The sequence below is a fragment of the Triturus cristatus genome, chromosome 8 (assembly GCF_964204655.1).
Source record: "Triturus cristatus chromosome 8, aTriCri1.1, whole genome shotgun sequence".
Taxonomy (NCBI): domain Eukaryota; kingdom Metazoa; phylum Chordata; class Amphibia; order Caudata; family Salamandridae; genus Triturus; species Triturus cristatus.
The window spans coordinates 1,147,544,559-1,147,688,737 of record NC_140591.1 but is presented as its reverse complement, the minus strand read 5'-3'; positions in this window follow the sequence as shown (position 1 = coordinate 1,147,688,737).

Sequence of the window (144,179 nt, the reverse complement as noted above, 5' to 3'; positions counted from 1 at the left end):
TATTGGGAGACCCGGGGGAACGCTGGGTGGTAGGAAATTTGTGTCAGCCCGGTGATGCCACAACTTTCTCACACAAACATTTGTGAAAAAGGTGATTTTTTCAGCTAAATTTGAGGTTTGCAGGGCATTCTGGGTAAGGAAACGTTGGGGGATCCACGCAAGCCATACCTCCCTGGAATCTCCCGGGTGTCTAGTTTTAAGAAATGTGTGGGTTTGGTAGGTTCCCCTAGGTGGCTGCCGAGCATCGGGCCAAAAACCCAGGTGACCCCACTTACAAAACCAGGTCGTTTTGAGGTAGGCAATTTCCATGTCGCCTCAATACGTTTTGGGCCCTTGCCTGTCGAGGATACTTGGGCCTCCCACACGAGTGAGGCACCGTTTTTATCGGGAGACCCGGGGGAACGCTGGGTGGTAGGAAATTTGTGTCAGCCCGGTGATGCCACAACTTTCTCACACAAAAATTTGAGAAAAAGGTGATTTTTTCAGCTAAATTTTAGGTTTGCAGGGCATTCTGGGTAAGGAAACGTTGGGTGATCCATGCAAGCCATACCTCCCTTGAATCCCCCTGGTGTCTAGTTTTTAGAAATGTGTGGGTTTAGTAGGTTCCTGTAGGTGGCCGCCGAGCACCGGGCCAAAAACCCAGGTGACCCCCCTTGCAAAACCAGGTCGTTTTGAGGTAGGCAATTTTCATGTCGCCTCAATACGTTTTGGGCCCTTGCCTGTCGCGGGTACTTGGGCCTCCCACACGAGTGAGGCACCATTTTTATCGGGAGACCCGGGGGAACACTAGGTGGTAGGAAATTTGTGTCAGCCCGGTGAAGCCACAACTTTCCCACACAAAAATGTGTGAAAAAGGTGAATTTTTCAGCTAAATTTGAGGTTTGCAGGGCATTCTGGGTAAGGAAACATTAGGGGATCCACGCAAGCCATACCTCCCTGGAATCCCCCGGGTGTCTAGTTTTCATAAATGTGTGGGTTTGGTAGGTTCCACTAGGTGGCCGCCGAGCACTGGGCCAAAAACCCAGGTGACCCCACTTGCTAAACCAGGTCGTTTTGAGGTAGGCAATTTTTATGTCTCCTCAATACGTTTTGGGCCCTTGCCTGTCGCGGGTACTTGGGCTTCCCACACGAGTGAGGCACCGTTTTTATCGGGAGACCCGGGGGAACGCTGGGTGGTAGGAAATTTGTGTCAGCCCGCTGATGCCTCAACTTTCTCACACAAAAATTTGTGAAAATGGTGCTTTATTCAGCTAAATTTGAGGTTTGCAGGGCATTCTGGGTAAGGAAACGTTGGGGGATCCACGCAAGCCATACCTCCCTGGAATCCCCCGGGTGTCTAGTTTTCAGAAATGTGTGGGTTTGGTAGGTTCCCCTAGGTGGCCGCCGAGCACCGGGCAAAAAACCCAGGTGACCCCACCTGCAAAACCAGGTCGTTTTGAAGCAGGCAATTTTCATGTCGCCTCAATACGTTTTTGGCCCTTATCGGTCGCGGTTACTTGGGCCTCCCACACGAGTGAGGCACTGTTTTTATCGGGAGACCCGGAGGAACACTGGGTGGTAGGAAATTTGTGTCAGGCCGGTGATGCCACAACTTTCTCACACAAAAATTTGTGAAAAGGGTGATTTTTCAGCTAAATTTGAGGTTTGCAGGGCATTCTGGGTAAGGAAACGTTGGGGAATCCAAGCAAACCATACCTCCCTGAAATCCCCCGGGTGTCTAGTTTTCAGAAATGTGTGGGTTTGGTAGGTTCCCCTAGGTGGCCGCCGAGCACCGGGCCAAAAACCCAGGTGACCCCCCTTGCAAAACCAGGTCGTTTTGAGGTAGGCAATTTTCATGTTGCCTCAATACATTTTGGGCCCTTGCCTGTCGCGGGTACTTGGGCTTCCCACACGAGTGAGGCACCGTTTTTATCGGGAGACCCGGGGGAACGCTGGGTGGTAGGAAATTTGTGTCAGCCCGGTGATGCCACAACTTTCCCACACAAAAATGTTTGAAAAAGGTGATTTTTTCAGCTAAATTTTAGGTTTGCAGGGCATTCTGGGTAAGGAAACGTTGGGTGATCCATGCAAGCCATACCTCCCTGGAATCCCCCGGGTGTCTAGTTTTCAGAATTGTGTGGGTTTGGTAGGTTCCCCTAGGTGTCCGCCGAGCACCGGTCTAAAAACCCAAGTGACCCCCCTTGCAAAACCAGGTCGTTTTGAGGTAGGCAATTTTCATGTTGCCTCAATTCCGGTTTGGGCCCTTGCCTGTCGCGGGTACTTGGGCTTCCCACACGAGTGATGCACCGTTTTTATCGGGAGACCCGGGGGAACGCTGGGTGGTAGGAAATTTGTGTCAGCCCGGTGATGCCACAACTTTCTCACACAAAAATTTGTGAAAAAGGTGATTTTTTCAGCTAAATTTGAGGTTTGCAGGGCATTCTGGGTAAGGAAACGTTGGGGGATCCACGCAAGCCATACCTCCCTGGAATCTCCCGGGTGTCTAGTTTTAAGAAATGTGTGGGTTTGGTAGGGTCCCCTAGGTGGCTGCCGAGCATCGGGCCAAAAACCCAGGTGACCCCACTTGCAAAACCAGGTAGTTTTGAGGTAGGCAATTTCCATGTCGCCTCAATACGTTTTGGGCCCTTGCCTGTCGAGGATACTTGGGCCTCTCACACGAGTGAGGCACCGTTTTTATCGGGAGACCCGGGAGAACGCTGGGTGGTAGGAAATTTGTGTCAGCCCGGTGATGCCACAACTTCTCACACAAAAATTTGAGAAAAAGGTGATTTTTTCAGTTAAATTTTAGGTTTGCAGGGCATTCTGGGTAAGGAAACGTTGGGTGATCCATGCAAGCCATACCTCCCTGGAATCCCCCTGGTGTCTAGTTTTTAGAAATGTGTGGGTTTAGTAGGTTCCTGTAGGTGGCCGCCGAGCACCGGGCCAAAAACCCAGGTGACCCCCCTTGCAAAACCAGGTCGTTTTGAGGTAGGAAATTTTCATGTCGCCTCATTACGTTTTGGGCCCTTGCCTGTCGCGGGTACTTGGACCTCCCACACGATTGAGGCACCGTTTTTATTGCGAGACCCGGGGGAACGCTGGGTGGTAGGAAATTTGTGTCAGCCCGGTGATGCCACAACTTTCTCACACAAAAATTTGTGAAAAAGGTGATTTTTTCAGCTAAATTTGAGGTTTGCAGGGCATTCTGGGTAAGGAAACGTTGGGGGATCCACGCAAGCCATACCTCCCTGGAATCTCCCGGGTGTCTAGTTTTAAGAAATGTGTGGGTTTGGTAGGGTCCCTGTTAGATCTGGGGGTCTCTAGTTGGCAGAGGTATCCACCTTAGACCAAATAGGGACCCTTGCTTCTAGTCAGGGTACAGGGACACACACGGTAGATAACCCCTGCTCACCCTCTAGGTAGCTTGGCTCGAGCAGACAGGCTTATCCCCAAGGCAATGTGTAAGGTATTTGCACATAGACACCACAATGATCCCCCCTCCGCACACCACAAACTTAGACCACACAGGTGAGTTATATCAAAAATAATATATCTTTATCTAGTTTCCGCAGTTGAAGTCAAGCATCACAGGTTTACACAACAGTTGCTTTCTTAGTTGGTCGGGATCGTCAGACGATAGTCTCTAGTCTCTTGGGTGATTCGATACTCACTGAGAATGAATCAGTTTGTAGGCTCTCGGGGCCCGATTCACAGAACTAACTTAAGACAAAATCCTAAACTTACTCCTTTTGGTATTCACAGAAGTTAGGATTTTGTCTTAAGTTTGTCTTAAGTCTGTCTTAAGTCTGTCTTAAGTTTGTCTTAAGTCTGTCTTAAGTCTGTCTTAAGTCTGTCTTAAGACTGTCTTAAGTTTGTCTTAAGTCTGTCTTAAGTCTGTCTTAAGTTTGTCTTAAGACAAACTTAAGACAAAATCCTAACTTCTGTGAATACCAAAAGTAGTAAGTTTAGGATTTTGTCTTAAGTTAGTTCTGTGAATCGGCCCCTATGTTTTAGGCAGCTACGTTGCTCCGGCGGTGTCTTTGCGCTCGCTACACGAGCGCTCCTCGGGCTGTTCGGTGCAAGGATTCCACAACTCCCTCGACGAGCCCCCAGTGACGATATCGGCGTCACCGGAGTCAGCCACTCACAGCGCGGCTTCGTAGAGCAGGGAAATACGACTCTCGATCTGCTTCAGGCCTCCGGGTCACGGCAAGGCACGTGCCGATGAGCACGTCGATCTTCTTGATGCGGCAACCGGTGTCGGGCCCGGCTCGGTGCGGTACTCTCCAGCAAGACAGAGAGCAGCCAGCCCACCTCACAGGCAGATGTTGAGAAGCTTGGTAGAACAGTCCACGGTCCCTGCGGCACACAGCAGTGCAGGTGGGACACAGCAGAGTCTTGGGTTCTTGGCAACCTTTCTATCCCTGGGTTGCAAAACAGGAGGCCAGCTCTTCTCAGGCCCTTGGAGATTCAGTTGAAGACACAGCACACAGCAAAGTCTTGTTTGGTCAAGTGGATAGGGTCAGCACACAGCAGGACCCCTTCTCCTTAGCTTCAGTGGTACGCCAGAACAGGTCAGCCTTTAGAGCACACAGCACGGCAATCTTCCTTTAGTTCTTCAGCGGTCCGTCTTTCAGCAGAAGTTCCTCTCGATGGTCGAATCTAAAAATCTGGTGTCAGGGGTCTTGTACTTATACCCCTAGAAGTCTTTGAAGTCTTTGTGCAAGTGGGTCCTGAGCCCGGTCTGATCCAGTTCTGGGTGTTGCTGGAGCACTTTGTTTTCCTGGCTCCTACATTCTTTTCAGAGCGAGGGGCAAGGTCGTCAGCCGCCCAGCAGGTGGTGGAGCCAGCAGAGTGGCAGGCAGGCACAGCCCTATTCAATCCCAGGTGCTATCTCCTCCCTCCACTCTCCTTGCGATCGTCGCTATTCAGCAGAGGGCTGACTCAGCCAACCTCCCGGGGGATCCCCAACCCCTGTCACTCTCAAACCAGACAGTCAATCCACAAGCGCGCCCAGGCACACAGAAGGGTCAGACAAGAGAACAGCGACTCTCTAAAAAGTACTGTTCTCCAACTCAGGATTTAAAAACAATCTCTCCTAAAAGATGTGTTATTAAATGCTGAGCTCAGGGATATCAAACACTCATGTCTTATCTTGTTCGTATGAGAAGATAGGCGGATAGCCATTGGCACCCGCCTCCCTCATGTTAGCCTATGGAACAAGATAACCTTGCAGCAGTGAACACACAAAATGGCCGGTGTTCACTACCAGAACATGTTACCTGCACTAGTACATGCTCTACCTTCTACATACACTGCACCCTGCCCAGGGGGGTACCTTGGGCCTTCCATAGGGATGACTGACGTGTATGAAAAGGGAAGGGTTAGGCCCGGCCAGTGTGGACACTGGCCAGGGGGACATGGCAGTCCGGGGACTGCAGGCAGGCCTGCGGCGGCAGGCCTGAGACACTGTTTTAGGGCTACACAGGTGGGTGGCGCAATCAGCGCTGCAGACCCACTAGTAGCATCTGTCATCACCAGCCCTGGCACACACAGTGCACTTTACTAGGGACTTCATGGTGATACAGATATGCCAATCAGGTATATCCAATCAATACGATATTTTACACAGGGAGCACTTACACTCTGGCACTGATTAGCAGTGGCAGAGTGTCCAAAGCATCTAAACCAGTAAAACGGAATCCAGCACAGCATCGAAAATCCATGTAGCAGAGGCAAAGGATAGGGGAAAAACCCACGCCAAGGATGTCAGGTCTAACACGTGTCCTCTCCAGCTGAAAGCGGGGAGAACTACCCACCCTCTTGGGAGTTCTCATCGCTAAGGCGGAAAAACCTGGACAGACCATCAGCATTGGCGTGCTCTGTACCGGGACGGTGTTCCACCGTAAAGTCCATTCCCTGTAGGGAGATGGACCACCTCAACAGTTTTGGATTCTCACCCCTCATCTGCATTAACCATCTGAGGGGCCTGTGGTCGGTCTGAACACGGAAGTGAGTCCCAAACAGGTAGGGCCTCAGCTTCTTCAGGGCCCAGACCACAGCAAATGCTTCTCTCTCAATAGCGCTCCACCTCTGTTCCCTGGGAAGTAGCCTTCTACTAATGAAAGCTACGGGTTGGTCCCCGCCCTCGTCGTCCATCTGTGAGAGTACTGCTCCCACGCCTTGCTCTGAAGCGTCTGTCTGCACTACGAACTCACTCGAAAAGTCAGGCGCCTTAAGCACCGGTGCTGTGCACATTGCAGTTTTCAGGGCATCAAAAGCAGTTTGACAGGCCTCGGTCCAATTCACTTTCCTGGGCTGATTTCTAGAGGTTAGTTCCGTTAAGGGGGCAACAATGGTGCCGTATCCCTTGATGAACCGTCTGTAATACCCGGTGAGTCCTAGAAAGGCTCTCACCTCTGTCTGCGTCTTGGGGGGTTCCCAAGCCAGAATGGTATCGATCTTCGCCTGTAGGGGCGCCACCTGGCCGCTCCCCACCTGGTGTCCCAAATACACCACTGATCCCTGCCCTATCTGGCACTTACTAGCCTTGATAGTGAGGCCTGCCTTCTGCAGCGCCCTCAACACTTCACAGAGGTGTTGCAAGTGTTCTTCCCAAGTGGAGCTGAACACAGCAATGTCGTCCAAGTACGCGGCGCTGAATTGCTCCAGCCCGGTCAGTACCCGGTTGACCAGTCTCTGGAAGGTGGCAGGGGCATTTTTCAATCCAAAGGGCATGACTCGAAATTGGAAGTGCCCCTCTGGCGTTGAAAATGCCGACCTCTCCTTTGCCCCGTCAGTTAAGGCAATCTGCCAGTACCCCGAAGTCAAATCGAAGGTGCTGAGGTACCGGGCAGCTCCTAACCGATCCACGAGCTCATCAGCTCTGGGGATGGGGTGCGCGTCAGTCTTGGTGACCGCATTGAGCCCGCGGTAGTCCACGCAAAACCGAAGTTCTGACGGGCCACCGGGTGTAGCAGATTTCTTGGGAACGAGGACCACTGGGCTAGCCCAGGGACTGCTAGAGGGCTCAATTACCCCTAACGCCAACATCTTGGAAACTTCTTCCTTTATGCTGGCCCTGACCTTGTCAGCTACTCTGTAAAACTTCTGTTTCACAGGCAGGCTATCTCCAGTGTCCACATCATGGACGCACCAATTGGTGACACCTGGTGTCAGGGAGAACAGGGAGGCAAACTGACCCAACACCTGGCGACAGTCTCTCTGCTGCTCTGGGGTCAGTGTGGGCGAGAGGACCACACCATCTACTGACCCGTCTTGCTCCTTGGTTGCCAGGAGGTCAGGGAGAGGATCACTATCCTCCTCCCCACCATCATCTGTAGCCATGAGCATCGTCACTTCAGACCTCTCGAAGTGGGGTTTGAGGCGGTTTACATGCAAGACTCTAAGGGGCTGCCTAGGAGTCTTCATGTTGATCAGGTAGGTCACCTCACTCTTGCGCTCTACCACCTCGTATGGCCCGGTCCACTTGTCACGGAGCGCACAAGGCTCCACCGGCGCCATCACCCACACTTTTTGCCCGGGATGAAATTCTACCAGAGTGGCATTCTGGTCGTACCATCTTTTCATCTCCTCCTGGCTGGCTTCTAGATTCTCCTGAGCGAGCTTCCGGAAGCGCTGTGTTTGGTTGCGGATGGCCAGCACATAGCTGAACACATCCTGGGGGGTTTTCCCACGGGATTTCTCCCACCCCTCCTTCACCAGTGTGAGAGGTCCTCTAACAGGGTGGCCATACAGCAGTTCAAAGGGGCTGAACCCTAAGGACTTCTGAGGCACCTCCCTGTAGGCAAACAACAGGCATGGTAACAAGACGTCCCACTTCCGTCTCATGGGCTCCGCTAGACCCATAATCATACCTTTCAGGGTGCGGTTGAATCTTTCAACCAACCCATTTCCTTGAGGGTGGTAAGGAGTGGTGAACTTATAAGTTACTCCACACTCCTCCCACAGAGACTTCATATACCTAGAGATGAAGTTGGTACCCCGGTCGGAGACCACCTCTCGAGGGAACCCCACACGGGAAAAGATCCCCATCAATGCACGGCCCACCACGGGTGCTGTGATTGTCCTGAGAGGGACTGCTTCCGGGTACCGAGTGGCGTGATCCACCAAGACCAGGATAAACCTGTTGTCTAAGGCGGTCTTGGGATCCAGGGGCCCTACGATATCAATGCCCACCCGCTCGAAAGGGGTGCTCACTACAGGAAACGGCTGGAGGGGCGCCACGCACTTCCCTCCGCTCTTACCACTGGCTTGACAGGTTTGGCATGACTTACAAAAGGTGCCGACGTGCTTCTTCATCCGGGGCCAGTAGAAGTGGGTGACAAGCCTGTGATAGGTCTTGTCTTGCCCCAGATGTCCTGCGAGAGGCACGTCGTGAGCCAGACCCAGTAAGAAGTTCCTGAAGCGCTCGGGTACCACCAGCACACGGGCTGCACCGGGCTCAGCGAACTTAGGCTCACTATACAGTAAGTCATCTTCCCAGTAAATCAAATGTTCCTTGGACCCTAGGCCCGCTGCCTGGTCTGCAGCCTGCTGCCGCACACCAATGAGAGAAGGGCACTCCTTCTGAGCCTGGCAGAATTCCTCCCTGGAGGGGCCACCCTCTTGCTGCCAATGGGTCAGCTCAGGCAACTCCCCCAGTTCGGCCACCTGCTCCCCTGTAGGTTCCAGGGCATCCCCCTCAGGTTCTGCTTCCTCCTGGACCGTGGGAACAGTGGGGGCTGGTTTCCCGCGCCCTCTGCCCCTTCCTCTCCTGGCAGGTTCCTGGGCCATTGTTCCAGGCTCCAGTTCTACTAATCCACCCTTACTGGCTGTCATGGCACGTGTGGATACACAGATCCACGCTGGCAGTCCTAACATTTCCAAGTGAGTTCTGCGCTCTACGTCCTTCCATGGAGAACTCTCCAGGTCGTTACCCAACAGACAATCTACCGGCAAGGCATCACTGACACAGACTTCCAAGGTACCAGAGACTCCCCCCCATGTAAAGGGAACACGCGCCATCTTGCAGAGGCGAACTGAAGTGTCAGCTGCCACTACTGGGCGGAGCACATTGGGAATTACTTGCTCTTCAGACACCCACTGACACCTGACAGATGTCACACTAGCCCCGGTGTCTCTCAGAGCCTCTACCTCCCTCCCATTGATGGTCACCTTTTGAAATGAAATGAAATGAAATGAAAACAATATTTAATAAAGCGCACTGCTGCCAAGCGGCTTCCTGGCGCTGGGGGACCTGGGTCAGAACTCACAGAGGGAGACACAGGGGACCTAAGAGGGGAAAGCCAAAGAGAAAAGAAAAGTTTTTAAGGCTTAACGGAAGTGGCTGAAAATAGGAATGGAGCGAAGATGAAGTGGGAGACTATTACAGAACTGGGGAGCCAAGACGGAAAGACGAGTGCCCCCGGATCTGGATTTGCGGAAGCGGGGAATGTGAAGAAGGGAGAGAGAGGAAGAGCGGAGAGTGCGACTGGGAACATAGGAAGAAATGAGGGAAGTGATGTAGGCAGGGGCAGAACGGGAGTGGGCGCGAAAGGCAAAGCAAGCAAGTTTGAAAAGGGATCTGAAGCGGATGGGGAGCCAGTGAAGGGATTTCAAAACCGGGGTAATGTGAGAGGATTTGGGAAGGGAGAGAATGAGACGGGCAGCCTGGTTTTGAATGGCCTGTAAACGACGGGATTCGTGGGAGGGGATACCCACGTACAGGCCAATGCCATAGTCGAGGCGTGAGATGACTAAAGCCAAGACTATGGATTTAAGCGCGTCGGTGGTGAAAAAGCGTGATATTTTCCGAATAAGACGGAGGGAGAGGAAACATGAAGACACAACAGAGCTAATCTGGCTGTGCATGGTTAAGTCAGAGCTGACTTTGATGCCAAGGGTACGGACAGAGGGAGAGGGCGTGGGGGGGGGGCCAAAAGAGGGGGGCCAATGTGCAGGGGACCAAGGGTTAGAGGGACCACCCGTGAGGACAAGTTCCGTCTTATCGGGGTTGAGCTTAAGATGGTTGGCGCTCATCCATTCCGAGATAAAGATAAGGGTGGAACTGAACTTGGGAATAGAATCAGGAGAAGAAGACAGATCAAAGACAAGCCCGTATTTCTTAGTGTTAGCGGGTATCAAGGCATCCTGGACCATCTCTTGGTCTCCTAACGAGACAAGGGTCATCATAGCTAATCCCTCTTCCCCACTGGAAATTAAATCCCCTCCCAAAGCTACACTAGCTAACCCTGGGACTGGAGCAGCAGTTGGTGCTGGGGGTTTATTGGGACATTTAGGGGCGATGTGCCCCACTTCCCTACAAGCATAGCAAGTAGGCGGTGGTCTGCTGCCCTTAGGGGGCCAAGACCTCTTCGGTTTGGGGGCTTGGGACTCCTTCTCCTGGGAACTGTTTTGGGGCCCTTTAGAGAACTCCTTACTGTTGCCCTTGTCCTCCCCACCTTTCTGCTGGGGACCCTGTCCACCCTTGGCTGGCATACTTACCACCCCTTTGTTGACCCTGGTGCTAGTCCAGCGGTCGGCCTCTTTAGCAAGCTCACTGGGATCAGTTAACTTGCTGTCTAAAAGATGCTGGCGCAGCTCTGGAACACATAGACTACTCAAGTGCTCCCAACTAATCAAGTGGCACAACCCCACATAATCAGTAACTTTGCTGCCCTTTATCCAACCTTCCAGTGCACGCGTGTACATACTCACACACTCCACCCACGTACTCGAATCAAGTTTCTTGAAGTTCCTAAACTTCTGTCGGTACTGTTCTGGTGTAAGCCCATACCTGAGGCATAAGGCCTCCTTCATAGTGGGGTAGGTTAAGGTCCCTGCTGTTTCTAAGGGTGCTAAAACATCCCTCCCAGAGGCCTCAAAATGTTTCCACAATCCTGCTCCCCAACTTTTCTCAGGCACTTCATTCATCTTCAAGGCAAGCTCATATGATCTAAACCACGCATAGATATCCTCACCCTTCTGATAATTCTGCACCAAATCTTTCGGTATGTATACCTTACCCGCCTGTACTGGTTGTGCGCTGCCACCATTCGGACTGGACGCCACCTGTTTGGCTTTAATGTCCAGCTCCCTCATGCTCAACTCATGAGCCAACTGGAGTTTCTTCTCTTCCAAAGCAAGAGCATTCCTCCTCTCCTCCGCCTCTTTCTCACTGTCAAGGCGCAGTTTCCTTTCTTCCGCTTGAGCTTTGAGCTTAAAAAGTTCAATCTCGTGGGCTCTAACCCTCTGGTTTTCCTCCAGCTCCTCTGGAGAGAGGCTCCTACTGGAATGGGCGCTGCCAGCCCTAGACGCTGGCCTATTCACTGGTAGATCATCGGATCCAAATCCGTGCTCCGGTGTGCCATCCCCATCAGTAGTTTCCTCCGTTGCGCCATTCTTGGCCTCCCACCAGGCCCTTAGAGCTGTCTGTAGCTCCGTCTTGTTGGCGCTGCCCTTCGCTGGGCATCCAAGCTGCTTGCAGAATTGCTTTAGTTGCTCCTTCTTATACTCGAGCAACTTTTTCACCTCGAATTGCAACTCCGGCTCTTCGCCTACTCCGTTCAGAGACATGATGCTTCGTCGATCCTCCAAGAATAGTCTTCGCTAAAACTTTGTGCGATGCAACTGCTTACTAGATTAGTGATGTACGAAGAATCACTGCAGGTCAAGTGCAAATACTGGTTCTAATCCCACCGCTGACCACCAATGTTAGATCTGGGGGTCTCTAGTTGGCAGAGGTATCCACCTTAGACCAAATAGGGACCCTTGCTTCTAGTCAGGGTACAGGGACACACACGGTAGATAACCCCTGCTCACCCTCTAGGTAGCTTGGCTCGAGCAGACAGGCTTATCCCCAAGGCAATGTGTAAGGTATTTGCACGTAGACACCACAATGATCCCCCCTCCGCACACCACAAACTTAGACCACACAGGTCAGTTATATCAAAAATAATATATCTTTATCTAGTTTCCGCAGTTGAAGTCAAGCATCACAGGTTTACACAACAGTTGCTTTCTTAGTTGGTCGGGATCGTCAGACGATAGTCTCTAGTCTCTTGGGTGATTCGATACTCACTGAGAATGAATCAGTTTGTAGGCTCTCGATGTTTTAGGCAGCTACGTTGCTCCGGCGGTGTCTCTGCGCTCGCTACACGAGCGCTCCTCGGGCTGTTCGGTGCAAGGATTCCACAACTCCCTCGACGAGCCCCCAGTGACGATATCGGCGTCACCGGAGTTAGCCACTCACAGCGCGGCTTCGTAGAGCAGGGAAATACGACTCTCGATCTGCTTCAGGCCTCCGGGTCGCGGCAAGGCATGTGCCAATGAGCACGTCGATCTTCTTGATGCGGCAACCGGTGTCGGGCCCGGCTCGGTGCGGTACTCTCCAGCAAGACAGAGAGCAGCCAGCCCACCTCACAGGCAGATGTTGAGAAGCTTGGTAGAACAGTCCACGGTCCCTGCGGCACACAGCAGCGCAGGTGGGACACAGCAGAGTCTTGGGTTCTTGGCAACCTTTCTATCCCTGGGTTGCAAAACAGGAGGCCAGCTCTTCTCAGGCCCTTGGAGATTCAGTTGAAGACACAGCACACAGCAAAGTCTTGTTTGGTCAAGTGGATAGGGTCAGCACACAGCAGGACCCCTTCTCCTTAGCTTCAGTGGTACGCCAGAACAGGTCAGCCTTTAGAGCACACAGCACGGCAATCTTCCTTTAGTTCTTCAGCGGTCCGTCTTTCAGCAGAAGTTCCTCTCGATGGTCGAATCTAAAAATCTGGTGTCAGGGGTCTTGTACTTATACCCCTAGAAGTCTTTGAAGTCTTTGTGCAAGTGGGTCCTGAGCCCGGTCTGATCCAGTTCTGGGTGTTGCTGGAGCACTTTGTTTTCCTGGCTCCTACATTCTTTTCAGAGCGAGGGGCAAGGTCGTCAGCCGCCCAGCAGGTGGTGGAGCCAGCAGAGTGGCAGGCAGGCACAGCCCTATTCAATCCCAGGTGCTATCTCCTCCCTCCACTCTCCTTGCGATCGTCGCTATTCAGCAGAGGGCTGACTCAGCCAACCTCCCGGGGGATCCCCAACCCCTGTCACTCTCAAACCAGACAGTCAATCCACAAGCGCGCCCAGGCACACAGAAGGGTCAGACAAGAGAACAGCGACTCTCTAAAAAGTACTGTTCTCCAACTCAGGATTTAAAAACAATCTCTCCTAAAAGATGTGTTATTAAATGCTGAGCTCAGGGATATCAAACACTCATGTCTTATCTTGTTCGTATGAGAAGATAGGCGGATAGCCATTGGCACCCGCCTCCCTCATGTTAGCCTATGGAACAAGATAACCTTGCAGCAGTGAACACACAAAATGGCCGGTGTTCACTACCAGAACATGTTACCTGCACTAGTACATGCTCTACCTTCTACATACACTGCACCCTGCCCAGGGGGGTACCTTGGGCCTTCCATAGGGATGACTGACGTGTATGAAAAGGGAAGGGTTAGGCCCGGCCAGTGTGGACACTGGCCAGGGGGACATGGCAGTCCGGGGACTGCAGGCAGGCCTGCGGCGGCAGGCCTGAGACACTGTTTTAGGGCTATACAGGTGGGTGGCTCAATCAGCGCTGCAGACCCACTAGTAGCATCTGTCATCACCAGCCCTGGCACACACAGTGCACTTTACTAGGGACTTCATGGTGATACAGATATGCCAATCAGGTATATCCAATCAATACGATATTTTACACAGGGAGCACTTACACTCTGGCACTGATTAGCAGTGGCAGAGTGTCCAAAGCATCTAAACCAGTAAAACGGAATCCAGCACAGCATCGAAAATCCATGTAGCAGAGGCAAAGGATAGGGGAAAAACCCACGCCAAGGATGTCAGGTCTAACAGTCCCCTAGGTGGCTGCCGAGCATCGGGCCAAAAACCCAGGTGACCCCACTTGCAAAACCAGGTAGTTTTGAGGTAGGCAATTTCCATGTCGCCTCAATACGTTTTGGGCCCTTGCCTGTCGAGGATACTTGGGCCTCTCACACGAGTGAGGCACCGTTTTTATCGGGAGACCCGGGAGAACGCTGGGTGGTAGGAAATTTGTGTCAGCCCGGTGATGCCACAACTTTCTCACACAAACATTTGTGAAAAAGGTGATTTTTTCAGCTAAATTTTAGGTTTGCACGGCATTCTGGGTAAGGAAACGTTGGGTGATCCATGCAAGCCATACCTCCCTGGAATCCCCCTGGTGTCTAGTTTTTAGAAATGTGTGGGTTTAGTAGATTCCTGTAGGTGGCCGCCGAGCACCGGGCCAAAAACCCAGGTGACCCCCCTTGCAAAACCAGGTCGTTTTGAGGTAGGCAATTTTCATGTCGCCTCAATACGTTTTGGGCCCTTGCCTGTCGCGGGTACTTGGGCCTCCCACACGAGTGAGGCACCATTTTTATCGGGAGACCCGTGGGAACACTAGGTGGTAGGAAATTTGTGTCAGCCCGGTGAAGCCACAACTTTCCCACACAAAAATGTGTGAAAAAGGTGAATTTTTCAGCTAAATTTGAGGTTTGCAGGGCATTCTGGGTAAGGAAACATTGGGGGATCCATGTAAGCCATACCTCCCTGGAATCCCCCGGGTGTCTAGTTTTCATAAATGTGTGGGTTTGGTAGGTTCCCCTAGGTGGCCGCCGAGCACTGGGCCAAAAACCCAGGTGACCCCACTTGCTAAACCAGGTCGTTTTGAGGTAGGCAATTTTCATGTCTCCTCAATACGTTTTGGGCCCTTGCCTGTCGCGGGTACTTGGGCTTCCCACACGAGTGAGGCACCGTTTTTATCGGGAGACCCGGGGGAATGCTGGGTGGTAGGAAATTTGTGTCAGCCCGGTGATGCCACAACTTTCCCACACAAAAATGTTTGAAAAAGGTGATTTTTTTCAGCTAAATTTGAGGTTTGCAGGGCATTCTGGGTAAGGAAACGTTGGGGGATCCACGCAAGCCATACCTCCCTGGAATCCCACGGGTGTCTTGTTTTCAGAAATGTGTGGGTTTGGTAGGTTCCCCAAAGTGGCCGCCGAGCACCGGTTCAAAAACCCAGGTGACCCCCCTTGCAAAACCAGGTCGTTTTGAGGTAGGCAATTTTCATGTCGCCTCATTACGTTTTGGGCCCTTGCCTGTCGCGGGTACTTGGACCTCCCACACGATTGAGGCACCGTTTTTATTGGGAGACCCGGGGGAACGCTGGGTGGTAGGAAATTTGTGTCAGCCCGGTGATGCCACAACTTTCTCACACAAAAATTTGTGAAAAAGGTGATATTTTCAGCTAAATTTGAGGTTTGCAGGGCATTCTGGGTAAGGAAATGTTGGGGGATCCACGCAAGCCATACCTCCCTGGAATCTCCCGGGTGTCTAGTTTTAAGAAATGTGTGGGTTTGGTAGGTTCCCCTAGATGGCTGCCAAGAATCAGGCCAAAAACCCAGGTGACCCCACTTGCAAAACCAGGTCGTTTTGAGGTAGGCAATTTCCATGTCGCCTCAATACGTTTTGGGCCCTTGCCTGTCGCGGATACTTGGGCCTCCCACTCGAGTGAGGCACCGTTTTTATCGGGAGACCCGGGGGAACGCTGGGTGGTAGGAAATTTGTGTCAGCCCGGTGATGCCACAACTTTCTCACACAAACATTTGTGAAAAAGGTGATTTTTTCAGCTAAATTTTAGGTTTGCACGGCATTCTGGGTAAGGAAACGTTGGGTGATCCATGCAAGCCATACCTCCCTGGAATCCCCTTGGTGTCTAGTTTTTAGAAATGTGTGGGTTTAGTAGGTTCCTGTAGGTGGCCGCCGAGCACCGGGCCAAAAACCCAGGTGACCCCCCTTGCAAAACCAGGAAGTTTTGAGGTAGGCAATTTTCATGTCGCCTCAATACGTTTTGGGCCCTTGCCTGTCGCGGGTACTTGGGCCTCTCACACAAGTGAGGCACCATTTTTATCGGGAGACCCGGGGGAACACTAGGTGGTAGGAAATTTGTGTCAGCCCGGTGAAGCCACAACTTTCCCACACAAAAATGTGTGAAAAAGGTGAATTTTTCAGCTAAATTTGAGGTTTGCAGGGCATTCTGGGTAAGGAAACATTAGGGGATCCACGCAAGCCATACCTCCCTGGAATCCCCCGGGTGTCTAGTTTTCATAAATGTGTGGGTTTGGTAGGTTCCCCTAGGTGGCCGCCGAGCACTGGGCCAAAAACCCAGGTGACCCCACTTGCTAAACCAGGTCGTTTTGAGGTAGGCAATTTTCATGTCTCCTCAATACGTTTTGGGCCCTTGCCTGTCGCGGGTACTTGGGCTTCCCACACGAGTGAGGCACCGTTTTTATCGGGAGACCCGGGGGAACGCTGGGTGGTAGGAAATTTGTGTCAGCCCGGTGATGCCTCAACTTTCTCAACCAAAAATTTGAGAAATTGGTGCTTTTTTCAGCTAAATTTGAGGTTTGCAGGGCATTCTGGGTAAGGAAACGTTAGGGGATCCACGCAAGCCATACCTCCCTGGAATCCCCCGGGTGTCTAGTTTTCAGAAATGTGTGGGTTTGGTAGGTTCCCCTAGGTGGCCGCCGAGCACCGGGCCAAAAACCCAGGTGACCCCACTTGCAAAACCAGGTCGTTTTGAGGTAGGCAATTTTCATGTCGCCTCAATACGTTTTTGGCCCTTACCTGTCGCGGGTACTTGGGCCTCCCACACGAGTGAGGCACTGTTTTTATCGGGAGACCCGGGGGAACACTGGGTGGTAGGAAATTTGTGTCAGGCCGGTGATGCCACAACTTTCTCACACAAAAATTTGTGAAAAAGGTGAATTTTTCAGCTAAATTTGAGGTTTGCAGGGCATTCTGGGTAAGGAAACGTTGGGTAATCCAAGCAAGCCATACCTCCCTGAAATCCCCCGTGTGTCTAGTTTTCAGAAATGTTTGGGTTTGGTAGGTTCCCTAGGTGGCCGCCGAGCACCAGGCCAAAAACCCAGGTGACCCCCCTTGCAAAACCAGGTCGCTTTGAGGTAGGCAATTTTCATGTCTCCTCAATATGTTTTGGGCCCTTGCCTGTCGCGGGTACTTGGGCTTCCCACACGAGTGAGGCACCGTTTTTATCAGGAGACCCGGGGTAACTCTGGGTGGTAGGAAATTTGTGTCAGCCCAGTGATGCCACAACTTTCTCACACAAAAATTTGTGAAAAAGGTGATTTGTTCAGCTAAATTTGAGGTTTGCAGGGCATTCTGGGTAAGGAAACGTTGAGGGATCCACGCAAGCCATACCTCCCTGGAATCCCATGGGTGTCTAGTTTTCAGAAATGTGTGGGTTTGGTAGGTTCCCCTAGGTGGCCGCCGAGCACCGGGCCAAAAACCCAGGTGACCCCCCTTGCAAAACCAGGTTGTTTTGAGGTAGGCAATTTTCATGTCGCCTCAATACATTTTGGGCCCTTGCCTGTCGCGGGTACTTGGGCTTCCCAGACGAGTGAGGCACCGTTTTTATCGGGAGACCCGGGGGATCGCTGGGTGGTAGGAAATTTGTGTCAGCCCGGTGATGCCACAACTTTCCCACACAAAAATGTTTGAAAAAGGTGATTTTTTCAGCTAAATTTGAGGTTTGCAGGGCATTCTGGGTAAGGAAACGTCGGGGGATCCACGCAAGCCATACCACCCTGGAATCCCCCGGGAGTCTAGTTTTCAGAAATGTGTGGGTTTGGTAGGTTCCCCTAGGTGGCCGCCGAGCACCGGTCCAAAAACCCAGGTGACCCCCCTTGCAAAACCAGGTCGTTTTGAGGTAGGCAATTTTCATGTCGCCTCAATTCCGGTTTGGGCCCTTGCCTGTCGCGGGTACTTGGGCTTCCCACACGAGTGATGCACCGTTTTTATCGGGAGACCCGGGGGATCGCTGGGTGGTAGGAAATTTGTGTCAGCCCGGTGATGCCACAACTTTCCCACACAAAAATGTTTGAAAAAGGTGATTTTTTCAGCAAAATTTGAGGTTCGCAGGGCATTCTGGGTAAGGAAACGTTGGGGGATCCACGCAAGCCATACCTCCCTGGAATCCCACGGGTGTCTAGTTTTCAGAAATGTGTGGGTTTGGTAGGTTCCCCTAGGTGGCCGCCGAGCACCGGGCCAAAAACCCAGGTGACACCCCTTTCAAAACCAGGTCGTTTTGAGGTAGGCAATTTTCATGTCGCCTCATTACGTTTTGGGCCCTTGCCTGTCGCAGGTACTTGGACCTCCCACACGATTGAGGCACCGTTTTTATTGGGAGACCCGGGGGAACGCTGGGTTGTAGGAAATTTGTGTCAGCCCGGTGATGCCACAACTTTCTCACACCAAAATTTGTGAAAAAGGTGATTTTTTCAGCTAAATTTGAGGTTTGCAGGGCATTCTGGGTAAGGAAACGTTGGGGGATCCACGCAATCCATACCTCCCTGGAATTCCCCGGGTGTCTAGTTTTCAGAAATGTGTGGGTTTGGTAGGTTCCCCTAGGTGGCTGCCGAGCATCGAGCCAAAAACCCAGGTGACCCCACTTGCAAAACCAGGTCGTTTTGAGGTAGTAAATTTCCATGTCGCCTCAATAAGTTTTGGGCCCTTGCCTGTCGCGGGTACTTGGGCCTCCCACACGAGTGAGGCACAGTTTTTATCGGGAGACCCGGGGGAACGCTGGGTGGTAGGAAATTTCTGTCAGCCCGGTAATGCCACAACTTTCTCACACAAAAATTTGTGAAAAAGGTGATTTTTTCAGCTAAATTTGAGGTTTGCAGGGCATTCTGGGTAAGGAAACGTTGGGGGATCCACGCAAGCCATACCTCCCTGGAATCCCCCGGGTGTCTAGTTTTCAGAAATGTGTGGGTTTGGTAGGTTCCCCTAGGTGGCTGCCGAGCATCGGGCCAAAAACCCAGCTGACCCCACTTGCAAAACCAGGTCATTTTGAGGTAGGCAATTTCCATGTCGCCTCAATACGTTTTGGGCCCTTGCCTGTCGCGGGTACTTGGGCCTCCCACACGAGTGAGGCACCGTTTTTATCGGGAGACCCGGGGGAACGCTGGGTTGTAGGAAATTTGTGTCAGCCCGTTGATGCCACAACTTTCTCACACAAAAATTTGTGAAAAAGGTGATTTTTTCAGCTAAATTTTAGGTTTGCAGGGCATTCTGGGTAAGGAAACGTTGGGTGATCCATGCAAGCCATACCTCCCTGGAATCCCCCGGGTGTCTAGTTTTCAGAAATGTGCGGGTTTAGTAGATTCCTGTAGGTGGCCGCCGAGCACCGGGCCAAAAACCCAGGTGACCCCCCTTGCAAAACCAGGTCGTTTTGAGGTAGGCAATTTTCATGTCGCCTCAATACGTTTTGGGCCCTTGCCTGTCGCGGATACTTGGGCCTCCCACACGAGTGAGGCACGGTTTTTATCGGGAGACCCGGGGGAACACTGGGTGGTAGGAAATTTGTGTCAGCCCGGTGAAGCCACAACTTTCCCACACAAAAATGTGTGAAAAAGGTGAATTTTTCAGCTAAATTTGAGGTTTGCAGGGCATTCTGGGTAAGGAAACATTGGGGGATCCACGCAAGCCATACCTCCCTGGAATCCCCCCGGTGTCTAGTTTTCATAAATGTGTGGGTTTGGTAGGTTCCCCTAGGTGGCCGCCGAGCACTGGGCCAAAAACCCAGGTGACCCCACTTGCTAAACCAGGTCGTTTTGAGGTAGGCAATTTTCATGTCTCCTCAATACATTTTGGGCCCTTGCCTGTCGCGGGTACTTGGGCTTTCCACACGAGTGAGGCACCGTTTTTATCGGGAGACCCGGGGGAACGCTGGGTGGTAGGAAATTTGTGTCAGCCCGGTGATGCCTCAACTTTCTCAACCAAAAATTTGAGAAATTGGTGCTTTTTTCAGCTAAATTTGAGGTTTGCAGGGCATTCTGGGTAAGGAACCGTTAGGGGATCCACGCAAGCCATACCTCCCTGGAATCCCCCGGGTGTCTAGTTTTCAGAAATGTGTGGGTTTGGTAGGTTCCCCTAGGTGGCCGCCGAGCACCGGGCCAAAAACCCAGGTGACCCCACTTGCAAAACCAGGTCGTTTTGAGGTAGGCAATTTTTATGTCGCCTCAATACGTTTTTGGCCCTTACCTGTCGCGGGTACTTGGGCCTCCCACACGAGTGAGGCACTGTTTTTATCGGGAGACCCGGGGGAACACTGGGTGGTAGGAAATTTGTGTCAGGCCGGTGATGCCACAACCTTCTCACACAAAAATTTGTGAAAAAGGTGATTTTTTCAGCTAAATTTGAGGTTTGAAGGGCATTCTGGGTAAGGAAACGTTGGGGAATCCAAGCAAGCCATACCTCCCTAAAATCCCCCGGGTGTCTAGTTTTTAGAAATGTTTGGGTTTGGTAGGTTCCCTAGGTGGCCGCCGAGCACCGGGCCAAAAACCCAGGTGACCCCCCTTGCAAAACCAGGTCGTTTTGAGGTAGGCAATTTTCATGTCTCCTCAATATGTTTTGGGCCCTTGCCTGTCGCGGGTACTTGGGCTTCCCACACGAGTGAGGCACCGTTTTTATCAGGAGACCCGGGGGAACTCTGGGTGGTAGGAAATTTGTGTCAGCCCAGTGATGCCACAACTTTCTCACACAAAAATTTGTGAAAAAGGTGATTTGTTCAGCTAAATTTGAGGTTTGCAGGGCATTCTGGGTAAGGAAACGTTGAGGGATCCACGCAAGCCATACCTCCCTGGAATCCCATGGGTGTCTAGTTTTCAGAAATGTGTGGGTTTGGTAGGTTCCCCTAGGTGGCCGCCGAGCACCGGGCCAAAAACCCAGGTGACCCCCCTTGCAAAACCAGGTTGTTTTGAGGTAGGCATTTTTCATGTCGCCTCAATACATTTTGGGCCCTTGCCTGTCGCGGGTACTTGGGCTTCCCACACGAGTGAGGCACCGTTTTTATCGGGAGACCCGGGAGAACTCTGGGTGGTAGGAAATTTGTGTCAGCCCGGTGATGCCACAACTTTCCCACACAAAAATGTTTGAAAAAGGTGATTTTTTCAGCTAAATTTGAGGTTTGCAGGGCATTCTGGGTAAGGAAACGTCGGGGGATCCATGCAAGCCATACCTCCCTGGAATCCCCCGGGAGTCTAGTTTTCAGAAATGTGTGGGTTTGGTAGGTTCCCCTAGGTGGCCGCCGAGCACCGGTCCAAAAACCCAGGTGACCCCCCTTGCAAAACCAGGTCGTTTTGAGGTAGGCAATTTTCATGTCGCCTCAATTCCGGTTTGGGCCCTTGCCTGTCGCGGGTACTTGGGCTTCCCACACGAGTGATGCACCGTTTTTATCGGGAGACCCGGGGGATCGCTGGGTGGTAGGAAATTTGTGTCAGCCCGGTGATGCCACAACTTTCCCACACAAAAATGTTTGAAAAAGGTGATTTTTTCAGCTAAATTTGAGGTTTGCAGGGCATTCTGGGTAAGGAAACGTTGGGGGATCCACGCAAGCCATACCTCCCTGGAATCCCACGGGTGTCTAGTTTTCGGAAATGTGTGGGTTTGGTAGGTTCCCCTAGGTGGCCGCCGAGCACCGGGCCAAAAACCCAGGTGACCCCCCTTTCAAAACCAGGTCGTTTTGAGGTAGGCAATTTTCATGTCGCCTCATTACGTTTTGGGCCCTTGCCTGTCGCGGGTACTTGGACCTCCCACACGATTGAGGCACCGTTTTTATTGGGAGACCCGGGGGAACGCTGGGTGGTAGGAAATTTGTGTCAGCCCGGTGATGCCACAACTTTCTCACACAAAAATAAGTGAAAAAGGTGATTTTTTCAGCTAAATTTGAGGTTTGCAGGGCATTCTGGGTAAGGAAACGTTGGGGGATCCACGCAATCCATACCTCCCTGGAATTCCCCGGGTGTCTAGTTTTCAGAAATGTGTGGGTTTGGTAGGTTCCCCTAGGTGGCTGCCGAGCATCGAGCCAAAAACCCAGGTGACCCCACTTGCAAAACCAGGTCGTTTTGAGGTAGTAAATTTCCATGTCGCCTCAATAAGTTTTGGGCCCTTGCCTGTCGCGGGTACTTGGGCCTCCCACACGAGTGAGGCACAGTTTTTATCGGGAGACCCGGGGGAACGCTGGGTGGTAGGAAATTTCTGTCAGCCCGGTGATGCCACAACTTTCTCACACAAAAATTTGTGAAAAAGGTGATTTTTTCAGCTAAATTTGAGGTTTGCAGGGCATTCTGGGTAAGGAAACGTTGGGGGATCCACGCAAGCCATACCTCCCTGGAATCCCCCGGGTGTCTAGTTTTCAGAAATGTGTGGGTTTGGTAGGTTCCCCTAGGTGGCTGCCGAGCATCGGGCCAAAAACCCAGCTGACCCCACTTGCAAAACCAGGTCATTTTGAGGTAGGCAATTTCCATGTCGCCTCAATACGTTTTGGGCCCTTGCCTGTCGCGGGTACTTGGGCCTCCCACACGAGTGAGGCACCGTTTTTATCGGGAGACCCGGGGGAACGCTGGGTTGTAGGAAATTTGTGTCAGCCCGTTGATGCCACAACTTTCTCACACAAAAATTTGTGAAAAAGGTGATTTTTTCAGCTAAATTTTAGGTTTGCAGGGCATTCTGGGTAAGGAAACGTTGGGTGATCCATGCAAGCCATACCTCCCTGGAATCCCCCGGGTGTCTAGTTTTCAGAAATGTGCGGGTTTAGTAGATTCCTGTAGGTGGCCGCCGAGCACCGGGCCAAAAACCCAGGTGACCCCCCTTGCAAAACCAGGTCGTTTTGAGGTAGGCAATTTTCATGTCGCCTCAATACGTTTTGGGCCCTTGCCTGTCGCGGATACTTGGGCCTCCCACACGAGTGAGGCACGGTTTTTATCGGGAGACCCGGGGGAACACTGGGTGGTAGGAAATTTGTGTCAGCCCGGTGAAGCCACAACTTTCCCACACAAAAATGTGTGAAAAAGGTGAATTTTTCAGCTAAATTTGAGGTTTGCAGGGCATTCTGGGTAAGGAAACATTGGGGGATCCACGCAAGCCATACCTCCCTGGAATCCCCCCGGTGTCTAGTTTTCATAAATGTGTGGGTTTGGTAGGTTCCCCTAGGTGGCCGCCGAGCACTGGGCCAAAAACCCAGGTGACCCCACTTGCTAAACCAGGTGGTTTTGAGGTAGGCAATTTTCATGTCTCCTCAATACATTTTGGGCCCTTGCCTGTCGCGGGTACTTGGGCTTTCCACACGAGTGAGGCACCGTTTTTATCGGGAGACCCGGGGGAACGCTGGGTGGTAGGAAATTTGTGTCAGCCCGGTGATGCCTCAACTTTCTCAACCAAAAATTTGAGAAATTGGTGCTTTTTTCAGCTAAATTTGAGGTTTGCAGGGCATTCTGGGTAAGGAACCGTTAGGGGATCCACGCAAGCCATACCTCCCTGGAATCCCCCGGGTGTCTAGTTTTCAGAAATGTGTGGGTTTGGTAGGTTCCCCTAGGTGGCCGCCGAGCACCGGGCCAAAAACCCAGGTGACCCCACTTGCAAAACCAGGTCGTTTTGAGGTAGGCAATTTTCATGTCGCCTCAATACGTTTTTGGCCCTTACCTGTCGCGGGTACTTGGGCCTCCCACACGAGTGAGGCACTGTTTTTATCGGGAGACCCGGGGGAACACTGGGTGGTAGGAAATTTGTGTCAGGCCGGTGATGCCACAACTTTCTCACACAAAAATTTGTGAAAAAGGTGATTTTTTCAGCTAAATTTGAGGTTTGGAGGGCATTCTGGGTAAGGAAACGTTGGGGAATCCAAGCAAGCCATACCTCCCTAAAATCCCCCGGGTGTCTAGTTTTTAGAAATGTTTGGGTTTGGTAGGTTCCCTAGGTGGCCGCCGAGCACCGGGCCAAAAACCCAGGTGACCCCCTTGCAAAACCAGGTCGTTTTGAGGTAGGCAATTTTCATGTCTCCTCAATATGTTTTGGGCCCTTGCCTGTCGCGGGTACTTGGGCTTCCCACACGAGTGAGGCACCGTTTTTATCAGGAGACCCGGGGGAACTCTGGGTGGTAGGAAATTTGTGTCAGCCCAGTGATGCCACAACTTTCTCACACAAAAATTTGTGAAAAAGGTGATTTGTTCAGCTAAATTTGAGGTTTGCAGGGCATTCTGGGTAAGGAAACGTTGAGGGATCCACGCAAGCCATACCTCCCTGGAATCCCATGGGTGTCTAGTTTTCAGAAATGTGTGGGTTTGGTAGGTTCCCCTAGGTGGCCGCCGAGCACCGGGCCAAAAACCCAGGTGACCCCCCTTGCAAAACCAGGTTGTTTTGAGGTAGGCATTTTTCATGTCGCCTCAATACATTTTGGGCCCTTGCCTGTCGCGGGTACTTGGGCTTCCCACACGAGTGAGGCACCGTTTTTATCGGGAGACCCGGGAGAACTCTGGGTGGTAGGAAATTTGTGTCAGCCCGGTGATGCCACAACTTTCCCACACAAAAATGTTTGAAAAAGGTGATTTTTTCAGCTAAATTTGAGGTTTGCAGGGCATTCTGGGTAAGGAAACGTCGGGGGATCCATGCAAGCCATACCTCCCTGGAATCCCCCGGGAGTCTAGTTTTCAGAAATGTGTGGGTTTGGTAGGTTCCCCTAGGTGGCCGCCGAGCACCGGTCCAAAAACCCAGGTGACCCCCCTTGCAAAACCAGGTCGTTTTGAGGTAGGCAATTTTCATGTCGCCTCAATTCCGGTTTGGGCCCTTGCCTGTCGCGGGTACTTGGGCTTCCCACACGAGTGATGCACCGTTTTTATCGGGAGACCCGGGGGATCGCTGGGTGGTAGGAAATTTGTGTCAGCCCGGTGATGCCACAACTTTCCCACACAAAAATGTTTGAAAAAGGTGATTTTTTCAGCTAAATTTGAGGTTTGCAGGGCATTCTGGGTAAGGAAACGTTGGGGGATCCACGCAAGCCATACCTCCCTGGAATCCCACGGGTGTCTAGTTTTCGGAAATGTGTGGGTTTGGTAGGTTCCCCTAGGTGGCCGCCGAGCACCGGGCCAAAAACCCAGGTGACCCCCCTTTCAAAACCAGGTCGTTTTGAGGTAGGCAATTTTCATGTCGCCTCATTACGTTTTGGGCCCTTGCCTGTCGCGGGTACTTGGACCTCCCACACGATTGAGGCACCGTTTTTATTGGGAGACCCGGGGGAACGCTGGGTGGTAGGAAATTTGTGTCAGCCCGGTGATGCCACAACTTTCTCACACAAAAATAAGTGAAAAAGGTGATTTTTTCAGCTAAATTTGAGGTTTGCAGGGCATTCTGGGTAAGGAAACGTTGGGGGATCCACGCAATCCATACCTCCCTGGAATTCCCCGGGTGTCTAGTTTTCAGAAATGTGTGGGTTTGGTAGGTTCCCCTAGGTGGCTGCCGAGCATCGGGCCAAAAACCCAGGTGACCCCACTTGCAAAACCAGGTCGTTTTGAGGTAGGCAATTTCCATGTCGCCTCAATACGTTTTGGGCCCTTGCCTGTCGCGGGTACTTGGGCCTCCCACACGAGTGAGGCACTGTTTTTATCGGGAGACCCGGGGGAACGCTGGGTGGTAGGAAATTTGTGTCAGCCCGTTGATGCCACAACTTTCTCACACAAAAATTTGTGAAAAAGGTGATTTTTTCAGCTAAATTTTAGGTTTGCAGGGCATTCTGGGTAAGGAAACGTTGGGTGATCCATGCAAGCCATACCTCCCTGGAATCCCCCTGGTGTCTAGTTTTCAAAAATGTGCGGGTTTAGTAGATTCCTGTAGGTGGCCGCCGAGCACCGGGCCAAAAACCCAGGTGACCCCCCTTGCAAAACCAGGTCGTTTTGAGGTAGGAAATTTTCATGTCGCCTCAATACGTTTTGGGCCCTTGCCTGTCGCGGGTACTTGGGCCTCCCACACGAGTGAGGCACCGTTTTTATCGGGAGACCCGGGGGAACACTGGGTGGTAGGAAATTTGTGTCAGCCCGGTGAAGCCACAACTTTCCCACACAAAAATGTGTGAAAAAGGTGAATGTTTCAGCTAAATTTGAGGTTTGCAGGGCATTCTGGGTAAGTAAACATTGGGGGATCCACGCAAGCCATACCTCCCTGGAATTCCCCTGGTGTCTAGTTTTCATAAATGTGTGGGTTTGGTAGGTTCCCCTAGGTGGCCGCCGAGCACTGGGCCAAAAACCCAGGTGACCCCACTTGCTAAACCAGGTCGTTTTGAGGTAGGTAATTTTCATGTCGCCTCAATACATTTTGGGCCCTTGCCTGTCGCGGGTACTTGGGCTTCCCACACGAGTGAGGCACTGTTTTTATCGGGAGACCCGGGGGATCGCTGGGTGGTAGGAAATTTGTGTCAGCCCGGTGATGCCACAACTTTCCCACACAAAAATGTTTGAAAAAGGTGATTTTTTCAGCTAAATTTGAGGTTTGCAGGGCATTCTGGGTAAGGAAACGTTGGGGGATCCACGCAAGCCATACCTCTCTGGAATCCCCTGGGTCTCTAGTTTTCAGAAATGTGTGGGTTTGGTAGGTTCCCCTAGGTGGCCGCAGTGCACCGGTCCAAAAACCCAGGTGACCCCCCTTGCAAAACCAGGTCGTTTTGAGGTAGGCAATTTTCATGTCGCCTCAATTCCGGTTTGGGCCCTTGCCTGTCGCGGGTACTTGGGCTTCCCACACGAGTGATGCACCGTTTTTATCGGGAGACCCGGGGGATCGCTGGGTGGTAGGAAATTTGTGCCACAACTTTCCCACACAAAAATGTGTGAAAAAGGTGAATTTTTCAGCTAAATTTGAGGTTTGCAGGGCATTCTGGGTAAGGAAACATTAGGGGATCCACGCAAGCCATACCTCCCTGGAATCCCCCGGGTGTCTAGTTTTCATAAATGTGTGGGTTTGGTAGGTTCCCCTAGGTGGCCGCCGAGCACTGGGCCAAAAACCCAGGTGACCCCACTTGCTAAACCAGGTCGTTTTGAGGTAGGCAATTTTCATGTCTCCTCAATACGTTTTGGGCCCTTGCCTGTCGCGGGTACTTGGGCTTCCCACACGAGTGAGGCACCGTTTTTATCGGGAGACCCGGGGGAACGCTGGGTGGTAGGAAATTTGTGTCAGCCCGCTGATGCCTCAACTTTCTCACACAAAAATTTGTGAAAATGGTGCCTTTTTCAGCTAAATTTAAGGTTTGCAGGGCATTCTGGGTAAGGAACGTTGGGGGATCCACGCAAGCCATACCTCCCTGGAATCCCCCCGGTGTCTAGTTTTCAGAAATGTGTGGGTTTGGTAGGTTCCCCTAGGTGGCCGCCGAGCACCGGGCCAAAAACCCAGGTGACCCCACTTGCAAAACCAGGTCGTTTTGAAGCAGGCAATTTTCATGTCGCCTCAATACGTTTTTGGCCCTTACCTGTCGCGGTTACTTGGGCCTCCCACACGAGTGAGGCACTGTTTTTATCGGGAGACCCGGAGGAACACTGGGTGGTAGGAAATTTGTGTCAGGACGGTGATGCCACAACTTTCTCACACAAAAATTTGTGAAAAGGGTGATTTTTCAGCTAAATTTGAGGTTTGCAGGGCATTCTGGGTAAGGAAACGTTGGGGAATCCAAGCAAACCATACCTCCCTGAAATCCCCCGGGTGTCTAGTTTTCAGAAATGTGTGGGTTTGGTAGGTTCCCCTAGGTGGCCGCCGAGCACCGGGCCAAAAACCCAGGTGACCCCCCTTGCAAAACCAGGTCGTTTTGAGGTAGGCAATTTTCATGTCTCCTCAATATGTTTTGGGCCCTTGCCTGTCGCGGGTACTTGGGCTTCCCACATGAGTGAGGCACCGTTTTTATCAGGAGACCCGGGGGAACGCTGGGTGGTAGGAAATTTGTGTCAGCCCGGTGATGCCACAACTTTCTCACACAAAAATTTGTGAAAAAGGTGATTTTTTCAGCTAAATTTTAGGTTTGCAGGGCATTCTGGGTAAGGAAACGTTGGGTGATCCATGCAAGCCATACCTCCCTGGAATCCCCCGGGTGTCTAGTTTTTAGAAATGTGTGGGTTTAGTAGGTTCCTATAGGTGGCCGCCGAGCACCGGGCAAAAAACCCAGGTGACCCCCCTTGCAAAACCAGGTCGTTTTGAGGTAGGTATTTTCATGTCACCTCAATACATTTTGGGCCCTTGCCTGTCACGGGTACTTGGGCTTCCCACACGAGTGAGGCACCGTTTTTATCAGGAGACCCGGGGGAACGCTGGGTGGTAGGAAATTTGTGTCAGCCTAGTGATGCCACAACTTTCTCACACAAAAATTTGTGAAAAAGGTGATTTTTTCAGCTAAATTTGAGGTTTGCAGGGCATTCTGGGTAAGGAAACGTTGGGGGATCCACGCAAGCCATACCTCCCTGCAATCCCATGGGTGTATAGTTTTCAGAAATGTGTGGGTTTGGTAGGTTCCCATAGGTGGCCGCCGAGCACCGGGCCAAAAACCCAGGTGACCCCCCTTGCAAAACCAGGTTGTTTTGAGGTAGGCAATTTTCATGTTGCCTCAATACGTTTTGGGCCCTTGCCTGTCGCGGGTACTTGGACCTCCCACACGATTGAGGCACCGTTTTTATTGGGAGACCCGGGGGAACGCTGGGTGGTAGGAAATTTGTGTCAGCCCGGTGATGCCACAACTTTCTCACACAAAAATTTGTGAAAAAGGTGATTTTTTCAGCTAAATTTGAGGTTTGCAGGGCATTCTGGGTAAGGAAACGTTGGGGGATCCACGCAATCCATACCTCCCTGGAATTCCCCGGGTGTCTAGTTTTCAGAAATGTGTGGGTTTGGTAGGTTCCCCTAGGTGGCTGCCGAGCATCGGGCCAAAAACCCAGGTGACCCCACTTGCAAAACCAGGTCGTTTTGAGGTAGGCAATTTCCATGTCGCCTCAATACGTTTTGGGCCCTTGCCTGTCGCGGGTACTTGGGCCTCCCACACGAGTGAGGCACCGTTTTTATCGGGAGACCCGGGGGAACGCTGGGTGGTAGGAAATTTGTGTCAGCCCGTTGATGCCACAACTTTCTTACACAAAAATTTGTGAAAAAGGTGATTTTTTCAGCTACATTTTAGGTTTGCAGGGCATTCTGGGTAAGGAAACGTTGGGTGATCCATGCAAGCCATACCTCCCTGGAATCCCCCTGGTGTCTAGTTTTCAGAAATGTGTGGGTTTAGTAGATTTCTGTAGGTGGCCGCCGAGCACCGGGCCAAAAACCCAGGTGACCCCCCTTGCAAAACCAGGTCGTTTTGAGGTAGGCAATTTTCATGTCGCCTCAATACGTTTTGGGCCCTTGCCTGTCGCGGGTACTTGGGCCTCCCACACGAGTGAGGCACCGTTTTTATCGGGAGACCCGGGGGAACACTGGGTGGTAGGAAATGTGTGTCAGCCCGGTGAAGCCACAACTTTCCCACACAAAAATGTGTGAAAAAGGTGAATTTTTCAGCTAAATTTGAGGTTTGCAGGGCATTCTGGGTAAGTAAACATTGGGGGATCCATGCAAGCCATACCTCCCTGGAATCCCCCTGGTGTCTAGTTTTCATAAATGTGTGGGTTTGGTAGGTTCCCCTAGGTGGCCGCCGAGCACTGGGCCAAAAACCCAGGTGACCCCACTTGCTAAACCAGGTCGTTTTGAGGTAGGTCATTTTCATGTCGCCTCAATACATTTTGGGCCCTTGCCTGTCGCGGGTACTTGGGCTTCCCACACGAGTGAGGCACCGTTTTTATCGGGAGACCCGGGGGAACGCTGGGTGGTAGGAAATTTGTGTCAGCCCGGTGATGCCACATCTTTCTCACACAAAAATTTGTGAAAAAGGTGATTTTTTCAGCTAAATTTGAGGTTTGCAGGGCATTCTGGGTAAGGAAACGTTAGGGGATCCACGCAAGCCATACCTCCCTGGAATCCCCTGGGTGTCTAGTTTTCAGAAATGTGTGGGTTTGGTAGGTTCCCCTAGGTGGCCGCCGAGCACCGGGCCAAAAACCCAGGTGACCCCACTTGCAAAACCAGGTCGTTTTGAGGTAGGCAATTTTCATGTCGCCTCAATACGTTTTTGGCCCTTACCTGTCGCGGGTACTTGGGCCTCCCACACGAGTGAGGCACTGTTTTTATCGGGAGACCCGGGGGAACACTGGGTGGTAGGAAATTTGTGTCAGGCCGGTGATGCCACAACTTTCTCACACAAAAATTTGTGAAAAAGGTGATTTTTTCAGCTAAATTTGAGGTTTGGAGGGCATTCTGGGTAAGGAAACGTTGGGGAATCCAAGCAAGCCATACCTCCCTGAAATCCCCCGGGTGTCTAGTTTTTAGAAATGTTTGGGTTTGGTAGGTTCCCTAGGTGGCCGCCGAGCACCGGGCCAAAAACCCAGGTGACCCCCCTTGCAAAACCAGGTCGTTTTGAGGTAGGCAATTTTCATGTCTCCTCAATATGTTTTGGGCCCTTGCCTGTCGCGGGTACTTGGGCTTCCCACACGAGTGAGGCACCGTTTTTATCAGGAGACCCGGGGGAACTCTGGGTGGTAGGAAATTTGTGTCAGCCCAGTGAAGCCACAACTTTCTCACACAAAAATTTGTGAAAATGGTGATTTGTTCAGCTAAATTTGAGGTTTGCAGGGCATTCTGGGTAAGGAAACGTTGAGGGATCCACGCAAGCCATACCTCCCTGGAATCCCATGGGTGTCTAGTTTTCAGAAATGTGTGGGTTTGGTAGGTTCCCCTAGGTGGCCGCCGAGCACCGGGCCAAAAACCCAGGTGACCCCCCTTGCAAAACCAGGTTGTTTTGAGGTAGGCATTTTTCATGTCGCCTCAATACATTTTGGGCCCTTGCCTGTCGCGGGTACTTGGGCTTCCCACACGAGTGAGGCACCGTTTTTATCGGGAGACCCGGGGGAACTCTGGGTGGTAGGAAATTTGTGTCAGCCCGGTGATGCCACAACTTTCCCACACAAAAATGTTTGAAAAAGGTGATTTTTTCAGCTAAATTTGAGGTTTGCAGGGCATTCTGGGTAAGGAAACATTGGGGGATCCACGCAAGCCATACCTCCCTGGAATCCCCCCGGTGTCTAGTTTTCATAAATGTGTGGGTTTGGTAGGTTCCCCTAGGTGGCCGCCGAGCACTGGGCCAAAAACCCAGGTGACCCCACTTGCTAAACCAGGTCGTTTTGAGGTAGGCAATTTTCATGTCTCCTCAATACATTTTGGGCCCTTGCCTGTCGCGGGTACTTGGGCTTTCCACACGAGTGAGGCACCGTTTTTATCGGGAGACCCGGGGGAACGCTGGGTGGTAGGAAATTTGTGTCAGCCCGGTGATGCCTCAACTTTCTCAACCAAAAATTTGAGAAATTGGTGCTTTTTTCAGCTAAATTTGAGGTTTGCAGGGCATTCTGGGTAAGGAAACGTTAGGGGATCCACGCAAGCCATACCTCCCTGGAATCCCCTGGGTGTCTAGTTTTCAGAAATGTGTGGGTTTGGTAGGTTCCCCTAGGTGGCCGCCGAGCACCGGGCCAAAAACCCAGGTGACCCCACTTGCAAAACCAGGTCGTTTTGAGGTAGGCAATTTTCATGTCGCCTCAATACGTTTTTGGCCCTTACCTGTCGCGGGTACTTGGGCCTCCCACACGAGTGAGGCACTGTTTTTATCGGGAGACCCGGGGGAACACTGGGTGGTAGGAAATTTGTGTCAGGCCGGTGATGCCACAACTTTCTCACACAAAAATTTGTGAAAAAGGTGATTTGTTCAGCTAAATTTGAGGTTTGGAGGGCATTCTGGGTAAGGAAACGTTGAGGGATCCACGCAAGCCATACCTCCCTGGAATCCCATGGGTGTCTAGTTTTCAGAAATGTGTGGGTTTGGTAGGTTCCCCTAGGTGGCCGCCGAGCACCGGGCCAAAAACCCAGGTGACGCCCCTTGCCAAACCAGGTTGTTTTGAGGTAGGCATTTTTCATGTCGCCTCAATACATTTTGGGCCCTTGCCTGTCGCGGGTACTTGGGCTTCCCACACGAGTGAGGCACCGTTTTTATCGGGAGACCCGGGGGAACTCTGGGTGGTAGGAAATTTGTGTCAGCCCGGTGATGCCACAACTTTCCCACACAAAAATGTTTGAAAAAGATGATTTTTTCAGCTAAATTTGAGGTTTGCAGGGCATTCTGGGTAAGGAAACGTCGGGGGATCCACGCAAGCCATACCTCCCTGGTATCCCCCGGGAGTCTAGTTTTCAGAAATGTGTGGGTTTGGTAGGTTCCCCTAGGTGGCCGCCGAGCACCGGTCCAAAAACCCAGGCTACCCCCCTTGCAAAACCAGGTCGTTTTGAGGTAGGCAATTTTCATGTCGCCTCAATTCCGGTTTGGGCCCTTGCCTGTCGCGGGTACTTGGGCTTCCCACACGAGTGATGCACCGTTTTTATCGGGAGACCCGGGGGGATCGCTGGGTGGTAGGAAATTTGTGTCAGCCCGGTGATGCCACAACTTTCCCACACAAAAATGTTTGAAAAAGGTGATTTTTTCAGCTAAATTTGAGGTTTGCAGGGCATTCTGGGTAAGGAAACGTTGGGGGATCCACGCAAGCCATACCTCCCTGGAATCCCACGGGTGTCTAGTTTTCGGAAATGTGTGGGTTTGGTAGGTTCCCCTAGGTGGCCGCCGAGCACCGGGCCAAAAACCCAGGTGACCCCCCTTTCAAAACCAGGTCGTTTTGAGGTAGGCAATTTTCATGTCGCCTCATTACGTTTTGGGCCCTTGCCTTTCGCGGGTACTTGGACCTCCCACACGATTGAGGCACCGTTTTTATTGGGAGACCCGGGGGAACGCTGGGTGGTAGGAAATTTGTGTCAGCCCGGTGATGCCACAACTTTCTCACACAAAAATTTGTGAAAAAGGTGATTTTTTCAGCTAAATTTGAGGTTTGCAGGGCATTCTGGGTAAGGAAACGTTGGGGGATCCACGCAATCCATACCTCCCTGGAATTCCCCGGGTCTCTAGTTTTCAGAAATGTGTGGGTTTGGTAGGTTCCCCAAGGTGGCTGCCGAGCATCGGGCCAAAAACCCAGGTGACCCCACTTGCAAAACCAGGTCGTTTTGAGGTAGGCAATTTCCATGTCGCCTCAATACGTTTTGGGCCCTTGCCTGTCGCGGGTACTTGGGCCTCCCACACGAGTAAGGCACCGTTTTTATCGGGAGACCCGGGGGAACGCTGGGTGGTAGGAAATTTGTGTCAGCCCGTTGATGCCACAACTTTCTCACACAAAAATTTGTGAAAAAGGTGATTTTTTCAGCTAAATTTTAGGTTTGCAGGGCATTCTGGGTAAGGAAACGTTGGGTGATCCATGCAAGCCATACCTCCCTGGAATCCCCCGGGTGTCTAGTTTTCAGAAATGTGCGGGTTTAGTAGATTCCTGTAGGTGGCCGCCGAGCACCGGGCCAAAAACCCAGGTGACCCCCCTTGCAAAACCAGGTCGTTTTGAGGTAGGCAATTTTCATGTCGCCTCAATACGTTTTGGGCCCTTGCCTGTCGCGGGTACTTGGGCCTCCCACACGAGTGAGGCACCGTTTTTATCGGGAGACCCGGGGGAACACTGGGTGGTAGGAAATTTGTGTCAGCCCGGTGAAGCCACAACTTTCTCACACAAACATTTGTGAAAAAGGTGATTTGTTCAGCTAAATTTTAGGTTTGCACGGCATTCTGGGTAAGGAAACGTTGGGTGATCCATGCAAGCCATACCTCCCTGGAATCCCCCTGGTGTCTAGTTTTTAGAAATGTGTGGGTTTAGTAGGTTCCTGTAGGTGGCCGCCGAGCACCGGGCCAAAAACCCAGGTGACCCCCCTTGCAAAACCAGGTCGTTTTGAGGTAGGCAATTTTCATGTCGCCTCAATACGTTTTGGGCCCTTGCCTGTCGCGGGTACTTGGGCCTCCCACACGAGTGAGGCACCATTTTTATCGGGAGACCCGGGGGAACACTAGGTGGTAGGAAATTTGTGTCAGCCCGGTGAAGCCACAACTTTCCCACACAAAAATGTGTGAAAAAGGTGAATTTTTCAGCTAAATTTGAGGTTTGCAGGGCATTCTGGGTAAGGAAACATTAGGGGATCCACGCAAGCCATACCTCCCTGGAATCCCCCGGGTGTCTAGTTTTCATAAATGTGTGGGTTTGGTAGGTTCCCCTAGGTGGCCGCCGAGCACTGGGCCAAAAACCCAGGTGACCCCACTTGCTAAACCAGGTCGTTTTGAGGTAGGCAATTTTCATGTCTCCTCAATACGTTTTGGGCCCTTGCCTGTCGCGGGTACTTGGGCTTCCCACACGAGTGAGGCACCGTTTTTATCGGGAGACCCGGGGGAACGCTGGGTGGTAGGAAATTTGTGTCAGCCCGGTGATGCCTCAACTTTCTCAACCAAAAATTTGAGAAATTGGTGCTTTTTTCAGCTAAATTTGAGGTTTGCAGGGCATTCTGGGTAAGGAAACGTTAGGGGATCCACGCAAGCCATACCTCCCTGGAATCCCCCGGGTGTCTAGTGTTCAGAAATGTGTGGGTTTGGTAGGTTCCCCTAGGTGGCCGCCGAGCACCGGGCCAAAAACCCAGGTGACCCCACTTGCAAAACCAGGTCGTTTTGAGGTAGGCAATTTTCATGTCGCCTCAATACGTTTTTGGCCCTTACCTGTCGCGGGTACTTGGGCCTCCCACACGAGTGAGGCACTGTTTTTATCGGGAGACCCGGGGGAACACTGGGTGGTAGGAAATTTGTGTCAGGCCGGTGATGCCACAACTTTCTCACACAAAAATTTGTGAAAAAGGTGAATTTTTCAGCTAAATTTGAGGTTTGCAGGGCATTCTGGGTAAGGAAACATTGGGGGATCCACGCAAGCCATACCTCCCTGGAATCCCCCCGGTGTCTAGTTTTCAGAAATGTGTGGGTTTGGTAGGTTCCCCTAGGTGGCCGCCGAGCACCGGGCCAAAAACCCAGGTGACCCCACTTGCAAAACCAGGTCGTTTTGAGGTAGGCAATTTTCATGTCGCCTCAATACGTTTTTGGCCCTTACCTGTCGCGGGTACTTGGGCCTCCCACACGAGTGAGGCACTGTTTTTATCGGGAGACCCGGGGGAACACTGGGTGGTAGGAAATTTGTGTCAGGCCGGTGATGCCACAACTTTCTCACACAAAAATTTGTGAAAAAGGTGATTTTTTCAGCTAAATTTGAGGTTTGCAGGGCATTCTGGGTAAGGAAACGTTGGGGAATCCAAGCAAGCCATACCTCCCTGAAATCCCCCGCGTGTCTAGTCTTCAGAAATGTTTGGGATTGGTAGGTTCCCTAGGTGGCCGCCGAGCACCGGGCCAAAAACCCAGGTGACCCCCCTTGCAAAACCAGGTTGTTTTGAGGTAGGCAATTTTCATGTCGCCTCAATACATTTTGGGCCCTTGCCTGTCGCGGGTACTTGGGCTTCCCAGACGAGTGAGGCACCGTTTTTATCGGGAGACCCGGGGGATCGCTGGGTGGTAGGAAATTTGTGTCAGCCCGGTGATGCCACAACTTTCCCACACAAAAATGTTTGAAAAAGGTGATTTTTTCAGCTAAATTTGAGATTTGCAGGGCATTCTGGGTAAGGAAACGTCGGGGGATCCACGCAAGCCATACCTCCCTGGAATCCCCCGGGAGTCTAGTTTTCAGAAATGTGTGGGTTTGGTAGGTTCCCCTAGGTGGCCGCCGAGCACCGGTCCAAAAACCCAGGTGACCCCCCTTGCAAAACCAGGTCGTTTTGAGGTAGGCAATTTTCATGTCGCCTCAATTCCGGTGTGGGCCCTTGCCTGTCGCGGGTACTTGGGCTTCCCACACGAGTGATGCACCGTTTTTATCGGGAGACCCGGGGGATCGCTGGGTGGTAGGAAATTTGTGTCAGCCCGGTGATGCCACAACTTTCCCACACAAAAATGTTTGAAAAAGGTGATTTTTTCAGCTAAATTTGAGGTTTGCAGGGCATTCTGGGTAAGGAAACGTTGGGGGATCCACGCAAGCCATACCTCCCTGGAATCCCACGGGTGTCTAGTTTTCAGAAATGTGTGGGTTTGGTAGGTTCCCCTAGGTGGCCGCCGAGCACCGGGCCAAAAACCCAGGTGACACCCCTTTCAAAACCAGGTCGTTTTGAGGTAGGCAATTTTCATGTCGCCACATTACGTTTTGGGCCCTTGCCTGTCGCAGGTACTTGGACCTCCCACACGATTGAGGCACCGTTTTTATTGGGAGACCCGGGGGAACGCTGGGTTGTAGGAAATTTGTGTCAGCCCGGTGATGCCACAACTTTCTCACACCAAAATTTGTGAAAAAGGTGATTTTTTCAGCTAAATTTGAGGTTTGCAGGGCATTCTGGGTAAGGAAACGTTGGGGGATCCACGCAATCCATACCTCCCTGGAATTCCCCGGGTGTCTAGTTTTCAGAAATGTGTGGGTTTGGTAGGTTCCCTTAGGTGGCTGCCGAGCATCGAGCCAAAAACCCAGGTGACCCCACTTGCAAAACCAGGTCGTTTTGAGGTAGTAAATTTCCATGTCGCCTCAATAAGTTTTGGGCCCTTGCCTGTCGCGGGTACTTGGGCCTCCCACACGAGTGAGGCACAGTTTTTATCGGGAGACCCGGGGGAACGCTGGGTGGTAGGAAATTTCTGTCAGCACGGTGATGCCACAACTTTCTCACACAAAAATTTGTGAAAAAGGTGATTTTTTCAGCTAAATTTGAGGTTTGCAGGGCATTCTGGGTAAGGAAACGTTGGGGGATCCACGCAAGCCATACCTCCCTGGAATCCCCCGGGTGTCTAGTTTTCAGAAATGTGTGGGTTTGGTAGGTTCCCCTAGGTGGCTGCCGAGCATCGGGCCAAAAACCCAGCTGACCCCACTTGCAAAACCAGGTCATTTTGAGGTAGGCAATTTCCATGTCGCCTCAATACGTTTTGGGCCCTTGCCTGTCGCGGGTACTTGAGCCTCCCACACGAGTGAGGCACCGTTTTTATCGGGAGACCCGGGGGAACGCTGGGTGGTAGGAAATTTGTGTCAGCCCGTTGATGCCACAACTTTCTCACACAAAAATTTGTGAAAAAGGTGATTTTTTCAGCTAAATTTTAGGTTTGCAGGGCATTCTGGGTAAGGAAACGTTGGGTGATCCATGCAAGCCATACCTCCCTGGAATCCCCCGGGTGTCTAGTTTTCAGAAATGTGCAGGTTTAGTAGATTCCTATAGGTGGCCGCCGAGCACCGGGCCAAAAACCCAGGTGACCCCCCTTGCAAAACCAGGTCGTTTTGAGGTAGGCAATTTTCATGTCGCCTCAATACGTTTTGGGCCCTTGCCTGTCGCGGGTACTTGGGCCTCCCACACGAGTGAGGCACGGTTTTTATCAGGAGACCCGGGGGAACACTGGGTGGTAGGAAATTTGTGTCAGCCCGGTGAAGCCACAACTTTCCCACACAAAAATGTGTGAAAAAGGTGAATTTTTCAGCTAAATTTGAGGTTTGCAGGGCATTCTGGGTAAGGAAACATTGGGGGATCCACGCAAGCCATACCTCCCTGGAATCCCCCCGGTGTCTAGTTTTCATAAATGTGTGGGTTTGGTAGGTTCCCCTAGGTGGCCGCCGAGCACTGGGCCAAAAACCCAGGTGACCCCACTTGCTAAACCAGGTCGTTTTGAGGTAGGCAATTTTCATGTCTCCTCAATACATTTTGGGCCCTTGCCTGTCGCGGGTACTTGGGCTTTCCACACGAGTGAGGCACCGTTTTTATCGGGAGACCCGGGGGAATGCTGGGTGGTAGGAAATTTGTTTCAGCCCGGTGATGCCTCAACTTTCTCAACCAAAAATTTGAGAAATTGATGCTTTTTTCAGCTAAATTTGAGGTTTGCAGGGCATTCTGGGTAAGGAAACGTTAGGGGATCCACGCAAGCCATACCTCCCTGGAATCCCCTGGGTGTCTAGTTTTCAGAAATGTGTGGGTTTGGTAGGTTCCCCTAGGTGGCCGCCGAGCACCGGGCCAAAAACCCAGGTGACCCCACTTGCAAAACCAGGTCGTTTTGAGGTAGGCAATTTTCATGTCGCCTCAATACGTTTTTGGCCCTTACCTGTCGCGGGTACTTGGGCCTCCCACACGAGTGAGGCACTGTTTTTATCGGGAGACCCGGGGGAACACTGGGTGGTAGGAAATTTGTGTCAGGCCGGTGATGCCACAACTTTCTCACACAAAAATTTGTGAAAAAGGTGATTTTTTCAGCTAAATTTGAGGTTTGGAGGGCATTCTGGGTAAGGAAACGTTGGGGAATCCAAGCAAGCCATACTTCCCTGAAATCCCCCGGGTGTCTAGTTTTTAGAAATGTTTGGGTTTGGTAGGTTCCCTAGGTGGCCGCTGAGCACCGGGCCAAAAACCCAGGTGACCCCCCTTGCAAAACCAGGTCGTTTTGAGGTAGGCAATTTTCATGTCTCCTCAATATGTTTTGGGCCCTTGCCTGTCGCGGGTACTTGGGCTTCCCACACGAGTGAGGCACCGTTTTTATCAGGAGACCCGGGGGAACTCTGGGTGGTAGGAAATTTGTGTCAGCCCAGTGAAGCCACAACTTTCTCACACAAAAATTTGTGAAAAAGGTGATTTGTTCAGCTAAATTTGAGGTTTGCAGGGCATTCTGGGTAAGGAAACGTTGAGGGATCCACGCAAGCCATACCTCCCTGGAATCCCATGGGTGTCTAGTTTTCAGAAATGTGTGGGTTTGGTAGGTTCCCTAGGTGGCCGCCGAGCACCGGGCCAAAAACCCAGGTGACCCCCCTTGCAAAACCAGGTTGTTTTGAGGTAGGCATTTTTCATGTCGCCTCAATACATTTTGGGCCCTTGCCTGTCGCGGGTACTTGGGCTTCCCACACGAGTGAGGCACCGTTTTTATCGGGAGACCCGGGGGAACTCTGGGTGGTAGGAAATTTGTGTCAGCCCGGTGATGCCACAACTTTCCCACACAAAAATGTTTGAAAAAGGTGATTTTTTCAGCTAAATTTGAGGTTTGCAGGGCATTCTGGGTAGGGAAACATTGGGGGATCCACGCAAGCCATACCTCCCTGGAATCCCCCCGGTGTCTAGTTTTCATAAATGTGTGGGTTTGGTAGGTTCCCCTAGGTGGCCGCCGAGCACTGGGCCAAAAACCCAGGTGACCCCACTTGCTAAACCAGGTCGTTTTGAGGTAGGCAATTTTCATGTCTCCTCAATACATTTTGGGCCCTTGCCTGTCGCGGGTACTTGGGCTTTCCACACGAGTGAGGCACCGTTTTTATCGGGAGACCCGGGGGAACGCTGGGTGGTAGGAAATTTGTGTCAGCCCGGTGATGCCTCAACTTTCTCAACCAAAAATTTGAGAAATTGGTGCTTTTTTCAGCTAAATTTGAGGTTTGCAGGGCATTCTGGGTAAGGAAACGTTAGGGGATCCACGCAAGCCATACCTCCCTGGAATCCCCTGGGTGTCTAGTTTTCAGAAATGTGTGGGTTTGGTAGGTTCCCCTAGGTGGCCGCCGAGCACCGGGCCAAAAACCCAGGTGACCCCACTTGCAAAAACAGGTCGTTTTGAGGTAGGCAATTTTCATGTCGCCTCAATACGTTTTTGGCCCTTACCTGTCGCGGGTACTTGGGCCTCCCACACGAGTGAGGCACTGTTTTTATCGGGAGACCCGGGGGAACACTGGGTGGTAGGAAATTTGTGTCAGGCCGGTGATGCCACAACTTTCTCACACAAAAATTTGTGAAAAAGGTGATTTTTTCAGCTAAATTTGAGGTTTGGAGGGCATTCTGGGTAAGGAAACGTTGGGGAATCCAAGCAAGCCATACCTCCCTGAAATCCCCCGGGTGTCTAGTTTTTAGAAATGTTTGGGTTTGGTAGGTTCCCTAGGTGGCCGCCGAGCACCAGGCCAAAAACCCAGGTGACCCCCCTTGCAAAACCAGGTCGTTTTGAGGTAGGCAATTTTCATGTCTCCTCAATATGTTTTGGGCCCTTGCCTGTCGCGGGTACTTGGGCTTCCCACACGAGTGAGGCACCGTTTTCATCAGGAGACCCGGGGGAACTCTGGGTGGTAGGAAATTTGTGTCAGCCCAGTGATGCCACAACTTTCTCACACAAAAATTTGTGAAAAAGGTGATTTGTTCAGCTAAATTTGAGGTTTGCAGGGCATTCTGGGTAAGGAAACGTTGAGGGATCCACGCAAGCCATACCTCCCTGGAATCCCATGGGTGTCTAGTTTTCAGAAATGTGTGGGTTTGGTAGGTTCCCCTAGGTGGCCGCCGAGCACCGGGCCAAAAACCCAGGTGACCCCCCTTGCAAAACCAGGTTGTTTTGAGGTAGGCATTTTTCATGTCGCCTCAATACATTTTGGGCCCTTGCCTGTCGCGGGTACTTGGGCTTCCCACACGAGTGAGGCACCGTTTTTATCGGGAGACCCGGGGGAACTCTGGGTGGTAGGAAATTTGTGTCAGCCCGGTGATGCCACAACTTTCCCACACAAAAATGTTTGAAAAAGGTGATTTTTTCAGCTAAATTTGAGGTTTGCAGGGCATTCTGGGTAAGGAAACGTCGGGGGATCCACGCAAGCCATACCTCCCTGGAATCCCCCGGGAGTCTAGTTTTCAGAAATGTGTGGGTTTGGTAGGTTCCCCTAGGTGGCCGCCGAGCACCGGTCCAAAAACCCAGGCTACCCCCCTTGCAAAACCAGGTCGTTTTGAGGTAGGCAATTTTCATGTCGCCTCAATTCCGGTTTGGGCCCTTGCCTGTCGCGGGTACTTGGGCTTCCCACACGAGTGATGCACCGTTTTTATCGGGAGACCCGGGGGATCGCTGGGTGGTAGGAAATTTGTGTCAGCCCGGTGATGCCACAACTTTCCCACACAAAAATGTTTGAAAAAGGTGATTTTTTCAGCTAAATTTGAGGTTTGCAGGGCATTCTGGGTAAGGAAACGTTGGGGGATCCACGCAAGCCATACCTCCCTGGAATCCCACGGGTGTCTAGTTTTCGGAAATGTGTGGGTTTGGTAGGTTCCCATAGGTGGCCGCCGAGCACCGGGCCAAAAACCCAGGTGACCCCCCTTTCAAAACCAGGTCGTTTTGAGGTAGGCAATTTTCATGTCGCCTCATTACGTTTTGGGCCCTTGCCTGTCGCGGGTACTTGGACCTCCCACACGATTGAGGCACCGTTTTTATTGGGAGACCCGGGGGAACGCTGGGTGGTAGGAAATTTGTGTCAGCCCGGTGATGCCACAACTTTCTCACACAAAAATTTGTGAAAAAGGTGATTTTTTCAGCTAAATTTGAGGTTTGCAGGGCATTCTGGGTAAGGAAACGTTGGGGGATCCACGCAATCCATACCTCCCTGGAATTCCCCGGGTGTCTAGTTTTCAGAAATGTGTGGGTTTGGTAGGTTCCCCAAGGTGGCTGCCGAGCATCGGGCCAAAAACCCAGGTGACCCCACTTGCAAAACCAGGTCGTTTTGAGGTAGGCAATTTCCATGTCGCCTCAATACGTTTTGGGCCCTTGCCTGTCGCGGGTACTTGGGCCTCCCACACGAGTGAGGCACCGTTTTTATCGGGAGACCCGGGGGAACGCTGGGTGGTAGGAAATTTGTGTCAGCCCGTTGATGCCACAACTTTCTCACACAAAAATTTGTGAAAAAGGTGATTTTTTCAGCTAAATTTTAGGTTTGCAGGGCATTCTGGGTAAGGAAACGTTGGGTGATCCATGCAAGCCATACCTCCCTGGAATCCCCCTGGTGTCTAGTTTTCAGAAATGTGTGGGTTTAGTAGATTCCTGTAGGTGGCCGCCGAGCACCGGGCCAAAAACCCAGGTGACCCCCCTTGCAAAACCAGGTCGTTTTGAGGTAGGCAATTTTCATGTCGCCTCAATACGTTTTGGGCCCTTGCCTGTCGCGGGTACTTGGGCCTCCCACACGAGTGAGGCACCGTTTTTATCGGGAGACTTGGGGGAACACTGGGTGGTAGGAAATTTGTGTCAGCCCGGTGAAGCCACAACTTTCCCACACAAAAATGTGTGAAAAAGGTGAATTTTTCAGCTAAATTTGAGGTTTGCAGGGCATTCTGGGTAAGTAAACATTGGGGGATCCACGCAAGCCATACCTCCCTGGAATCCCCCTGGTGTCTAGTTTTCATAAATGTGTGGGTTTGGTAGGTTCCCCTAGGTGGCCGCCGAGCACTGGGCCAAAAACCCAGGTGACCCCACTTGCTAAACCAGGTCGGTTTGAGGTAGGTAATTTTCATGTCGCCTCAATACATTTTGGGCCCTTGCCTGTCGCGGGTACTTGGGCCTCCCACACGAGCGAGGCACCGTTTTTATCGGGAGACCCGGGGGAACGCTGGGTGGTAGGAAATTTGTGTCAGCCCGTTGATGCCACAACTTTCCCACACAAAAATGTGTGAAAAAGGTGATTTTTTCAGCTAAATTTGAGGTTTGCAGGGCATTCTGGGTAAGGAAACGTTGGGGGATCCACACAAGCCATACCTCCCTGGAATCCCCCGGGTGTCTAGTTCTCAGAAATGTGTGGGTTTAGTAGATTTCCCTAGGTACCGGCAGAGCTAGGGTTCAAAAACTACAGCTAGGCACTTTGCCAAAAAAGGGTCATTTTTGACAGCGAAATTGAGGTGTGTCCACGTTGCGTTTTGCGCCATTTTATCTGTTGCGGGCACTAGGCCGACCCACACAAGTGAGGTACCATATTTCTCGGAAGACTTTGGGGAACGCTGGGTGGGTGGAAATTTGTGGATCCTCGCAGATTCCAGAACTTTCCACCAGAGAAATAGGGATAAAATGTGTTTTTTTTGGCAATTTTTTAGGTTTACAAGGGATTCTGGGTAACAGAACCTGGTGGGAGGCAGTCAAGTCACCCCATCCTGGATTCCCCTGGGTGGCTAGTTTTCAAAAATGTATAGGTTTGCTAGGTTTCCCTAGGTGACGGCAGAGCTATGGTTCAAAAACTACAGCTAGGCACTTTGCCTAAAAAGGGTCATTTTTCGCTGTGATATTGAGGAGTGTCCACGTTACGTTTTGCGCCGTTTCCTGTCGCGGGCACTAGGCCGACCCACACAAGTGAGGTACCATTTTTCTAGGAAGACTTTGGGGAACGTGGGGCGGGTGGAAATTTGTGGATCCACGCAGATTCCAGAACTTTCCACCAGAGAAATGTGGGGAAAATGTGTTTTTTGCAATTTTTTAGGTTTGCAAGGGATTCTGGGTAACAGAACCTGGTGGGAGGCAGTCAAGTCACCCCATCCTGGATTTTCCTAGGTGTCTAGTTTTCAAAAATGTATAGGTTAGCTAAGTTTCCCTAGGTATCGGCAGAGCTATGGTTCAAAAACTACAGCTAGGCACTTTGCCAAAAAAGGGTCATTTTTTGCTACGAAACTGAGGTGTATCCACCTTACGTTTTGAGCCGTTTCCTGTCGCCTGCACTAGGATGACCCACACAAGTGAGGTACCATTTTTCTCGGAAGACTTTGGGGAACGCGGGGTGGGTGGAAATTTGTGGATCCACGCAGATTCCAGAACTTTCCACCAGATAAATGTGGGGAAAAAGTGTTTTTTGGCAATGTTTTAGGTTTGCAAGGGATTCTGGGTAACAGAACCTGGTGGGAGGCAGTCAAGTCACCCCATCTTAGATTCCCCTGGGTGTCTAGTTTTCAAAAATGTATAGGTTTGCTAGGTTTCCCTAGGTGCCGGCAGAGCTAGGGTTAAAAAACTACAGCTAAGCCCTTTGCTAAAAAAGGGTAATTTTGCATTGTGAAAATGTGGTGTATTCACGTTGGGTTTTGAGCCATTTCCTGTCGTGGGCACTATGCCTACCCCTACAAGTGAGGTACTATTTTTATCGGGAGACTTAGGGTAATTCGGTTTTGTAAAGGAACTGTTATTACCTATTGACTTTCGATGCATTTCTGCCTTCCAAATGAAAGACATTGTGTAAAAAAGAAGTCATTCTAAAAAATGATTGATAATTCTCATGCTAGTATGATTATTCCCAATTTCGAAAATGTGCAAATATCTACTGTTTCTAAACTCTATTTTTTGTTCTCATTTCAGAAATACATAGGTGTCTTTCATACCGATTTTTTCATGTACACATTTTTACAGAATAATTACTATATACCCGGTACATAATAAAAAACCATTGCAAGTTGCTGCTCAGTTTTTGGACCTGGGTTCGACGGGTTCTTGGTGAACCTACAAGTCCTATATATCCCCACAACCAGTAATGTCCAGCGGATGTAACGGTATATTGCTTTCAAAGAGCTGTCATAATTAGAAGAAGTTACAGGTGAAAACGTTGACACAAAAGTCTTTTTTGTTCAACAAATTTTCAATGTATCCTTTATTTAACTGTTAGTTTCTATAAAAAAAACCTTGATGGATCTACACAAATGACCCCTTTCTGAATTCAGAAATTTGTCTACTTCTCTAAAATGTATAGCTTTCCAGGATCCAATATTGCTTTTGTACCCATTTCTACCATTAACTGGAAGGAGGTCGAAAGCACAAAAAATAGCAAAAATAGGCTATGTCCCAGACAAATGCCAAAACTGTGTAAAAAATGTGGGGTTTCTGACAAAAGTCTGGTATTCCCTAAAAGCCATGAAAATGGTGATTTCAGCCCCACAAACCCTTTTTTGATAACACTTGCAGGGAATGACTCATAAGCTTTCATTTGCAGCCCGTTTTTCCCATTTTCCCCCCAAAAAACTAAATTTTGCTGTATTTTGGCTCATTTCTGTGACCCCTCCAGGAAAATCCACAAACCCTGAGTACCTTCAGAATCCCAATGATGTTGGAAGAAAAGGACACAAATTTGGCGTGGATACCTTATGTGGTCAAAAGGTTACAGAGGCCTCAGCGCGCACTACCCCAAATAGCCAAAAAAGGGCGTGGCAAAGGAGGGGTTAAGCAGGAACAGGGGTGGGAGCACACCGCTTCACCTCCCAGCAAGGTTCGCCCCTGGTATTGTGGAAAATGAAGTTTCAGTTACTTGCTTGCTTCAAGATTGTTCGAGTGTTTTGCCACAGTTGGCGCAGATAGTGCTGATCTCTAGACAAGTGTGTCTGGTTCTTTAACCGTCATCAGTAGAGATTACAGTCTTTCAAATTTGGGGTTTGCTGAGTAGGCTGCCAACATCTTTCTCAGGTCTGGTAACTGTCATAGGCATGCAGGTGCGCCATCCACGAGCTCGTCAGCTCACTGACTCACAAGAGTACTATTAAACAGGAACAGGGGTGGGAGCACACCGCTTCACCTCCCAGCAAGGTTCACCCCTGGCATTGTGGTAAATGTAGTTTTGGTTACGTGCTTGCTTCAAGAGTGTTCGAGTGTTTTGCCACAGTTTGTGCAGATAGTGCTGATCTCTAAACAAGTGTTTCTGTTTCTTTAACCGTCATCACTTGAGATTACAGTCTTTGAATTTTGAGGTTTGCTGAGTAGGCTGCCAACATCTTTCTATGGTCAGGTACCTCTCACAGGCATGCGGGTGCTTCATCCACGAGCTTGTCAGTTCAATGACTCACGGGAGTTTTATTAAACAGGAACAGGGGTGGGAGCACACGGTTTCATCTCCCAGCAAGGTTCGTCCCTGGCATTGTGGTAAATGCTGTTTCGGTTACTTGCTTGCTTCAAGAGTGTTCGAGTGTATCGCCGCAGTTGGCGCAGATAGTGCTGATCTCTAGACACGTGTTTCTGGTTCTTTAACCGTCATCAGTAGATATTACAGTCTTTCAAATGTGGGGTTTGCTTAGTAGGCTGCCAACATCTTTCTCAGGTCAAGAACCTCTCACACGCATGCGGGTGCGTCATAAACGAGCTCGACAGCTCAATGACTCATGGGAGTACTATTAAACAGGAACAGTTGTGGGAGCACACCGCTTCACCTCCCAGCAAGCTTCGCCCCTGGCATTGTAGTAAATGCAGTTTCAGTTCCTTGCTTGCTTCAAGAGTGTTCAAGTGTTTCGCCACAGTTGGCGCGGATAGTGCTGATCTCTAGACACGTGCTTCTGGTTCTTTAACCGTCATCAGTAGAGATTACAGTCTTTCAAACGTGTGGTTTGCTGAGTAGGCTTAAATATTACGAGAGGGTAACTGTTCCTGAGGGAATATGGTTGTGTGTGTTCTCTCAACGTGGTGTGGGGAATTTCTCCTTTTGTATATAGTGCCCTCACACACCCTTTCGGGTGTCTTGCTTCATCATAGGGCGTTGCTCCTCGTGGGGGTGGCGCTGCAGTCCCCCACGGGCCCCGCAAGAGGGCTCTTTGGCGGAGATCTTTTGGTTGGAGACGCCGCAGTTGTGCATGGGTGTGTGTGGGCCTAATGGAAGACAAGTGGGTAGTGAGGTTAAAAAATTGCTGGGTAGAGTTTCAGACCTTTATTCACAGCTCTACCTGGCAAATAGTTAAAAATAGTAATCCTGGAGCTACTCTTAATGAAAGAAATAAAAGAGGGCAGATCCTGGAAAGTAACTGCTGCTCTCAGGAATGTGAGTGGGGAGCCTACTGGTGAGTGGTCAACATGTTTCGCGCTTACGGGTGGGTCCTTAAGGGATCCCAAATGCGCTTCGTCAGGACCTAAGACAATTTAAATAGTGAGTGCAAGTGTTTGTGAGTGAAACAGAATAACAGGTTTCAGTGAAGTGTGGTTCTGTAGACCTGTTGTACCTCAATATTAAGGTTGACCAGCGTCTTTGCGCTGAGAGGTTTACCTGTCTTTTCTGGAAACCTCAACCCAACCTGGATTGGTAGGGAAAAAAAGGGGGGGAGAGACACACACATGGACAGGGGAGAGAAATATGCAAAGAAAAGTAACATCAAGGTAAATACTAGTACATTGTATATCACGAATGCCATATAAGCAACACAGGATAATTAAAATGCACGCCATGCTTCTAAAGTCAACATAACATGCGTGTGTGACGGACTCGTTTGTGAGGACTATGACCCCAAAGTGCCTTGAATCCGTTACTGTGCAGTGAGAGTATCGTCGTATTCGAGTGTCTCACTTGGCCAGCTGTTCGTGTGAGGCAAGAAAACTTACCCCGTGGGAACTGAAGATGGCTTTATCGTGGCTTTAACGGGAGACGAGCAGTATCTATACAGTGGTGTGTTTGTTTATGTGAAGATAACACAACTAACTGTATCCGTGAAACATAGGTGAAATAAAAGGTAAGAAACTAGATTAATAGTTGAAGCCTACCCTCAAGTTGTAGGGATTAGGGCTCCATCAGCAAAGTGGAGTTGGCATTTAGGAGAAACTAACAGAGGGGGAGACAGAGAAAGGTGTCATGATAATCGGTATCTGTGTCAGACCCAAAAATTGCGCGGCTAGGCTCACCTCTCTCGTTAGGAAATACTCACACGTGCTCCTTCGCCCGGGACGTAGTGACCTACCCCTTCTCCGTCTATCGCTGGAATGGATAGCCATTGAGCGAAAACTTCCGCTTATATCCGATTACTAGTGCTGCACTGTTCTGATTGGGGGTTGTTTTTGGGCGCAGATAAATGACGTCACTACGTTGCGTGGTTCGGTAACTATGGCAACAGGTAGGACGCTGTTCACAGACGTGGTAGCGTCTGGAGAGCGATCGTCAGTCTAGTTGTTATGTGAATGGTTGTCATGGTTATTCTGGCAATAAGTAGACGTTTTTTTGATGTAGAACGGGTTGTCGTACAGATTGCGGTCTCGGTTGTCAAAGTGTGCCCTTCATGTCGGAGACAGAGCTCCATTTCTTGGGGATCGGTTATCATTATATCATGATGAGGTTACCCCCCGCATTAACGAAAAAATTGCTCGTATGTATAATATTGTGTCAATAAAGTTTTAGTGTGAAAAAACCAAGGATCATGATATAGGGAGATATGGGGGCTTCTGTGGAAAACTAGTGACAGAAGCAGACTCTGAGTAAATTGAAGCCATTAAAGCCAATCTTGTGTCCCATTCATCAAAAATGGTGCAAGTATACCACATGTTTTTCCGAGTGAATGGGGGTAGGTTTTTATGCCTGTATTCAGAGTGTTTCATAATGGCTATTATTTTCGCTACTAGTCATATCGGAGCTATTCCTGCTAGTATGACAGAGACAGAGGTCTCAGCAGCTAGGGGTATGCAATAATAGTGTTCAGATCATATAGTGACCGTAGTCTGAATTGATATGTGGATCGCAGTGAACAGTGTGCTACGTGTATAACAGAGAGAGACACATCACTGCAAAAAAAGGGGGGGAGAATGCAATGACAGTATTCTGATATCGTAGTCTGGGTTGGTATGTGGATGTTATGTCAGCTCCACCCATGGAATTTCATCGTTCAGACCTATTGTATCGCATCTCAGTCTATGGACCCATCGTTGTTCCTGTTTGAACAAGGTCTGTTTTGTCCAGTGAGGATTGGAATCGATGACGGTCCATCTTAGACTATTAGCGGTGTGTCCTTCCTCTGCAAAGTGTGTCAACAGTTTTGTGTTGGTCTTGCCTCGTCTGATGGTGCTCTTATGTTCCCCCATGCGGACCTTGACTGCTCTAGTAGTCATTCCTACATACCTCTTGTTGCATGGGCATACAATGGTGTAGACACAATTGGTAGTGTTACAGTTAGTGTGTCTCATTTGGCGCCACGGTGTGTTGAGGCCTAAGTCGATTTCCTTGGAAACCGTGGTCTCTGCACAGCTTGAGCAGGAGCCGCAAGGGTAGTGGCCTACTACAGGTGGTAGAGACCAGAGTGTGGTTTGGTGTGTGGTTAGGGGTTTTGGCCTTGTATGTACTAGATGGTCTTTCAGATTCATTGTGCGTTTGAATGCGAAAAGGGGTGGTGGTCCTGGTTCAAATGAACCGGAATTTAGTATAGGCCAATGTCTTCTGATTGCTCTTTGCACATTGTTCGAGCTTGGAGTGAATGTGGTGACACAGGTCATTGTGCCTAGTACAGGTTTTTCTTTGGTCTCGAGCAGTGCAGCCCTAGTGCTGTTTTTGGCCCTCTTGTGTGCCTGACGAATAATGTTCTTCGGATAGTGCCGTTTTTCCAGATTATCTCTGAGGAGATCTGATTGTGTTTCAAATTCTTTGGTGGTGTCACAGTTCCTTCGGAGGCGTAGGAATTGGCCAACCGGTAGGTTGTTCCTGAGTGCCCTAGGGTGGTGACTGTCATAGATAAGGAGATTGTTCCTATCCGTGGGTTTTCTGTAATTGGTAGTGTGTAGACACCCATTATCCAAGGAGATGAGAAGGTCCAAAAATGGAATGGATTGACGTGACCTGGTGCTGGTAAACTTCAAGTACGGGTTCAGGGTATTAACCCAGTTGCAGAATTCAGCGCATTGGTCTCCATTCCCTTGCCAAAATACGATAACATCGTCTATATAACGACGCCATAGCAGAATGTGCTCCTTAAATGGGTTGTTGTCTCCCAAAATGTGTCTCTCTTCAAAGTGAGCCATGTAAAGGCAAGCCAGACTCGGCGCGAAACTGCTTCCCATGCTTGTGCCTTGTATCTGATGGAAGAGTTGGGTCCATAGACTGAGATGCGATACAATAGGTCTGAACGATGAAATTCCATGGGTGGAGCTGACATAACATCCACATACCAACCCAGACTACGATATCAGAATACTGTCATTGCATTCTCCCCCCCTTTTTTTGCAGTGATGTGTCTCTCTCTGTTATACACGTAGCACACTGTTCACTGCGATCCACATATCAATTCAGACTACGGTCACTATATGATCTGAACACTATTATTGCATACCCCTAGCTGCTGAGACCTCTGTCTCTGTCATACTAGCAGGAATAGCTCCGATATGACTAGTAGCGAAAATAATAGCCATTATGAAACACTCTGAATACAGGCATAAAAACCTACCCCCATTCACTCGGAAAAACATGTGGTATACTTGCACCATTTTTGATGAATGGGACACAAGATTGGCTTTAATGGCTTCAATTTACTCAGAGTCTGCTTCTGTCACTAGTTTTCCACAGAAGCCCCCATATCTCCCTATATCATGATCCTTGGTTTTTTCACACTAAAACTTTATTGACACAATATTATACATACGAGCAATTTTTTCGTTAATGCGGGGGGTAACCTCATCATGATATAATGATAACCGATCCCCAAGAAATGGAGCTCTGTCTCCGACATGAAGGGCACACTTTGACAACCGAGACCGCAATCTGTACGACGACCCGTTCTACATCAAAAAAACGTCTACTTATTGCCAGAATAACCATGACAACCATTCACATAACAACTAGACTGACGATCGCTCTCCAGACGCTACCACGTCTGTGAACAGCGTCCTACCTGTTGCCATAGTTACCGAACCACGCAACGTAGTGACGTCATTTATCTGCGCCCAAAAACAACCCCCAATCAGAACAGTGCAGCACTAGTAATCGGATATAAGCGGAAGTTTTCGCTCAATGGCTATCCATTCCAGCGATAGACGGAGAAGGGGTAGGTCACTACGTCCCGGGCGAAGGAGCACGTGTGAGTATTTCCTAACGAGAGAGGTGAGCCTAGCCGCGCAATTTTTGGGTCTGACACAGATACCGATTATCATGACACCTTTCTCTGTCTCCCCCTCTGTTAGTTTCTCCTAAATGCCAACTCCACTTTGCTGATGGAGCCCTAATCCCTACAACTTGAGGGTAGGCTTCAACTATTAATCTAGTTTCTTACCTTTTATTTCACCTATGTTTCACGGATACAGTTAGTTGTGTTATCTTCACATAAACAAACACACCACTGTATAGATACTGCTCGTCTCCCGTTAAAGCCACGATAAAGCCATCTTCAGTTCCCACGGGGTAAGTTTTCTTGCCTCACACGAACAGCTGGCCAAGTGAGACACTCGAATACGACGATACTCTCACTGCACAGTAACGGATTCAAGGCACTTTGGGGTCATAGTCCTCACAAACGAGTCCGTCACACACGCATGTTATGTTGACTTTAGAAGCATGGCGTGCATTTTAATTATCCTGTGTTGCTTATATGGCATTCGTGATATACAATGTACTAGTATTTACCTTGATGTTACTTTTCTTTGCATATTTCTCTCCCCTGTCCATGTGTGTGTCTCTCCCCCCCTTTTTTTCCCTACCAATCCAGGTTGGGTTGAGGTTTCCAGAAAAGACAGGTAAACCTCTCAGCGCAAAGACGCTGGTCAACCTTAATATTGAGGTACAACAGGTCTACAGAACCACACTTCACTGAAACCTGTTATTCTGTTTCACTCACAAACACTTGCACTCACTATTTAAATTGTCTTAGGTCCTGACGAAGCGCATTTGGGATCCCTTAAGGACCCACCCGTAAGCGCGAAACATGTTGACCACTCACCAGTAGGCTCCCCACTCACATTCCTGAGAGCAGCAGTTACTTTCCAGGATCTGCCCTCTTTTATTTCTTTCATTAAGAGTAGCTCCAGGATTACTATTTTTAACCATTTGCCAGGTAGAGCTGTGAATAAAGGTCTGAAACTCTACCCAGCAATTTTTTAACCTCACTACCCACTTGTCTTCCATTAGGCCCACACACACCCATGCACAACTGCGGCGTCTCCAACCAAAAGATCTCCGCCAAAGAGCCCTCTTGCGGGGCCCGTGGGGGACTGCAGCGCCACCCCCACGAGGAGCAACGCCCTATGATGAAGCAAGACACCCGAAAGGGTGTGTGAGGGCACTATATACAAAAGGAGAAATTCCCCACACCACGTTGAGAGAACACACACAACCATATTCCCTCAGGAACAGTTACCCTCTCGTAATATTTAAGTAATTCTGAGGGAGCACGGGTACTGGACCTACTTTCTAATTACGCTCCCGGTCCCCCCCTCTTTTTGTGATATAATTGCTGAGTAGGCTGCCAACATCTTTCTCAGGTCAGGTACCTCTCACAGGCATGCGTGTGCTTCATCCATTAACTCGTCAGTTCAATGACTCAGGGGAGTACTATTAAACAGGAACAGGGGTGGGAATACTCCGCTTCACCTCCCAGCAAGGTTCGTCCCTGGCATAGTGGTAAATGCTGTTTCGGTTACTTGCTTGCTTCAAGAGTGTTCGAGTGTTTCTCCGCAGTTGTCGCAGATAATGCTGATCTCTAGACACGTGTTTGTGGTTCTTTAATCATAATCAGTAGAGATTACAGTCTTTGAAATTTGGGGTTTGCTGATTAGGCTGCCAACATCTTGCTCAAGTCAGGTACCTCTCACAGGCATGCAGGTGCTTCATCCACGAGCTCGTCAGCTTAATGACGCACGGGAGTACTTTTAAACAGGAACAGGGGTGGGAGCACACCGCTTCGCATCCCAGCAAGGTTCGCCCCTGGCATTGTGGTAAATGCAGTTTCAGTTACTTGCTTGCTTCAAGAGTGTTTGAGTGTTTCGCCACCTTTGGCGCAGATAGTGCTGATCTCTAGACACGTGTTTCTGGTTCTTTATCCATCATCAGTAGAGATCAAAGTCTTTCAAATGTGGGGTTTGCTGAGTAGGCTGCCAACATCTTTCTCAGGTCATGTACCACTCACAGGCATACGGGTGCTTCATACATGAGCTTGTCAGCTCAATGACTCACAGGTGTACTATTAAACAGGAACAGGGGTGGGAGCACACCGCTTCACCTCCCAGCAAGGTTCGCCCCTGGCATTGTGGTAAATGTAGTTTTGGTTACTTGCTTGCTTCAAGAGTGTTTCGCCACAGTTGGTGCAGATAGTGCTGATCTCTAGACACGTGTTTCTGGTTCTTTAACCGTCATCAGTAGATATTAAAGTCTTTCAAATGTGGGGTTTGCTTAGTAGGCAGCCAGCATCTTTCTCAGGTCAAGAACCTCTCACACGCATGCGGGTGCGTCATAAACGAGCTCGACAGCTCAATGACTCATGGGAGTACTATTAAACAGGAACAGTTGTGGGAGCACACCGCTTCACCTCCCAACAAGCTTCGCCCCTGGCATTGTAGTAAATACAGTTTCAGTTCCTTGCTTGCTTCAAGAGTGTTCAAGTGTTTCGCCACAGTTGGCGCGGATAGTGCTGATCTCTAGACACGTGTTTCTGGTTCTTTAACCGTCATCAGTTGAGATTTCAGTCTTTGAAAATGGGGTTTTGCTGAGTAGGCTGCCAACATCTTTCTCAGGTCACCTACCTCTCACAGGCATGCGGGTGCTTCATCCACAAGCTCGTCAGCTCAATGACTCACGGGAGTACTATTAAGCAGGAACAGAGGTGGGAGCACACCACTTCACCTACCAGCAAGGTTCGCCCCTGGTATTGTGGAAAATGCAGTTTCAGTTACGTGCTTGCTTCAAGAGTGTTCAAGTGTTTTGCCTCAGTTGGCGCAGATAGTGCTGATCTCTTGACAAGTGTGTCTGGTTCTTTAACCATCAACAGTAGAGATTACAGTCTTTGAAATTTGAGGTTTGCTGAGTAGGCTGCCAACATCTTTCTCAGGTCAGGTACCTCTCACAGGCATGCGGGTGCTTCATCCATGAGCTCGTCAGTTCAATGACTCAGGGGAGTACTATTAAACATGAACAGGGGTGGGAACTCACCGCTTCACCTGCCAGCAAGGTTCGTCCCTGGCATTGTGGTAAATGCTGTTTCGGTTACTCGCTTGCTTCAAGAGTGTTCGAGTGTTTCTCCGCAGTTGTCACAGATAGTGCTGATCTCTAGACACATGTTTGTTGTTCTTTAATCATCATCAGTAGAGATTACAGTCTTTGAAAATGGGGGTTTGCTGAGTAGGCTGCCAACATCTTTCTCAGGTCAGGTACCTCTCACAGGCATGCGGGTGCTTCATCCATGAGCTCGTCAGTTCAATGACTCAGGGGAGTACTATTAAACAGGTACAGGGTTGGGAGCACACCGCTTCATCTCCCAGCAAGGGCCACCCCTGTCATTGTGGAAAATGCAGTTTCGGTTACTTGCTTGCTTCAAGAGTGTTCGAGTGTTTCACCACAGTTGTCGTAGATAGTGCTGATTTCTGGACACGTGTTTCTGGTTCTTTAACCGTCATCAGTTGAGATTACAGTCTTTCAAATTTGAGGTTTGCTGAGTAGGCTGCCAACATCTTTCTGAGGTCAGGTACCTCTCACAGGCATGCGGGTGCTTCATCCACGAGCTCGTCAGCTCAATGACTCACGGGAGTGCTATTAAGCAGGAACAGGGGTGGGAGCACACTACTTCACCTCCTAGCAAGAATCACCCCTGGTATTGTGGAAAATGCAGTTTCAGTTACTTGCTTGCTTCAAGAGTGTTCAAGTGTTTTGCCACAGTTGGCGCATATAGTGCTGATCTCTAGACAAGTGTGTCTGGTTCTTTAACCGTCATCAGTAGAGATTACAGTCTTTCAAATTTGGGGTTTGCTGAGTAGGCTGCCAACATCTTTCTCAGATCTGGTAACTCTCATAGGCATGCAGGTGCTTCATCCATGAGCTCGTCAGCTCAATGACTCACAAGAGTACTATTAAACAGGAACAGGGGTGGGAGCACACCGCTTCACCTCCCAGCAAGGTTCGCTCCTGGCATTGTGGTAAATGTAGTTTTGGTTACTTGCTTACTTCAAGAGTGTTTGAGTGTTTCGCCACAGTTGGTGCAGATAGTGCTGATCTCTAGACAGTGTTTCTGTTTCTTTAACCGTCATCACTTGAGATTACAGTCTTTGAAATTTGAGGTTTGCTGAGTAGGCTGCCAACATCTTTCTCAGGCCAGGTACCTCTCACAGGCATGTGGGTGCTTCATCCACGAGCTTGTCAGTTCAATGACTCACGGGAGTACTATTAAACAGGAACAGGGGTGGGAGCACACCGTTTCACCTCCCAGCAAGGTTCGTCCCTGGCATTGTGGTAAATGCTGTTTCGGTTACTTGCTTGCTTCAAGAGTGTTCGAGTGTATCGCCGCAGTTGGCGCAGATAGTGCTGATCTCTAGACACGTGTTTCTGGTTCTTTAACCGTCATCAGTAGATATAACTGTCTTTCAAATGTGGGGTTTGCTTAGTAGGCTGCCAACATCTTTCTCAGGTCAGGAACCTCTCACACGCATACGGGTGCGTCATAAACGAGCTCGACAGCTCAATGACTCATGGGAGTACTATTAAACAGGAACCGGGGTGGGAGCACACCGCTTCACCTCCCAGCAAGGTTTGCCCCTGGCATTGTGGTAAATGCAGTTTCAGTTCCTTGCTTGCTTCAAGAGTGTTCAAGTGTTTCGCCACAGTTGGCGCAGATAGTGCTGATCTCTAGACACGTGTTTGTGGTTCTTTAATCATCATCAGTAGAGATTACAGTCTTTGAAATTTGGGGTTTGCTGAGTAGGCTGCCAACATCTTTCTCAGATCAGCTACCTCTCACAGGCATGCGGCTGCATCATCCACGAGCTCGTCAGCTCAATGACTCACAGGAGTCATATTAAGCAGGAACAGGGGTGGGAGCACACCGCTTCACCTCCCAGCAAGGTTCGCACCTGGTATTGTGGAAAATGCAGTTTCAGTTACTTGCTTGCTTCAAGAATTTTCGAGTGTTTTGCCACAGTTGGCGCAGATAGTGCTGATCTCTTGACAAGTGTGTCTGGTTCTTTAACCGTCATCAGCAGTGATTACAGTCTTTGAAATTTGAGGTTTGCTGAGTAGGCTGCCAACATCTTAATCAGGTCAGGTACCTCTCACAGTCATGCGGGTGCTTCATCCATGAGCTCGTCAGTTCAATGACTCAGGGGAGTACTATTAAACAGGAACAGGGGTGGGAACACACCGCTTCACCTCCCAGCAAGGTTCATCCCTGACATTGTGGTAAATGCTGTTTCAGTTACTTGCTTGCTTCATGAGTGTTCGAGTGATACTCCGCAGTTGTCGCAGATAGTGCTGCTCTCTAGACACGTGTTTGTGGTTCTTTAATCATCATCAATAGAGATTACAGTCTTTGAAAATGGGGGTTTGCTGAGTAGGCTGCCAACATCTTTCTCAGGTCAGGTACCTCTCATAGGCATGCAGGTGCTTCATCCATGAGCTTGTCAGTTCAATGACTCACAGGAGTACTATTAAACAGGTACAGGGTTGGGAGCACACCGCTTCATCTCCCAGCAAGGGCCACCCCTAGCATTGTGGAAAATGCAGTTTTGGTTACTTGCTTGCATCAAGAGTGTTAGAGTGTTTTTCCACAGTCGGCATAGATAGTGCTGATCTCTTGACAAGTGTGTCTGGTTCTTTAACCATCATTAGTAGAGATTACAGCCTTTATAATTTGAGGTTTGCTGAGTAGGCTGCCAACATCTTTCTCAGGTCAGGTACCTCTCACAGGCATGCGGGTGCTTCATCCATGAGCTCATCAGTTCAATGACTTAGGGGAGTACTATTAAACAGGAACAGGGGTGGGAGCACACCGCTTCACCTCCCAACTAGGTTCATCCCTGGCATTGTGATAAATGCTGTTTCGGTTACTTGCTTGCTTCAAGAGTGTTCGAGTGTTTCACCACAGTTGTCGCAGATAGTGCTGATCTCTAGACACGTGTTTCTGGTTCTTTAACCGTCATCAGTTGATATTACACTCTTTCAAATTAGGGGTTTGCTGAGTAGGCTGCCAACATCTTTCTCAGGTCAGGTACCTCTCACAGGCATGCGGGTGCTTCATCCATGAGCTCGTCAGTTCAATGACTCAGGGGAGTACTATTAAACAGGAACAGGGGTGGGAACACACCGCTTCACCTGCCAGCAAGGTTCGTCCCTGGCATTGTGGTAAATGCTGTTTCGGTTACTTGCTTGCTTCAAGAGTGTTCGAGTGTTTCTCCGCAGTTGTCGCAGATAGTGCTGATGTCTAGACACGTGTTTGTGGTTCTTTAATCATCATCTGTAGAGATTACAGTCTTTGAAATTAGGGGTTTGCTGACTAAGCTGCCAACATCTCTCTCTCAAGTCAATTACCTCTCACAGGCATGCGGGTGCTTCATCCATGAGCTCATCAGCTCAGTGATGCACGAGAGTACTTTTAAACAGGAACAGGGGGGGGAGCACACCGCTTCACCTCCCAGCAAGGTTCGCCCCTGGCATTGTGGTAAATGCAGTTTCAGTTACTTGCTTGCTTCAAGAGTGTTCGAGTGTTTCGCCACCTTTGGCGCAGATAGTGCTGATCTCTAGACACATGTATCTGGTTCTTTAACCGTCATCAGTAGATTTTAAAGTCTTTCAAATGTGGGGTTTGCTGAGTAGGCTGCCAACATCTTTCTCAGGTCATGTACCACTCACAGGCATACGGGTGCTTCATACATGAGCTTGTCAGCTCAATGTCTCACAGGTGTACTATTAAACAAGAACAGGGGTGGGAGCACACCGCTTCACCTCCCAGCGAGGTTCGCCCCTGGCATTGTGGTAAATGCAGTTTCAGTTACTTGCTTGCTTCAAGGGTGTTTGAGTGTTTCACCACAGTTGGCACAGATAGTGCTGATCTCTAGACAAGTGTTTCTGGTTCTTTAACCGTCATCAGTAGAGATTACTGTCTTTCAAATTTGGGGTTTGCTGAGTAGGCTGCCAACATCTTTCTCAGGTCTGGTACCTCTCACAGCCATGCGGTTGCTTCATCCATGAGCTTGTCAGCTCAATGACTCACAAGAGTACTATTAAACAGGAACAGGGGTGGGAGAACACCGCTTCACCTCCCAGCAAGATTTGCCCCTGGTATTGTGGAAAATGCAGTTTCAGTTACTTGCTTGCTTCAAGAGTGTTCGAGTGTTTTGCCACAGTTGGCGCAGATAGTGCTGATCTCTTGACAAGTGTGTCTGGTTCTTTAACCGTCATCAGTAGAGATTACAGTCTTTGAAATTTGGGGTTTGCTGACTAGGCTGCCAACATCTTTCTCAAGTCAGGTACGTCTCACAGGCATGCAGGTGCTTCATCCACGAGCTCGTCAGCTCAGTGATGCACGGGAGTACTTTTAAACAGGAACAGGGGTGGGAGCACACCGCTTCACCTCCCAGCAAGGTTCGCCCCTGGTATTGTGGAAAATGTAGTTTCAGTTACTTTCTTGCTTCAAGAGTGGTTGAGTGTTTTGCCACAGTTGGCGTAGATAGTGCTGATCTCTTGACAAGTGTGTCTGGTTCTTTAACCGTCATCAGTAGAGATTACATTCTTTGAAATTTGAGGTTTCCTGAGTAGGCTGCCAACATCTGTCTCAGTTCAGGTACCTCTCACAGTCATGCGGGTGCTTCATCCATGAGCTCGTCAGTTCAATGACTCACGGGAGTACTATTAAACAGGAACAGGGGAGGGAGCACACCGCTTCACCTCCCAACAAGGTTCATCCCTGGCATTGTGGTAAATGCTGTTTTGGTTACTTGCTTGCTTCAAGAGTGTTCGAGAGTTTCGCCACAGTTGGCGCAGATAGTGCTGATCTCTAGACACGTGTTTCTGGTTCTTTAACTGTCATCAGTTGAGATTACAGTCTTTCAAATTTGGGGTTTGCTCAGTACCCTGCCAACATCTTTCTCAGGTCAGGTACCTCTCACAGGCATGCGGGTGCTTCATCCATGAGCTCGTCAGTTCAATGACTCAGGGGAGTACTATTAAACAGGAACAGGGGTGGGAACACACCGCTTCACCTCCCAGCAAGGTTCGTCCCTGGCATTGTGGTAAATGCTGTTTCGGTTACTTGTTTGCTTCAAGAGTGTGCGAGTGTTTCTCCGCAGTTGTCGCAGATAGTGCTGATCTCTAGACACGTGTTTGTGGTTCTTTAATCATCATCAGTAGAGATTACAGTCTTTGAAATTTGGGGTTTGCTGACTAAGCTGCCAAGATCTCTCTCAAGTCAATTACCTCTCACAGGCATGCGGGTGCTTCATCCACGAGCTCATCAGCTCAATGATGCACGGGAGAACTTTTAAACAGGAACAGGGGTGGGAGCACACCGCTTCACCTCCCAGCAAGGTTCGCCCCTGGCATTGTGGTAAATGCAGTTTCAGTTACTTGCTTGCTTCAAGGGTGTTCGAGTGTTTTGCCACCTTTGGCGCAGATAGTGCTGATCTCTAGACACGTGTTTCTGGTTCTTTAACTGTCATCAGTAGAGATTAAAGTCTTTCAAATGTGGGGTTTGCTGAGTAGGATGCCAACATCTTTCTGAGGTCATGTACCACTCACAGGCATACGGGTGCTTCATAAATGAACTTGTCAGGTCAATGACTCACAGGTGTACTATTAAACAAGAACAGGGGTGGGAGCACACCGCTTCACCTCCCAGCGAGGTTCGCCCTTGGCATTGTGGTAAATGCAGTTTCTGTTACTTGCTTGCTTCAAGAGTGTTTGAGTGTTTCACCACAGCTGGCACAGATAGTGCTGATCTCTAGACAAGTGTTTCTGGTTCTTTAACCGTCATCAGTAGAGATTACTGTCTTTCAAATTTGGGGTTTGCTGAGTATGCTACCAACATCTTTCTCAGGTCTGGTACCTCTCACAGCCATGCGGTTGCTTCATCTATGAGCTTGTCAGCTCAATGACTCACAGGAGTACTATTAAACAGGAACAGGGGTGGGAGAACACTGCTTCACCTCCCAGCAAGGTTCGTCCCTGGCATTGTGGTAAATGCTGTTTCGGTTACTTGCATGCTGTTAGAAATGAGGGGGCTCTGGTTGATGCAGGTGTGTACCCACAACAAGCAGGGACCCTTTACTTCTTGTCAGGGCGAAGGATGACTCCCCAGAATAACCCCTGCTCACCCTCTAGGTGCGTGGCGCGAGCAGTCTAGGCTAAGTCTCAGGCGTACACGGTTAAGCAAATGCAATTACACATACAGTAACCCCTTGCATGCACCACAAACGGACACCAATCAGGAAGTATATAAAAATAAGCTTTTATGTAGGTTCAGCAGATTCAAATACAAGTCCCAGTAACGTTGAACTGATGGGGCCACAACTCTTGGAAATACGGTAAAGTTCTCTTTGTTACGGAAAGTTCTTTAGGCGGGCACAAGGTACTGTGGGCCTCAGCGCACTTCGTGCTGAGGTGGCGACCGGGAAGCACACGGCAGATGACAGGGAAATCAGAACGTTGCAGACCCTGGATCCGATCTGAGCTCGCGGTCGAGTTCGTAAGTACAGTACCTTGTTTCTTGTCGCAAAGGCGGGGGCGGGATTTCAGCGGCTCTTCGACAGAAGGGCGAGGCGGCGTCCGGGGCTCCCACACTTCACGATGGGGGTCTGATCTTCAGGCTCACGACAAGAGCGGTGTGTTGCAGGTGGCGGGTGAACAAAGCGGGGCAGCCGGGCACGCAGGCTGCGTCCGGGCCGTCCGAGGCTTGGAGATGCTCACAACGCCGATTCCGGCGGGAGGGTGAAGGTGCGCCGCGAGCCTCCAGCGAGCGAGGTGACAGGGGCAGCCCAGCACAGCGTAGGGGGAGCGGCTCCGATCGAGCGAGGCTCTTCCCAAGGCGGGGGCGGCTAAGCAGTCCTGGTCACGGCTCAGGGAGGGACTGGGGCCCGAGGGTCACAGCTCCGGCGAGGGAAAGGACACCACAGTCCAGCGGCAGGCGAGTGAAGATCAGGTAGAGCCCAATGGTCCTGGGGCTCAGTTCAGGGGGCAAGCTCAGTTCCAAGCCCTTGGAGATCGTTTTGGAAAAGCACAAGTCTTGAAAGTAAAAATAAAGCAAAGTCTTCAGCAACAGTTTCTCTTCTCCCCCTTGGCAGCAAGGTCACCACTGTAGGCCAATCCCCCAGGGCAGGGACAGTCTTCCTCCTACAGCTTTCCCGGTGCCTCCTCCTCAGGCAGAGATTCTTCTTGGTCAAAAGCGGATCTAGTTTCTTAGGAGCAGGGCTCCTCCATTTATACAGCAAATCTTTTGTTCTCCCAGGCCAGGGGGTCCTTTGCCTAGTCCAGTCCGGTTTCTGAGCACTTTGTTTACGCGATGCAGGCTTCTCCTTTCAGAGTGCAGGGCAGAGTCCTCAGACGCTCCACAGGGGGCGGAGCCGGCATTGAGGTGGCAGAGCACTGTCCTATTCAGAGCCTAGGAGCACTCCTCCCACCCATCTACCTGTCGATCGTCCTATTCACCACCAGGCTACCTAGCCCTGCCCATCTGGGTTCCCCCAGCCCTGTCACTCATACCAGCCAGACATCAGATACACATCACGCAGAGGCGGGCTGAAATGTTTAGGCAAGCAAAGGCCAGCTTTCTAAAAGCGGCATTTGCAAACGCGGAATATTAAAATAAACCTTACGAAAAGATGTACCTTATTATTCCGAGTTCAGGCATACTAAACTCGATCTTCTACCATGTTCCCTGGGTCGGTTAGGATCATAGGGTGTAACAATCCCGGCCGCCCATACTGGCCTATGAGAACAGGGTAGCCTTGCAGTAGTGAACAACAAGATGGCGGTAATTCACTACTAGGACATGCCACGCATCTAGGCTTGTCCTACCTTAGGCTCACAACGCACCCTGCCCGTGGGCCTACCAGAGGGGTGACTAACATGCAGCTAAGGGAAGGTTTTAGGGACCGGCAAGTGTTGGCACTTGCCAGTCAGCATGTCAGTACCAGACTGCACGCAGGTTCTGCGGTGGCAGACCTTAGACATATTTTACCGGCCGCTTCTGTGGGTGGCACAACCCGTGCTGCAAGCCCACCAGCGGTGTTTGCCTTTACATGCCCTGGCGCTCCTGGCGCACTTTACTGGTGTCTGATAGTAAATCAAACAATCCAATCATGGAATCCAACCAACATATACAATTTACAAGGGAGCACTCGCACCGCGACACTGGTTGGCAGTGGCACAGCGCGCTGAGCGGCCAACACCATAAAAACACATGAGGCACAGCGACAAAAAGAGGAAGGGAGACTCACGCCAAGGTGCCAGGTCTAACACTTGCTTCAAGAGTGTTCGAGTGTTTCGCCACAGTTGGCGCAGATAGTGCTGATCTCTAGACACGTGTTTCTGGTTCTTTAACAGTCATCAGTAGAGATTTCAGTCTTTCAAATTTGGGGTTTGCTGAGTAGGCTGCCAACATCTTTCTCAGTTCAGGTACCTCTCACAGGCATGCAGGTGCTTCATCCATGAGCTCGTCAACTCAATTACTCACGGGAGTACTTTTAAACTATTAAACAGGAACAGGAGGCAATGATAGCCTATGGAAGGATATTCAAGTTACTAGTAAGTATGCTTAGAATTACTTTTCAGGGTCAGTGCTGGTCTAAAAGTTGCAGCACTGGGTTCTCTCCTGATAACAGGTGAATAAATCGGAATTCGTAGTTCGGCTGATTTTAGAAGAATATTTGTACGTTTCAAAAATGGACACCTAGAAACTTTTCTGCTGAAAACCACACAATGGATTCCTATGGAAGGAAATAGAAGTTACTGGTAAGTACGCTTAGAATACTTTTCAGGGTCAATGCTGGTCTAAAAGATGCAGCACTGGGTTTTCTCCTGATAACAGGTGAGTAAATCAGAATTCGTAGTTTGGCTGATTTTAGAGGAATCTTTGTACGATTCAAAAATCGACACTTAGAAACTTTTCTGCTGAAAACCACACAATGGATTCCTATGGAAGGAAATAGAAGTTACTGGTAAGTACGCTTAGAATTACTTTTCAGGGTCAGTGCTTGGCTAAAAGATGCAGCCCTGGGTTCTCTCCTGATAACAGGTGAGTAAATCGGAATTCGTAGTTCGGCTGATTTTAGAGGAATATTTGTACAGTGGTGAAGGAAGGGGGCGGGGCCTGAGGTGACATGTGAAAACACGCCCTGTGGCGCGTTTTAAGTTGGGGAATTAATTCCTCTTCAATCCTGCGGTCCCCTGGGGGCCAGCAAGCCCAACAGGTATCTCCAGTATGCGCCAGGGAGCTGCTTTGAAAAAAAAAGCCCCGGGGTTGGCGGTCCCCGGGGCTGCGGGGAGGCAGTGAGCCCCCGCATATCTTATCACAAAGCCCCGGGGGGTGGCGGTCCCCGGGGCTTGGGGGGCCTTTGAGCCCCCCCACCCTTGTATATTAAAGCCCGGGGGTGACGGTCCCCCCCAGGGCTAGGGGGGCTGAGAGCCCCCCTATAATTCAGATAAGCCCTTCTGGTGGCAGTCCCCGGGGCTGGGGGGCCCCTCTGGGCCCCCCCATTATAATATACATATTGCCCCCGGGACTTGACCCCCCAGGGGCTAAATAAAAACAAAGCACAGGAGTCCGCGCTTCGTTTTTTTTTCCCCGGCAGCGGGATGCGCAGATCCTAAGCGTATCCCTCGATTGAGCAGGCCTAGGGGGTCTGGGTGTTTCTACCCTGCCCCCTTTTTGCGATTTTCACGTTTGTTTTCTGCTTTCTTGTGCCTCGGTTCTACCGGGGCACAAGATGGCTGTCAACACTTCCTGGTTTGGCGTGTTGACAGCCAATAAGCATACAGCTCTTGCACGGGAGAATCCGCGGCCCTAGATATATATGTACTTTTAATTGTGATTTTTCTCAGCAACTACTGAACGGATTTAAACCATTTAAGCACAAGGCACGAGTCTGAACTAAGGACTACCTCTTTGGCAAATTTGGTGTAATTCCGTTCAGCAGTTCGGGCTGTGGCTGCGGCTAAAGGTCCTATGGGAAATTGCATAGGAAAGACATGTTTTGGGACCCCCCTTTTTTCTCAGCCCCCGTTTGACAAATCATCCCTAGACTTTCACGATAGGAGCGGACCAGAGCTGGCCAAAAGTTTTGAAATTTCGCGAAGATTCGTCAATCGGCGCCAAAGTTAATCCAAATAGAATGTTGCAGATTTCCTATGGAAAATAGGTCCTAACTATAACTATCTACTGGCGATATACATATGTATGTATGTAGTATATATACAAATACAAGTACCAGCATGCAACGGAAAATAACTCTTTCAAGAAAGGCACACCGGGGGTCTATTAAGAGAGGAGCATGCAGGGTCAAAGTGTTTGGACAGTTTAATTGTGTGACTGTGTATGCCCATGAAGAAGAAGTGAGATACTTCGAAACGCGTAGGCATAAGGATTTTAAGGTCAGGAAGAAATTGCACCTTCAGTCTGCAAGTTAAGGATTAAAACTGCGTTCTCAATGCAAATGCAAATTTGTTTCCAAAAATAGCTCCCATTAACTCCAACTATGCATCTTCACAAAAGGCAAGGAAACAGCAGCACAGCCAGGTAACCAGTTCCTTGTAAGTTGTTTATTTTTGTTTAATGATCGCCATCGGGTGTGGACATGAGACCATCCTTGCAAGCGGTGCCCTGATTATAACAACAACTACAAGTTGATGGTGTGCTCAGTGTTTATGACAGCGGCTCCGACAGTAACGCCCAAACAATGCCCTGCTTCAATTTCTATCACTGCATAGTTCAAACTTCTGCCAGTACCCGGCACCCTCACATTCAGAGAGTGCAGGTTTATGGCAGCTGCCAGTATCAGATATTTTTGAGAGAATGAACGAAGTGGGGTACCCTGAGGGAGTTTGGCACCTTTGCCCCACATAGGAAGTGTGGTGTCCCTGTTATGCCTATGTTTAATGAAGAGGGCAGCTCTGGTCTGTGAGGGGAGTCTCTGTGTGAAGCAGGGTGGGTCAGGGCGATGGATCAGGGGAAGGCCCCCTCTGGTACGGGAGTCTCACCTGGCTGCTTCACGGTGGTGTCAGAGCCCGAGCCCACAATGACATAGACAGTAGCCTGCGAGTCCTTGGAGTCAGTGCCCGGTCCACAGTCCGAGGCTGGGGTGGGCGCAGTATACGGTATGTCTAGTGGTTTGTGTCGGTAAGTGCAGGGAGGTGGCTAAGAGTTATGAACTCATCCCAGTTTGTTCAGAATAGCGTCCTTCGCTTGGTTTCCCCACCGGTGGACAAACAAGGGAATGATAGGTAGCAGGTGGCACCTACACAATGTGGTAAGGCCCCCTATGGGGGCAATTTTATCAACTGTTACTTGATGGATTCCTGGCAATACATTGGTCGGAAGTGGGCATGGTAGACTCACTCAGGCTTTGTGCAGCCTAACAGGGGATCACAAGCCATATCAAACAAGTATTACGAGAATGGAGAGCTGAGTATTCAGGTTCAAGCCTCAGAGGCACAACATCCGGTGATTCTGGGCAAATCACTTAATCCCTCTGGTGGTAAATTGTGCTAAGTAAATCTGCTGCAAGATGAAAAAGCACAAGAGGCAAAACTTTATGAAAAAATAGTTCCACCAAAGCAAATGTTAACAGAATTTCAACTACGGGAAACTGATAAGAGAAGCAGATGAGGAACAAGCGTTGGTAAATGCAGGAACATATGCTACCGCCATTAGAAATGGAGGGGAACAACCTTTACAACGCAACTTTTACAACGCACTACCTTTACAACGCATTTTTTACAACGCACAATCCATTACAACGCATGACATTACAACGCAGGACACTACAACGCATTTCTATATACTACCTTTACAACGCATTCCATTACAACGCATACTACCATTACAACGCATACCATTACAACGCATAATATAGTAATATACTATCCAACACTTACCCTACTGTTGCACCCCCTGGAGTTAGAATAGTAATTTTTACCCCTATACTATCCAACACTTACCCTACTGTTGCACCCCCTGGAGTTAGAATAGTAATTTTTACCCCTATACTATCCAACACTTACCCTACTGTTGCACCCCCTGGAGTTAGAATAGTAATTTTTACCCCTATACTATCCAACACTTACCCTACTGTTGCACCCCCTGGAGTTAGAATAGTAATTTTTACCCCTATACTATCCAACACTTTCCCTACTGTTGCACCCCCTGGAGTTAGAATAGTAATTTTTACCCCTATACTATCCAACACTTTCCCTACTGTTGCACCCCCTGGAGTTAGAATAGTAATTTTTACCCCTATACTATCCAACACTTTCCCTACTGTTGCACCCCCTGGAGTTAGAATAGTAATTTTTACCCCTATACTATCCAACACTTACCCTACTGTTGCACCCCCTGGAGTTAGAATAGTAATATTTAACCCTATACTATCTAATACTTACCTTAAATGCAATTTAATATTATGCGTTGAAATGGCATGCGTTGTAAAGGTAGTATGCGTTGTAATGGATATGCGTTGTAAAGGTAGTTTTTAAAAATGCGTTGTAGTGTACTGCGTTGTAATGTCATGCGTTGTAATGGATTGTGCGTTGTAAAAAATGCGTTGTAAAGGTATGCGTTGTAATAGTATGCGTTGTAACGTCATACATCCGAAATGGAGGAACTGTTAGTGGCAAGCACATGAACCAATAAAAAGCCAGGGAGGTGAGGGGGCAAGATGTAAGCCCCTTTTAAGTTATATATTAAAAACAATAGATTTCACAGGCACAGTGCTCGCTTTGTGCAGACAAAACCTAAAAAAGGACATCTGTTAATGAAAATGGACTCATTAAAAGTTCCCAGATAACTTTGCACCCCCCAAATAATACCATGGGTTCCACCAACTCCGGGAGGATGAAGTTACCAAGCAATATGGTGTCGCCCATGAGGGTCCCCTCAGAAATAGTGAAATAACCAGCAGAATTACAAATACTGGACCTATTCCTGAAGATCATTCTTCATTTCACAAAGGGTTTCACCTATGGCTGTTTTTAGAAGCACAATGTCTCCACTAAACACAAGAGATCTGCTGAATTAATGTGGATTTTGTAAATTCTGATGCACTGTTAGCTTTTGTTCCTGGCACTCTTAAGCTTAAATGTGTTGGTTGTCGACACAGACTGGATTGTTGATATGTTCCATGTTAAAGAAACTTTGATAAATGGGTGCAAGTGAAACAGGTGAGACGTGTGTTGTTTTCAAAAGCAGCGTAGTTTGTGGTGCTGGGGAAACTAGTGAATCTTGTGTTCTGTAGTCAGCAGTTTGATGATTTTGGGTAAAAGACATGTCTTTAATTCTGAGCTGATGGCCAATAGGCTGAGTGTCTGTTGTGGTTGTCTCAATGCTTGTCTCTGAGTGATGTAGGCAGGTGATTTGTGAATTATTTTTTGAAGACTGGTAGTTAGGATGGCTTGTGTTGGTCTCAGAGGATCCTGTTTGTCATAGCTAGGACAAGCACTGGGAGTCTCAGTACTCTGTTGAGCATTTAAAAAGTGCGATATTTGAAAGAAGGTTTAGAGTTGTGTATTCCAGATGTATTTCCTGGGATGCCTGGACATGTCTGCCCATAAAATATAGCAGTTAATAGCAGTAGGTGGTTTGGCGTCTTTGAGAGCAACTTCATTATGATGGATGCTTTACGTAGGAGCCAGAACAGGCTTTTTAGCAGCCATGAAACACAGGATGTGCCTGCTCATAGAGCTGACACATCTACATCAACCTGCCTCTAACAAACATGTTTCTCTTGAAAAGTGACATACAGCTGTTCACCTGGATGTGCAGAACACCCTGGCAGTGGCTGATCACTAGAACTCACTTCCAGTCATTGGTAGGTCATCAAGGTATTAGCAAAGTGAAATGACAGCAATAAAGGTTTCCTATGTCAGGGTTGTTGACGTCACAGTTTATGTTAAATATTGTGCACAATTTCTAAGGGACGTCTGGAGACCCTTTAAGTCAAGAACGGCACTGGTGCAGGGTCGTGAAGTACAGAGGAAAAGCCAAGCCCTTGAAGATTGAAAATAATGATGTACCGGTGTACAAGACACTTTTCACCACAGGCTATTGCTGTATTATTCCTACGGGAGGTGTGGGCATGGTGGGGTGGTACATCTGGAAAAGGCGAGGGCTAGCATAGACCATGCCGCCAATATGGCGGTCACGCTAGTCCCCGGCTAGGAGAAGAGGGGAGGCCGTGTCAGCAAATGACGCAGCACTCCTCACCTGCATCGAACCAATGATAGAGGCGGCCTTTTTGAACCTAAAGCCCTTCGGTGCTTCCGGCTTGAAAACGTCCAGCCTGCGCCCAGGTAGACCGGTCTGATCTGGTCAGCCTGGGCGACCTCTTTAAAAGGGGGCTGTGGGGAGCAGAACAGTCTCTTGTTCTTGCTCCCCACAGGAATATTCACTGGGCCAGCAGCGGGCCCGTAATCTGGGGGCACCAGACTCTGGGGAATGCGGGGCAGCATTGTCAAAGTTTTGCACCTTGATGCAAGAGTTCGGTGTGCCTCTGCCACCCAGTAAGACCGTAGGACCAAGCACAGTGATTGAATTCCTGGGGATTGAACTAGATTCTGTCCAAGGAGTCTCGAGATTACCAGCTGACAAAGTCAAAGATTTCGGGGTGGTGTTGCAACACTGCCTCAACAAATATAAGGTTACGCTGCACCAGTTACAGCAGGTGGTAGGGCAATTGAATTTTGCACTACGCATAATCCCAATGGCCCGTCCATTTTCCCGCACCATCGCACATGCCATGTCAGGCCTCAGGAAGAAGCATCATCACACCAGGCTGTCTGGTGAAGTCAGGCAAGACATGTTGATTTGGAAAGCATTCTTGCATGACTTTAATGGGAGAGTGGTGTGGCCCAGCCCACTTAGGTTCAGCCCGGAGCTGGCACTAATGACTGACGCTGCAGGTAGCGCGGGATTCGGGGCCATCCTGGGGTGCGAGTGGGTAGCTCAGCGATGGCCAGATTGGTGAAGGAAATCTGGGCTCACCAGTAACATAAGCTTCCTAGAGCTTTTTCCAATTCTAGTGGCGCTGACTGTATGGGTGGAGGGACTAAAAAACCAAACAGTAATATTCTGGTCCGACAACATGGCAGTAGTAGAATGCATAAATAGCCAAACGGCTAAATGCGGCATGATGCTGCGTTTGATGAAGGAGATTGTGTTGCAATGCATGAAACTGAATGTCCTTTTTAAAGCTAAACACGTGACAGGTATTCTGAACCACTCAGCTGATGCATTGTCTCGTTTTAAAATGAAGGCATTCAGGTCACACATCCCAGAGGCAGCAGTGTGCCCAACACCTTTCCCAGAACAGCTTTGGCAGCTTGGTGCCCCCGAGTATCGAACCTCGTGGCAGCGAGGTTCGCGCCCAGAACCAGAAGTGCTTACGAAGGGGCATTTGGGTCTTTTTGTTTCTTCTTGGGGGAACAGTGGGAGCACAAGTGGCATGACCATGAGTCAGTAGTGGAATATCTTGCTTTCATGAGGGAACAAGGGCGCACGGTATCAGGGGCAAGGAGACATATCACAGCCATATCCTTTTTTGCAAAGATAAATGGAAGAGGGTATCCCACAAGGAACTTCGTGGTACGCCAGGCGCTGAAAGGAAGGCAACGTTTGCAGGGAGGGCAGCCATATGTCAGGAGACACATAGGATTAGAAACACTAGGGAAACTAGTGGGGGCACTGCCGCATGTTTGCACTTCCCCATGCGAAGTGGTCCTGTTTCAAGCAGCATTTTACCTTGCATTTTACGGCGCATTTAGGGTAGGCGAGCTAGTCGCAAAGAATAAGAAAGATTGGCTGGGGGGGCCTGCAGATAGGACACGTTAACATAAAGAAGGATTCAGTGCTGATTTCCATCCTAAAATCAAAAACTGTTTAGGATGGTATGGGAGAGTGCATAGTATTACACAGGGCAGGGGACACTTCATGCTGCCCTGTCTACAGGCTTGAGGCCTTTATGGCCCAGATGGCCTCTCTTGATTCATGGGGACGGGTCACCACTCACGGTATTCCAGTTCAGGAGAGTCATGCTTCTGGCATTGAAGAATGCCGGGCTAGACACTGCCGACTTCGGGACTCATTCTTTCAGGATAGGGGCAGCCACTGAAGCAGCAGTAGGAGTGGGCTACAATTTCCGTTCCGCTCGCGGAAATTGCGACAATTCGACATTTTCGCGTTCCGCGCGGAACGCGAAAATGTCGAAATTTCCGCGATCCGCGAGGGAACGGAAATTAAATAAAGCAGGGGCCCGAGTTAAAGCTCAAATTCAGTAACGCATTAATCAGCCAAAAAATTCGTAAGCGTGGAGGTGTCTTAGCAGATGTGCCTTCTCCCCATTTCCACCCTGAAATGATAGCTGATATACTTGACGGTGGTGTTTGCATCCTTCATTTTCTCGAGCGCAATCCTTGTGTAGAATTCGTGAGCGTGGTTAAGCAGATGTGCCTTCTTCCCATTTCCACCTTGAAATGTTAGCTGTAATACTTGATGGTGGTCCTTGCATCCTTCATTTTCTCAAGCGCAATCCTCGTGTAGAATTCGTGAGCGTGGTTAAGCAGATGTGCCTTCTCCCCATTTCCACCCTGAAATAGTAGCTGTAATCCTTGATGGTGGTCGTGCAGCCTTCATTTTCTCGAACGCAATCCTCGAGTAGTTCCTGTGCCAAGGCGGTTCCTTCTCCTTGTCTGCCTCAGAGACACTGCTCTGACCCTTTATAAACAAGAGGCATGTGAACTGCTGGACGCCCCGTCCATTTGGCCCCGCCCCACACACCAGCGGTGGGCAATGTCTTCCCGCCATTTCCCCCACTATGATGGACAGCTGACTCGAGGGACCCCGGGGGCCGTCGGTGCCGTGGCAACGTTACAGACACACATGGTCACTGTAGACAAACCTTCTGGCCCTATACGCAGCTGTAGTGTAGGAAAAGTACTATACATTTACCCAACGAGGTAGCACTTACTGATTAGCTAGGAGAAAGTACTCCAGTTGAGTAGAGGTATTGCACAAAACGGTGGCATCTTCTTGGGTAAATATGCAGGGCAGGATTCATTCTGGCACAATGCTCCTGACACAAAAATTAAACCTCAACAGGAAGCACTTACAGATATAAATAAAGCAGGTGCCCGAGTTGAAGCTCAAATTCAGTAAGGCATTAATCAGCCAAAAAATTTGTGAGCGTGGAGGTGGCTTAGCAGATGTGCCTTCTCCCCATTTCCACCCTGAAATGTTAGCTGATATACTTGATGGTGGTGTTTGCATCCTTCATTTTCTCGAGCGCAATCCTCGTGTAGAATTCGTGAGCGTGGTTAAGCAGATGTGCCTTCTCCCCATTTCCACCTTGAAATGTTAGCTGTAATACTTGATGGTGGTCCTTGCATCCTTCATTTTCTCGAGCGCAATCCTCGTGTAGAATTCGTGAGCGTGGTTAAGCAGATGTGCCTTCTCCCCATTTCCACCTTGAAATGTTAGCTGTAATACTTGATGGTGGTCCTTGCATCCTTCATTTTCTCGAGCGCAATCCTCGTGTAGAATTCGTGAGCGTGGTTAAGCATATGTGTCTTCTCCCCATTTCCACCCTGAAATAATAGCTGTAATCCTTGATGGTGGTCGTGCATCCTTCATTTTCTCGAGCACAATCCTCAAGTAGTTCCTGTGCCAAGGCGGTTCCTTCTCCTTGTCTGCCTCAGAGACACTGCTCTGACCCTTTAAAGAAGAGGCATGTGAACTGCTGGAAGCCCTGTCCGTTTGGCCCCGCCCCACACACCAGCGGTGGGCAACGTCTTCCCGCCATTTCCCCCACTATGATGGACAGCTGACTCGAGGGACCCCGGGGCCGTTGGCGCCGTGGCAACGTTACAGACACACATGGTCACTGTAGACAAACCTTCTGGCCCTATACGCAGCTGTAGTGTAGGAAAAGTACTATACATTTACCCAATGAGGTAGCACTTACTGATTAGCCAAGAGAAAGTACTCCAGTTGAGTAGAGGTATTGCACAAAACGGTGGCATCTTGTTGGGTAAATATGCAGGGCAGGATTCATTCTGGCACGATGCTCCTGTCACAAACCCCAACCGGAAGCACTAATCTCCGCGATCACGCGAAATATCGCGAGATCGCGGAGATTTTGTGCCGTTTCGCGATATTTTGTGAAAGGCACTTCCGCAAATTCCGCCCACCCCTAAGCAGCAGCAAGAGGGCTGGGGGACGAGCGTCTCAAGAGGATCGGTAGGTGGTCCTCTAACTGTTACAAGAGATATGTGCGGCTGCACATGCTCTAGCATGGTGTGACTGTCCGTTTTTTAAGTGAGCAATGGGTTTTTCCATTCTTCCTGTGACTCAGAGAGAGGGGTATATTTCACTATCAGATAGTGCTATGTGCAGTTTTTGTATTTGTGTGCTGCATGCCGGCGTGGCAAGGCATTTACCTTGGCTCTCTTGTTTCCACGTCATTCGCAGTTTCTTCATCCTGTGACTCAGGGGGGAAGCCTACACTCGTTCGCACTCACAAACCACAGGAGCAACCAGTAGAGTGTTGGACGACGAGCTTCGGGCAAGCAACAGAAATGGTGGCGCAAGTTCACTCTTCGCACCAGGAAGATCAACATGTTTGGGTGATAGGGCACTCATATGTTCGCCGTTTGAAGAATTTCTTTTCAGGGTCTGTCAGGACTATGGCCCATCAACTGGGGGTAAGGTTATCATTTATTGGACAGGGTGGCTTGTGCGTAGGTCAATTCAGGGAGTTGGTGAACTGCGCTTTGAAAGCAAGTATGGGACCATCGGCGATCTGGATCCTGCACCTGGGGGGTAATGACTTGGCCCGATTAGGCAGGAGAGTACTAGTGGAAGATCTGCTCACAGGAGTGGGGTGGCTAGCGAAGCAGTGTCCTCAGTTGATAATAGCATGGTCACACATGATCCCCAGGTTCCAGTGGAGGGGGGGAGTCAGTTAGAGCGTTGAATCATGTGGTAAAGTGTATCAACAACAAATTTGATAAGTTATTCAGGACCCCTAGATTAAGGTCCATAGGACACAGATACATCAGGGGGGAACCATTTTTTCTGCAGGATGGGGTGCACCTCTCGCATAAAGGGAATCAGGCTTTCATGGAGGACATCCTAGCTTGGGTGGAGAGTATTAGGCTCAGTACATTACCTTCCTAGTGAGTGAGGGGGAGGTCAGGTAGTCGGGCAACTGCGCTGGCCTGTGGTGGTAAGGTCATGATTGGTATGCATAGTCTTCAGTCCTTAGCGGTCAGCACCATGTAACTCCAGGGGTAGTGACAGCTGGTAAGTAGGCTGTTGGGGTGCCGGGGCCCGGGGGAGTCATCCTTCCCAGTGGGCCTGGGGCCACCCCCGCATGCACATCAAGGTGCCAATATGCAGAAGTCTGCAGCCCCCCACAATGGAGTTTAAGGCACAGGGCATAGGGGGGCCCGGGGGAAAGTATCCGTCCGATAAGCTGTACCCCCTGCGCAAACTTATTCCAGGGGTAGTATTTGGTAGTATACTGGGACCGGGGCAGCTGCCAGGCATTGACTTTGCCGTAGGCTCTAGATGGGACACGCAGAAAGTAAATACATGCATTTGATAGATTTACGGTAGGAGTGTCTTGTGTATTAGACTGTGTTAAGGTTAGCCCTGGAATATCTGTCTATCAAATGTATCTGTACTTTCTGCGTAAAGTTCTGTATATAATGTTTTACAAATTGTTTGTTAATTTTTAATAAATACGGCCGGGGGGTTACACCCCCCTAATCCAAAAATATATCATTTTGGTGTGGTTTCCAATACTGTTATGCTGGGGGGAGGGAGGTGCCATCCGTAACCCCAGAGTCTGTAGTTGGAGTAGGGGACATAGATAAGTACCAGACCATATGTGAAATAGAGGAGGTCCAGATGGGTAAAAGGCAAGCGTTACCTTTTGTTTACTTTAGGAGCCTGGAAAACCTCGCGATGGGAACCTCTTCAGCCCTGTGACTTTCAAGTTGTCATTTGCACGTCCCTGTATTGTATGTTCAATTAAATAATTCACTCTGTTGTCAAGTGTACCTTCAAAGAGGTCAACTGAACTGAAGAGGATAAATGCATCAGATACGCACAGGGCTTCACAACAGATTTCAGAGTTCACTTGAAAGCATAAATGCACGATTATTATTGTGTAACAGAATACGTAATCAGAGACGGGCTGGCCTATAGGGCAATCAGACAGTGCCTCGTGGGCTGTTCTCACAGGTCAGTGAGTGGGCCAGTTTTTTTGTCTATTTTATGGTCTGATGGACAGGGTTTTCACTTGTTGATTTCCCAGATATTAAAAACATTACCTTCTGCAAGCTGAACCATTCATTTTTCCATACCATGCAAAAAACCCTTGTGCAGTGTGCCTTTACAAATTCAAGGCCGACAAAATTTGCTGAATTCTAAACGTCGTCATTGGGGAACAGAAGTAGCCCATTCCATGCATGGGGGTTCGGATCAGTGTGACACGGACTGAGAGTACGGCTGGGTGTGGCTTAGGAGTGCCGTAATGAATGGACTGGAGGGGCTTATCTACAAAACCCTTGCACCACCATTACGTCACTTTTCCCATGTTAAAAATGACGCAAAAGTGGTGCAAGGGGCTTATAAATCTGCCCATCGGTCTGAGAAGCATGCTCGGGCTAGGCTGATAGAAGACACAGACACTTGAAGCCGGGTTCATCCTGCAGTGTCAGTGAGGCAGGGTCGTGCAGGCCAGGGAGACGTTTCGATGAACTTGAACAACAGAGTAGAAAAGGGTGAGGGTGGGGATTGGACAACCTCCGCCGCATAAAGTTTCTCAACTCTGCAAAATGCCTTCGATGAAAAGAATAAGAATGGATGAGGATGAGCTTCAGTCATATTGATTTATTTTTCAAAATATACATGTATATTTTAATCCATACTGCATTGTACACAAGCTTTATAAACATTCAGATGTAATGTTCATGCCATGCAGATGCTGAAAAGTTACAATTTCCTATTTACTAAGATATATGCAAAATGTTTGTTATAATGCTTGACATCTTGCTCAGCGATGATTGGTTCATGCTGATACTAACTCTTTTAACTTTGACTCTGTAAACAAACTGGTATGAAAGGTCTGATTGCCAACGTTTCTCGCAACCAGGGTGCGCGCAGAGCCCTCCTTTGTTGTTCGTGGGCCCAGAGCCAGCCCCAGTGGAAAAGACACATCACAAAAATGTTAAATAACATTACCTTCTATGGCACGCTCGAGTGCTGCAGAAACTGACAGTATTCATCCATTTTATTTGCATTATGAGAATAAACCAAGGATTGGAACAGCGTGATTGGAACCTTGGACTAAAAAGCTGCATAATGATTTCTGTGGTGGGCATTAGGTCTAGGAGCTCTCTTGGTGGTAGCCAGTGAAGCAGGCCTGGCTCCAGGAATTTTTATTTGGGTGGGCCAAGGGTGCATCAGGGTGGGCCACTCAGAGCCCGATTTGTCGCTTACATATCTAGCCAGGCCTGCTTCAGGGTCCTCCTTTATCTATTCTTAGTCTTACAAGTCCCAGTAAAATGCACTCTTTTCCAAATCTCTTTCTAAATGTTATCACTCTCAAAAAGTGCTTTTTTCATTGTCATGTCCCTTTGATGGGAAGAGGAGGTTTCTGAGGTGAGAGTATCAGGCATGTGGCACTACTAGGGCTTCCTCTTTGCGAGCCTTCAGGGAGAATCCCTCTTCATTACTACCTCCACCTGATCCCTGACTCTGCAGCGCACTCCCTTACAGGCTTGATTATCCACTTTTCTACCACCCCTCCAGTGCACCTTATCTCACAGCTGACCTTGGTTCCCAGACCCATACCAGCCATCATCCGGTTCCACTTTCATTATTCTCTGTAAAAAAATTAGTAAAATCACCTCCAAACTTGAAACATTGAATATAGCATATAATTAGCATGCACTTAAAAGTATGTTCCACAGTTGCCCTAATGACCAAATGACCAAATGCTAATTAAATAAACACACATTTGCAATGCAATAGGTCTCGCATTTGCAAGAGTTTAAGCTATTGGCATTGTAAACGACAATGCCTTTTATTTATGTTTTAAAAACCAACACATAAATAAAAGGCATTGTCATTTACAATGCCAATAACTCAAACTCTAGCAAACGCAAGACCTATTGCATTGGAAATGGTAGTTTTAAATCTCGCACCTCTTCTGGTCATGACGCTCCCTCGTCCTGCCGGTCTTAAAATTTTTCACTCACAACCTTCGTTCATCGAGAAAGCACTTCTATAATGAGGACACGTATGAATGGCACTTTATTTATACAGCACTTACTACTTCTGATGAGGCATCGTGATTTGGGTATTTCGGCTCTGAATGTACATAATGTACAGTGTCTATTGTGCCCTTTATTAAAGGGCTCCGACGTCAACTCGGACTACATGCGCACCATATAAAAGAAAATAAGCATTTCTGCAGTGTGAACCCTCTGGCTGTCCTTGAGACAGACCCTGTCTGCCACCCGTTCCCAGCAAGCACTTAAATAGACACGCCTGCTGTGCAGGCTTTTAGCACATAGGCCATGCAATGAATGGACATGACTGCCCCTAACTCATGTCTTCCCCGCATGTCCACATCAGTGTTCCGACCTGCCATTAGTTGTGAAGGGCTTGTTGGGTGTAAAGTGATAGGTGCAGCATGCCAATAAAAAGCACCGAGTAGATAGACTTCTGAACTGAAAGTACCTGTGTAAAAAACACAAATCAATGTTTAGGTCTCGCCTAGCGATGCAGCACGAATGTGCTGCCATCGCTTTGCGAGGCATGCAGCATACACTGTAGAATGGAAGCTTTGTAGAAGCTCCGCCCACTCTCTGCCCATTGGCTTTTGTCTTAAATGCTGCCTTCCGATTGGTTTGAGGCTTGTTAATCCCTCCTCAGTCATCATTTGCATCCTTCCATGGCTACTGGCCCCTTTTCTCCTAGCACTATTTTCTTGTAGGTCTCGGCTAGCGATGCAGCACGAATGCGCTGCCATCGTTTTGCGAGGCATGAAGTATACACTATAGTGTGGACGCTTCGTGGAAGCTCCGCCCACTCTCTGCCCATTGGATTTTGTCTTAAATGCTGCCTTCTGATTGGTTTGAGGATTGTTAGTCCCTCCTCAGTCATCATTTGTATCCTTCCACAGCTACTGGCCCCTTTACTCCTAACACTATTTTCTTCCCTGTCTCCCCCCACAGCCCTCTCCCCGCCTCTCCCTCAGTCTGTGACTTCTCGCCACCCACTCCCCCACTCCCGTTTGTGTCTTTTTGTGTCTTCAATGCAATAGGACTTGTGTAAATCACGACCTGCTTTGTTTACGTTTAGCGCGCCATGCGCACTTTCACTTTCTAAGCAACCGGACAATCGAGCCGGTGCTGTTTGTGTCTTCAATGCAATAAGACTTGTGTAAATCACGATGTGCTTTGTTTACGTTTAGCGCGCCGTGCCACTGGTCCGACTCCCTGTCGCTGTCTGAAGCCGTGGGGAGGCTGGCCAGTTATCGTCGATAAAGAAGGAGCCGGGAGGGCAGCCCATTGTTTAGCACCTTTGCCACCGCGCCCTGCCATTGCAGTCAAAGGACGCCCCTGCTGAGAGACCGGAGGCAAAAGAGTTGACCTCCGAACAATCAGCCAGTGCTGCCGGTCCGCTGAGGCAGCCGTGACCCAAAACACCTGCTCCGAAAATCCTCACATGTTTAGTATCTCAAGGACTGGCTGCGTGAGAGGTTAGAGCTGTGGATTCACTTGGACGCAATCTTGCCCCGCATATGGTGCCTCAGAGTAAAGTTGATTGATTGAAACATAGTCTAGGAATATGATGGAACTGACAAATATGAAAGATAAAATACCAGTTTCAACATCTATTGGTGCGCTGCAAATTGACTTTTCAATAGCACATTGGCAGCATTTTTGCTCACTGTTATCTTTGATATGCTTATAATGCTATGTCTGTGACCTGGGATCTCTCCATATCACCAATCATTTTTACTTCTGAATCCCCAATTTTGTCAATCAACAACATCTGAAACGTTTTTTCATACGTGGTGATGTCTCCCTGCCTACAGAACACGTTGGCTTCCATGCAAGGGCAAGGTGTTTAAAAACAGCGCAAGGCCAGATGATTTTCGAGGGCCCCTTCCAGTCCATGAGGGGAGGGGTGGAGGCTAAGATTTTGTTACCCCACTGACTCATTGGTGTAACTTGGAACAGTATGCATGCTGTGTTCATCGCAAATTATTTCTCTGTGGTGTCACCCAACACAGAATTGAGTGCAGAAGATTTACGCACATATTTGAGTTAGCACTTATTCTGTGACTTAATAACACACTCAGCAAAGACCTCCACGTGCGATATTTAGCGGTATAAGCTCGCAATTTCTGCGTCACTCATAACAAGCTGCTTAGATTTCAGAATGCTTGGGGTACTGTACTGTACAGAGCTACCAGTGCAAGTTTTAATTCCGAAGTTTGTAGAATGGGTTCCATGACCACACTGTGCAAAATGTCAGAGTGTTTACAGGTTAGAACATTATTTAAACTGCACAATTTCTCATATGGCTTGGAGTTCAAGCTGCTCATGCATATAGATGACTTAAATCCATACAAACAGAAAACTCTGGAGGTGTTAAAGCCAGACCTAATGTTGTTGCCAGTGCTTGTTCAACCTTGACATTCCAGCGAAGGTTAGCCTGATCTCAAACCATAACAAGTTTTGCATATATATTAGTTTTGCAGATCATATTTCAAGTTTGGCTCGTGTCTTTCTCGAGTACAGAACACGCTTCTGTTTCAGTCTAGCTATTGCTCATGATCAGTTTCAATTTCATACCACACTGTTCTTTACCTCCACATTCCTCTGCTGCTCCACGTCCCTGACAAAGTAACACAAGCATTTGCAAAGCTAGCTGGTCTGACTTATGCTGCCAGCCTTTTGACTTTGTCAATGCATTAGCTTTGTCAATGCATATTGGTTTTCTGTAAAACGTTATTGTTTAGGACTAACAGTTTCCTTAACCCCTTTCCATGGTGCCCCACTGAGAACAAATGCTCTTTTCATCCAGTTATAGTAGTTGTGTAAGGCTAAATGAGAAGAGTTAATATAACACCCAGGATAATGTGCTGCATGGCTAAATACGTTTAAGATCCAAAAGGCTAGACCGTTGCATTGCAAATGCTTGTTTTAATATGTGTTATCAATTGCATGACTTTGTAAAAAGTCAAAAGTTATTGTTTTTTGTGTATACTTTTGTATGTTTGTACCTGTAGGGGACAGTGGTGCAGTACATTTTATGTTTATTTTAAATTAAAATGCCCCTTTTTAAGGATATTGTTTTGAATGCGGAGTGCAGTCTAGAAGGATTTAGCCGAGCGCCACGGTATTGTTTCACATTGTAACTCATTCTCAGGGGACGACCATACAGGACTAGGTCATCTGTGGGTAAATATCACCCCGAATTCACAGTGCCCATTTCAAACTCAGAGGGATGAAAGGCAAAGTTTGTCCAGTAAGAATGTCCGTCTAAGCTGAATGTTGCACACAGCAGCAGCAGGCACATTGACACGATGGGCTATACTGCCTCACTATTAAGTCCACTGTGTTGTATAGTTTCACACAAGCCTCGACTTTCTTTTGAGATGCAAATCTCCCCACTTTGAACCCCATTTATGACGTAAACGGTCTCTTCCTGTTGATTGTTCAGGAGGTAGGAAGAAGGGGGAACATGCAGAGTCTCTGACAAAGGCAGTAACCCACTGAGCTATCCACATACAATTCAGTGTATCTGCATTTAAAAACTACCAACAGACAAAATGATTGCTCTCCTGCAGGATCATAAATCACCAGACGTATCGGTACATTTTTTGTTATCGTTGTGCATCCTTGCTAGAGTCACTGTGAGGGCCAATACTCATGTTTCGATGGGCCAGGCTCATGTTTGGGTAGGCCTGGCCCACCCGGCCCACCCTCTATAACCGAGCCTGCAGTGAAGCCTCCCAGACTCCACGCCTCCCATTCCTGCAGGAGTTCTAGCTGTTTCACTCCCCCTCAAAGGTCCGATTTGCACAATGTTCTCCTCTTCGAAGCAGTGCCAGATAAGGCACTGCACCCCCGTCATAACTTCCATATTATTGCCAACTGTAGAGTTACTCCCAGGTTCTCAGCAGAGAGTAGGTATAGTGAGTACCTCCAGCTAAGGAGAGTGCCACCTTGCTTAGTTCAGACCAGAGATAGCTGGTCCACTGGGATCATGCGATTCTGTGGTTGCTGCGTTTTTACGCATAATGATGTATTTGCCACATAATCCATCATGTGCTGCATATTCTGCAGAATTTAAGAAACGATTTTTTTCTGGCAAAAAGATGTCAAAAGTTACCAAACACATAGCCACATGTCTTCTCGCACAGTCGAAGGCTTGTCCCAAAGGTAAACGGGTCATCTTTCAGTTGCCTTTTGCTATATTTGGCTGTTAAATGGTTACTAATGAGGTTAAATCTTTGCTCGTGCAGTGTTATCATCTGTAAAAATGGCTAAATAAGGAAGTAATATTATCACCAAATGTTGCGCATTATGTGGTATAATTTGCCTTTTCATGACGCATAATTTGGTAACCCTGGCGTATAATTCTAGGCAAAGGATGGTGAAATACTGACGTCGAGACGTGCTTGTCTTTCTATTTACCACAGCATTCCGACCAGATCAAGAAACTTGCGAGACCTCCGTGAACAGCAAAGCCTCAGTATCTTAACTTTATCAAAACATGTTGTTGTCCAGTGGTGCTGACGCAGAACTCACAGAACTAATGTTTCCAACTAAATATATATTTTTTTAAAGTGTATATCCTGGGCACGTAAGTCTCTCTCCTAATGGCACTGTTGTTTCCCGTCTGGTAAAACAAATATGGAGATGGTAGCAAAAAGCACTGCTGCTTAACGGGCCCCATCTGATAGCCACATTATCGTGAAATCTGGATTTGCCGCTCATAAAATATTTACGAAGGCGGGAGGATGAGTGCCTGGTTCGCTCTGCAGTCCTCCCGCCGCTGCTCTGGTTACAGTACGTGCCCTGAACAGGAGCTGGCGGACAGCTTCCGTTGCAAAACCCACGCATAGAATATTTTCTCTGAAGTGGCGAAAGAAGGGGCATATCTACAAGGCGGCGATATAAAATTATCGCCGCTTTTGAGGCCGTTTTCGGCCGAAAAGCGGCAATAATTTTATCGCTAAATTAGCAAGGTCACGCTATCGCGTGGAACCTTGCCTTAGCGCCTGAATTCCTAACGCCCATCTTTGCATCTCTAATGAGATGCAAAGTGGGCGTTCCTCCCCAGGATAATGGGAGAAATGTCGCTAAGCGACATTTCTCCTATTATCAAGCCTCACGCAAAGCAGCATAGTGGCAAGAAAAGTAGCAATAACCTCTGTTATCGCTACTTTCCTTACGCCTGCTTTGAAACTGACTTAGCCATGATATCCTATGGAAGGTGGATATCATGGCTAAGTATGTGAGACCCTATCAGCAAGCTATCGCTAAACTTCGTGGGATTATCTCTGGGTTTCCAGCGATAATCTCACGTTTGGCAGTTAGCGTTAGGATTTTTGTCGCTTTTGAGATAAGCGTTGCTAATAGCACGCTATCTCAGCGATAAAAATCCACGCTAGCCGGCGATAATTATCCTAGCGCTAAGTGCGCTTAGCGATAATTATTGCCGGTTGTTGCTGATATGCCCCAAAATGCCCATGAAGGGCTACTCCGCGGGGTGGTAACATCTGAAACAAGCATTGGCATAGCCAATAGGACTCACCTTTGGAACATTATAAGTGTTTAACCATGCAACAGTTAATGTTGTTGCACCAAGGATATAGTGCTGCATAACTAAATACTTATTAGGTCCCAAAAGCGAGACATATTGGCTATGTCAATGCTTGTTTTTTCCTTTTTTGGAATGAGTTTTCCTAGGTGTGTCCAGCAGTACTAGAGAAAGAAAAAAGTGCTCCCATCCCAGTACTGAGTGGCAACAGAGGTATCATCAAGGGATGAAGTTTGCTTACTTTTCGTGAGGATTGATAGAGCTTTGATGTTTCAACTGCCTCACAGCGCTACAATTCCTAAATCCCCTTTGACGGATGAGGGCGGCAAAAGAAACTGTTTCAGTTTGTCCAAGGGCTTCCCCCCTCCCAGCAGCTGAACCGTCTTGTTGTGTTTTGTAAGCACGCAGGTGTATTTACTTGTGTGCTCTCCTTGGCTCGTGAATCTTATTTACCCTGCCTGCTAGAGAAAAGCGCCTCTCGTCAGAAGCGTCCTAAAACACGCGGAAAGCTCCCCTCGCACCGGCGGTGCTAGTGCTATGAAGGTTGGGTTTTCCCATTGCTCGACATGTGGCTATTATCCTGATGGCGGGTCAATATCACAGATAGCAGGGCAGTGAGACGCATGGATCACATTCGCCTGTCGTGACCTCCTTCTCTTTAAAGTGCAATTCTGGTGCGGGAGAAGTACCCAGACACTCATTAAAAGTATAATAAAACGACTCCGGAGAGGTTTCAGCAAGTAAAGAAAATAAAGCGGAGCCCTCCCGAAGTGCATGCTAAAGTGCCAGGTCACCCAAAATTAACGCAGCCCAGGAAATCGTGTCACACCATTTAAACAATACTGCACAAATCGTACAGCTGTTACTCGTGAAAGCTTTTCAAGTGGCCATCACACTGCCATTTTATTTTGAAAAATGAATGAAGGTTCGGCGTTATTTCTTGTTTACATCTACCCAAAATTATAATATTACTGGTACTTACATATACCTACAAGCAACACAGAAAAATATAATACCATTTTATTGTTTATAGGTGCGTATAGATTAACTTCTGTTCATTGACTGTAACGGAATAACTTTTTTTTAAAGCTTTTACATACCTTTAAACAAATATATATTATATAACAACCACAAAATTATTGCGAATTCTCAATTTGCATATATTTTAATACATTCACGTTTGGTATATATGCACCAATAGACATCAAATCAATGTTTTTTACTTGCAAAACGAAACACAAGTCTTGCCCACTTAATTCTTGATGTCAGTTCATAATGTTTTCTTGAACTCAGCCAATTCCAATAATGAAAGATTGCCTTTGATTCAAATTAGCTACCTTCCCTGTGCTGGGCTGCAAAAACTAACAAGTTCAAGCAGCGAAACACGTGCGAGCAATTGCACCCTATATAGTAAACGTATCAAGTGGGGCAGGATTGCGCCTATTTTGTTATTAGTGTACTTTTTGTATGACTTCCATTTCAAACTCCAAAGCTTTTTAGGCACCGTTCAGATGGTATTTTATGGAAACCCTTAAGTTTGTAAACGGGGACAGGTTGCCTGCAGTTCCCGGGCTCCCGTGAGCAGCCCACCTGACTCTGTTAGTCTGAAGTCACACCTTATCTCTGGCCGGTGGCTTGGACTGCACACGCAGGCACAGCACACACAGGCAGATTACAGCACATAGGCACATCACCCTCCCCCATGCAGGCAGCCTGCACAGGTTGAAGCAGACGGGACTGTCCCCAGGTGACCTTTGGGTGACCTGCCCGCCAGAGGTGGCTGTCACTTTAAGAGAGTCCCGGGAGAGGTGCCTTCGGCTGCTTCCGATTGCTCTGAAGAGCGCCCCTTTCCCTCTCTCTGGATGGACGAGCAACGCTTCTTTAAAGTCTCACCTGGTGACGCAGGGCGCCATCAGAGCGGAGCAGGGAGGGCTGGGGGACGCCGGGCACGGAGGGCTGACAGAGTGCCCCCTTAAGGGTTGGGTGTCTCAACAGAGGACCAGGGCAGGATGTGAGCCACCTGAAGTGATAAAGATAGTAAATGGTTGAAGCATCTGGGAAAGCTGAGTGGCGGGACGACCCCAGACCACCCATCCGGGTGAGAGGGATAGGATACTGCCTCCTAGGGGAGGATACCACAGCAGACAGTGGGAGTTGTAGGGTAGAAGTGATAGAGACAGATATTGGAAAGCCAGGTTGGAAGCTCATTGGACCTCTGAGTGACGGGAAACCCCAGACCCTTCCTGCCGGGATGACACAAGAGCAGAGATTGACATCTTTGGGAGGGAGGGGTGAGGGGGGCTAAGCAGACCGCTGACCACGGTATGTGTGTAAAAGGCCGCTTTATTGGAGACAGGTGCACATTACAATTTAACAACCTTGGCCGAAACGCCTTCCAAAATTAAACCTCACTAAATATAACATACCTAACCCCGCCCCCCACCCCCTCCCCTAAATTCCTTCGAGCCCGCCCCCGCCCGTACAAATACAACATTACAACAATATCAAACATTACATTCCTGTATAACCCCCCCAACAATCTCTAAATACAAACCTTCCGTTAAACAAACTCCCCTGCCTGCCCCTTTACAGCTATCGGCCCCCAAACTGTGTAACCGAACTAAACTTACCAACCTATCCTTTCCCTGTCGATAACCCAACTCAACAACATAACTCCACCAACCTCCGGTAAAACTATCGAAAATTCACCATAACCCCCGCACTGCACCTGCTCCAAGCAACAGAATACAAGCGAATACAAAACCCCTGCACACCTGTCCCCAGCAAACGCCCAAAAATCCAAAAAGAAAAAAGGGGAAAACGAGAAAAACCCCACAAAAGTGTTTTTTGAGGGAGGGAGGGAGGGGACAAAAAACACACAGGACTAGCCTAGCTCCCAGCCACCAGGTCACCAAACCTAAAATGGTGGCCGGGAGCGGGCGCCCAAAGCATTTATACCTGGGCTGAATTTAGTTAGGAAAAGGAGCCCAAATTCAAAAAAGGCCGCGTGGGGCCAGACACGCCCCCCCCACATGCCCCCTCCCAAACTGCCTGGGGGCGGGGACTCCCTTCGGTCGCCACCTCCCCCAAGCCCTCCTTGGGAGGGAGGGGTGAGGGGGGCTAAGCAGACCGCTGACCACGGTATGTGTGTAAAAGGCCGCTTTATTGGAGACAGATGCACATTACAATTTAACAACCTTGGCCGAAACGCCTTCCAAAGCTAAACCTCACTAAATATAACATACCTAACCCCGCCCCCCACCCCCTCCCCTAAATTCCTTCGAGCCCGCCCCCGCCCGTACAAATACAACATTACAACAATATCAAACATTACATTCCTGTATAACCCCCCCAACAATCTCTAAATACAAACCTTCCGTTAAACAAACTCCCCTGCCTGCCCCTTTACAGCTATCGGCTCCCAAACTGTGTAACCGAACTAAACTTACCAACCTATCCTTTCCCTGTCGATAACCCAACTCAACAACATAACTCCACCAACCTCCGGTAAAACTATCGAAAATTCACCATAACCCCCGCCACCCAGAAAGAGGGGGACGGTGCAACTACCCTCCCCTCTTTCTGCCCCCCAACCAAAAAAGAGGCTTTAAACACCACGAGCCTGATTCTGCACGTTCAAGCACCGAGACAAGACCTCCCGAAGCTCCAACAAATACAAATCCATGCCCAACCTCGACAAATGGACCCCATCCCCCGAAAAAATTCCACCGCCTCAAAACGAATATCTTTGTGCGTCACTCTCCCAAAACCCAGCTCTCTGCAAAACCTGGAGATTTCCAAATTCACCTTCCTCCGGGACCTGTCAATCGCCCTGGGATTCTTTGCCCCTCTCCACACCCGCCGCGGGACCAATTCTGTCCAGAGAACGTGACAACCCGACCATCTCTCCTTCAACAACGCCAAATCCCGTTTCATGGCACGTAATAATACCACTCCTTTAACACTGCAAAGATCATTCTCCCCTAAATGTAGCAAAAGAATATCCGGGCATTGACCCTTCATCATAGCTTTGTTCAAACACGGAATCAGCTCCCTCCAAAGCATACCTCCCTTTCCTTTCCAGATCAAACGAAACAGGCTATCATTAAAACCCAAACTCTCCCCAAAATAACTCTTGCACGCTTGGACGTGTGCCCACTTGACGAAGGAATGCCCCACAATCCACACCGTCAGCTCCTTTGTACGTGGCCCAGCCACCGAACCTGGAAAGAAAAACAAGAATGAGACTCAAGCCAAAGAGGTGGACGCAAGCGCCTCTGCTGCAGGTTCTCGCACATATTTGTTAAAACAGTCGGATGACCAGCGCCCCAAGCGCATTATGTCGCCCTGAGACCAACCCCGATTATGCGCTTCAGTTGCAGCCCCAATTCAAAAAGAGTGTGTACCAAACTGAGCCCCATCTAGACCCATACACTGCAAACCCTTACGCAGCACCATGCGCAGCTGATAGTCCGTGACGCGCACCCAATTCATATGCCGGAAAACCAAATCGCCCCCATCGCCCCCTGATAATATCTTCCATTGCCTTGCCAAACGCAGCGGACACGTGCAACTGGGGGCTCCTGCCTCTAACCAAACCCCCGTACCCATCCCCCTCTGGTGAGTTTTCGAACTAGTCAACCAAATGTTTAAACCCGTGTCCGAAAAGAAAACGTCCTGCCAACGAATGCCCTTCTTTAACTTGGTCCCGAGGAGCTCGGAAACCCGAAAAGCCCCAAAAAACATGAACACCATAAGGGTGGCAAACAACGAAGCCTCAAAATCATCCCTGCAAACCGCAGGCAAAACTGTCAACAAACGAGCTAACATCTGCCAGGAAATAGGTAAACGGGACATCACAGTTCCCCCCTGCTCCCTAGCCCAGCCCTCGAGCATCCTGCGTCCTATTTCCCCAGCAGACGGGGAATAGCCCCAAAAAAGCTTACCCATAAAAGAAATCCCCGCTAACTTCCCCGCAATGGTGACTCTAGACAAATCCTTGTCGATGAGATCAAGGATAAACTGAACTACATCCTCTGAACTGCGCCACCCTTCTTCCCTCCTACGCGCTCCTGAAGCCAGAAATTCCTTCCATGCCAGAGCATACGCTGCACGAGTTGACGCAGACAGAGAACCTACCACCAGCTGAAATACCCTACGTTGCCGACAGACCAGAGGTGCTCCGGCATCGGGGTCGGTGTCCTGTCCGCCTCCTTGGCCAGCCCACGGAACCTCTCCCACTGCGAACGAGACAAAGCATCCGCAATGTCATTGTCCACACCTGGCACATGCAAAGCCCTGAATGCAATATCGTAACGCAAACAGCCCAACACAAACACCCTCATCAATTTCAAGATCTGCTCATCCCTAGCCGACTGCCTATTAACGATTTGCACCACAGCCATATTATCCACACGAAACAGGACCCTCTTATGTTCCAGCTCCTTGCCCCAAATGGTCAGCGCCACCAACAGCGGAAAAAGCTCCAAAAAGGCAATGCTCCGCCCACCATTCCTCCACTCCTGCGGCCATTTCTCTGCACACCAACGCCCTTGCCAGTAGATGCCAAAACCATCACTGCCCGCTGCGTCTGAAAACATTTGTACGTCCCATTGCACATCCTCATCTCTGGCCAGTGGAACTCCGTTAAAGGAGTGTAAGAAAAAGGACCACATGCGCAGATCTTCCTTCACACCTGCTGACAGGCGCACATGATGGTGAGGTAAATGCTGACCCGCCAAAGCCCGGCCCAGACGCCTACAAAACGTCCGACCCGCCCGTACAACCCTGCAAGCAAAATTCAAATGGCCTAACAGCACCTGAATGTCCTTCACTGTCACCTTCGGCCGTGCCAACATCAAGTCCAGCAATGCCAACATTTTGGATTTCTTATCCTCGGGCAAACGGGCCTGCATTGCAACTGAGTCCAGCTCAATACCCAAAAAGGAGATAACAGTATCAGGTCCAATTGTTTTCTCCGGCGCCAAAGGCACCCCCAATTCCTCCATAATCTCCTGAAAAGACTCCAGAGCCTGCCGGCACTCCGAAGAGCCCGGAGAGCCCACAAAGAAGAAATCATCCAAATAATGGGTGACCAAGCTGTGACCAGTGCGATGCGTGAAAAACCATTGCAAAAAAGTGCTGAAAAGTTCAAACAAAGCACATGACACCGAGCAGCCCATTGGTAAGGCCTTGTCCACATACCATTTACCCTCAAACTGTATACCCAACAACGGCCAATCGTCCGGGTGAACCGGTAGCAGCCTGAAAACCGACTTGATATCACACTTTGCCATACCTGCAGCTGCGCCCGCGATCACCACAAGTGACATAGCAACGTCAACTGAGGAGTATGACACCGAAGCAGCGTCTTCATCGATAAAATCATTGACTGACGACCCTTCAGGCCATGACAAATGTTGAATCAGTCGAAAATGCCCTTCCTCTTTCTTGGGCACCACACCAATAGGGGAAATGATCAAGTTATGAACTGGCCACTCTCCAAAAGGGCCTGCCATCCTCCCCTCCTGCACTTCTTTACACAATTTCTCACGCACCACCAGAGCGTGTTCTGAGGCGGATTTCAAATTGTCCGCCCACCTTCTCTGCCGGGGCCCGTGGTACCCCAAATGAAAACCCCACCTGAAACCATCAAGAATTGTCTGCTTTGCCACCAAATCCCCGTAACCCTTCAATGCTTCCTCAAGCTGAGCCAATTTAATTGGCGTAGGAGCCCTTTGGCCCAGAACCCTGTGCGCCCCTACCTCCCCGACCACCTTGTGACTGCTGCGCATTGCTAGATGTCCCTGCGCCTGCCTGCTGCCCTTGCTGACCGCCTGGTGGCCTAACGCCCCAGCAATTGACGAGAGAGTGGCGCTTGCCGCACTTGGAACACTCGTGCCTATATTTGCAGTACTCCCGCGTACATAGGCCTTTGTTGAAATCCCAACAAGCTCCGACCCCAGTTTGTGACGCGGCTGAGCCTCCCACCCCACCCCGGGTGGGCTTGCCCTGAAAGGGCCGGTAAACGAGAGGCAGACCACTAGCCGTGAAAATAGTCTTACCTCCTGGTGCAGCCCCCATGGTATGCTGCCACAAATCATTATCAAGCTCACCCCACTTACCTCCGAGTCCCAAGCCATTCGGGCCCTAAATTCTTCATCATACTGTGCCCAAGCGTACCCATCGCCTGTAATCTGTGCCTTCCGTATGACGTCCATATACTTAAATATGGCCACACAGCGCTCGGGAAATTTTTCACAGTAGACACTGGCATAAATTAAAAATGCCGCCGTCCAATTTTCAATCGTCAGCGGCACCTTAGGGCGCTTCGCCAACTCATACTCCTCCTCCTTAGAGCCCTCATTAGACCTCACCTCCCTGTGTAATAGCTTCAAAAGTTCCACATATTCGCCCTTCCAAATCCGCTCCTTGGTCGCCAACATTAAATGAGCGCCTAAAGGCTTAGTCACCCCCATATAAGGGAGCTTCTTAATCTTTAATTCTTTACTCAGAGGCTTGTCCTTAACCTCACTTACCTCCGTATTTGACCCAGTCTCCACCTTGGTCCCCAGAACCTCTCCCTCTGACCCCGTACCAACTCCTGTATCTTTCACATATTTACCTTTATAAAGTCTCCCCTCCGACACCCCTCCTGCCCCATCCTCCCCAGACCCCACAGACACCATAATAGGTTTGGCCCGTGGTCTAGCACTCTCACCTGGCTCTAAAGAGGGTGTGCGGACCGACTCCGACCGCCTCGCCGACCTCTCAGAATGATCCCTTGGAGGATGCGCCCTCGCCGGCGGGCCGTGCTCTCCTTTGGATTTCGCCACCACTGGCTGTGCAATGTGTGCCGCACCAGACACCTGTAACATACTGCGAGAAACATTAGAATGACCCCCCTCCTCAAAACCCCTTATTTCCCCTTCTTCAGGGCTGTCCTCCTCATAATCAAGCAAGAGTGGCTCATCCACCATCACATTTTCTGCAGCAAATTCCACCACACGGGCCTTACCGGACCCAGAATTATGCCAACCGGCCTCCGCGGCCTTAAAACCAGCTTGTGGGGGAGCCGACTGTACACGCCGGTCCTCACCCCTACTTTGAGCCACATAACCATCCATCTTGTTTGAAAAATCCGACCATCTTGAACGCCGTGACGTTGGGGCCAGCGAGGCCGCGCCGGACCTTCGTGAGCTGGCCGCGATGGGATCCCCCGTTGGTACGGAATGTGCAGCGCAAGGCCTCACCCTCCCTTCTCCTCGGCGATACTGGGCCGCACTTCGCCCTACCGAGTCCGCTGCGCTGCTACTCTTCTTGACCTGAAAAGAAAAAGGTTGGACTGGTGTGCTGGGACCCTGCAATCTAACCGCACCGCCCGCCATACGCTCACCTGAAAAAACTTTCCTAGACTGCCGACCCCCAGAAAAACCCGCCTGCATCCTACCGTCCGCAAACGCCGGCGACACACCCTCCTCATCCCCACTCCAATCCAGCATAGCCTGTACCACTGCAGACGCCTCTCCCGTCGCCCGCGACACCCCGCCAACCCGCGAACGGCCACGTGCCCCTACCCCCGACTCCAAATCTCCCCCGTGCCTCCGTACATGGAAAGAGCCCGACGTCGCTTCCCCCCCACTCCCCCGAACCCCCTCAGACCAGGAGGGAAAAATATCCAGACCGTCCCAAGCCAACTCTCCCCTAGCTGGCTCCAAATCCCCACACACCATCACTTCCTCCTCGCCATCCCCCACACTCGCTCCTGCCCTACCCCAACCTTCCTGAACCCCCAGCGAACAAAAACCCTCCCCACGCGAAGACACAGAGGCCCGCGGGACCCCGCAATCCCCAGAAAAAAGGAACTCCTGCTGAGAGCCCCACCCCCCCACCTGGGCCCACTCCCCTTCCCCCATCGAACTCGCCCCTACAGACCCCGGCCCGGCCCTTGTAGATAAAGGGGGGGAAAACAATAGCGGGCTCTCCCCTCCCGTGGCCCCTACCACACCTCGCTCTCCTTCTTCCCTAGACCCCTCGAAAACGACACTGCCCTGCCGCACGCTGTCCTGCTCTACAAAGGCATCCTGCAAAGAAAGCGAGGCCACCTGCTGGGCCCTCACACCCCCTGCGCCGCCTGCTCCGGCACCCGCCTCCCTGACAGAATACGCGCGAGGAGAACAGGCGACACGCGCCACACGCGCGACCTCTCGACCCGCTCCGCGCCCGTCACTGCCCTCCGCCTCCGACCTATACAGCGCCGGCGCCTCAGGCAAAGAAGAGGAACGCCTCTCATATACGCGCCCTCCCCCGCGCCTACCCCTCACCGCGGGGGAAGAATACGAGCGCCCCGCTGAAGCCGGCCCCTTAAACGCTAACTCCTCCGCGCACCAAACCTCCCGACCCTCCTCACTCACACCTCCCAACTCCCCCACCGGTACGGGCGACCTCTGCTGTACACCGACAGCTGGGGCCGCCCTCCGAGCGTGCTGGCGGCCCCGTTCACTCACCGCCATGGGCTTCATGCGCTTCGGCGAAGTACACGCCGCCACTGCCACCGCTACTCCCGCCGAGGCCCGTCGCATGGGACGCGACGGCCCCGCCACCTCACCCACGACGAGGTCCATCCGGCCCGCCTCACTCAGAAGCCGGAGGGCTTCCAACACACGGTAATCACCTTCAGCCATTACTAACAGCAAAAATAGCACTGACCAACACTGACTAACCCTGACAAAAAACACACAGCACTAGCCTAGCTCCCAGCCACCAGGTCACCAAACCTAAAATGGTGGCCGGGAGCGGGCGCCCAAAGCATTTATACCTGGGCTGAATTTAGTTAGGAAAAGGAGCCCAAATTCAAAAAAGGCCGTGCGGGGCCAGACACGCCCCCCCCACACGCCCCCTCCCAAACTGCCCGGGGGCGGGGACTCCCTTCGGTCGCCACCTCCCCCAAGCCCCCCTTGGAGACAGCGAGAGAAGCAGGCAGAGTCTGAAGGTGGCAGTGAAGTGATTTGGACAAATAGTGGAAAGGAAAGATGGACCCGCCTCTGATCTTAGACCCTCCCGCCTTGCTGACAGTCGAGTACACTACCTCTTAAGGGCGGGACATCTGTAGACACTGAGGGAAGTAGGCAGAGTGCGGGGGAGGCAGTGAAGTGACAGAGACATAGTGAAAGGAGTAATGCTGCTTGTATAAAAAGGAGGACCAGCAGCGCTTTCCACAGGCAACAGTTACATTACACATTCATATTTTTTGTAGACACAGGGAGATAATCTGCAGCTGTATTAAAGGCTGTAAAGGCATTAAAGTAATGTCCTGAAATGCCGATTACTTTCCACATGTCTACAAAAATATGAAACTTTAATTGTGTAACGTAACTGGTGCTCGAGGAAAGCACAACGAAAATTGAACAAAAAGTATGCACAGTGAGCTGCTGCTCATGTGTGGCTTTAGGCAAACAAATGGAGACTCTAACTCAGATCACCAGAGTGAGAGAAGATGGCGCAGCAGTTACAGCTTCAGACTTTGGAGCTGGGGATCCCTGTTCGAGCCCCGGCCTCGGATCAACAAAAGACAAAAGAAACCTCGTCCTGGCCCCGCTAATCAAAAACTAATATTAATGCAGAGAGGAAAGCCCAAAAAAATAATGCCCTCGTGCTGAAAGTAAAACAAGCGTGGGTGCCTAAAAAAAGTGTCGGCAAAAGTGAAAGCGTTTCCCTTGCGGGAGCAGCCAGGGGCACCATGTGTTTGTAAGTTAATTACTAACATATGGAGTCAAGCTCGTTCCCACAAGGGAATCGCCAAACGTGCACGGAATGCAATGGAACGCGTGCATGTTTTTAAGAAAAAAAACGAAGCGATTATGTTAGACTTGAGGGTCTCTAGTTGGCACAGGTATGCACTTGTGACAAATAGGGACCCTCTCCTCTAGTCAGGGGGGTACACTCCTAAAATAACCGCTGCTCACCCCCTTGGTAGCTGGGCAGAAGCAGACAGGCTTATCTCAGAGGCAGTGTGTAAAGCATTTGTGAACACATACAGTAATCAAGTGACAACACTACAGATGGACACCACACAAGTTTTATATCAAAAGTAAGTATTCTTTATATAGATTTACCACAAGACCATTAAATAACAAAAATACACAATACTGTTATTTTAGATGGTATAATTTTGCTTAGTTCTCTTAAGTTCTTAGATGCGACACTTTAAGTCAATGTACCTTTTAGATGCGACACGCAGTGCAACGAAAGTGTTGCAACGATGTTGATGCGATTAAGTTTTTGGTGCAAAGAAATAAAGATATAATGTCCCCAGCACACGTAAACAACAATTACATTAGTTAAAATAGCACACTGTGAGCATCAAGTAAGACAAAGTGCGATGATTCTTGAGATTCTCTTTCTTTTATTCCTTTGTTCACCCAACAGCCAACACGTGTTTCGTCGCACAGGGCATTGCACCCGCGACTTTATCAAGGCTGTACATAAAACAAAACATAAAAAACAAGCAATGTACCACCTAATTTGATTCTGGATGTACATATTCATAATCAGTAAAGTTACTGACATACCCCGCAAGTAATGAAGTACTGTCTGTGCACACATGCACAAGATCGATATGCGGTGAGGATATCAAGTATTTTTCGGAGGGTAAAAGGTTACCCATAGAACCGAAAGGATGGAAGACAAACGATGCGTAACCAATTATAAATAGTGAGTACGGTTGTTGGGCCCGTCCAAGGTGAGACTGGAAAAACATCACGTGTGAACCCAGTTTAAAAGCCGAATAGAGAATAAAAGTGGCAGAGCGTAATGTGAAAGTGCCTCCGCATTATATACCCAATGTGCAGATGAAAAGAAAGAAAGTGTGTTCTTATAAGGGCTGCAGCCACATAAATACCTATGTTCTCCTTTAGTCAGATCTGTAACGAATATAAGAGCCTTTAGTGATCTGGCTACTCTTTATAAGTGGTAACCGTAGTCTAACCGATAGGGAGGTAATGTTACCTACTTTATTTACGTAGATAATTCTAACCCGCAATAGGGGGTTCTAGAGTGAAGGCGACGTTCGTAGTAATCTAGTATCAGGGATCCAAATATTTCCCAATATTCAAAGAAACTCTTCCTAAAACGGAAGTGAGCCGAAGGTTAGCAAAAGGACTACATTCTCATGATAAATATCGGGTGTCAATCAGTACAGCCAATTTCAACATAAACATTGCTCGTGTCTACTCGTATCCAAAACAGCATAAATAAAAGCCAATTCCTGCTAAGCCCCTAGTTCCAGGGACACTCGTGACACTGTATATTTATCGTAAACAGCTCCCTCTACCAAGCTCATACTGTATCAAAAGTAACTCTAATCATTCTCCTCGCAGAAATAAAGACGTGAAGATCTTCCAGATGCGATACGCTTCTCCGATGTTGCGAGAAGACTCGACGCTTCAGCTGCAGCGGCGTCGCCCTTTACGCGATGCGACGACAGCGGCCTTGGCAGAGACACTCTTCTCTGACGTTTGTGAGGCGCTTCCGCTCGATGCGATGTTGCAGCGGCGACACCCCTTTACGCGATGCGATGACAGCAGCTGCGACGGCGGCATGCTTCTCCGTGGATGCAAAGCGCTTTTCTTGATGCGGTGCAATGAGACAACTACGATGGTTGCGATGGCGACACGCTTCTTCCTCGATGCGAGACTCTTCTCTTGATGCGGTACAATGCGTCAGCTACGATGGCTGCGATGGCGACGCGCTTTTTCGGCATTGCGAGACACTTCCTTGATGATGCGAGACGCTTCCGCTCGATGCGATGCTGCAGCGGCAACACACTTTATGAGATGAGACGACAACAGCTCCGACGGCAGCATGCTTCTCCTTCTTGAGTCGCGCTTCCAGCTCCTTGCGATACGCAGTCCCTCAGAAGGCCCAACAACAGCAGCAGGCACTTCCAAAGAACTCTAGGGAGCTGGGGGGTGAAGTCTGTTGTTCTTGAGACTTCAGCAGGAGGCAAGCTCTTTTCCAAGCCCTTGGAGATCCTTCACAAGGTGAGCAAAAGTACACACACAGTTCCTTTCTCCTCTCTTTGGTAGTAAGGCAACCACTGCAGGCCAATCCCCCAGGTTCAGGGATAGTTTCCTCCTCAGCTTCTTCTGGTTCCTCTCTCAGCAGAGGTTCTTCTTGTTTTCCCAAAGTGATCTAATTTCTTGGGATCAGGGTCCCAATATTTATACCCAGAAATCCTTTGTCCTCTGAAGGCAGAGGGGCCTTTGCCCAGTCCAAACCAGTTCCTGAGCACTCTGTTTACCAGACTTCTCCTTTCCTTTCACAGTACAGGGCAGAAACTTTAGACGTCCCACATGAGGTGGAGCCAGCATTGTGGAAGGCAAGTACAGCCCTGGAGCACTTTGTTGACAGGATTCCTTCTCTTCATTCACTGTGCAGGGCTGAGACATCAGCTGCTCCCCAGGGGGTTGAGCCAGCCTTGTGGAATGCAAGCACAGCCCTATTCAGGTCCCAGGTGCAACTCCCACCCATCTAGATGCAGATCTCTCTATTCACCACTGGGGCGCCTCACCCTGTCTCCTGGAATTCCCCAGCCCTGTCACTCAAACTCCAGACAAAGGAATATACAGCCTAGCAGAGGCAGGTTTGAATGGTTAGACAAGAAAATGTCTACTTTCTAAAAGTGGCATTTTCAAACACAGAATGTTAAAACCAACTTCACTAAAAGATGTATTTTATCATCATGAGTTCAGGCATACTAAATTCAAATTTCTACCATGTTCCCTGAGTCAGTTAGGATTATAAAATGTAATAACCAAACTGCCCATTCAGGCCTATGGAGAACAGGTAGCCTTGCAATAGTGAAAAACGAAATTGGCTGCAATTCACTATTAGAACATGCCACACACACCAGGGCATGTCCTACCTTATCCTTACAATGCACCCTGCCCTTGGGCCTACCATAGGGGTGTCTGATATGAAGAAAAGTGAAGGTTTAGGGACTGGCAAGTGGGTGCACTTGCCCAGTCAGCATGACAGTACCAGACTGCATGCAGGCTCTGCAATGGCAGACCTTAGACACATCTTTACAGGCTGCTTCTGTGGGTGGCACAACCAGTGCTGCAAGCCCACCAGCAGTATTTGGATTACAAGCCCTGGGCCCTCCTGGTGCACTGTACTAGGGTCTGACAGGTAAACCAAACCAACCAATGCGATCAGATCGACTCCTGAGGCGGAAGCCGGGAGTTTTTTAAATCTCTGGTATTTACTTTGCTATCCTTGTTTATTTTATTTTAGTGTACTCTCTTCTACCAAGTACTAACCAGGGCTAACCTCACTCAGCATTCGCGGCCATCACTGCCAGTCGGAACCCGCATCGCTCTCATATCGCGGTGTTGGGAGACGGAGGCAGACGCTTGCTGGCAGCCATATTGGGTGGGGGACTGGACAGCGTTCTAGACGCCCAGAGGCCGGGGGGATACATTTGCAGATGTCATCGCGTGCGTGCAGCGATCAGATTGACTCCTGAGGCGGAAGCCGGGAGTTTTTTTAAATCTCTGGTATTTACTTTGCTATCCTTGTTTATTTTATTTTAGTGTACTCCCTTCTACCTAGTACTAACCAGGGCTCACCTCACTCAGCATTCGTGGCCATCACTGCCAGTCGGAACCCGCATCGCTCTCCTATCGCGGTGTTGAGAGACGGAGGCAGACGTTTGCTGGCAGCCATATTGGGTGGGGGACTGGACAGCGTTCTAGATGCCCAGAGGCCGGGGGGATAACTTGTAGATGTCAGCACGAGTGCGCAGCGGACACGCGCAGCGGGCGCGCCGGCAGCGTGCCAAAGGCGCGCTAAAGGCATGCCCGTCTGCGCCCGTCCGCACCCCTCCGGGCCCAGGGGCCAGCCATTATGGTAGGTTCGTCACTTTCTCATCTAAGAATCTGAAGGAGTTGCACAACATGTATGGGCAACTTCCTAACAAGACCTTGTCAATTTTAACTGACAATAATATATTCATTGCACAAAACATTTTCCCGGAGCTGATTCATAACTCGCACCCCTCTACCCAGACTATACACAAAGCAGCTCCTCTGTTAATCTACTATTTTTACACCCGATCCCTGGTCAAACATCAGTTGGAGATTTTTCTACTCCTGACCACTGATAAACCAGATGTTCTGCTACTGACTGAGACCTGGCTTACCGATGAATCCGCCCCGGATATACTTGCTGCCCTTCCCCCTGACTATTACATCATGTCGGCTAACAGATGTCCGGGCAAGTCAGGTGGCGGTGTGGCTGCCGTCATACACACTGATCTTAGTTTTTGCTCTCTGACATGCCTCTCTCTTATTGATATGGACAACATCGTGATTAAACTTGAGTCAGCTAACGACTCTTTGGTCTGTGTCCTATTATACAGACCACCTAAGCCGATGCCTCTCTTCCCACTGGCCCTTAGCGAACAGATAGCCACGTTAGTAACGGAGCACGCTAGGGTCCTTCTGGCAGGAGATTTTAATTACTGGTATGACGATCCTAATGAAGGGCCTCAATCTGCAGAAATGTCTGATTTACTCAGAAATTTAAATCTATTCCAGTTTGTCTCTTCCCCTACTCACTCTAAGGGTCGGATCCTGGATCAAATATGGGCTACCGGTGTGAATATCTCTATCCCTACTGTGTTACCCTGTATCTAGTCCGACCACCATCTACTGAAATTCCAAATTATAAGATCTGTTCCTCCAAAAATCAAAGCACGGGAAGGAGGCCTAGCCAGAAGATGGAATCTTATTAACAAAGAAGATTTCTTTAACACACTAACTGACACCACTCAAGCACTTCATCATGATGTTAACACTCTGGAAAACAAGGTATCCAAATGGCTTCTCGATGCCAGTAATAAACACGCTCCTTCCAAAAGAGTAAAATTAGTGCGTCGGACAGAGGCGAATAGATGGTTCTCAGATGATCTTAAGGCACAGAAACTAACCGTACGTCAACTGGAGAAACAATGGCGTCAGCAAAACTCTCCAGAAAAAAGATCTCAGTACATCAATGCGCATAAAGAGTATAAGAAAAATATTTTGACGGCCAAAACGACTTTTTTCTCTGACCGTATTCTGAATTCTAATCATAGTTCCAAAGTAATATTCTCGATAATAGACTAACTCTCCAACCCTGAGCGCACCCTACGAAAGGCCACCCCTTCCCAGGAATTATGTGATTCTCTGAACGATTACTTTATTGACAAGATCTCTCTAATAAAAACTAGCATTCTGTCCCATCCTTCTCAGCAGGCTTCCCCTGGCCATCACTGTAACAACAGCACCCTTAGTGGTTTTCCTACTATTAGTGAAAAGGCCTTCCAATCTCTTTTAGTGGAAATTAAATCTGGCGCTCCCTCTGACTGGTGCCCTCCTCACATTCTTAAAGAGTGCCTCGCTATCCACCCTGGCCCGGCCCTTGCTCTATTGAACAAATCGATCACATCAGGCACAGTCCCCTTAGCTTTTAAAAAAGCTACAGTAGTCCCTCTCCTGAAAAAGTTGGGAGCTGATCCTGCTCTTTTTTCCAACTACCGTCCCATATCTCTGCTACCTTTTCTGGCCAAGGTTTTGGAGGGCTATGTAGCTAAATGCCTCTCCAAGTTTTTGGAGTTGTCTAAACATTTAGACTCCCATCAGGCCGGCTTCCGTCCCGCGCATTCCACCGAAGCGGTGATTTTGTCAGCTATGGACAGCTTGCGGGATTTTGCTGACAAAGGTTGTCCCTGAGCCTTGGTCTTGTTGGACCTGTCTGCGGCCTTCGACCCGGTCGACCACGACATCTTGGTCGACCGTGTTAGGAGGGCCGGAGTTTAAGAACCGTGGCACGCTGGATCTCCTCTTTTTTGGAGGAGCGCTCTCAAGCGGTGCGCCTGGGCCAGTTTTCATCCAACCCAGACACCACCACCTGTGGGGTGCCCCAGGGCTCGGCCCTCTCTCCCCATCTATTCAACATCTACATGGCTCCCCTGATTAAATCACTCAAAAATAGAAATGTACTGGTCCTCAACTATGCTGATTATCTACAGCTCCTCCTAAATAAAAAAATAAAGCCGTTTTTCACCTTGTCCTCTACGCAGAATTAGCTTCGCTGGCCGTCTTCAAGCAACACTTGACACCAGAGACCCCTGTGCGGAATCCCCTGAGCCCGATAGCCTCTCCTTCAGTGAGAAGCAGAGGCTCCCGGGCTCTCAGTCTCACCGTCTGCCTGTCTTGCGGCTGAGGGGAGCTCGAGAGACAGCGCAGGAGACCCATGACTCTGAGACAGCGAACTCTCTCATTAGGGAGCACTTTCACATCACAAAGTTGGTCATATTAGGAGGACCTTCTACATTACGGATGGAAACCTCACTTTAAGGGGACCGCTCATTTAGAAGGATGGCAGGTATTAAAGCATCTTTCCAAAGGGGGGTCTCCTGCACTGGTAGGCCTCTCAAGAACTTTAAAGGTGTTTCTAACATTCGGGATCTCTTACGTTATTTTTTTTCCCACAAAGAAGATCCCCAACAATAGCAGATTTCTTATATTAGATCGCACACATTAACCATGGGCCTCAATTAAATGAAGTGCGGCAGCCCGCGCTTCATTTTTTAAAAACTTTTGGCGGGATTCGCGGCCACATCGTGAATTTCGCCAATTCGTTTTTATAAAAAAATGCTTTTTTTGGCCCTGGGGGTCAGGGTGTTTCTACCCTGCCCCCATATCTTTTTTTCACCTTTGTTTTTCTGTTTTCTTATGACCCGGTTCCACCGAGTCACAAGATGGCTGCCAACTCTTCATGGTTTGGAGTGTTGACAGCCAATTAGAATAAAGCTCATGGTCGGGACGGTTCGCGGATCCACTGCGCCTCTAGATATTGATTTTTTTTTAAAAAAAAATTCTCAGCAACTACTGAAGGGATTTACACCATTTTTAAAAGGTCACTTTCTGAACCAAACACTACCTTTTTGGCAAATTTGGTGTAATTCCTTTCAGCAGTTCGGGCTGTAGCCTTGGCTAAAGTTTCCTATGGGAAATTGATTTTTTGCTCTTATTTTTTGAATTTCTCAAAAACTACTGAACGGATTTACACCATTTAAAAAAAAGGTGGCTTTCTGAACCAAGCGCTACCTTTTTGTAAAATTTGGTGTAATTTCGTTAAGCAGGGGCCGAGAAAAAAGGGGGGTCCCAAAACACGTTTTCCCCATGCATTTTCCCATAGGACATGTTGACGCAGCTACAGCCCGAACTGCTGAACGGAATTACACCAAATTTGGCAAAGAGGTAGTCCTCAGGTCAGACTTGTGCCTTTTGCTTAAATGGTGTAAATCCGTCCAGTAATTCCTAAGAAAACCAAAATCAAAATCACATATATATCTGGGCGGAGCCTAACCACACATCTCATCGTGAGATCTGATTGGCTGTCAGTACTTCATCCAAGAAGTGTTGGCAGCCATCTTGGGACCAATATACATGATAGCACCTCATTAAAAAGCATTGCAATTAATAGAAGGTTTTAAGACTTTAGTTACAATATGAATCATTTGTTGATGGTACCATACTCATTTTAGGAATTGTGGTGGGTTCTAAGGTGATTTTACCATGTGAAAAAGCCTTCTGCTGTGATATCATGAATCATGTTTCACTGAAAACTATTTTCATATGCTTTTCCCACAGAGGTTTGAAAGGTGATCTATAAGCTAAACTGAGAGCACATTTTCTGTAAATTCACATTATCTTTCTCAGTCAAGTGAGAATGAAGTCTGACATTCTCAGTAAAACATGTACATCCAACAAGGGCAGAGACTGTCAGTTGATTCCTTTGTGTTCTACTGCAGCTTCCCAGAGTGTTCTAAAGAACAACTAGAGCGGCTAACAGTCCTACTTATGACAAACGTATTGCACACCTGAAGCCATCTTGATTGGAATAAAGCGGTAACTCTTAAAACATTTAATTTAACAAGGAACAAAATGAGGGGGTTCATTTTGCCATAGAGAGCATGATTAGTGCTGCAGAAAGAAAAATGAGAGCACATTTTGAGTGACTTCTCAAATCCTCTTCTATTTCATTAAAAAATTCTGACATGCAGACTGAATCATACACTTTCAATACCAGCCGCAGACTTCCCTGGTGAGCAGTAGCTTTACTACAGTGATCTAATAAGCAATTAGAGTGCTAACATTCTGAATTTATGGCAAATGTGTGACACATCTGAATGCCTTCTTGATGGAATCAAAGTAAAAAAACTGAAAGTATTTCCTACTGAGGAGACTGTAGTAAATGAGGAAATTGGGAAACTTCAAGTCTCCCAAAATGGCCACCAGAGACAAAAGAGCCCAAATGTAGCCCAAATATCACCCAGATGAAGCCCAAGTATAGCCCAATGACATAATGTCCCAGAGTGTTGTAACGAACAACTAGAGCGCTAACAGTCTTACTTAGGACAAAAGTATAGCACACCTGAAGCCATCTGGATTGGAATAAAGTAGTAACACTTAACACATTTAATTTACAAAGGAGCGAAATGAGGGGGTTCATTTTGCCATAGAAATTATGATTAATGCTGCAGAAAGAAAAATGAGGGCACATTTTGACTTCTCAAATCCTATTCTATTTCATAAAAAAAATCTGACATGCAGACTGAAACATGCACTTTGAATACCAGCAGCAGACTTCCCTGGTGAGCAGTAGCTTTACTACAGTGATCTAATGAGCAACTAGAGTGCTAACATTCTGAATTTATGGCAAATGTGTGACACATCTGAATGCCTTCTTGATGGAACAGAAGTAAAAATCTGAAATTATTTCCTACTGAGGAGACTGCAGTAAATGTGGAAATTAGGAAACCTCATAACAAATAAATCTCCCAAGATGGCCACCGGAGACAAAAGAGCCCAAATGTAGCTCAAATATCACCCAGATGTAGCCCAAGTATAGCCCAATGACAGAATGTCCCAGAGTGTTCTAACGAACAACTAGAGCGCTAACAGTCTTACTTATGACAAAAGTATGGCACACCTGCAGCCATCTTGATTGGAATAAAGTGGTAACACTTAAAACATTTAATTTACAAAGGAACAAAATGAGGGGGTTCATTTTGCCATAGAAATTATGGTTATTTCTGCAGAAAGAAAAATTAGGGCACATTTTGACTTCTCAAATCCTCTTCTATTTCATGAAAAAAATCTGACATGCAGACTGAAACATGCGCTTTTAATATCAGCAGCAGACTTCCGTGGTGAGCAGTAGCTTTACTACAGTGATCTAATGAGCAACTAGAGTGCTAACATTCAGAATTTATGGCAAATGTGTGACATATCTGAATACCTTCTTGATGGAATCAAAGTGAAAAACTGAAAGCATTTCCTACTGAGGAGACTGCAGTAAATGAGGAAATTAGGAAACTTCATAACAAATAAATCTCCCAAGATGGCCACCAGAGACAAAAGAGCCCAAATGCAGCACAAATATCACCCAGATGTAGCCCACATGTTGCCCAATGACAGAAGTGTGCAAAACACTTATTTTTTGTGTATTTGCAGTTTTATATAGTACAGACTTGTCAGGTATTGGAGTGCTTTACATGAGCATTGGTTACTTCACACAAGATCAAATTCATTTTGGTTATAGACATGGGGAGATTAAGTGATTTGACCAGAATCACAGAATGTTGAGCTGAAGCAGAAACTCCAACCTGGTTCCCCAGTTGCAAAGTCTGCAGCTCTGGAAGTAACACCACATCCTCTCCCCTAAGTGCAACATTTAATCAAGTGGTCAATTGGATAAAAAAAATAAAGATTACAAATAATTGAAAAGTGTTGGACAGGCCACATGAAGGGCTTGCTCCCTCCCTGCATGACAGGGCCCAAGCCCCGGCCCTCCAGGTGTTACCCACAGAAACAACCCGCACCCCGTCTCCAGACGGAACTCCTGCCCCCGGACATCTATGTATCATGGGGCCGAACCACTACCGGCTCCCTCGGCCGGACCGGCCGCCATCTTGGACACTGCACCACGAGGCCGCGTGTCCTCAGCTCGACCCTAACCCTGGGCCTGGCCAGGCCCCGACATCCCGGCACCACCATCCACCCAGGAGGTGAACGGACCACTTGGCAGGTCAATGGGAGAAAGAAGTGTCGATGGCTCTCCCCCGCCAGATGCCGATCGCCCTCCAGCTCCCCCGGGCGCTGGCTCCACCCCCCTGCTGGGTGTCTGGACTCCCTCATCCCAGACCTCCCGACCTCCAAGTGCGAGGGTCCGGACATCAAAGGGCGCCAGACCTATAACTAGGGCAGCTCCAGAGCAGGAAGGCAGTTGTATCCTGGAGTCGAGAGACACCGAGAAGAACTCATCCTTGACGGACTACCCGCGCTGCCGTAGCCCTGCCTTGTGAACTATCATCCTGCCTGCTGGCGCTGCCACGGCCTTCTGCAACCTCCATCCTCGTCGGGACCTGCTGGCACTGCCGCGGACCGTTGTGACTACCACCTTCGTTGGGACCTGCTGGCGCTGCCGCGGCCCGTTGGAACTACCACCTTCGTCGGGACCTGCTGGCGCTGCCGCGGACCGTTGTAACAACCACCTTCTCCGGGTCCTGCTGGCGCTGCCGCGGACTGTTGTAACGACCACCTTCACCGGGACCTGCTGGCGCTGCCGCGGCCCGTTCATCTAGAACACCGAGCTCGAGGATTGTGAGCCATCCATCATATCACCTACCAGATTGGTAACCAGACTGTCCCGCTACCCCCTTTCCCAACCAAGAGACTAGAATCGAGGGGACCCCTGAGTCCAGACCTCCTTGTACCATTCTATCTTACCTAAGAGATTGCTTATAAAGAACGTTAAATCTTATCCTTGTGTGGTGTACATCTGTGGGGGGGAAGTTACTCGTCTGTACGATCGCTGGAGACGGCTCTCCCCGGAGACCTCTCCCCTTGTCCTCGGCCGACCCTCCCGGTCCGTCTAACATTGGTGGCCAGCGGCGCGATCCGAATCAACGCGTAATCGTACAGAGAGTAGCTCACCCCACGACAAAACCACAATGTCAACCAAAGAGAGCGGATCCACCGAGAAATTCCAGATGGAGAAATTGGAAGAGTACAGCCATCGTGAATTGAAACAATTCTGCATGGAACTAGAAATTGCTACCACCGGCCTGAGTACCAAAGACGATTTCAAGCACGCCATTGAGTCGTGGGCAGAAACCGGGGCCGCCAGATCCCCGGACCGAAACATTGCAGCATCAGAGAGGAACGCCACGGCTCCCGAGGAGCGAGGAACGGGCCTCTCGCAGGAAGAGATCCAAGAAAGAGAAAAAAACAGACTACATGAGTTAGAAATGGCACGGCTCAAAATGGACGGTGAACTAAAATTAGCCGAGCAAAAACTGAACCTAGAACATCTGCGGCTCCGAGAAGAACGGGAAGAAAAACAGAGGCAGAGAGAGCTCGAAGAAAAGAGATTAGCATACGAACACGAGCGCAAACTGGCAGAAATAGACCTACGGAAGCAGAACAAAGAACCGGAGGTGCCCGAGCGACCGCGCACCCCGGGAGCGACAGAAAAGAAAGTCCACATCCCCAAGGATGTCGTTCGAGAGTATGTCCGAGAGGATGACATACAACAGTGGTTCAAGGCCTACGAGATCGCCATGACCTCCCACCGGATCGATCGAAGTGACTGGGGAGCCGGTCTATGGGGGAGGTTCATCAACGAAGGCCGCGATGCCCTGCTACAGCTCCCAGACCATCAGATGTCGTCCTATGACCACATGAAGGCTGCCCTCCTCACCCGATATGGGCTCACACCCGAAATGTACCGCCAGAGGTTTCGAGACTGCACCCGGATCCCGGGTACAACTTGGGTGGAATATGTCAACTATTTCAGCCGAGCCTTCGAGGGTTGGATCAAGGGAAGCCACGTAACGACCTACGAGCAACTTTTTAATCTCATGGTGTGGGAGCACCTCTCTAACAACTGCTTCGTCGAGCTCAGGCAGCACCTCCTCGACAGTAAATTGACTGACCCACGGCAACTCGCCGCCGAAGCTGACCGGTGGGAAAGCACCCGAGTGGGCCGGAGAGGGCCACACGAACAGAACAGGAAAAACCAAGGTCAGCACCGTCCCCGAGGAGGAGGAGGAGGAGGAGGCCAGGGACGAGGAAGAGACACCGTCCCGGCCGCTCCCGCTGCCAGCACCCCGCCCCCGGCCAGCCAGGGCAACCCCCCGATGCGCCCGGGGTTCCGAGCCAACGTCACGTGTCACCGATGCCAGCGAATCGGCCACTACGCCAATGACCCGAACTTTCCACAGAACCAAACTCCAAGACCCCGCCAGGTAGCTGCCGCCGCCCTGGGGGGAGAACAAATCTCCGAAGAACAAGAAGAATACGAGCAGGCACAACAAGAGTGGGAACCGGCCGCCATGGTTCTAGCGTGCCTAGGGGGAAAAGACATGGTCCCGCGGGCTCCCCCACCCGCCAACACCAGAAAATATAGCCAGTGGGTGAACATTAATGGGCGCCGGGCCGAAGCACTACGTGACACGGGGGCCAGTGTGACGGCCGTCCGCTGTCACCTGGTAAAACCAGAGCAGATCCTGCCGAACATTCTCTGCCCCGTCCGTTCAGCCGACAATTCAGAGAGTCTAGGTCGGATGGCCTGCGTCCCCTTCGAATGGGGAGGAGTCTCCGGCATGTTGAAGGTGACGGTCCGGGATGATGCCCCCGTGGACTGTCTCCTGGGGAATGATCTGGAGAGTTCCCCGTGGGCCGCCGTCGAAAGAAGAGAACACCTGGGGATGTTGGGCCTCCCGGACTGGGCGTGCGTAACCACCCGGTCCATGGCCGTCCGTGCCATCCCCCGACCAGAAGAACCAGAATGGCCTGCACCTCCTCCCCCGATCGCTCCAGTAGAAGACACCGACTATACCGACCCCCCAGAGCAAACCCCCGAAGGGGTCGCTCAGCCCCAGGACCTTCCCGACCTGGCTCAGTGGCGTCAAGAAGGGGGGCCCACCCAGGAACAGTTCCGTCAAGAACAGAAGACATGTCCCTCCCTCGAGGGACTCCGCCAGCAAGCCCTCGCCCAAAGCGCAGGGGACACCACCGGAGCCCATTGGATCTATTGGGACAACGACCTATTGTACAGTGAACAGAGAATCGCGGAGGTAGGGGCCAGTCGAGTGCTGGTGGTGCCCCTCCGTTTTAGAGACTTCCTGTTAAATTTGGCCCACGATGTCCCTCTGGCTGGACACCTGGGCCAGGACAAAACCTACAGTCGCCTGGTGACCCACTTTTTCTGGCCGAAGATGAGAAACGACGTCCTCAACCACTGCCGGTCCTGCCCCACGTGCCAGGCCAGCGGGAAGAGCGGCCGCAAACTCAAAGCACCTCTGCAACCCTTCCCAGTTGGCACCACCCCGTTCGAGAGGGTGGGAATAGACATTGTGGGGCCCCTGGACCCCCGTACAGCACAAGGACATCGGTTCATCCTGGTACTGGTGGACCACGCCACCCGCTACCCCGAGGCTGTGCCCCTGCGAACTGTAACCGCCCCGGTGGTCGTCCGGGCCTTAATGGGGATCTTCTCCCGGGTGGGCTTCCCCCGAGAAGTCGTCAGCGACAGAGGCACAAACTTTATTTCGAAATATATGAAGTCCCTCTGGCAACAGTGCGGGGTCACCTACCGATTCACGACCCCCTATCACCCTCAAGGAAACGGACTAGTCGAGCGATTCAACCGCACGCTCAAGGGAATGATTGGGGGATTGGAAGAGCCCCTCCGTCGCCAGTGGGATGTACTACTTCCGTGCCTCCTCTTCGCCTATCGAGAAGTTCCCCAGAAGTCCCTCGGCTTTAGCCCTTTCGAACTCTTGTATGGGCACCCTGTGCGAGGGCCCCTCAGCCTAGTCAAAGAAGGTTGGGAGATGGCCCCCCTAAAGACCCCTCCAGACGTCTTCAAGTACCTCCTGACCCTACGCAATCAGACCAGGCGATTCAGGGAAATGGCAAAAGCGAATCTTGAGGCCAGTCAGGAGGACATGAAAAAATGGTACGATCAAAATGCCTCCTCCATCGAATTCGAACCTGGTCAACAAGTGTGGGTGATGTCCCCCACCGAACCATGTGCCTTGCAGGACAAGTGGACGGGGCCCTTCAAAGTGGTCGAACGCAAGAGCCCCGTCACCTATCTCATCGATATGGAATCTCCCCGGAACCCCATTCGGGTCCTCCACACCAACAGACTCAAACCCCACTTTGTGCGCTCGGAGCTCAGCCTCCTGATGGCTACAGACAGTGGAGCGGAAGAAGACTCCGAGCCTCTCCCTGATCTCCTGAAGACTCGGGAGAAAGATGGTTCCGTGGACGGGGTCCGGCTCTCCGATGCCCTCACCCCAGAGCAGCGCCAAGGCTGCCGGGACCTCCTGCTGCAGTTTGCTACCTTGTTTTCACTCATCCCAGGGGTCACCCCCTGGTGCTTGCACGACGTGGACACTGGGGACAGTCCCCCTATCAGACACCGGGCATACCGCGTACCAGATCGGGTGTGGGCCTGCATCCAAGAGGAAGTATCCAAGATGCTCACGCTCGGGGTCATCGAGCCCTCGGACAGCCCCTGGGCCAGCCCGGTCGTGCTGGTCCCCAAAGCTGCTGCCCCCGGCACCACTCCTGAGCTCCGATTCTGCGTCGACTATCGGGGCTTGAATGCTGTCACCAGGACCGACGCTCATCCCATCCCCCGAGCGGATGAATTGATCGACCGCATGGGGGCTGCCCGCTACCTCAGCATCTTCGACCTGACAGCGGGCTACTGGCAGATCGGTCTCACACCCCGGGCCCAAGAACGGTCCCCCTTTTCTACCCCCGATGGCCACTACCACTTCAAAGTCATGAAGAATGCCCCAGCTACTTTTCAGCAACTAGTGAACCAGGTCTTGGTGGGGCTCGAGGAGTTCAGTGCCGCCTACCTGGACGATATCGCTGTGTACAGCCGCCACTGGTCCGACCACCTCCTCCACCTCCGAGAGGTTCTGCAGGCCCTCCAGCGGGCCGGCCTCACAATCAAGGCCGGCAAGTGCCAAATTGGTCAGGGATCCGTGACCTACCTCGGACACCAGGTGGGAAGTGGTCTGGTGGCCCCTCTGCAACTCAAAATCGCTGCCATCCAGTCCTGGCAGCCCCCAGACACGCAGACCGAGGTCCGAGCCTTCTTGGGGCTCACCGGCTACTACCGGCAGTTCGTGAGGGACTATGGCAGCATTGTGGGGCCCCTCACGGGACTCACATCCAAAAACCACCCGAAGAAGATTAACTGGACCCCAGACTGTCAAGCGGCCTTCGAGAAGCTGAAAGCCGCCATGTGCACTGCCCCTGTGCTCCAGGCCCCCGACTACAGTCGGGAATTCATTGTGCAAACGGATGCCTCCGACCATGGCATCGGGGCGGTCCTCTCCCAGCTGAACTCCGAGGGACTTGACCAACCGGTGGCCTTCATCAGCAGACGCCTCCTGGCCCGAGAACAGCGCTGGAGCACAATCGAGAGGGAGGCTTTCGCAGTGGTGTGGGCCCTCAAAAAGCTCCGGCCCTATCTCTTCGGTACCCACTTCCGGGTACAAACAGATCATCGACCCCTGCAGTGGCTAATGCAGATGCGGGGGGAAAACCCCAAACTATTGCGCTGGTTCATCTCCCTGCAGGGGATGGACTTCACTGTGGAACATCGACCGGGCCAAGACCACGCCAACGCAGATGGCCTGTCACGCTTTTTCCGCCTCGACGAGGAGAGTCCCCAAGAGGATTGGTGACTCTCCCCGCCTTCAGCTGGGGGGGACGCATGTTGGACAGGCCACATGAAGGGCTTGCTCCCTCCCCGCATGACAGGGCCCAAGCCCCGGCCCTCCAGGTGTTACCCACAGAAACAACCCGCACCCCGTCTCCAGACGGAACTCCTGCCCCCGGACATCTATGTATCATGGGGCCGAACCACTACCGGCTCCCTCGGCCGGACCGGCCGCCATCTTGGACACTGCACCACGAGGCCGCGTGGCCTCAGCTCGACCCTAACCCTGGGCCTGGCCAGGCCCCGACATCCCGGCACCACCATCCACCCAGGAGGTGAACGGACCACTTGGCAGGTCGATGGGAGAAAGAAGTGTCGATGGCTCTCCCCCGCCAGATGTCGATCGCCCTCCAGCTCCCCCGGGCGCTGGCTCCACCCCCCTGCTGGGTGTCTGGACTCCCTCATCCCGGACCTCCCGACCTCCAAGTGCGAGGGTCCGGACATCAAAGGGCGCCAGACCTATAACTAGGGCAGCTCCAGGGCAGGAAGGCAGTTGTATCCTGGAGTCGAGAGACACCGAGAAGAACTCATCCTTGACGGTCTACCGACGCTGCCGTAGCCCTGCCTTGTGAACTATCGTCCTGCCTGCTGGCGCTGCCGCGGCCTTCTGCAACCTCCATCCTCGTCGGGACCTGCTGGCGCTGCCGCGGACCGTTGTGACTACCACCTTCGTTGGGACCTGCTGGCGCTGCCGCGGCCCGTTGGAACTACCACCTTCGTCGGGACCTGCTGGCGCTGCCGCGGACCGTTGTAACGACCACCTTCTCCGGGTCCTGCTGGCGCTGCCGCGGACCGTTGTAACGACCACCTTCACCGGGACCTGCTGGCGCTGCCGCGGCCCGTTCATCTAGAACACCGAGCTCGAGGATTGTGAGCCATCCATCATATCACCTACCAGATTGGTAACCAGACTGTCCCGCTACCCCCTTTCCCAACCAAGAGACTAGAATCGAGGGGACCCCTGAGTCCAGACCTCCTTGTACCATTCTATCTTACCTAAGAGATTGCTTATAAAGAACGTTAAATCTTATCCTTGTGTGGTGTACATCTGTGGGGGGGAAGTTACTCGTCTGTACGATCGCTGGAGACGGCTCTCCCCGGAGACCTCTCCCCTTGTCCTCGGCCGTCCCTCCCGGTCCGTCTAACAAAAAGTTTTTTGTCGCTATTTGAAAACTCAGAAAATATGTCCTCATTTTAGTTTTTTAGAGCAGTAACCATAATTTTGATGCAAATAAAACCCTCTCATATGTAATTTCTAAAGGAAATGCTATAGGTATTACAGTTTTGATTACATCAAGATGACGTCAGGCGTTCCACACTTTTGTAATACATATAGAATGTTAGCAATCTAGTTTTTCATTGGGATACTGTTGAGAGGCAGAGGCCAGGGGCACAGACTCTGAAAACTGAAGGCAGGTAAGAGAGTGCAGAGGCAACAATTTGACCACACTAGGCAGGCAGGAAGGGCAGTGGCAGCACAACAGACTATGGAGGGCAGTGGAAAGGGGGGCAGGGGCAACAAACCAACAATACAGGACTGGCAAGAGAGGCTGTGGCAATATAATGGAGCATTGTGGGCAGAAGGAAGAGGCAGTGGTAGTACAACCATACATGCTAAAAGACCTGTTTCAGCCAGGAAACGTCCAACGTTTTTAAGCTCAAATGGGCTTTATTTGATCTGTCTCCTGTCTACAATCTCCTCTTTTTCAATGTAACTCAAAGGGGAAAATCGATACTTCAGTTTTTTTTCAAAATCTCCCTCTTACCATTTTCAAAATGTTCACGAGTATGGTACATTGGATCATGGTAGGCAGGAGGAATTGGGGTAGGGACATGGTCTCGGATAACAGAGGACAGGAGGGACATGGAGAGGTGCACCAAACTGACCCTACAGGGCAGGCATCAGGGTTTGCAGCAGCACAAGACGCCACACAGGGTATGTGGGACGGGGGTGCAGCAGAGCAATCCATAGAAAGCAATAGCGAGGGGACAGGACCATGCACATGGACAACAGAGAACAGTGGGGAAAGAGGCAATGGTAGCTAGCTGACCATAATGGACAGACAGGAGAGAAAGCTGCAGCATAACAGACCATAAAGGGCAGGAGGGATGGATCAGGGGCATTACAATGGAACAGACAAGCCAGGAGGGAGGGAATAGGGGTCTGCACATGGAAACAGAGGGCTGGGGGCAAGGGGGCAGGGCAGGAGCATTAAGATGACCATGGAGGTCAGGCAGGATGGGCACTAGAAACAAGACACACCATGGAGAGCAACAATGAGACTATGATGGCATACACACAGACCATGGAGGGAAGGTGGGAGGGGCCATGGCAGCACAGAAGACCATGCATGGCAAGCGGGGGGGTTAGTGGCAGCACAATGGCTATGATGGGCAAGAAGGAGGGTATGCACAAAGGACCATGGAGGATAGAAGGGAGGGTCAGGACCTGGGCACAGACAAGAGAGTTTAGGGGAAGGGGCCTCACAACAGACCGCGCGGGGCAGGCAGGAGGAGCAGTTGCAGCACAACAGACCAGGGAGGGCAGAAGGGTGTGGCAGTAAAATGGACCATGGAGGACAGGAGGAAGAGGATAGGGGCATGGCATGTGGACAGGCAGGGTGGAGGTGGCTGGGAGAGGTTACAGTCATCTGACAATACTAGGCAGGTGGGAGTGGAGTGGCAGCTCAACAGAACACTGAGAGTAGATAGTAGTGGCAGGTCCAAGGAACACGGTGGGCAAAAAGGATGGAGCAGGGGCATGCACAAAGACATCGAAGGAGAATAGGGGCAGCAAGCTAAGCACAGAGGCTAAGCAGGAGGTCAATGATGGGCCATAGAATTGGGCAATGGAGGGCAGGAGGAGTGGACTGGTACATCATGTTAAATGGAGGGCAGTGGCAGCACATCAGACCATGCATGGCAGGAGGAAGGAGGCTAGTCCATGGATAAGACAACAGAGGATAGGGAGGAGGTGGATGGGGCAGCAAGCTAACTGTTCAGAGAAGGTGGGTATTAGCGGGCATATTTGCAAGCAGGCGATAAAAAATGATCGCCGCTTTTGCGTCCGTTTTCAGCCGAAAAGCGGCGATAATTCTATCGCCTAATTAGCAAGTCCACGCTAACGCGTGAAACCTTGCTTTGGCGTCAGGATTTCTAACGCCCAGCTTTGCAGCTCCAATGACCTAACATGACAGGAGAAATGTTGTTAAGCGACATTTCTCCTATCATCAAGCCCCACGCTATGAAGCATAGCGTCAGGAAAAGTAGCGATAACCCCTGTTATCGTTACTTTCCTTACGCCTGCTTCAGGACTGACTTAGCCATGATATCCTATGGGAGGTGGATATCATGGCTAAGTTTGTCAGTCCCTATCAGCAAGCTAACGCCACATTGCGTGAGATTATCGCTGGGTTTCCAGCGATAATCTCACGTTAGGCAGTTAGCGTGAGGATTTTTATCGCTGAGGAGATAAGCGTTGCTAATAGCATGCTATCTCAGCGATAAAAATCCATGTTACCCGGCGATAATTATCCTCACGCTAAGAGCACTGAGCGATAATTATCGCCGGGTGTTGCTGATATGCCCCTTAGAACTTTATTGTTTTTAAAATGTGTGTCTGGGCGAACTACTTAAAATATGAACAAGTATGCAGCATAATCTCACTTTTATTCAGGAAGAAGAGGACGTTTGTGACTGTGACTCCGGGCTCACTTGGCAGAAACACCCCCTGACCCTCCACCGCCCATCGCAAAATGTAATGTCCGTGAAAAGGGTAGGTGGACGCAGTGTTATATAGAACATAGTCCTGAGAGCACGATTGAAAATGAAAACTAGATATAGTCTATGGTATAAACTATGCACCAAAAAGTGTGATATAAGATGAACCGGGGCGTGAAATATAATATGCAATACATTGTGCGCAATGACAGATTCATTGGAGAGCGCGAGATAGCATAGGCACTAGAGCGCGCTATGCTATATGCACCTTGGAGTGTAATATGCACAGGGCAGTGTTGTGTAACCTTACTAGTCTCTAAAGTTGTAATATAAAATATGTGCTGGGGAGTGTAATGTTGCATATGCACTGTGACAAAGATATGGATACCAGGTTGTAATATGTATGGCATAGCGCTATGCGTTATAACATAGGCCTCGAGGAAGGCACGGTAGATGGGGCAATATAACGCGAGCGAAGGCAAATGTGGCATGACATATTCACGGGGTGGTGTTACAGTGCACATGGGCTAGAGAGTGTCATAGGATACGCACTAGCTGGTGGAATACAACACAGAGGTGTGTGGCACTCGGCGGGCACTGGTGGGTGTAACACAGCATTGGGCTCAGCCAGGAGCACGCTGTGACTCTCAAGTGAGGTTCGTCTCCTTTCCAGAGAGTAAAATAAAAAGTATTACACATCCGGCGGTGGATGTGTGTGTTTATTAACCGTGAGGGGGGTTTCTTGCATAGTTTGGTCGAATTTTTGTCGAATCCCCTTTGAATGGCTTGGTGTGCGTGTGTATTAATTGTGCCCGTCAATAGCTACCCATGTTTGTATAAATAAACAACAAGGGTGTCTACTTGGAGAGTACCCACCGGCGGGGGCGCCGGGATTAGGCACGGTAGGGTGTCAGACACGTCAGCGCTTCACTAGCGGTGTAAATACATTCCACGTGGATTCATTGTATGCATAGTCGCCTTTTAATGAATATCACGCGAATCGTCATGGTGATAGGTACATACGGTTTGTCCAGCATGTCCTAGGTGTTTCTATAAATATATATTTTTTTAAATAATAAAAAACAAAGGCCTGCCCAGGGGGATGGGGTCCCCGTGGCCATAAGTGGCCTGAGGAGGGGGGCAACGCAGCCCCCCTCCTAAAGAATAAAAAAAAAAGAGGCCATGATCCGGGGTTTGGGGTCCCCGGGGCCGATTAAGGCCTTGGGAGGGCCAAATTAATTTTTTTCAACAACAAAAATTAGGATGCAGGCCCTGGGGGATGGGGTCCCCTGGGCCAATAAGTTAGAAAAAGAAGGGGGGCCACACAACCCTCCTTCTTAAAAAAATAAAATAAATAAAAGACCGGCATGGCGCCGGAGGCCACGCCCCCTCCTTGCAGCACTCTGCAAATGCGCCCCCTGGCCAGTTGTAAGTTGTGGAATTAATTCCCCTTCAATACTGAGGGTCCCTGAGGGCCAACTCTCCCAACAGGTATCTCCAGTATGCGCCAGGGAGCTGTGTTGCAGACAGGTGTTCTGAGGTCACGCCCCTTTTTACACCTCTATGCAACGCAGCTCTGTGGCGCTTACTGGAGGTACCTAGTGGGCTAATTTGACCCTAGGGACCCTTAGGATTCAAGGGGACTTAATCTCTCAACTTAGAACGGCCACAGGGTGCGTTTACACAGTGGTGAAGGGAGGGGACGGGGCCTGAGGTGACGTGTGCAAACACACCCTTTGGCGCGTTTTAAGTTGGGGAAATAATTCCCTTTCAATCCTCAGGGACCCTGGGGGCCAATTAGCCCAGCAGGTGCTTCCAGTAAGCGCCACTGCTCTGTGTTGCAGAGAGGTGGTGCAGGCCGTGCCCCTTTTTACACCTCTCTTCAATGGCGCTTACTGGACGTACCTAGTGGGCTATTTTGCCCCTAGGGACCCTTAGGATTCAAGGGGACTTAATCTCCCATCTTAAAAAACGCCACAGGGCGTGTTTACACAGTGGGGAAGGGAGGGGATGGGGCCTGATGGGACGTGTGCAAACACGCCCTATGGCACGTTTTAAGTTGGGGTAATAATTCCCCTTCAATCCTGAGGGCCCCTGGGGGCTAACTAGCTCACCAGGTGCTTCCAGTAAGCGCCACTGTGCAGCGTTGCAGAGAGGTGGTCCCGGCCGTGCCACTTTTTACACCTCTCTGCAACGCAGCTCTGTGGCGCTTACTGGAGGCACCTAGTGGGCTAGTTGGACCCTAGGGACCCTCAGGATTCAAATGAACTTAATCTCCCACTAAAAACGGCCACAGGGCGTGTTTACACAGTGGTGAAGGAAGGGGACGGGGCCTGAGTTAACGTGTGCAAACAAGCCCTGTGGCGCGTTTTAAGTTGGGGAAATAACTCCCCTTCAATCCTGAGGCACCCTGGGGGCCAACTAGCCAGCCAGGTGCTTCCAGTAAGCGCCACTGTGCAGCGTTGCAGAGAGGTGGTCTAGGCCGTTCCCCTTTTTACATCTCTCTGCAATGCAGCTCTGTGGTGCTTACTGGAGGTACCTAGTGGTCTAGTTGGACCTTAGGGACCCTCAGGATTCAAGGGGACTTAATCTCCCAACTTAAAACGGCCACAGGGTGTGTTTACGTAGTGGGGAAGGGAGGGGACGGGGCCTGAGGTGACGTGTGCAAACACGCCCTGTGGCGCATTTTAGGAGGTAGTTTTAATCCCCTGCCCTATTATATACTAGGGGCTTACAGAGGAGGTCATGCTAATCACAGGGGGACCCCAACGCATAGTGTTCCCTAGTGTATGTATGTGTTTTCAATGTATTCTGAGTGTCTTTTCACATAGCACTGGCTCTAGGACTGGTTAGTCAGACTCAGTTACCACCAGTATCCATCTGAAAAAGTTGAGGGTCCAGGATGATTTTGTAATAAGGCTTCTTTCTGCTCTTCTGTTTGTTCTTTCTGAATGTTATCCTTCTTGCTGCACTTTCTTCGTCTTTGAGGACTTCTGTTGCTTCTTTCTGCATTTCTTTTTTTCTTTCTGTGTGTTTTTTCTTCTTTCTTCACATGTCCCATCTCTGTAGGCATAGTTAGAAAATAGCATTTAAAAAACCTTTGAAATTCACTGAAAAAGCCATATTTTTCAGGCACCTTATACTTAGGAATTAGCATTTAAAAAACCTTAGAAATTCACTGAAAAAACCATAGGTTTCAAGGGCGTTATAGTTAGCTGGACTTTTCACTCGTACAAAACCATTGAAATTCCCCCGTTATAGTTAGTTCAGCTAACTATAGCTCGCGCGCCCGCAATGCACTGCTGATGACATCACATATTACATCACTCATGACATGGTCAGTGACATCACTCATGACATCACTGATGACATCTCAAATGACATCACTGATGACATCATACAGTGAATGTGTGTTTTTCTGAAAATTACATATGTTTTATATATGTATATCTCGAGGTCGATGGAAGAATAAATGGGTATATAAGTGTCTAAATGGATGATTTGTTTTGGAATAATTGATTGTATAACTGACTGATTAAGTGTATCTTAGTGAATACATGGCTTAGTGAGCAATGTTTAAATATGTTGCAACGATGGTGATGCGTTGAAGATTTTGGTGCAAAGAAATAAAGACGTGAAGATCTTCCTGACGCTTCTCCGATGTTGCGAGAAGGTTCGACTCGCTGCGTCAGCTGCAGCGGCGACACCCTTGTCCAGTGATGCGACGACAGCGGCTTTGGCAGTGACACTCTTTTCTGACGATGCGAGACGCTTCTGCTTGATGCAACAGCTGCAGCTGTGTCACCCTTGTCCGTGATGCAGCGGCAACAGTTCCGACGGTAGCACGCTTCTCTGTTGATGCGAGGTGCTTTTCTTGATGCGGTGCAATGCGACAGCTACAGAAGCTACAGCGGCGACATCCTTGTTCAGAGATACGATGGCAGTGGCTGCGATGGCGACATGCTTCTTCGGTATTGCGGGACGCTTCTCTTTACACAGAAGAAACACAGAAGAAAGTCAGCATGAACGAGGCGGAGAAGCCCGCACAAGCCAACGTCAGCGTCCGTCTCGGTCAGAAGAACGTCTCCTTCATACTGTCATGCCTAGAAAACCCAAAGGAAAAAAGACAAAAAAAGGACCATACAAGCAATGACAGAGCCAATAAATATTTTTAAAAAAACCTGGGACAAAGACAAACCCACAACTCCACCTATATAAAGAACATCAATCACTACCATGAGCCTTTAATAGGAGACAACAGCCAGCAGCAAACACCATCACACAGCAACCCCAGACACACTCACAACTCACCCATCAAACAACTCACACACCATTAGAACCTCACCAAAAGCACACACACATACAGCTAGCAAAACCAACACTAACCCACCTTCACTTGCACCCTCACACACACATCACTCACCACCACCACCCATCACCATGCCACCAAAGAAGAATCCAAAGTTCACAGATAGTGAGTTAGAAGTGCTGGTAGACAATCACCAGAGTAGAGCCACAATTATTTGGGACGTGGTCGAAAGGACCCCCATGTCACAGAAAGCAAAGATGCGGGCAAGGATTGTGGACAAGGTGAACGCACAAGCACCAACGTTGCGCACAAAGGACGATATCCAGAACAGGTGGTATGACGTGTGCAGGAGGGTCAAGAAACTCATCGAGAAATATCACACCTTGAGTCAGCGCACTGGCTGTGGCCCTCCTGCAAAACCAGTCTACTTCAGCACCTGGGAGGAGAAGGTGTGGAACATCCTACCACCAGAGAGCGTCTATGGTCTAGCAGACATACCAGAGCCTGGTGAGTACACAAACAACATACTCAATATTGTGTGGCAAGGGGACAGTGAAACCATGCACCGTTAGCAAAGCCACAGTAACCAATAGATAATCATCCCAAGATGTGTATGCTAGTCAGACAAACACAATACCTGCTATCTCATAGTGACTTGGAACTGTAACATGACATGTACAAACCTACCAACAAATAGAGCAAGGCAGTGGCACAAAGCCAAATAAACACTGTCAGACAGTTTGCCAACACAAACATACTACCTCACAGTGCAGCTGCCTGACAGGAAGGAATAGTGGGTATGCAGGTGAAGTGAGTGTATCCAAAAGCATGATGGGGTTTGTAGTCACACATAATGCTCCCCTCCAGATTGTCCCATCAAGTCCTCTCTGAAACATGCACACATCACAGGGTGGAAAATGACTGACAAGATGGCTGACACTGGGTCCTGCTGTGGGGAGCACAAGGCCCTGCTAGGGGTTGTGTGCAAATCAGAAGCAGGACACCACTGATTGACATCCTGAAAGACAACTTGCACACCCTCCAATGAAAGCACATTTCATGGTGGGACGTATGGCCCGGTGGGAAGGAGGACTGAAAGCTCTGACCATACTTACCAGCATGTGGAGACACACACACCCCTCAACACAAACTCCACACAACTCACTGGGTAGAATGCATTGACCCACACCTCAGTGAAATATCAGCAAAAGATACACAGTACTGGGTGCTGCTTTGTGAAGCACAGGGGCTCTCTTTGGACTTGTAGCCAAACACAAACACCAGGATTTCACAGTCAGCCATCTTGCCATTGCTGTCACACCCCCTCACAGGGAAGCAGAGTCAAGAGGGAGGAAGTATGGGCATGCTGGGAAGGGGGGGTGTACCCAGGAGCATGATGGGAGTTGTAGTCACAGAAAATCCCCAGCCACCCACATGGCCCAGCAAGCTCACACTGAACCATGCTCGCCTCACAGGGAGTGGGAAGGGACTGACATGATGTCTGACACTGGGCTCTGTTGTGGGGAGCACAAGGCCATGCTGGGAACTGGGCACCAACAAACACCAGGACTTCACAGTCAGCCATCTTGCCATTGCTGTCACACCCCCTCACAGGGAAGCAGAGTCAAAAGGGAGGAAGTATGGGCATGCTGGAAAAGGGGGGTGTAGCCAGGAGCATGATGGGAGTTGCAGTCACAGACAATCCCCAGCCACCCACATGGCCCAGCAAGCTCACACTGAACCATGCTCGCTTCACAGGGAGTGGGAAGGGACTGACAAGATGTCTGACACTGGGCCTGTGAAATGATGTGGCTGACAATCACACATATGCACTGGCCAAACAAAACCCGGTCACAGCCATTGCAACCATATGTTCAAAATCATTGTCTGGGGATGCAGTGTCCAGGGGTGCCCCCTGGCTGGGCAGGGGAGGTGTGTCTTGCAGATGACAAATGTGGAGAGCCATGTATGGTACATTGCACAAAATACACAGGAACTCACATATACATTATTGACAGGGGACATCTGACAGTGAATGGAATGGACACACCAGTATAGCCGACACCATAGCATGTTCGCATTCACACTCAGTGCAGTTGTGAGCTGCATTCCACTCCTACATCATGCTGAAACATAGGCAGCCTTCCCACAACACACCACTCGCTGACATAGACACTGTAGACACAAGGTCAAACCTGGACAGCATTGGAGGAGACATGCTACTCACAGCAGCCAAACTGCAACACACACGCCACCGGCCCTCACTGTCATGAACATTGAAAAGCCAGAGTGCTACCTTGCCCAATCCATGTCACCATGGAGAACATTGACAAGTCAAATCACATATGCATATACAAAACTCAGCACCAGACTCATTAATGATGGTGACATCATCACTTGTATGAAATTAGATGGGAACAAGGAACACTGTAAAAAAACACTTCCTCAAAAGAGATCACAGGCATACAGGACTGTGACCATGTCGTACCAATACACCAATGTGGCACAAAAAAACTAGCAAACTCTGCTACAACACATGCCCCAATAGTACAACATATTCCCAGTGGAATAGCACGTATGTCCTTGTTAAATCTCACATGTGTACAGGGATGACACACCTGTGTCAGCAACATGATGGCACTTGAGTAGTAATGGTCATTGTTGGACAGGCCTCACAGACGGCCCGCGCCCTCCCCGCTCGACAAGACCCGGACTCCGGGCCACCTGGCATAACCCCGCAACGAGCACCTGCACCCCGTCCCCCGACGGACCCTCTGCCCTCGGACCCCCACTCATCACGGGGTCCGGCCCCACCGGCTTTCCCGGCCGGGTCCAGCCGCCATCTTGGACCCTGTACCACGCGGCCGCCTGGCCTCCCCTCGACCCTAACCCCGGGCCTGGCCGGCCCCGACATCCCGGCACCACTATCCACCCAGGAGGTGAGCGGACCACTTGGCAGGTCAATGGGAGACCGAAGTGTCAAGGGCTCTCCCCCGCCAGGTGCCGATCGCTCCCAGCTTCCCCGGGCACTGGCTCCACCCCCTGCTGGGTGTCTGGACACCTTCATCCCGGACCCTCCGACCTCCAAGTGCGAGGGTCCGGACATCAAAGGGCACCAGCCCTATAACTGAGGCAGCTCCGGAGCAGGAAGGCAGTTGTATCCTGGAGTCGAGAGACACCGAGTGAACTCAACCCTGACGGACTACTGGCGCTGCCGTAGCCCGCTCTTGTGAACCATCGTCCTGCCTGCTGGCGCTGCCGCGGCCTTCTGCAACAGTCATCTTCCTGGGACCTGCTGGCGCTGCCGCGGCCCGTCGTAACGACCATCCTCACCGGGACCTGCTGGCGCTGCCGCGGACCGTTCATCTTCCTGGGACCTGCTGGCGCTGCCGCGGCCCGTTGTAACGACCATCCTCACCGGGACCTGCTGGCGCTGCCGCGGACCGTTCATCTTCCTGGGACCTGCTGGCGCTGCCGCGGCCCGTTGTAACGACCATCCTCACCGGGACCTGCTGGCGCTGCCGCGGACCGTTCATCTTCCTGGGACCTGCTGGCGCTGCCGCGGCCCGTTGTAACGACCATCTTCACCGGGACCTGCTGGCGCTGCCGCGGACCGTTCATCTTCCTGGGACCTGCTGGCGCTGCCGCGGCCCGTTGTATCGACCATCCACACCAGGACCTGCTGGCGCTGCCGCGGCCCATACCACCTAACCACCAAAGCTCGAGGATTGTGAGCTCATCACCATCTCATCCGGATTACCTGATTGGTAAATAGACTGTCCCGCTACCCCCTTCCCTACCTTGCGAGACTCTAATCGAGGGGACCCCTGAGTCCAGACCTCCTTGTACCATTTGACCGTACCTTACCTAAGTACCTATAAAGATCATTGAACCTTCTCTGTGTGTGGTATTTGTCTGTGGGGGGGAAGTTACTTGTCTGTACGATCGCTGGAGACGGCTCTCCCCGGAGACCTCTCCTCCTGACCCCGGCCGACCCTCCCGGTCCGTCTACCTTTTCTAACATTGGTGGCCAGCGGCGCGATCCGAATCAACGCGTAATCGTACAGAGAGTAGCTCACCCCACGACAAAGCACGATGTCGACCAAAGATAGCAGCTCCACCGAGAAGTTCCAAATGGAGAAAATAGACGAATACAACCACCGCGAACTGAGACAATTTTGTATAGAACTTGGCATTGCTACCACCGGCCTAAGTACCAAGGATGATCTAAAGCGCGCCCTTGAGTCGTGGACAGAAACGGGGGTCACAAGACCCTCCGACCCAAGCAGCATCACACCAGACCAAAACAGCGTTACGCCAGAGGGGAACGCCACGACTCCCGAGGAGCGGGGAACGGGCCTCTCACCGGAGGAGATACGAGAAAGAGACAGAGTCAGACTGCACGAATTAGAGATGGCACGACTCAAGATGGATGGAGAGCTCAAGCTAATTGAACAAAAACTCAACCTCGAGCATATGCGGATTCGAGAGGAACGGGAAGAAAAACAGAGGCAGAGAGAGCTGGAAGAGAAAAAAATAACGCTCGAGCACGAGCGCCAATTGGCAGAGATAGAACTGCGCAAACAGCATAAGGACTTGGGGGTGCCTGAAAGACCACACACCCCGGGACCAACTGAGAAAAAAGTGCACATCCCCAAGGATGTGGTCCGCGAGTATGTCCGAGAAGACGACATACAACAGTGGTTTAAGGCCTATGAGATCGCAATGACCTCCCACCGGATCGACCGGAGTGATTGGGGAGCCGGACTTTAGGGTAGATTTATCAACGAGGGTCGCGATGCCCTGCTGCAGCTCCCCGATCACCAAATGTCGTCCTACGACCACATGAAGGCTGCACTCCTCACCCGCTACGGCCTCACCCCCGAGATGTACCGCCAGAGGTTCAGGGATTGCACCCGGATCCCAGGTACAACTTGGGTGGAATACGTGAACTATTTCAGCCGGGCCTTCGAGGGGTGGATCAAGGGAAGTCAGGTCACCACATACGAACAACTCTTCAACCTTATAGTATGGGAACACCTGTCGAACAACTGTTTCGTCGAGCTCAGGCAGCACCTGCTCGACAGTAAGCTGACTGACCCCCGGCAGCTCGCCGCCGAAGCTGACCGGTGGGAAAGTACCCGAGTGGGCCGGAAAGGGCCACACGACCAGAACAGAAGCAACCAAGGCCAGCACCGACCTCGAGGAGGAGGAGGAGGCCAGGGGCGTGGGAGAGACGCCTTACCAGCAACAACCGTGGCCAGCACCCCGCCGCCGGCCGGCCGGGGCAACCCCCCGTTGCGGCCTGGGTACCGAGCCAACGTCACGTGCCACCGGTGCCAGCGACTAGGCCACTACGCCAACGATCCAAGCTGCCCGCTGAACCAAACGCCCAAGCCCCGCCAGGTAGCTGCCGCTGCCCTGGGGGAGGAGCAGTTGTCGGAGGGACCCGAGGAGTATGAGCCGGATCAGCAAGGGTGGGAACCGGCCGCCATGGTCCTGGCATGCTTAGGGGGAAGAGACATGGTTCCGCGGGCTCCCCTACCCGCCAACACCAGAAAATACGGTCAGTGGGTGACCATTAATGGACAGAGAGCTGAGGCCTTGCGCGACACCGGCGCCAGCGTGACGGCCGTCCGCTGTCACCTGGTGAAGCCCGAGCAGATCCTGCCGAACATTCTCTGCCCCGTCCGCTCGGCAGATAACTCCGAAAGCATGTGCAAGATGGCCTGCGTCCCGTTTGAATGGGGAGGGGTCTCCGGCCTACTGAAAGTGACGGTCCGGGACGATGCCCCCGTGGACTGCCTCCTGGGGAATGACCTCGAGAGTTCCCCGTGGGCCACCGTCGAGAGGAGAGAGCACCTGGGGATGCTGGGCCTCCCGGACTGGGCCTGCATAACCACCCGATCCATGGCCGGCCGGGCCGCCCCCCGATCAGAAGAAACCGAATGGCCGGCACCTCCGCCCCCGGTGGCCCCCGTAGAGGACAACGGCGAGTCCGACCTCCCAGACCAGGCCCCCGAAGAAAACACGCAACCCCAGGGCCTTCCCGGTCTGGCTCAGTGGCGGCAAGAAGGGGGGCCCACCCAAGAACAGTTCCGCCAAGAGCAAAAGACCTGTCCCTCCCTCGAGGGACTCCGCCAACAAGCCAGCACCCAAGCCGCCGGGGACACCACCGGAACCCACTGGGTCTACTGGGATAACGACCTGCTCTACAGCGAGCAAAGAATCGCCGAGCTGGGGGCCAGTCGAGTTCTGGTGGTACCGCTCCGCTTCCGAGACTTTCTGCTCAACCTAGCCCACGATGTCCCCCTGGCTGGGCACCTGGGCCAAGATAAGACGTACAGTCGACTGGTGACCCACTTTTTCTGGCCAAAAATGAGGAATGACGTTCTGAACCACTGCCGATCGTGCCCCACATGCCAAGCAAGCGGGAAGAGTGGCCGGAAGCTGAAGGCTCCTCTACAACCCTTCCCGGTGGTCACCACCCCGTTCGAGAGGGTGGGGATAGACATTGTGGGACCGCTGGATCCTCGCACGGCTCAAGGACACAGGTTCATCTTGGTACTAGTGGACCATGCCACCCGCTATCCCGAGGCGGTGCCCCTACGGACCGTGACCGCTCCAGTGGTTGGCCGGGCCCTGATGGGGATCTTCTCCCGGGTAGGCTTCCCCCGGGAAGTCGTAAGCGACCGAGGTACGAACTTCATATCGAAGTACATGAAGTCCCTCTGGCAACAATGCGGGGTCACATACAGATTCACGACCCCCTATCACCCCCAAGGAAACGGACTAGTGGAGCGGTTCAACCGCACTCTCAAAGGGATGATTGGGGGATTAGAAGAGCCTCTCCGTCGCCAGTGGGACGTACTGCTCCCGTGCCTCCTCTTTGCCTACCGAGAAGTACCCCAGAAGTCCCTCGGCTTTAGCCCCTTTGAACTCCTATACGGACACCCTGTGCGAGGGCCCCTCAGCCTAGTGAAGGAGGGCTGGGAGCAGACCCCCCTAACGACCCCTCCAGACGTCTTCAAATACCTCCTGGCCTTGCGAAACCAGACCCGGCGCTTCAGGGAGATGGCCAAGGCGAACCTCGAGGCCAGCCAGGAGGACATGAAGAGGTGGTATGACCACAATGCCTCCTCCGTGGAATTCGAGCCGGGGCAGCAAGTATGGGTGATGTCCCCCACCGAACCGTGTGCCCTGCAAGATAAGTGGACGGGGCCCTTCAAGGTGGTCGAGCGCAAAAGCCCCGTCACTTACCTCATCGACATGGGGACCTCCCGGAACCCCCTTCGGGTCCTCCACACCAACCGGCTCAAACCGCACTTTGTGCGCTCCGAACTAAGCCTCTTGATGGCTACGGACAGTGGCACCGAAGAAGACTCCGAGCCCCTCCCGGATCTCCTGAAGACTCAAGAGAAGGACGGCTCCGTGGACGGGGTCCGGCTCTCTGACGCCCTCACTACGGAGCAACGACAGGACTGCCGGGACCTCCTGCTGCAGTTCGCTGCCCTGTTCTCCCTCACCCCCGGGGTCACCCCCTGGTGTTTGCACGACGTAGACACCGGGGACAGTCCCCCTGTCCGGCACCGGGCCTACCGCGTACCAGATCGGGTACGGGCCTGCATACAGGAGGAGGTGGCCAAGATGCTCACGATCGGGGTCATCGAGCCCTCGGACAGTCCCTGGGCCAGTCCAGTCGTACTAGTTCCCAAAGCCGCTGCCCCCGGCACCGCACCTGAACTAAGATTCTGCGTCGACTACCGGGGCTTGAACGCTGTCACCCGGACCGACGCTCACCCCATCCCCCGAGCAGACGAACTGATCGACCGGCTGGGGGCCGCCCGCTACCTTAGTATCTTCGACCTAACGGCGGGCTACTGGCAAATCGGCCTCACACCCCGGGCTCAGGAACGGTCAGCCTTCTCCACCCCCGATGGCCACTATCAATTTAAGGTCATGCCCTTTGGCATGAAGAACGCCCCCGCCACGTTCCAACGCCTTGTGAACCAGGTCTTGGCGGGGCTTGAAGAATTCAGCGCTGCCTACCTGGACGATATCGCTGTGTACAGCCGCCACTGGTCCGACCACCTCCGTCACCTCCAAGAGGTCCTGCAAGCCCTCCAGCGGGCCGGCCTCACCATTAAGGCCGGCAAGTGCCAGATTGGCCAAGGGTCCGTGACCTACCTTGGGCACCAAGTGGGGAGCGGCCTGGTGGCCCCACTACAACTTAAGATCGCTGCCATCCAGTCCTGGCAGCCCCCCGTCACCCAGACCGAGGTCCGAGCCTTCTTGGGGCTCACCGGCTACTACCGGCGGTTCGTGAAGGACTACGGCAGCATCGTGGGGCCCCTCACGGGACTCACATCCAAGAACCAGCCAAAGCGGATCAATTGGACTCCTGACTGTCAAGCGGCCTTCGAGGAGCTGAAGGCCGCCCTGTGCACCGCCCCGGTGCTCCAGGCCCCCGATTACAGTCGGGAGTTTGTGGTGCAGACCGACGCCTCCGACCACGGCATAGGAGCCGTCCTCTCTCAGCTGAACCCCGAAGGTCATGACCAGCCGGTGGCCTTCATCAGCCGACGTCTCCTGGCCCGAGAACAGCGTTGGAGCACCATCGAGAGGGAAGCATTTGCAGTGGTGTGGGCCCTCAAAAAGCTCCGGCCCTACCTCTTTGGTACCCACTTCCGGGTACAGACCGACCATCGACCCCTGCAATGGCTGATGCAGATGCGGGGGGAGAACCCAAAACTCTTGCGCTGGTCCATTTCCCTGCAGGGAATGGACTTCACCGTGGAGCACCGACCGGGCCAAGACCACGCCAACGCGGATGGCCTGTCCCGCTTTTTCCGCCTCGACGAAGAGAGTCCCCAAGGGGATGGGTGACTCTCCCCGCCTTCAGCTGGGGGGGACGCATGTTGGACAGGCCTCACAGACGGCCCGCGCCCTCCCCGCTCGACAAGACCCGGACTCCGGGCCACCTGGCATAACCCCGCAACGAGCACCTGCACCCCGTCCCCCGACGGACCCTCTGCCCTCGGACCCCCACTCATCACGGGGTCCGGCCCCACCGGATTTCCCGGCCGGGTCCAGCCGCCATCTTGGACCCTGTACCACGCGGCCGCCTGGCCTCCCCTCGACCCTAACCCCGGGCCTGGCCGGCCCCGACATCCCGGCACCACTATCCACCCAGGAGGTGAGCGGACCACTTGGCAGGTCAATGGGAGACCGAAGTGTCAAGGGCTCTCCCCCGCCAGGTGCCGATCGCTCCCAGCTTCCCCGGGCACTGGCTCCACCCCCTGCTGGGTGTCTGGACACCTTCATCCCGGACCCTCCGACCTCCAAGTGCGAGGGTCCGGACATCAAAGGGCACCAGCCCTATAACTGAGGCAGCTCCGGAGCAGGAAGGCAGTTGTATCCTGGAGTCGAGAGACACCGAGTGAACTCAACCCTGACGGACTACTGGCGCTGCCGTAGCCCGCTCTTGTGAACCATCGTCCTGCCTGCTGGCGCTGCCGCGGCCTTCTGCAACAGTCATCTTCCTGGGACCTGCTGGTGCTGCCGCGGCCCGTCGTAACGACCATCCTCACCGGGACCTGCTGGCGCTGCCGCGGACCGTTCATCTTCCTGGGACCTGCTGGCGCTGCCGCGGCCCGTTGTAACGACCATCCTCACCGGGACCTGCTGGCGCTGCCGCGGACCGTTCATCTTCCTGGGACCTGCTGGCGCTGCCGCGGCCCGTTGTAACGACCATCCTCACCGGGACCTGCTGGCGCTGCCGCGGACCGTTCATCTTCCTGGGACCTGCTTGCGCTGCCGCGGCCCGTTGTAACGACCATCTTCACCGGGACCTGCTGGCGCTGCCGCGGACCGTTCATCTTCCTGGGACCTGCTGGCGCTGCCGCGGCCCGTTGTATCGACCATCCACACCAGGACCTGCTGGCGCTGCCGCGGCCCATACCACCTAACCACCAAAGCTCGAGGATTGTGAGCTCATCACCATCTCATCCGGATTACCTGATTGGTAAATAGACTGTCCCGCTACCCCCTTCCCTACCTTGCGAGACTCTAATCGAGGGGACCCCTGAGTCCAGACCTCCTTGTACCATTTGACCGTACCTTACCTAAGTACCTATAAAGATCATTGAACCTTCTCTGTGTGTGGTATTTGTCTGTGGGGGGGAAGTTACTTGTCTGTACGATCGCTGGAGACGGCTCTCCCCGGAGACCTCTCCTCCTGACCCCGGCCGACCCTCCCGGTCCGTCTACCTTTTCTAACAGTCATGAACAGACAAATCTATCCATGAGCTGGGCATGCACACACTTCGACATGCACATTGAAATGTTTCTTTTTGGCTGGGCAATGTGCAACAAAAATATCAATCTCTGTATGTGACAACCAGGAAAAAAGCTGTGTACAGGCAGGCATCCATTCATACAGTAGAAAATGTCATATTTGTGAACCATTGATGCCAGTAGAAACATAACTTACATTGTGTGTCTCTTCCAAACACAGGTGGTGCTGGGGACACAGTACCACATGAAGAGGATTCCCAGTCCCAGACTCTGGTGGATACTGAGCTCTCTGGTTTGACTCTGTCTCTGTCCTCTTCGGATGACGATGAACAACCTGGCAGCTCCGGTGTGAGTCATCATGCAGTAACAGCTGCACCAACATCTGCACCCCCGGTACCCACGCCTCCAGCATCTGGAAACAGACAGGGCACCCCTGCCAACACGGACAGACCAAGGCCACAGAACACCCACAGCACAGGGACACAGGACACCCCAGAAGCTACAGCCAGCACCACCAGCAACACCACCCAAGGGGTCCCAGTGTCACCTGTGCATGCCGCCGCTGGTCCTGCCCGTGTGGATAGGGGTGCTGGGAGTGGTGGGAGGCAGAGTGTGTGCCCTGCAGAGGGGTCTAGACTGCATGATGGCCCCCAACTGGCACGTATCATAGATGCGTACCAGGATAGCACCGGAGGATTTGGCCAGGTAGTGGGGATCCTCAAGGACATCCAAGAGGAGCAGGCTGCCTACCATGTCCATGTGGAGGCAAAGTGGGATGCACTTACTGCGGTGCATCGGAACATACTCCAATGCCTCCACCAGATCAGCACAAACATGTCCAGACCTCTCTGTGTGGCCACAACATCTGTTGCCACACCATCTGCCAGTGTCACAGGGAGGAGGAGGACTTTGGTGGAGAGTTCCCTGCACCGCAGAGGCCTGCACCCGAGGATTTCCCCCCCAAGAAAAAGAGGGTCGTCTGAAGAAGGACATGTGAGATGCAGATGTCCCTGCACATCCCCCAGGGCCTCTAAACCTGTTCTGGACAATGTTCTTTGTGCGCAACCCGTTCACCTTGTCCATTTGGACACAACTCGCCCACATGACATGGAGGGTTCATGTTGGTCCAATGTAGCCGATAACTGTGGACTTTACTCTGGACATTTCATCTACCAACACTTCCAACTCTACTGTGAACTTTGGATTCAAAACCCAATGTACAGCACCCACCATCCTGTGAACCTTCCTCACACATGTTCTTAAATAAACTCACCAGTACACCATATTTGCCTCTGTTGTGACTCCAACTTGTCATGTGTTGTGGAGATGTTGATCTGCTAAACAACACTGTGCATGCCAAATACTACAACAATGTGACCACCGTCATGTGAGTCATGGTGATGTGACACATGTGAGGGAGACACACCACTATGGCACAACAACACATACTCACCATGGCCATGTTACTCATCCCACACAATGATGTTGACCTGAAACACATTGGTATGCACAGACGAAACACCTATCCACAGTCAGTGGTAACAAGTCCACAGGTGAGGTAAGCAAATGTCACTCAGATGTGGGAAGACAGACAACACACCTAACAAAGCATAGCACAGGTTCATTACACATCAGCAACATGTTTATTCCACAATAGTTGCAAGGCAATTGTACGTTAAGGGTGGACACACGGTCACAGAGTGTCTGAGAATTGAAGTCCAGGGGTGTGTGGCACATCACGTGATGCAATTGACTACTTCCACACTGATGTTGGATTCTGGGTCATGGGGGTCAGTGTTGACCAAACAACAGGCTAAGTACCCTGGGAAGGACAGACACAGGACACAGTCAAAAGCACAGCAGAACAGTAAAGAAATGCAATACACATGCACAAAACATGTCACAAGAAACCTACACAGAAACAAGTTAGCAGTATTACACTATTGTGGAGTACAGACCACCTGAATGGACACATCACTGCACGCATCCGGGCAAGTGTCACACAGACACACTCAAACAGCAACAGAGCAGCCACAACACATTTCAGGCTAACTCCATACATTGACATAACAACCCTGTAAACTCACATTCAGGTGAAGAAGTTGTTGATGAGCTGTTTGAGGATGTCACCCTCATCTTCATCATCACTGGCATCGTGGTCCAGGCCGGGATCCTCCACAGGTGGTGGAGGTCGGTCATCGTCATCCTGGATGAGAGGCACCTTCTTTTGCACTGCCATGTTGTGTAGCATGCAGCATACAAGGATAATTTTGCACACCTTTGCAGGGTCAAATGGGAGGGCCCCTCCGGTCTTGTCCAGGCAGCAGAAGTGGCTTTTCAGGAGACCAAATGTCCGATCAATAACCCTCCTGCTCCGACCATGTGCCTCATTGTAGCGCATCTCGGCTGGTGTCACAGGGTTCCTGAGGGGTGTCAGCAACCACGGCATTTTGGGGTATCCGGAGTCACCTACACACAAACTATTGAACAGTTAGCTGAGTTTTTTGGGAGTGCGGAATACAACATTGTCAAACACACACAATGGTAAACAGTCAGTACACACCGACAAGCCAGGCACGCTGGTCTGTCGTGTGTGACATCAGCGTTGCAATGCGACTACTCCTCATGATGTAGGCATCGTGCGCAGAACCGGGGAAACGTGCACACACATGTGTGATACACATGTCTGTAAGACATACCACCAGAGCATTGATCGAGTGTAAAGGTTTCCTGTTCCGGTATGCCTGCTCATGTGCCTGTGGTGGTACCAGGGCCACATGTGTACCATCAATTGATCTGATGACGTTCGGCATCCTCCTCAGTGTATAAAAGGCATTCTTTATTTCAGGGAGTTGAGCTGGGCTTGGGAACTTGATGTGCAGGTCAAGGAAATTCAACATCCCCTCCAAGACATCGCGTAGCACACGACTAAACATTGCGACATACCACCAGCAGTAGCCACAGTATACTGGAAGGTACCAGTAGCAAAGAAGTGCAGGGCTGCCATCACCTTCACCTCTGGGGTCAGTGCTGTAGGGTATGTCAGGCCAGGTAGCAGATGTGGCGCCAACTGCTCCACCAACTCCTCAATCAGTGGCCTGGTGAAGCGGTACCGTCAGATGCAGTCACGTTCCTGCATGGTTTCAAGGTCTGGGAACGGTCGATTGGCAGCTTGTGCCCTGCAGAACAGAGATGCACAAAGGAAGATTGTCAGTTTATCCACCCATGTGGCCATGACCAAGCAAAATATCACATGATACATCATGACAATACACAATGTACTGAGGTGTGTGCTGTTGGGCATGGACACATATGTCACCTACATGGACAACACCTCACATCTCAAGTCCACGTATCCACATAAGTCCCATGTAGTGCAAAGGCCAATCATTGGGCTCTGTCACCCTACCTATGTACTGCTGTGACGTTACAAACACACACCACAGTGACAAGTGAGGCCTGATGTCTCCCATGCATCACAGAGCTTTGCCATGCAGATACCCAGGGTCCCTGTATTGCCACATCGACACTGGCATGACATGGCGTATCACGTAAACGCCACAAGGCAAGTGTGAGTCCCACAGGTAGTGGCCACTGTTGTCTCTGCAGGCCTTACATGTATGTCTCTTAGACACACACACACACAACATCAAGGTTGCTGCACAAACCACATGGATGTGGAGACTGTGTCCCGTTGGGCACATTTGATGAGCCACATCAGAGACACAACATGCACATAGACTGTGGGTGTACATCAGAATTGTGGCTACAGGTCTCACTGTGACATACATGCCATCACCCCCAGGACTCAGGGTGTATGTGACATGTCCTAAACATATCCAACCTGCAACTGTGTTGATGACTCATGCCCATAACTGTACAGTTGCACATCACAGCGGTAATGTGCACAACACACAAAGGACTGTGCCCCCATGAACATGTGCACAGCCTGGGAGTGGCTGAACAAAAGTGCTACACAACAAACCAAATGTTGCCCCCAACACACAGAGAATGCAGCCTTGCATGCCATGGGACACTGTGTGGCCAATGCTGTAGTGTGGTAGGTGTGCAAATGTGTCCCTGGCAAGTACTTGTGTGTTGAAGCTGTCAAATAGTCACACCAATGAGCTCCGACGCGGGTGACAATGTGTACACATTGCACGGTTCATGACCGACCCGTGCATACGCTTTGCCATTGACTGCAATGTGGTCTGATGTGGGTGACAATGCGTACGCATTGCACAGTTCATGATCGAGCCCTGCGTACGCTTTGCCATTGACTTCAATGAGGTCTGACGCGGGTGACAATGCATACGCATTGCATGGTTCATGACCGAGCCGTGCGTACACTTTGCCATTGACTGTAATGAGGTCCGACGTGGGTGACAATGACTACGCATTGCACAGTTCATGACCGAGCCATGCGTACACTTTGCCATTGACTGCAATGAGGTCCAACGCAGGTGACAATGCGTATGCCCCAGCCTTCACTGAGGAGGAGAACCAGGCCCTGCTGGATGGGCTCCTTCCACAGTACAGCAAGCTGTATGGGAAACCAGGGGAGCAGGTGAGTGTGCAGTTCACTGCCTTCCTAATTATGCATGTTGTCTGACTAGCAGTAATAGCAGTGTGTACACCAGTATCAAGCATACTCACTGAGTACTTTCATCCCCCAAAGTGAGTAGGTACATGTAATGAACAGGTGTTCTGCAGCTAAAGTGCATGTGTGCAAGCTTAAACTTCCCAGGCATTGTTAACATGTCAGACATGCAGGTCATTTGTTCTTTTCCATGGGTGCACTACCTGTGTCACTCATTTCCCTTTGTGATGATGACAGGTTTATCCAAATGTGTGCATCACAAATATGGGGCATGTGTGTTAATGGACTTTCAACTTTGTCATCCTCACAGGTTGATGCCCACCAGAAGCAGAAGATATGGCTGACCATCACCCGGGCAGTTCGTTCGGTGGGGGTCTACAAGCGCCGGATCCGCAACTGTCAGAAGAGGTGGCAGGACCTTCGGGGCTGGACCCGGAGGATCGCAAGGGTCCAGCTGAAGCTGTCACCTCCTCGCAAGAGGGGCGGACATCGGACCCTGACCCCCCCACATGCTCCGGATACTGGCAGTGGTCTTCCCGGACCTGGATAGGCAGCTGAAGGCCAGGCAGCAGCAAGGAGGGGGTAAGTCCATGCCTAATCTGTGTACTATGTCTGACATGCCTATTGCAGTCTTTTGGCCTGGTCACACTTCCAAATTACATAGGTCTTGTAGTCCAATACTCATGTCCCTCAATTGTGTGATGCACCCTCCTCATCTGATCCACAGGTGTGGCCCCTACAGTCTGTTGGTTGTGTCACTAGGGCACTGTGTCCCTGCAGTCAGCTATGCTTCAGCTTCCACACAGTATCTCTTCCTGTGACTCTGTTGTGTGTTTCATGGGTGGGTCAATTGTTTACCCAATGCCTGAGATCTGATTTGTGATCTGTGTGTCCCCTTGATATGTGTTCCAATTGCTGATCTGACTCGCCACATATGGCTGGGGTATTTCAAACAAACCCATGCAGCAGGGGACTCCAATTTGTGTGCCTCAGGAGAATGTATATCAAATGTGTCACACTTGCTTAGCCACCTGACTACTGTCCAGGGCCAAACACTGTTTCACATAGACCTGGGCTGTCATGCCTACTCAAGGGCATTTAGAAACACTCTGTAATCCCACTCCTGTGAATCAACTTCCAGGTTGTGCTTAGTGACATGTGCCTTCAGTTGTCTGCCTCTATGTCATTATGGTGTGGCTTCCTGTTATGTACCACGGGGGTGTTCATGAATTTGAGGGTCAGCAGGACATCTGAGATGTGACTATGAGAGACAAGACCTGTGTGACATATAGGTGTGTGATCATTTGACAGTGCACAATGGTGTATGCAACTGTGCACTTCAGGCAGCTGGCTTAGATGCACAGCAGAGTGTGATGTGCTAATGTACAGGGAGTTGTGTTCGCAGAGAGTCATATGTCTGATTTGTATGATGTGGGGTCTTCTGGGTCTGGGATATGTTGTTTGCAGGGGATGGGCAAGTGCACTTGTCAGCTGCAGTGTTTGCTTTACCCCTGAGCTATGATTGTGACACAGTGCATACTGTTGTCTGGATGCCCTGCGCCTGTGACAGGAGACAATGTTGACTGACTTTCCAGGCATGCCACTACCATGGCATTTAACTTGCTATGAGTGATCCTGCATTGTGTTCAAGTGTGCTCCATGCACCCCATTGTGGCATTGACTATCAGGACATGAGAACATCATAGTGAGTGTTGCTGGCATGCATCACAAGCATGTGACATGAGTCTCTTCCCATCCCTTCATCTGGACACCTATACTGAGTCAGTGGCAAGAGATGTGCTGTGTGTATAGTGACATACTCCTACATGTTCACTTGCATATACGCAAAATGTGTGGGTGGTGCATGTTGGCACATTGGGGTATTAGCATCCAACATGCAACAGACATATGGGTGAAAGTCCAGGAGGGATGTGTGTGCCATGGTTGATGGTGAGAATGACATTTGGCTTATTCTAAACAGTGTGAGCATTTTGAGCAGTGTTCAGCTGTTGATGCCAGGGCTTGCCCTGTGATGTGATATTCTCACAGTGGTGTGTGCAGTCAGTGCAGGTGACTGATGTTGTTCTCTTTTTTCTTAATTCTATCCAGATACATCCACATCCAGAGGAGGGGACAGCTCCATGAACCAGGAGGAGCCACAGAGCCTGACTGGGACAGAATGCGAGGAGTCGGTGGGACCCAGTGTCACGGAGGGCGAGTGGAGCCACACCGAGGAGTCCTCAGCACCATCCACCCCAGCTGAGGGCCACAGCAGCTCGGAGGATGACTCCCTTGTGGAGGCTGGTGTCAGCAGCCAACAGACCCCAGCTAGTGAGGCTGTCCCCGCCACCGCCCCCACCACCACCATCACCACCCTCCCATCGGCTCCCATCCCAGAGGTCCGTGGAGGCTCCCGTGTTCGGGAGCAAGTCTCCTTTGTGCCAGGCACCGCACCCCCTGCCCCTGAGTCCCCTGCTGCCCTGAGTGAGGAGTCTGTGGACTTACTTAGACAGATCCATGTAGGGCAGACATCAATGCTGAGTGTCCTCCATGCACACACCAGTCTGTTGACGCAACTGGTGTTGTTCATGGAGGGCATTTCATCGGGCATTTCTGCACTACAGAGGACCAATCAGTCCGTGGCCTCGTCCCTGATGGCAGCAGTGTCCCTCCTCTAACAGTCCCGCACCCCTCCTACCACTGCACCACCCACGATTCTTAGCACCCGACCTGTCCCAAGTACCCACACACCTGCACATTCTCACAAAGCCACAGACACGGGCAGCACACAAACACCCAATTCAAGGTCTAGACGTGCACACAAGCAAGCGCAGGGGACTGATACCACACTCACAGGGGATGGTTTTCAGACACACACACAGTTATCCACAACCACTCTGCAGTCCTCCGATACCTCTCCCTCCTAGAACCCTTCCCTTGCCTCACCTGCAACCCCATCTCCACAGAAGCTCTTCCTCTGTGACCTTGGCCTCTTCCCCACTGACCCAGCAGATCCATCTCTCAAGGGGAAGAGGAGGTCCCCACACACAGAGGGGAGTGGCCCTCACACCCAGACACCCTCCCACAGGTGCAGTCAGACTGAGGCCCCCACCCGCAAGTCCCCCCGGAGCCGGAAGAGCAAGACCCCACCCCCGCCCTGCAGCTCCATGGCGAAGTGTCCATCCACCATCCTGCAGGCCACCACTCCAGAGGTTCCTCCGCCACACCCTGCACCAGGTTCACCCACCCACAGATACACCATCCCCAAAATGCTGAGGCCCTACCACTTGCTCTTCCACCCCCGGTCAGATGGTTAGTGCAACTGATGTGGGGACCATGTCCCCCCCTCTGTCCTGCTGACCTCACCTGAACCCCATTCAGCTCTGTTGGAAGGCGGACCCCGAGGAGTCGGCGAGACCACCAAGGGGGGCCCTCACACTGTACGAAGTAGCCGAGCGCTGCCGAGAAGTCTCCTGAGAGATCCTTCTCCTATCACGTACTAGCACAGTAACACCACCACACAGGACTCAAGGAGGTTGTCTCAAGACAAGCAATTCTTTATCGGCAATAAAAAGGTTACGAGGTCAATATTTACACGAAGGGATCGAGGGATCCACCAAAAGTCTCAGTGTCTCTTTGGAAGGGTAGGGGTAGCGGGACAGTCTTTGGCAGGAGTGCGGTACGAGGGTACCTGGGGCCCAGTTCTTATCCTCAAGCTGGAGGACCTCCGGATCTCGGAGGGGTCGAGCCGCGACGGCGTCAGCAGGGCTCCGGCGTACAGTTCGTGGAGAGCCGCGATCCAATCAGCAGGGCTCTCAAGATGGTTTCTGCTCAGCTCGTGCCGCGACGTCGTCAGCAGGGCTCCGAGGGAGGTTTCAGCGAGGTTGGGCCGCGACAGCGTCAGCAGGGCTCCGATGTTCCAGGTGGCTTCAAAGTGTTCACAAGAAGGAGCCGCGACGCAGTCAGCAGGGCTCGTGATGGTTCCGACAAGAGTTCTTCTCCGTAGGGTCAGCCGCGATTCAATCAGCAGGGCTCTCGACTCCGGGATACAACTGCCGATCTGTGGCGGGGTCGCCCCAGATATAGGTCTGGAGCCCTTTGATGTCCGGACCCAGGCGCCCGGGGGGGGCGGAGAGGCCGGGTGGAGGTGGCCAGACGCCCAGCAGGAGAGGCGCCAGGCCCAAGGGAGTTGCAGGGCGATCACACCTCGAGAGGGGAGGACAGTTGGGGGTCCCATCGATACTGTCCTCCACCGGGGGCGATGAATGGTTCCTGCGGCACCCCCTGGCCAGTTCGTGGTGCCTCGATGTCGGGGCTTCGCTGGGGTCGAGGCCGGGTTGAGCGGGGTCGCGCTGGCTGGTGCACAGAGTCACGTGGATGCCAACAAGATGGCGGAGCCACGAGGGGTATGCGACCTCGTGCAGCTCAGGATGAAGGGCCTCGGTGCAGTTCAGAAGGGTGGCCCGTGAAGGCCGGGGCGGGGAACTGGCACAATCCACGGGGGTAAGGACCACGCCACGAGGCCGGGTCCAACAAGCTCCCATTGGGTTATACACTGCAGTGGAGTCCACAACCACCCCGTCTGACTTGGGCACTGCAGTGGGATCCGAATACACTCCATCTGATCTGCCCACTGCAGTTGTGCCGGCACCCACCCCATCTGACTTGTGCCCCACAGTTGTGACTGCACCCACTACTTCAGTCAGCTCCACTGCAGTTGCCAGTGACTCTCCTGCATCCACCACCCCTTCACTGCCTCCTTTTGCTGCGCCCTGATCCTGTCCCTGCGGTGCCTGGCCTGCCCCCCATGTATGCCCCTCCGAGGGGATGTCCCCTGTCCTAACCAGTTCAGGTAAGCAACGTGTGACAGTTGTCACTCAAGTTAACTTCTTGTCATTTGGATATAAACTGGCCTTTGGCCTTTGTTTTGAACGGACTTTTAAATTTTCATCTGCTGAATAAAGCTTTTTTCTTTATCCTCGTGAATTTGATTTAGCTGTACATTTTGTTGATGATGTTTAGCATTACCTTGCAGTTGTAATGCTGTATTTCAAATGTTGAATACTGAGGTGTTGATGTGAGGTACTCCATGTGGTCCATGAGATATGTATCCTGTTATGGTCGGTGTTAGACCTGTCAGCCCTTTGGGTGGTCCCTCCTCATCATTATTTATTTTGTCCCACTTTTGCCTCAAACCCTGTTTGAATTTTTCCTTTTTGGGAACCACCAGACTTTTTCGTGTTGCTACAGATTCAGGGAGCCATTTTAGCTACCCCTGAAACTTCTGTCTGAGGGCCTGAAGCACAAAATGGTGGCCTCCTATGACATCACCAGCATCCACTGGAACCTACCAGCACCTTCCAGAACCTTCCAGGAGATTCCAGAACTGTGTGACAGTTGGAAACCGTTTAGAATGTTGGGAGGATAAGAGAGGCAGTTGGCAGTTGGAGCTGGCAGTTGGCACCTGACTGGTGAAGAGAGAGGAGCACTACAGTGAAGGAGGAAGGAGTGAAGCAGCAGGGGTGGAAACTTGTGCCTGGAGTGGGGTCCATAAACCCACCCTTGATACTTGTCCCAGCTGATGGATCCCAGCCTATAGCCCTGTGTGGGAAGAAGTCAGAAGAAAACCATCCTAAGGACCTGGACAGCAGGAACAGGCCTTAGAACCAAGAAAGCAGCAGATTCTGACCTGAGAACTGGTTTCCCTGGAGCCTGGCGTCGAGTAGCCGAAGACCTGGAGCCCGAGGTGGAGAAGCGGCGCTGACTGAGGTAGCAGACGTCGTATCCGGAGCCGCCTGAGGTCGTAAGAGGGCGCCGGCGGAGGTCGAGTGGAATACCAAGGGTCAAGAAGGAGGTGAACCGAGGTCGAGCGAGCGGCGTCATCGGAGGAGTGAAGTCCGCCCTCCGGAGTCGTCGGAGACCGAGGTAGAGGAACACCGGAGGTCGGGAGTGAGGATCGCACTCCGGAGTCGCCCGGAACCTGTGAGGAGAAACACCGGAGGTCGGGGGTGAGGATCGCACCCCGGAGTCGCCGGAAGTCGACAGCGAGGTCAGGCCGGCCGACGTCATCGGAGCCGAGTGCGCCATCGGACCGGAGCCGCCCGAAGTCGACATCGTGTGGAGACTGCCCGACGCCGTCGAATCGAAGGTAGAGGTCGAACCGAGGCCACCGACATCGGACCGGAACCGCCTGCCGGCGTCGTCGTCAAAGAACTGACATTGTGCCGAGGCCGCCGAGACCGAACCGGAACCGCCTCACGGCGTCGACACGACTCCAGCGGCGTCGGAGCGTCAGAAAAGGGCAGTAAGTGGAGTAGAGGGCGCCTAAGGCCCTGTGGAGACCTGAGAGACTACTCTAAGGGGCTAGGGAGGTGCTGAAACCCACCTGACTGTGCCTGGGGTGAACTGGGACTAACCTAGAGAGGTTCTGTGGAGAGGGAAGCCAGGGCATTGGAATTTCCCCCCTTTTGATCTACCTCAGTTTAGGCCTCAGCCTTTGCCTCAGCCAGGGAGTAGCCCCCCTCAAGCCTTCCACACCCTACAAGCTGTGCCTGGGTCAAATCAGCCCTTCAGAAGTGAAGTGTCATCTGATTCACAAAGTGTACTGTATACTTCTAATTATTTATTGGGGATACTGTATTTATTAAGTTCTTATCTATTTATTGCTGCACTGAATTTATAGGTCTACAGGACTTGTTGGTGTACAGTATTTATTGGGACAGTATTTATTGATACAGTATTTATTACCTCAAAGTATTTAATTGTCTGTATATATTGCACTTGTATTTATGCCCTGTTATTTATGATCACCCCTATTTATTTCAGCAAACAGCAAATATTTATTTGACCTGCTATATTTAAGAATGTATATATTGTGATTGTTATTTATTTTCCCAATCAGCAACTAAGAGAAGAAAGATAAAGAGAACATATTTTCATAATTTTTACGGTGTAGAGTCGTTTTTGGAACGGATGCACGCATGGTTATTGTATGGGTATATTGTATGCTTAGCACTGCGCCTGTTTCCTGACCACTCGAGCCAAGCTACCCCGTTGTGTCGGGAAGGTCCACCACCACCCTGCGGAGTGGGAGTGGGCTGTTTCCAACATAAATTGGTGTTCAGTGGTGGGATAGAGCTGTGCCTACATATACTCAACAATAACTGTGGGTAGTCCATAGGCCTACACCGGGAGTTTTCTCAAAGCGGCCTTCCTAATTGTGGGTTTTTGTTTTTTCCAAATTTACTCTGGTGGTGGGAGGAGGTTTTATTAAAGGTACCCCCCTGCATTGTTACTGCACAAAACCTGTCCTCTAACCTGAGTGGGCAAGATGGAGTTTGTTCTTGAAGATTTAGAAACATACACTGTGGCCCAACTCAGGGAGTTTTGCCAGCGAGAGGGGGTGTACTGTCCCCCAGGAGCAAAGAAGGGTGCACTTCAAACCAGCTTAAGGGCTTGGGGGGAGGCACGCAGGGAAAGCAAGGCTGAGGAAGAAGACAGGGATGGAGAGCCTGACCCCGAGGGGGCTGAGATGTACCAACCTGAGGTGGGGAACCTGTCAGCAGGGCCCAGGACACTTTCTAGGGGGGGCAGCCGTGCCTCTAGCGGGGGCTTATCCGAAGTGGAGTTAGCAGACCGGAGAGAGAAGAGACAGCTCACATGGGACTTAGCAAGGCTGGAAAAGGAGAAAGAGGAGCAGAGGATGGCCCATGAATTGCGCCTGAAAGAAATAGATCTTCAGATTTTGCGAATCGGGGCACAACCTGTTCCCAATGGTGGCAGCCAAAACCAAGAGTCCACCAGGGAATCCAAACCTTACCTGCCAAAGGACATTGTAGCGAGCTATGGGGCGGGTGACGACATCGCCAAGTGGCTCGCAGCCTATGAGGTCTCATTGAGGGCCCATGGGGTTCCAGTGAAGTATTGGGGAGGGGGATTGTACAAATACATGCCTCCAGCTGGTAGGGATGCTTTATTGGCCCTCGAGGAGGATGAGCAAACCCACTACCCCGCCATGAAACTGGCGCTCATCAGGAAGTTTGGACTAACTCCGGAAAAGTACCGACAGAAGTTCAGGGGTAGTCACAAACTGGGCACACAGAATTGGGTGGACTTCCTGGACTATGCAAAGAAGGCACTGGAAGGTTGGATTCAAGGCAGTGAAGTAAGGAACTACGAGGAGCTGTTCGACCTAGTATTGAAGGAACACCTACTCGAGAAATGTTTCCCTGAACTGCGGCAACACCTGGTGGATAGCAAGCTGACCAGTCCCCGGAAGCTTGCTGAGGAGGCGGACATTTGGGCTAGTACCCGGGTGTCCACAAGGGGGACTGGAGGGGATACTCAAAAGGCCGGACAGGGCGCCCCCCAGAAGAAAGAAGGAGGGGAAAAGAAAAAGGAGTTCTCCAAAGGCCCCCAAAATAACTTCCAAGGGAAGGGAACAGGATTCACCTCTAAGGCTAACCCACCCAGAAACCCTAATCCTGGCCAGAGTCAGCAGCCAAGGGTTGTCCATTGCTATGAGTGCGGTGGCGTTGGACACTATAAAGGAGATCCGAAGTGTCAGAAACGATCACCCCCTCCCACTGGAGGAAAGCCCCCCGGAGTAGCTAGTGTAGTGCTCGGGGAGGAGATGCCCTTAACTAAGGGAAGGGAGTGGGCGGGTGTCACTTTAGTGTCCCTGGGAGAACGGGAGATGGTTCCTAAGATCCAGGTGCCCGCAAATACTGCAAAGTATGGGCAGTGGATCACCATCAACGGCCAAAGAGGGGAGGCTCTGAGAGACACAGGAGCCAGTATGACTATGGTACGTAGCCAACTGGTGTCTCCAGAGCAAGTCATTCCCGATGTACTCCACCCAGCCGCGATGGCTGACGGCAGAACCGGTCACTATCCAGTGGCCGAGGTTCCCTTTGAATGGGGGGGGGTTGCAGGTTCACTTCGAGTTGCCGTAAGCCCTGCCGTGCCAGTCGATTGTCTGCTGGGCAATGACATGGAGCACAACGCTTGGAAGGAGGTGGAATACCGGACTCACACCGAGATGCTGGGTACACCTGACTGGGCCTGTGTTAGCACAAGGTCCGAGACTACCCGAAGAGGGAGTTCATTCCGGCTGGAGCCTGGAACAAAGGCCCAGCCAGCTGCCAGTCAAGGGAAGAACCGAGGACAGGAGGAGCCTGCCTCGGCGTCTCCACCCCGTAGGACGGATAGGCCACCGGAGGTGGTGGACCAGGAGTCTGCGGAGGGGGACGTTACCAACCTGGAGGACTTACCCATCCCGGCCGAGTGGCACGTGGAGGGAGGCCCGTCCAGGGAGGAATTCTGCCAGGGCCAGAGGGAGTGCCCTACCCTTGAGGGGCTGAGGCGACAGGCCGAAGCCCAGGCAGCAGGGAACGTTGAAGGGAACTACAGTGTTTACTGGGAGGATGGCCTCCTCTACAGTGAACCCAAGGCACCCCTACATGGATCGTCACGAGCCTTGGTAGTCCCTCAACGTTTTCGAGCCTTCCTGTTAGAGTTGGCTCACGAGATCCCCTTGGCAGGACACCTGGGGCAAGACAAGACCTTCGCCCGTCTTGTCCCACACTTTTATTGGCCTCAGATGAAAGTGTCGTCCGATACCTACTGCCGGACATGTGTGTCTTGCCAAGCCAGTGGGAAAACAGGGGTGAAGCTGAAAGCTCCCCTGGAACCACTTCCTGTCGTTAGCACCCCCTTTGAAAGGGTGGGCATCGACATTGTGGGTCCATTAGATCCACCAACTACAGCTGGTCACAGGTTTATCCTGGTTCTGGTGGATCATGCCACACGGTACCCAGAGGCAATACCTCTGAGGACCATAACAGCACCTGTTGTGGCTAGGGCCCTGATGGGAATCTTTACCCGAGTGGGTTTTCCCAAGGAAGTTGTGTCCGACAGGGGGACCAACTTCATGTCAGCATACATGCGGGCCATGTGGAAGGAGTGTGGAGTGACCTACCGGTTCACAACTCCTTACCACCCCCAGACCAATGGTCTGGTGGAGAGGTTTAATAAAACCCTGAAAGGCATGATCAGAAGTCTGCCTGAAAGCCTGCGGAGGAAATGGGACGTCCTCCTACCCTGTTTGCTCTTTTCCTACAGGGAAGTGCCACAGAAGGGAGTGGGCTTCAGCCCCTTCGAGCTTCTGTATGGGCACCCTGTACGCGGACCTCTTAACCTGGTGAGAGACGGATGGGAAAGAACTCCCAGAAAGCTCCCCCAGGATGTGGTGAGCTACATGCTGGCCTTCCGGAGCCAAATGGCTAAGTTGTGGAAGCAAGCTTCTGACAACTTGGAAGCCAGCCAAGCAGTAATGAAGGCGTGGTATGACCACAACGCTCACCCGGTGGAGTTGGAGCCTGGCCAGAAGGTGTGGGTGATCGAACCAGGAGAGCTTAGTGCCCTCCAGGATCGCTGGTCAGGACCCTTTGAGGTGTTGGAGAAGAAGGGGAAGGCTACCTACTTGGTGGACCTGAAGACCCCTCGTCAGCCCCTGCGGGTGCTGCATGCCAACCGCCTCAAACCCCACCACGAGAGGCCCGAAGTCATCTTGATGATGGTGACTGACGGAGGAGAGGACGTGGAAAGCGAGCCTCTCCCTGATCTGTTTGCGTCTCAGGAAAAGGATGGGTCGGTGGAGGGAGTGATTCTCTCCCCATCTCTAACTCCTGAACAGCAGGAGGACTGTCGCCAGGTCTTGGGGCAGTACTCTTCGTTGTTCTCCCTTGTCCCGGGTAGGACTCACCTGTGCGTCCATGACGTGGACACAGGGGACAGCCCACCTGTGAAGTCCAAGATCTACCGGATGTCAGACAAGGTGAAGGCCAGCATTCATAGTGAAGTCACTAAGATGCTGGAGCTAGGAGTGATTGAACCTTCTAGCAGCCCCTGGTCCAGTCCGGTGGTGTTAGTACCGAAAGCTGCACCACCGGGTGCCCAACCAGAACTGAGGTTCTGTGTGGACTACCGGGGACTGAATTCAGTGACAAAGACTGATGCTCATCCGATCCCTAGGGCGGATGAATTGATTGACCGGCTGGGAGCTGCCCAATATCTAAGTACCTTTGACCTTACTTCGGGGTACTGGCAGATCTCTTTGACTGATGGAGCAAGGGAAAGGTCAGCCTTCTCCACGCCCAATGGCCACTACCAGTTCTGTGTGATGCCCTTTGGGCTCAAGAACGCACCTGCCACGTTTCAGCGCCTGGTAAACCAGATCCTCACCGGGATGGAGAGTTTCTCTGCTGCTTATCTGGATGACATAGCCGTCTTCAGTAACAGCTGGGAGGATCACTTGCACCACCTGCAAGCTGTTCTCCAGGCCCTGAGACAAGCTGGATTGACGATCAAGGCCAGCAAGTGCCAGATCGGGCAGGGGTCGGTAGTGTACCTTGGACACTTGGTGGGTAGGGGAACGGTGCAGCCCCTCCAGGCGAAGATCGAGGCCATCATGGCCTGGGAACCCCCCAAGACACAGACTGAGGTCCGAGCATTTTTGGGCCTCACGGGATACTATCGCCGCTTCGTGAAGGGGTACGGTACCATCGTAGCCCCTCTCACGGAGCTCACGTCCAAGAAACAACCTCGACGGGTAGTCTGGACGGAGGCTTGTCAGCAAGCCTTTGAGAAATTGAAGAAAGCCATGTGCGAGGCCCCGGTCTTAAGGGCCCCAGACTTTTCCAAGAAGTTCATTGTCCAGACAGATGCATCAGAACATGGCATTGGGGCAGTGTTATCGCAACTCAATGAAGAGGGTCTGGATCAACCCGTGGTCTTCCTATCCAGGAGACTACTTCCCAGGGAACAGAAGTGGAGTGCAATAGAGCGTGAAGCCTTTGCAGTGGTATGGGCTCTGAAGAAGTTGCGGCCATACCTGTTTGGCTCGCACTTCCTGGTTCAGACCGACCACCGACCCCTTCGTTGGCTGATGCAAATGAAGGGGGAGAATCCCAAGTTGTTGAGGTGGTCTATTTCCCTACAGGGGATGGACTTTCAGGTGGAACATCGGCCTGGAGTGGACCACGCCAACGCAGACGGTCTCTCAAGGTATTTCCGCCTTAGTGATGAGAACTCCCAAGGGGTTGGGTAGCTCTCCCCACTTTCAGCTGGGGGGGACGCGTGTTAGACCTGTCAGCCCTTTGGGTGGTCCCTCCTCATCATTATTTATTTTGTCCCACTTTTGCCTCAAACCCTGTTTGAATTTTTCCTTTTTGGGAACCACCAGACTTTTTCGTGTTGCTACAGATTCAGGGAGCCATTTTAGCTACCCCTGAAACTTCTGTCTGAGGGCCTGAAGCACAAAATGGTGGCCTCCTATGACATCACCAGCATCCACTGGAACCTACCAGCACCTTCCAGAACCTTCCAGGAGATTCCAGAACTGTGTGACAGTTGGAAACCGTTTAGAATGTTGGGAGGATAAGAGAGGCAGTTGGCAGTTGGAGCTGGCAGTTGGCACCTGACTGGTGAAGAGAGAGGAGCACTACAGTGAAGGAGGAAGGAGTGAAGCAGCAGGGGTGGAAACTTGTGCCTGGAGTGGGGTCCATAAACCCACCCTTGATACTTGTCCCAGCTGATGGATCCCAGCCTATAGCCCTGTGTGGGAAGAAGTCAGAAGAAAACCATCCTAAGGACCTGGACAGCAGGAACAGGCCTTAGAACCAAGAAAGCAGCAGATTCTGACCTGAGAACTGGTTTCCCTGGAGCCTGGCGTCGAGTAGCCGAAGACCTGGAGCCCGAGGTGGAGAAGCGGCGCTGACTGAGGTAGCAGACGTCGTATCCGGAGCCGCCTGAGGTCGTAAGAGGGCGCCGGCGGAGGTCGAGTGGAATACCAAGGGTCAAGAAGGAGGTGAACCGAGGTCGAGCGAGCGGCGTCATCGGAGGAGTGAAGTCCGCCCTCCGGAGTCGTCGGAGACCGAGGTAGAGGAACACCGGAGGTCGGGAGTGAGGATCGCACTCCGGAGTCGCCCG